Source organism: Argentina anserina, chromosome 1, assembly GCF_933775445.1.
Source record: "Argentina anserina chromosome 1, drPotAnse1.1, whole genome shotgun sequence".
NCBI lineage: Eukaryota > Viridiplantae > Streptophyta > Magnoliopsida > Rosales > Rosaceae > Argentina > Argentina anserina.
In genome coordinates this window covers 9,401,691-9,506,018 of record NC_065872.1, presented here as the reverse complement: position 1 = coordinate 9,506,018, position 104,328 = coordinate 9,401,691, and the positions used below count along the sequence as shown (strand labels likewise).

General features: G+C 37.8%; 11 protein-coding genes, 1 long non-coding RNA gene, 1 other non-coding gene and 1 pseudogene across 15 annotated transcripts; 9 read left to right on the top strand and 5 right to left on the bottom strand.

Moving 5' to 3' along the window:
- Positions 1-14,635: 14,635 nt before the first annotated feature.
- On the top strand, positions 14,636-16,901 carry LOC126784036 (uncharacterized). The gene is made up of 3 exons (XR_007670908.1): positions 14,636-14,932; positions 15,394-15,457; positions 16,601-16,901. It is a non-coding gene; the product is annotated as an uncharacterized LOC126784036 (long non-coding RNA).
- A 3,726-nt stretch (positions 16,902-20,627) lies between these two features.
- Positions 20,628-33,680, top strand: LOC126801372 (loganic acid O-methyltransferase-like; annotated as a pseudogene).
- LOC126790626 (uncharacterized) lies at positions 21,610-23,724 on the bottom strand. The gene is made up of 4 exons (XM_050516949.1): positions 23,691-23,724; positions 23,259-23,375; positions 22,880-23,179; positions 21,610-21,904 (listed from the first exon to the last, which is right to left on the bottom strand). The coding sequence occupies exons 1-4, from the start codon at positions 23,712-23,714 to the stop codon at positions 21,824-21,826; spliced, it is 522 nt and encodes a 173-aa protein (XP_050372906.1). The 5' UTR covers positions 23,715-23,724; the 3' UTR covers positions 21,610-21,823.
- A 732-nt stretch (positions 33,681-34,412) lies between the features above and the next one.
- LOC126801356 (uncharacterized) lies at positions 34,413-35,537 on the top strand. Its single transcript, XM_050528798.1, has 3 exons — positions 34,413-34,493; positions 34,575-34,842; positions 34,951-35,537. Exons 1-3 carry the CDS (start codon positions 34,413-34,415, stop codon positions 35,046-35,048), a joined length of 447 nt encoding a protein of 148 aa, XP_050384755.1. The 3' UTR covers positions 35,049-35,537.
- A 710-nt stretch (positions 35,538-36,247) lies between these two features.
- Positions 36,248-38,036, bottom strand: LOC126790185 (galactomannan galactosyltransferase 1). The gene has a single exon (XM_050516341.1). The coding sequence runs from the start codon at positions 37,895-37,897 to the stop codon at positions 36,284-36,286; it is 1,614 nt and encodes a 537-aa protein (XP_050372298.1). The 5' UTR covers positions 37,898-38,036; the 3' UTR covers positions 36,248-36,283.
- A 1,380-nt stretch (positions 38,037-39,416) lies between these two features.
- On the top strand, positions 39,417-39,490 carry TRNAT-AGU (transfer RNA threonine (anticodon AGU)). Its single transcript has one exon. It is a non-coding gene; the product is annotated as a tRNA-Thr (tRNA).
- An 85-nt stretch (positions 39,491-39,575) lies between these two features.
- LOC126782841 (heptahelical transmembrane protein 4-like) lies at positions 39,576-43,063 on the bottom strand. 2 transcript variants are annotated; one of them, XM_050508172.1, is made up of 4 exons: positions 42,643-43,063; positions 41,884-42,146; positions 41,123-41,438; positions 39,579-40,555 (listed from the first exon to the last, which is right to left on the bottom strand). In XM_050508172.1, exons 2-4 carry the CDS (start codon positions 42,141-42,143, stop codon positions 39,902-39,904), a joined length of 1,230 nt encoding a protein of 409 aa, XP_050364129.1. In that variant the 5' UTR covers positions 42,144-42,146; positions 42,643-43,063; the 3' UTR covers positions 39,579-39,901. The 2 variants fall into 2 exon arrangements, with proteins under 2 accessions (XP_050364136.1, XP_050364129.1); XM_050508179.1 differs by lacking the exon at positions 42,643-43,063 and having other exon boundaries at positions 39,576-40,555; positions 41,123-41,383; positions 41,884-42,032.
- A 4,131-nt stretch (positions 43,064-47,194) lies between these two features.
- Positions 47,195-50,061, top strand: LOC126790792 (uncharacterized). Its single transcript, XM_050517142.1, has 3 exons — positions 47,195-47,781; positions 47,874-48,016; positions 49,628-50,061. Exons 1-3 carry the CDS (start codon positions 47,529-47,531, stop codon positions 49,760-49,762), a joined length of 531 nt encoding a protein of 176 aa, XP_050373099.1. The 5' UTR covers positions 47,195-47,528; the 3' UTR covers positions 49,763-50,061.
- Positions 50,062-67,028: 16,967 nt separating this feature from the next.
- Positions 67,029-71,068, top strand: LOC126801340 (uncharacterized). Its single transcript, XM_050528797.1, is given in 11 exon segments — positions 67,029-67,172; positions 67,560-67,715; positions 67,718-67,772; positions 68,021-68,178; positions 68,264-68,409; positions 68,546-68,608; positions 68,695-68,741; positions 68,743-68,776; positions 69,577-69,738; positions 69,827-70,121; positions 70,337-71,068. Coding segments are annotated over 11 exon segments (1,473 nt in total). The 5' UTR covers positions 67,029-67,063; the 3' UTR covers positions 70,585-71,068.
- Positions 71,069-71,870: 802 nt separating this feature from the next.
- LOC126783417 (cysteine-rich and transmembrane domain-containing protein WIH2) lies at positions 71,871-72,777 on the top strand. The gene is made up of 3 exons (XM_050508885.1): positions 71,871-72,038; positions 72,141-72,321; positions 72,478-72,777. The coding sequence occupies exons 1-3, from the start codon at positions 71,987-71,989 to the stop codon at positions 72,521-72,523; spliced, it is 279 nt and encodes a 92-aa protein (XP_050364842.1). The 5' UTR covers positions 71,871-71,986; the 3' UTR covers positions 72,524-72,777.
- Positions 72,778-76,129: 3,352 nt separating this feature from the next.
- On the top strand, positions 76,130-82,486 carry LOC126805124 (probable amino-acid acetyltransferase NAGS2, chloroplastic). 2 transcript variants are annotated; one of them, XM_050532231.1, is made up of 10 exons: positions 76,130-76,745; positions 78,401-78,488; positions 78,657-78,865; positions 78,979-79,130; positions 79,289-79,682; positions 80,341-80,438; positions 80,660-80,771; positions 80,918-81,077; positions 81,691-81,763; positions 82,104-82,486. In XM_050532231.1, exons 1-10 carry the CDS (start codon positions 76,392-76,394, stop codon positions 82,252-82,254), a joined length of 1,791 nt encoding a protein of 596 aa, XP_050388188.1. In that variant the 5' UTR covers positions 76,130-76,391; the 3' UTR covers positions 82,255-82,486. The 2 variants fall into 2 exon arrangements, with proteins under 2 accessions (XP_050388188.1, XP_050388187.1); XM_050532230.1 differs by lacking the exon at positions 76,130-76,745 and adding an exon at positions 77,757-78,287.
- A 2,573-nt stretch (positions 82,487-85,059) lies between these two features.
- Positions 85,060-87,144, bottom strand: LOC126791358 (NADH dehydrogenase [ubiquinone] iron-sulfur protein 4, mitochondrial). The gene is made up of 5 exons (XM_050517800.1): positions 86,888-87,144; positions 86,631-86,719; positions 86,104-86,233; positions 85,892-85,921; positions 85,060-85,276 (listed from the first exon to the last, which is right to left on the bottom strand). The coding sequence occupies exons 1-5, from the start codon at positions 87,044-87,046 to the stop codon at positions 85,220-85,222; spliced, it is 465 nt and encodes a 154-aa protein (XP_050373757.1). The 5' UTR covers positions 87,047-87,144; the 3' UTR covers positions 85,060-85,219.
- Positions 87,145-87,965: 821 nt separating this feature from the next.
- Positions 87,966-92,762, top strand: LOC126785417 (telomere repeat-binding factor 2). The gene is given in 9 exon segments (XM_050511109.1): positions 87,966-88,108; positions 88,238-88,300; positions 88,708-88,889; positions 89,101-89,315; positions 90,999-91,083; positions 91,483-91,566; positions 91,948-92,061; positions 92,063-92,291; positions 92,504-92,762. Coding segments are annotated over 7 exon segments (906 nt in total). The 5' UTR covers positions 87,966-88,108; positions 88,238-88,300; positions 88,708-88,739; the 3' UTR covers positions 92,533-92,762.
- Positions 92,763-93,127: 365 nt separating this feature from the next.
- Positions 93,128-104,103, bottom strand: LOC126801324 (pentatricopeptide repeat-containing protein At5g67570, chloroplastic). Its single transcript, XM_050528796.1, is given in 10 exon segments — positions 93,128-93,323; positions 93,325-93,838; positions 94,093-94,203; positions 97,558-97,576; positions 102,947-103,128; positions 103,131-103,182; positions 103,185-103,253; positions 103,685-103,842; positions 103,912-103,971; positions 104,079-104,103. Coding segments are annotated over 10 exon segments (1,386 nt in total).
- Between the last annotated feature and the right edge of the window lie 225 nt (positions 104,104-104,328).

Below are 104,328 nucleotides of genomic sequence, written 5' to 3'. Positions count from 1 at the left end.
AAAACCAAATTCATCCCCTTTCATCACGAAAGCATGTTACACTGGATTGGTCATTGGTGGGGTGTTGTCACTATATAATGATGTGCTAATAATAATTAACAAAGTTGAAATAGTATCGGAGGAGCCACTAAGACATATATAGTGATGCATGATGAAATAAATGTGTCTTTATTGAATATTGTGACACCTATATATAGGCATTACAAAACCACAATCTTGTAGGATTTGGAGTCCTAATCTATTACAGAGATGTGAATATATCTCTAATTGTTACAACCCCGAAATTTCGAATGATAAAATTTTGAATTCGAAACCATGATAATTCTAAAACAATCTCAAATATAATGAAATCATCCTACAACAAGAGTATATCGAAACTGAGTTCACAGTACGACTCAGTTGATTTGAATAATACATTACAGTTTATACACTCAAGTATCAAAACAATTGAAAATGTAATATTCACTCAATCTTCACCGCAAACGAAGAAGGAAACCCTCGGTAATCTTCCGAGTATGCTCTCTGTTGGCATAGGCTTATGCCTGTCATAATCAGCGCAACTATCAACACACTAAGGCTCATAAATAGCCAAGTCTCACAAAACCAGCATAAAACCAGCCGCACTAGCTGTGCAACGAGCCACCCCGTGACCAAAACCGACTATTCTGCCTAATGTACGGCACATAAGCAGTACTCTCCATCAAAATAATCCAGCCAACACAACGGGTTTCGATGTTTGACCCGAGACCAATTCGGAAAATATGCAACAAGATAAAGACCTCTTAGAGGAGAAGCGCATTGCAGCACACCATCACAACATCCTAAACAAACAACGTGTGGCACGCTTCTACAACTCTAGAGTGAAGAGCAGAACACTTCAGCTCGGTGACTGGGTCTTGAAGAAGGTTCAAACAAAGGTCACCGGATTACGCCCGAGATGGGACAGACCATATAAAGTCGTCGAGATAGTGGCACCAAACACGTACTGCCTGGAGGACAAATACGGAGAAATACTAGGCCAGCCTTGGAACATAGAACAGCTTAAGTACTACTACAAGTAAAGGTTCGCGCGTAGCGCAATACATAGGGACTTGGACTGTTTTAAGTACTTACGGCACACTGCCAAATCTATCTTTGTACATTCGGCTACAACCAGTCTATCAATAAAATGAGGAATTTTTCAAACCATTGATCCTTACTACGTCAGTACACTAGCGTACCACGGCAATTAAGTTCCTTCAACAGACTATTTGATTGTACGCGCAAAAAAGATAGTATTGAGCATGTAGCCAAAAGTATAAAATAACAATCACACAACATTCTCTACGGCAATAACACAAGAAACAAAAAACTACTTTGAAAGCCCAAGGGCTTTAGTTCATTAAGATAATCAGTACGACACACGACCTATTACAGATGAAAACTTGAAAAATATAACGGAAAAAAAAATGAAGTGCATCGGTTACAAAGGAGGTTCTTCCATTATGACCAGTCTTTTAACTCCCATCACATTCCTCCCCTGCAGCTTGGGCTACGCCGCGCCGTTCAGGTGATAATCACATATTTATGTGACTTTTATTGTGTTAATTATTCCTTTTACTTAGCTATTTTGTTATGTTTTTATATTTTTAATTAAATTTATTTATTTTTAGGTATTTTGAAGTGGAATAAAGAAAAAGAGAAAAATATACACCTATATTATGCAAAAATTTGATTTTACTTTGGGTGTAATCATTATTTATAGATCCACCACTTCCTTCTTTATCACCAACTTCCTCCATGATCATTCATTTCTTTCATGATCACCCACTTCTTTTCACTTCATTCCATGATTACCCACTTCTTTCATGATCATTCACTTCTTTATCACCCACTTCCTCCATGATCATTCAATTCTTTCATGATCACCCACTTCGTTCCACTTCATTCCATGATCACCCACTTCTTTTCATGATCATTCACTTCTTTATCACCCATTTCTTCCATGATCATTAACTTCTTTCATGATCACCCACTTCCTTCCACTTCATTCCATGATCACTCACCCCACTCACTACATCATTATCTCTCACTTTTCTATACTTTTTCCACCTCCATTCTCCTATATAAAAACCTTCATCAACACCATCTCCATACACACCATTTTTCCACAACCAACCAAGAGAAATAAAGAGAGAGAGGGGAAGAACCTCGCGTAGCAGACACGCTCCGACTTCTCGAAGTTCCTGTTTACCGAGAGGGTCGTAGCTGCACACACAATCACATATCAGTACGCTAAAAAAAAGGCAGAAATTGGAGCGTAATGGTGTCACTCATGATAGCGGCGGAGTAATTCTTGCTCAAATAGCAGGTAAGGGTTGGTCAACACCTTCAAGTCATGGATCAAGTCCTGACCTTGGCACCTCCACAGATACGTCACACGATTGACACGGTCAACTTCGCGTTCCAACAACACCAGCCTTCTTCCAGCTGCGCAACATAAGAACAACCATACGTCAGTACACAACTACTATGCAGAACTTAATCAATAAAACTAACACCTACAGTTAATTGCTTGAAAGTGTGAAGGGATACGCTTTTTCGGGAGATACTCTTTCCCATCAATACGCCCATATTTCCACCCACTTTCTACGACGAAGCTATTCTTTCGCCAGTTAGCTTCCGAGGAAGGCCAATTCTCGAAGACTTGGAACTCGCTACGCTCATCCCGCCTAACGAACCGCAGTGGGAAACTAACATCCCGACAGGTGGAAGAGCGAGCAGAGGCCAAGAATAACCCGCCACATGTTATAGCTGACCTGCCAAGCCGAACTCCGCCACCAAATATTGCAGCCGCGGATCCAACGATAATTCAACCCCTAGCCGCAATAATGAGGGACTGACCAGCGCGTATCCCTCGGGCAGTATCGAGCCGTACTCATCCAGCTCAATGGCCCGTGCCACGATCGTAGTCGGCAGCTTGAACTCCTCCACGTAGCCAAGTACAGCGGCGAGGTCTGCCCCATGCGGCTCCTCCACCTCCGATCTTTGCACTCCGCCATCTAACCAACGCTTCACATGCGCTGGACTCGACGTACTAGTCCTAGAAGCGCTCGCAATATGTTCGGAATAAGGCACACCTCACTCGCCCGATCTCCTAGCGTCTTGACTCCATCGTACTAGACAATTCGCTACTCTCCCAATTCGCTAGTACTCTCCCAAAGACCGTGGCACGATCCTCACAATGCGAATGACTACCCCTACTTCACCATACCAGGTTCAGGTAGTTAGCCTCAAACTCACTCGTCCACGATTGAGACTATGTTGACGCGAACCAACTTCCCTCTACAGGCGCGGAATCGCTGTCAGTTAGTATATTTATCTTAGGCATTACGCCGCAGCAAGAAACACCGCAGTCAAAGGCGAACAATCTAAACCTAGAAGTTAGAGAGTTAATCAGATCTGGCCTAAGAATATCACAAGGAAGAACATGAAGAACATGAAGAACACGAAGATCACCAAACCTAGTTTCGGGCTAAACTCATCGACAACCACCTACACAAACACCCGACTTAGCCGAAAAACACTTACCCAAAGATCAAATAGACCCAAAACCCATCAATTTTGACGGAAAACCCAAGCCTAAAACCGCTGCATCACCCCATAACCCAAAATCACAAAAAACAACCAAAAATACAAACACGAGTAGGAAGTTTCGACCAATACATACCTTGAAAGCCAATTTGCCCAAAACTCCCAGCAAGATTCCGATCAAGCTTAGAGAACAGGATCGAGAGAAAAGGAGGGAACGAGAGAGCTTTCAGAATTCAAAAAGCTTGGAACTGTCGATAATGACAGTCCCTCTCTCCCTTTCACCCTTTTATACTAACTCCACACTTCATCACGCCCGTTAATTTCTCAAAGACACTCCCAACTCCCAACTGTTGATAGAGAGAGACGTTACTCGCATCGTAGTCGTTGACCCAAAAGGCGTTGTCCCAGATCTCACCACGTGACATGCGTTACCGAGACGACGCTTCGGTAACGTATGCAATAACTACTTCAACCACTAACGTCACCCTCTTCTGAAATTGAACCGTCCACGGCATGTTCACCCAACGCATATCCGACATGTTCTGCCCATAGCGCGAATCGCACCTCTCTCGACCCACGTCACAACGCTCATTAATAGCGTTCAAAGATGTCCTAAGCGTAAAGATTTACTACGCTATGACGGACACACTACGCGCAAAGATAGCATCCAAAGACGTCCTACGCGTAAAGATTTACTACGATATAACGGACGCATTACGCTCAAAAATAGCGTCTAAAGACGTCCTACGCATAAAGATTTACTACGCTATGACGAACGCACTGCGCTAAAAAATAGCGTTCAAAGACGTCATACGTGTAAAGATTTACTACGTTATGACAAACGCACTACGCTCAAAGATAACGTCTAGATGTCTTACGCGTAAAGATTTACTACGCTATGACGGACGCACTACTCTCAAAGATAGCGTCTAGGCGTCCTACGCATAAATATATACTACGCTATGACGGACGCACTACGCTCAAAGATAGCATCTAAAGACATCTTACGCGTAAAGATTTACTACGCTATGCCGGACGCACTACGCTCAAAGATAGCGTCTAAAGACGTCCTACGCGTAAATATTTACTACGCTATGACAGACGCACTACGCTCAAAGATAGCGTCTAGACGTCCTACGCGTAAAGATTTACTACGCAACGATGGACACTACGTTCAAAAATAGCATTCAGACGCCCTATGCGTAAAGACTTATTACGCTGTAACGGACGCACCATGACCAACAACAACACTCAAAGAGGCTCGTCACACAGTTTAATACACTATCCGCAATTTTAGCATTCCTTAACCGGGGAGTGGGGGACTCTGAGGGGGTCCGCAGGACCCAACACTGATTATGGCAAAATACTTAATTTTAACTCCCCAGTCAAGAAATTGCCTCCATAAACTGGGAACTTGGGGGGACTTGTTGGCATAGGCTTATGCCCACGATAATCAGCGCAACTATCAACACACTAAGGCTCATAAATAGCCCAATCTCGCAGTACCAGCATGAAGCCAGCCGCACTAGCTGTGCAACGAGCCACCCCGCGACCTAAACCGACTACGGATGCGCCCTCACGCGCATCCTAAAGAAGGCTCCAGAGAATACCTCAACTGAACTTTGTCCCACATCAGAAGATGAGTGAATGATCTACCTCAACTCAACTATAAAATGTCAAACCCTTGACCTCATGAGGTAGGCAAACTAAATTATTATTATCAACCTGACTTGAGCATTGGAGAGTTGAAGACCATACCGTCGTGGTCTCCAATTTGACGATTCGTGCTACTTGTGATAGAAACAGAACAAGGAGCACGGCGTATCTTGTGAACGAATAATGAAGCGTATCGTCATAACGTAATACACAATATTAACACTCTCTGAGCCTGCTAATCCCCACCTGCAGAACTATCTCCTACACTATCGATTTGATGAACGAGATTATAAACACAAGCTCGTATGAGTAAACCAACATTATAACATACATCACATAAAAAGGAAATGTAATCAGAGAACATTTTAAGACATGTGAACTCATGAGACACTGGGAAACCCATCTGGTTACCCAATATCATTTAAAACATGTGTACTCATGAAACCCAGACAACTCATATGTTATCCCTCATGTAGTACAACGGCAGACAAACTAGAGCTCTAACTGATCGTAATTGACATCCGGCCAAGGCTTGGTTCCGATTTAATGCCAACAACGTCCGAAGACTAGAAAACGTTTTAACAAGATTCAATGTTAAAACCACGCACAATATAACAATTCACGCATGTTTATGTACTACAACCAATTAATTCTTGCACAACAATATATATATATATATATATATATATATATAATGCCACTTCAATAATCCATAATACCGAAAAGTACATTATCTCACTTCTGGTTCATATATGTGTTAAAACAATAAACTTCCATAATTTAAATAAAAACCGTAACATTATATAATATAGAAATCCATATATATTTATCTTATTTACCATTTTGTACACATACACAACCCATTATATTATATAGATGTCATAGTTCACTATTTTAAAGAAATCATAATTATGAGTCACCGCCAAGGGTAGACTTGTCATAGTGACTTTACTCGCTTTATTTCCAGCGCGCAACTTCTACAACACCAAGAGCGATTCCCGCACTTGTCTCGTCGGAAACCTAATAGCATAACAACGTGCTTAGAGAACGACCCGTAAAACCTTTGGTGAATATTAAAGACAGCAGAAACACTGTTCACAAAATATTGTTCATAGAACAATGTTCATAAAAACTATTCACGCGCCCCACAGACGGTCGCGCGTGAGCTTGCTTGCGGCCACCAATTTCACCACTTTTTCCACTTGCATCGACCTATGGTTTAACATCGTCTCCTCGCTGCCCACTTTCTCCCACGCGCCGCCCTAGGTGGCGGCACGCACACCACCACCATCTCCAGCCAAACTTCCATAATTTACAAATTATCCAACATGAAAAACGTAGATCACACTGCGTAGCTTGTAACCATACCTGCAGCTCGCTCGGATTCGACCAGAGGTCGCCGGAAAATGCCGCCACAAGAGATCGGATCGGAGGTTGGAGATCAGGATTTAACCGGTTCGATTCAAGCGTCAATTCACCTGGAATCGGAATAAAGGAAGGAAGGACTACGGAAGGAAGCGTCGCAAGCTTCGGCGTCACCGAAGACGGAGCTTGGACGGCAACGAAATTGCAGAACTTCAAATCACCGATATGGCTTCTAGGCGGCGATGGGCCGCATGCCACGTCTGCAGGCTGGAGCAGCCGACTGTGCGGTTGTCTTGAGATTGGCGGTGAAGGCCACGATGGCCGGATGCAGGAGATCGGCGATGGAGGGTCGGGGGAGAAGAGAGAGAAGCTGCCGGGGGGGGGGGGGGGTTTCTGAAAGTTAGGGTTTCCCAAATATTCCTTTTATACCTTTCTAAAATCAGAAACTAAACTTCTGTTTTCAACAACTTTCATATACGACATCTGATTAAGGTTTGCCTCATGTCCACGAACTCGTATCGACGAGCTCTACAACTTCTGTGAATGACATTTTTAGAGATGAGCGACAGAATAAAAGTCGACTCTCGAGCCACTGAAAATGTAATGTTTTTCAACTTTAAACCGAAATCAGTTTCATTTCACAAAGACATCGACGAGAAAGTGTAGAAATGCGATTTTACTCGAATTACCAAGCTTAATAATTGACAAGAAATTATACAAATTTAATTCGAAAATTCGGGGTATTACACTAACATGAAACCTAATAAGGCTAAGACACACACATGGGTAGAATAGTAATTCTCCTGGAACACTCCCTTTTGTGTCGCATGCATAGGTTGCATGGCGCACAACATTGCGTCGGTAAAAACCTTGTTAAGCAAAACAAAAAACTCTTGGGTAAAACAAAAGCTTGATCGAAGGGAAAAAGAGCACAACACACTAACTACTTAATGATCTTAACATGTGATGTAGACTCCCACTGAAGTCTACCAAACTCTAAAGTTCTAATAAACGACGTATGCCAATGCTCTTCATATGTTTCACAAAAGTAGATTTAGGCAAAGACTTAGTGAACAAATCCGCAACATTGGATTTTGAACTCACTTGATTGATTTGAACATTCAACAACTTTTGTTGTTGAACATTGTGGAAGAACTTGGTCGAAATATGCTTGGTGTTGTCTCCCTTGATGAAACCTAACTTAGTATGCTCTATGCAAGCAACATTATCTCATAAATGCACGTATGTTGATCAGTTGTAGAGACTAATCTACAAGAATCACGAATATGACGAACGAGTGACCGTAGCCAAATACATTCTTTAAAAGCTTCATGGAGAGAAATGATCTCCGCGTGATTCGAAGAAGTAGCAAGAAAAGATTGCTTCGTGTATCTCCTAGATATCGATGTATTCCTAATGGGAAATACATAACCGGTTTGAGAACGAGCCTTGTGAGGGCCAGAGAGGTACCCTGCATCGGCTAACCAACTAACAAGTTGTTTGGAGTCTATGCATCGGGGGAAGGAGCAGAACGGGGCCGGTTGCTGCTCTCGGTACCTTGCACGGTCTCCACGCCATGGCGGGCAGCGGCGTTGCTGTGGCAAATGGTGGTAAAGCCGGGGTCGATAACGGTGATGGTGTGGGGAGATACCATGGCGTTGTTCTCTCTGTAATAGAGGTAGAACAATCTCATGTCAAGGGAACCTTACAAGTACCGAAATAAATGTTGATACCATTCCAATGACGTAGCGTAGGTGCGGAGCTAAATTTAGCTAATTATGTTCATGTCATCAACGTAGACCGCAACGATGAAGAATCTAGAATTTGTCTTTCGTACGAACACGCATGGGCATAGTTCATCATTCTTATAGCCCTTCTCACCAAGTATTAATGCAACCGATTGTACCACATTCTTCCAGAGTGCTTCAATCTGACTCATGAACACTCCGTGGTCTAGCGGCACTTGATGGAGGTAAATGTAGTCCCTCTAGAGCTTTCATGTATATACCTGCGTCAAGATCCCCATAGAGATAAGTTGTGACCACATCCATAAGTTGCATGTTTAGTGTTTCGGACACTACCAGACTAATGAGGTAGCATAAGGTAATGATGTCCATAACAGGAAAATAAGTATCTTCATAATCAATGCAAGGTCGTTGTGAGAATCCTTGGGCCGCAAGTCTTGCCTTATAACGCACGATCTCGTTCATCTCATTAAGCTTACGAATGAATACCCATTTATGTCCAACAAGTTTGACATTTCTTGGAGTCAATTCAACCTTTCCGAAGACTTCTCTCTCCGCGCATTTAGCTACAGAGCGAGGTTCAACATCGTCTTTAGATATGATCTCATGTGCAACAGAATAAGCAAAAACCTCATCAATACATGTAGTGGCTCGGTTTCGGACCGATTGCTCACTTGTGTAGTTCATTGAGATTTCGATGTTCTTTGGCATCAAACAAGGTTCTATAGTGTCCTACGGTAACACTTGAGTTGATTCATGGACATAATTGTTATCAGAGACAACGTCATACGATGGAGATTCATCGTTGATGACGCGTTGTGCCTGGGTCACAAGCTTCTTTCTAGGCTTTGAATCTTTAGAGTTTACCGATCTACCCATTTTCCTTTGAGGAGCCGATACGAAGCAGCTCCATGTCGGTCCATCTTGGCAACGCCGTCCATAGGGATGCCGGCAACACAACGACGTACGGTGGTGGCACCGTCGGCCTCCGTCCCACTGTCTGGGGCGGTGCCAACGTTACTAGGTCCAGGACCTTGTCTTCCCTATCCAACCGTGCCGGTACATTTGCAGTGGGTATGTTTGATCTCGTCACTTTAGCAATATCTAGAAAGACGTCGGGCATTAGATCCGCGACTTTCTGGAGGTCGATAATGTGCTGCACTTCTAACTCACTTTGAGCAGTGCGGGGAATATAGTGGGGACACACCACGTTAATTCCTGACATTCATTTAGAATGATAACATTTTCATCTCCCCCTAACGACGAGAAGCATGTCTCATCAAAGTGACAATCTACAAATCTTGTAGTAAAGAGATCACCGGTGGTTGGTTCTAAGTAGCGGACAATCGTTGGAGAATTATAGCCAACATAGATACATAATCGTCTCTGATGACTAATTTTAGTATGCAGTGGAGGTGTAATAGGCACATAGACGGCACAACCAAAGATGCGTAAGTGTGATATTGGGTTCGTAACCAGTTACCATCTGGTACCCATTAAAAGGTTGGTTCACCGCGGGTCTGAAACGAATAAGTGTCGTTGCATGTAACACTGCATATCCCCATGCAGAGACCGGTAGGTTAGTACCCATAACCATTGCCCAAGCAACAAGTTGAAGATGCTTGATGGTAGCCTCTCCTAGACAATTCTGTGAATGAACATGAGGAACGGGATATTCAACTTTGATCCCAATATACATGCAGTAATCATCAAAAGTTTTGTAGGTGAATTCTCCAACATTATCCAAACGAATGGATTTAATAAGATGATCAGGGTAGTGAGCCCTAAGTTTGATGATCTCAGCTAATAACTTAGCAAATGCAGCATTCCTTGTAGATATCAAAGCAACGTGTGAGCAACGCGTCGATGCATCAACCAATACCATAAAATATTTTAAAATGTCTGCATTCTGGTTGAATAGGTCCACAAATGTCACCTTAGATACGTTGTAAGAATGAAATGTTCTCTGTTGAAGCCTTAGCAAAAGAATGACTTCCCAAAAATTTAGTAAGAGAACAAGTTTTGCAAAACGATTGATGGGCATCAGAAATTGCCATGGAGGCATGAAAAAACACGGGAGGCATCACAAACTCCTATGAAGAAGGGGATGTCGTGGAGCTGTCGAAAGGGGCAGGCTCGGCCGCACCGTGCAGTGCACGGGTAGGCACAGCCTCACCGTGTGGAGCACGGGTGAGGTGATCCTCCAATCGCTTCCGAGACTTTAAAAATGGATGACCATGTGAATTCTTAAGAATTCTAATCATCATACCACGTCCAGGGTGCCCGAGACGGGCATGCCAAAACATATAAGAGTCTGAATCACAAAAGTTGCGTTAAACCGCATATGATTTAAAAATTTGAATGGAAGTAAGATACAAACCATTCCCGAGACTCTTCATCTTCCCTAAGATGCGGCACTGGCCTGCTTTCTCAGAGGTAACACAAAGATTTTCCTCTTCATTCTCAACATAAGTATCGAGGTCAAAACCATTGGCACGTATGTCCTTAAAACTTAGCAAGGTGCGGGGAGACTTCGGCGCATAAAGAGCGTCAACGACGTTGAGTGTTGTACCATTAGGCAACATAAAAGAAGCGGTGACTTATTCTTGAAGGATGTATTTTGAGCCAATGATTGTAGTCATCAAAGAAGTCGAAAACACTAGATCCGTGAACAACTGTTTGTGCCGTATGACAGTGTGGGTGGTTCTGCAATCAGCTAGACATCTACAAAATAAAAATTAAAAGAGTCAGAGACACGGGAACAATTATATACAATACGCCGTAGGATATTGTAAGAACATGAATCAGAACAAATTGCAATCACATCGAATGTATCACATGACAATAATACTACATCCTTTAACTAAAGACTTGGGAAAACATAGTATTGAAGCTGTGGAATACCAAACAATAAACTAGGGTGGTAGAAACCATCCAAAATCAGTGTAAAAACACACATAAAGAGTGCCGGTGAGTATAGATAACGGACTTAGAGAAAACTAGAAAATTAACCGGAAAACAAAGTCAAAAGAACACAAACCCAAGTGAAATTTGGACTGGGAAACGTGGCAGTAAGAACTGCTGGAAATATGCCGGAAAATGACGAGAAACAATGAAAGAATCGTCGGAAACCGGTAGCCCCCGGAGATGGTCAGTATGGAGGCCGGAGTTTCAGGTCTGATAGGGGACGCCACCAGAAACCAGATGGTGGGGCCGGAAACGCCGGAAAGTGGCTGGAAGGCGGCCAAAATGTTGAACTAACACCTAAAAACATTCCGGAAACGCCAGAACAGTAACTGGGTACAGCCAAGAGGGCAAAATGACGTCAATTTTTGACGTTCCGAGGTCCGTTTTCTAAATTTTAAGCTCCAAATTCACAATGTAGTGCTATTTGGGTCTTATGTAACCCAAAAGCGTCTAATTTAAAAACCACGTGAGTTGCACACGTTGACCATCATGCTAAGTGTAAGGTAAATAAAATTCTCAAAGAGATCGACTTGTAAACAAGAAATTGAGAAATTTTATTGAATTCCAATTTTTAATACAACACACACGAACTTCTAATTCCAAAATAAAAATACTATTACAAAGTCAATTAAAATAACAATGGTGGTTGGTCATAACAATACTTGAAATCATAAAGATAGGATAAGCTAAAGACGACTAATCAAATCGGGGGTATCCATTGTAGGGGCCGGAAGCTTAGCCTTGGAAGCAAGGGGCTCGGGCTTCATGGAATGTGGTGAGTCTCGATCTCAGGGTCCTCATCCACATGATTCAATTCGGGTTGTAGAAACTTCTTGTTGGCGGAGTATACCTTGATCATCTCTTTGAAAAAGTGCTTGAATGAGCCACATTTGAAACATGGAGACTTGCCATTACCGGAATTAGAGGCATGAGAAGGCACACGACCTTCTTGAGGTTTATGATGGGGACGGCCACCATCTCGGGTCCAAGTATTGGACTTGGGTCGAGAACGACCAGGTTGCCTCCCACCACGAGAGTTGTTAGTTTGTTGCTGGTATGGTGCGTTCCTTGATTAATTATTTTGCTTAGGAGCTTTCCCATAGTTAAGATGTGGCGTAGAAATATTTTTAATGCCAACCGGTCTATTGTTATTCTTGAGGAGGATCTCAGAATGCCTCTCCTTCTTTGCCAAGAGCGCCATTAAGTCGGCGAAAGTCCGGATCTTCCCTTCTTTTACATGAGTGTGGTACGTATGAGCTTGAACCTCATAGTTGATTGGAAACGTGTCCAATGTCTTATTGAGAAGATCTAGGTCGGTCTTGATGCCACCATCGGTGCCAAGATCAGATTGTAGGCATAACATATCTTTATTGAAGTTATCCACTCTCTTATAGTCCAATAGACGGATGTTATCCCATTTAACGGTCAATTCAGGGAGAAGCTTATTATGAACATTGTTGTACCGCAAGCGTAGTTTGTCCCATAATTCATTAGGATCTTTTATGTTCAAGTATTGCCTCTTGAGAGTTGCATGGATGTGACGTCTCATGAAGATGAGAGCTTGAGTCTTGGTCATAGGTAGGAAATTAGCATGAGGGTCGGCAAACATGCCTTGAATCCCTTGGCTCTCGAAAGCGAGCTCCATGGTGGAAACCCAATGGTGTATCCTTGCATTCTAGATCAAGAATGGCAAATTCCGGTTGAGATGGCGATGACATCTACAAAAACGAATACGGAATCGATTAGATTCAAGTATAATAGGAATTAGAAGAGGTAACGTATATGGTCACAAGAAAAATCGATGCAAACGGCGATACTTACGATCACACCCGAAACAGCGGTGCACTCAAGCGACCGCACGAAATCAATTAACTACCCTTTCAAAATAATTGTGACTCCCCAGGACCGTCATACGAAAAACATCAACCAAGAGGGGAATCATATCCCACTTTGGTCTCATCGGTGTTATAAGAAAAGCCGGAAATGAGATATGAAGAAGACTAATAGCGCCCGATATAATATATCTATACGTTCAAAAGCGAGAGCGTTAATGAAATATTACCTTTGAAGGTGTGGAGAAGACGTGAGTAGCTTCTCGGGAGCGAAAACGTTGCTTGTTAAGTTCGCGTTGCTTGCGTGAATATGCTGTAGGAGTAATCTTGAACGCTTTGATGCAGGGTCTTGTGGGGCAAAAAGATGATTTTCCGAGGCGAATGCGGAGGAGACCCTGCAAAGCTGCGGGGCTACGGGGGTTTGCAGGAGCGGCATGGGGTCTGTAGGGGTTACAGGCAGGGCTGCAGGGTGGGAATGGGCTGCAGGGGCTGTCGCCGAAGGGAAGGTTTGACGGAGGCCGGAGACACGAGCGGCCGGCAAGGGAAAAAATACGATTTCTAGGGCTCTAAAAGTTCAGGGTTTTAGAGCAGAGTGCGTGATAACGTGATGCATGATGATATAACTGTGTCCTTATTGAATGATATGGGGACCTATATATAGACATTACAAAATCACAATCCTGTAGAATTCGGAGTTCTAATCTATTACAGATATCTGAATCTATCTCTAACAGGAAACCTAATAAAACTAAGACACACACAATGGTAGAATAGTAATTCTCCCGGAACATATAGATATATATTATCCCTATATTTAGATATATTGTCCCTATCTATGTGAAATTTGGATACATATTTTCAGTCATGCGCGCATTGCACTATACACAGAGGCATACCTGGCAGCATGCAAACCCAGCTCCTACTGGGCAAGAAAAATTGAGCCACGTTCAAAAACAAAATCATACTGGGGTAAAATAAAAAAAACCCACAATCCATTAGCCGAAGACCAAAGTTGGTTGTGCCACCTTCTCTGCTCTGAGTCATCTTTTTCTCCCCATTGTCCAACTCTCTCATCTCCAATACATATCCATCAATGGAAGGAGACCACTTATGTAATAACCCGAATTTTTTAGAAACTAAATGTTGAGTATTTTCAAAGTGTTAAACTTGTGAAATTAATTCAAGACGACAATTGGAGGTTTGCGACATTTCGAAACGAAAACGGAAACAATCTCGGATTGTTTAATTAGAAAACGTAACGTTACCGCAACGTATAGATCGACTTTTATTCCGTCACTCGGTTGCGAAAACTTCCTTCACGAAAGTCGTAGAGCTCATCGATACGAATTCGAGGACACGTCATGCGTTCGAATCGGACGTTGGACGCGAAAGTTATTAACGTCGGAAGTTCGTTTCTGATTTTGGAAATAGTATAAAAGGAAGAAGAGGAGATTAAAAATCAGAAAATCAGATTTTTCTAAAAATCAGCTCGGGTACTGTTCACCCGAGCTCGGGCACTGTTCACCCGACCCAAAAACCTTCTCCGGCCGATTTCTCCACCATCCGACGTCGCCTCGTGTCGTGCCACCTATCAAACTGACGGGCTCGACGAGCTCCATCTTTTGGGCTACGCCTTGTACTCCGGCGACAACCACACACGGTGTAGCAACCGCCAGAAGTTACTGCTGTGGCGGCGCCGCCTCCTCCGGCCACCATGGCTCGAGATTCTTGGGGGGTTTTGCTTGTCTCAGTCCCAGCAACATTCCCACAAAAGGAATCGAGCCAAATCAAAGTGTAAGTACCCGAATCAAAATTTCAATTTCTAGGGTTTGTGAATTGTGCCGATTTCATGTTCTTCGTTGTTTGGACTGTTTAGACTCGGATTTAGACCTTGGTGTCAACTAGGAAGTTGTTGGAAATGTTTTTTAGGTTGTGGTGGTGAAATTTGGTGATGATTGGTGGCGGTCGGTGAACAGTAACGACGAATGAATAGTAACTCCGCATGAATAGTGATCTGTAACAGTAACTGTGAATAGCGATCTGTAACAGTGAATATGAACAGTGTCATGGTAAACCAGTAACTTTGAACAGTGTTATGGTAAAACAGTAACTGTGAACAGTGGTTTAGTAAAAACAGTGATTAGTAAACATGAACAGTGTTCCATGAACAATGTTTTATGAACAACATTTAGCTGTGCTGAACTCGTCACCTGATATTTTAAGTATCATTTTCTAAGCATTTATCGTGCTATTAGGTGACTGACGAAACGAGTGAGGAAATTACTTTCAGGGTCGTGGAAGTTGCACGCAGGAAAGAAGGTGAGTAAAATCTCACTTATTTACGAATCTACCCTTGCGGTGATTCAAGATTTTGCAAGAGTTTTTAATATTGAATTACGACACGTATACAATATAGTGGATTACATATATATCGTATAAATGGTAATAAGTACATATATATAGTTTGCTATATTATATACTGTTATGAATTCATTGGAATTGGTCATTTCGAATGACGAGAATTAAATATTGAGCATGTGATTTGATTTTTGTACAATATGAGGTGTGATTATTGTACGTGGTTTTAACATGAGTTTGTTAAAATGTTTTGTCTTCGGACGAGTTTTTTTTGTCTTCGGACGTGTTTATGAAATATAACATGTATATGATATAATGGATTATATATATATTGTATAAATGGTAAATATGTACATATATATATAGTTTGCTATATAATATACTGTTATGATTTTATCGTGATTTATGTCATTTCGATGACGAGATTTATATATCGAGCATGTGATTTTGATTTGTACAATATGATATGAGATTATTGTACGTGATTTTAACATTGAGATTGTTAAAATGTTGATTTGTCTTCGGACATGATTTTTGGTACAATATGATGTGAGATTATTGTACGTGATTTTAACATTGAGATTGTTAAAATGTTGATTTGTCTTCGGACGTGATTTGGTACAATATGATGTGAGATTATTGTACGTGTTTGGCAAGTCGGAACCTAGCCTTTGGCCGGGCGAAAGTTACGATACAGTTAGAGCTCTAGTCTGTCTGCCTTAGTACTGCATGTGAGGTAACGGGTAGTTATCTGCTCATGGGTACTCAGATTGTTTTGAATGTTGGGTAGCGGGTGGCTATCCAATATCGGCGGTGTATTACGAGAGGGGTAACAGATGTGTACCAGCGTTCTTGGTACCCGTAATATAAATGCATTTGGGTAACCAGAAGGGTTACTTAATTTCTCATGAGCGTTTTATTTCATATTTCTTTGGGACGACTAGATGGGCCGTCCATTGACTCATGAGTGCATTTATATTTGTTTGATTTCTGGATTTTCGTATATATTGATATGCGAGTTATATATTTTCATTTTACTCATACGAGCTGTAAAGCTTACCGGGTTTGTGTTTACAATCCCGGTGCACCAATTCGATGGTGTAGTGGATAACTCCGCATGTGTGGATTAGCGGGAATTGACGGACCGCTCAGAGGACTTGAAGTTATTTATCTCCAGCTTGTGTGAGGATTTTGTGTGACTATCTTGTGAGTTTGTAGTGAGGATTTCGCAATTCCATTTGTTATAATATTGAATTATAATTTGGGTTGTAATAATCGGTTTAACTGAGTTGTATTTTGAACTCAGAGATGATCCGCTGTGGCATTTTAAATGATTTCGATTCGTTGAAATTGTTTGGTGTTTAACGACTTTGAAATTTTGAGTTTTTAAGCTCGAAATTTTGGGGTCGTTACAACTTAGCCCTCTAAATACAAGTCTCCTCTTAACTTAAAATCTAGTGCAATTTTTTTTAGTTTTTCTTTCTTTAATTTTGGGTATTGAGTTGTTTTTACTTGTTTAATCTGAGATTGTGTTTTATAGTGAACCTCAATTTGCAAATCTCATCGCATATTAATTAATTTAAAGTCTCAAACTTATGAAAAATTATGTTTTATATAATTTAAAAATCCAAATCCAATGTGTTTTATATATTCTATGATGGGGTGGTTTATTTATGAAATTATGAATTGGGATATGGATAATATATTTGATCATTTCAAGTCTATTGGAGATTGTCGAGCGCAAGATAAATCATATAATATATGTAATGAGATTTTGTATTTTCTTAGGTGTTAATTAACTTTTTTATTTGTAATTTTTATATATCTTTTAGAATCTTGATGAATATTAAATAAGAATTGTATTTTGACTTATATAGCTTTTTCACATATTCTTTATAAATTATTTTTCCGCTCACTTAGCTTCTCACCTAGTTTTGAGGGACTAGATCTGCCACTGACTATACATATGACAATACTTTGGATGGTGGAACTAGCTAACTCTTTATTACGATATTGATTGATGCCCTACAGAACAAGCCATTCATAAGAATTGATAAGAATTAATAGGACGAGATATATGGATCTGGTATCTGTATCAATCTCAATTAATTAAATAAGGGACCTTAGTGCATGCTGTTAAAACTAAGTGCCTCTCAAGTCAGATAGTCTTTTGTGGGTATCACGAATGCGTGCTGACTGACACTGGAATTGATCGCTCAAGCCCGTGCCTTTAATACGTCACTGTTGTCAAGCATATATGTTATGTTAAAATGTTATTTCAGTCAATAGGCTATATAGAAATCTATAAAAAGAAAATAATGTACTCTTTTGTTTCTTACTGAGAATATACAGAGTGTAGTTCTTTTAAGATCTGGTTTTGCTCTCCTAGTCTCTTTAAATTTCTTTACTTCTTCTGCCTATTCAATTGAATAAGCCATAATTTCCGGCACCTTTAAGATTCCAAAGTAATTTGAGTACACAAAGATTAGATCATAAAAACAAAATTTAGTAGAGGATCGCACTTAATTAACTTGAGTTCTCATGACGTGCATGAAAGTGTTGAAATTCTCTTAATCTCATGCACAAAGTAGAAAATCCACATATTGTTTTAGCGCTATAATATAGCGCCAGATCCGGCGCCGCAATTTCACGTGACATGTCACGTTACCTTATCAAGTCAGTAATTATAATAATCACAAAATGTCATTTTTGAATGAAAAAACAATCATATTCTTATTAGTCTAACGGCTCTAAATTATTATAAAAAAAATTGTTGTTCTTTTTTATATCATTTTTTTTTTTAAATGCTTTCAAAATGTATTAAAAAATACGATATATACAAAGTATGCTTGAAATATATAGATATTGTTATAGAAGAATGCAATACTCATCTGAATAGGGAGAAACATTATTTGTATTCATTGATAATAAGACTTTATACATAAACATTACATTGAGTATCTCGGTGAATAAGTGATTATATATTATTTCTTATATAGACTAACTTATACTAATTAGGACAAGATACACTGGAATATTACGGAGAGTAATTCTCCTACAACATATATATATATATATATATATATATATATATATATATATCTGTGTGTGTGTGTGTGTGTGTGCGCGCGCGCGCGTGCAAGCGGGCGATATATATATGAGAGGTTTTAAATACACACCATATATCTCTTAATACACACTCTTTTATTTTATTTTTTTCTAGAATATGATTTAAATATGTTAAATTACCATAATAGACGTACATATTATTATTAGAAAAGAATTAAAGAGAAAACAAAAAAATCTCGTCTAGGTTTTTCGCCCTAGACGTACGTCTTTGTTTCTATACCTCATAGTTGTCAAAAATGTACTTTTGAGTTTGTTATCTTAGTGGTTCAACTTATATTAAAAACAGTTGGCTCTTTTTGTATCGGATTTTGGTTTTTCTTTCAACCTTATTGAACAAGTATTACATGTGAAAATTAAATAATAAGTTCAGTTGAGACGTTGAGTTACAAGACTTCACTACTAAATAATAAGTTCATATATGATGTCAAACATTTTTAGCAGAAAACATGAAACATTAAAAAAATCTATATTAGTTAAATTATAATTATACTCAATAATAAAATATTTCATGATATATAGATAAAGGGTAATTTTGGTATTTTGGGGTGTGCATTTAGAGAAGAATTGACATGAAATTTTATATTAGTAGTATATTAAGAAGTGTGTGTGTATTAAGTGAAATGAGGTGTGTATTTAAAACTTCTATATATATATATATATATATGCGTGTGTGTGGGGTGCATATATGGTAATTTTATTAATTAATTATAGTCATAAATTAATCGTAAATGTAAATTAATTAAATAAGAAAGTCATGAATCTTGACATATTTGTCACTAGAAAGATTATCATCGACATAATTGTATTAAATATGGTATTAATTAAGATATGTATACTCTAGGGAAAATAACATTTGTTACCTTACATATCCCCTTAAATCGATTATACCCTAATAAATTAATATTCTATTTCAAAAAAAAACCAAAAAAATCTTAACAAAAATTTTAATCTAAATATAAATGTTGTAGTTATATTACATTGTCTGAAATTTACAAATAAATATATTTTGTGCACACACACAGATATATATATATATATCTATATATTTCGCGCGTGCACACACATATTTCAAGCATATTTTTGTAAATTTTAATTTTTTAAATTGTATTTTAGAAGCATTATTGTGATGAAAGAAAAAGAAATGATAAAAAGAACAAATATATATATTATTATAATAATTTAGAACCATTGGATTTATGAGGATATGATTGTCTTTTCATTTAAAATGACATTTTATATAATTTTAATTGTTGATATGGCAATGTGACGTGACATGTCACGTAGGATTATGACGCCATATTATGACTCCCTAGCACTCATCTTGTTAAAATGACAACTAAATAAGTTCGACAATTCACATAATTGATGAAGAAAATATGTTGCGTGTACGTAGTGCATGATGCTTGTATAAACTGAAGATAAAATCGTCGTCTTCAATTTTGTGCTGTTACATTATGATTGGAATAGGAAGGTAAAAAGAGGCTGTACATAAATGAGAGTTGCCTATAAATTGGTAGCTGGTGTGTTTCTAACTGTCTATTCCTGAATCTTGGTCGGTTTAAACTCCCAGCACAAAAATGATGTACGTGCGCAAGAGAGCTAGAAAATGTTGGAAGCGCGGAGGTAAGATGCTGGCAAGAAAATAAATGAGGAAACATCCATTATCATTTTGGCCTTGGAGCTACACCAGTCTCTCTTCTCTAAATACAATATTGCAACGCAAAACTTGTTCCTGACGGATACCGCCTTTAAAAGACGTCCGGTATTTTGGTTGATAGTTCTTGCCTTCTAACTCTGCATGCCAAGAAAGGATAATAAAATTGGTAGGTTTCCCCATCCGGTAGCAAATCTATTAGGCCGGCAATTGTTTGGTGCTTCACAGAATGAGAATCTTACTTAAAATATAGTGTGGTGGTTCACAAGAGCTGCATTTCTTTAACTTGCTTATTCATTATATAGATAAATAACAATGACTACGTATGCAATACACAGAGAAACAAAGAGAAATATGATGATGACAGCAGAAAATACCAGTAAAGTGTTTGAAGAACATCCAATGACCGGCGGAGATGGCCCCAACAGCTATGCCAAGAACTCCTTCGTCCAGGTTCCTTTTTTCTCTTTTCTCTTTTCTTCGAGTTTTGCCAATGACCTGCAGTACGTTAATGTTAATTTGATACCTATACAAACTAAAAACACTCAAATGTTTTAAACCCTTTCAACAAAAAGTAACCTCTGTGATCTCTCTTTTTGCAGAAAGTTGGCGTTGATGCTGCAAAAGAACTAGTGACAATGGCAATAGCAGAGAAGCTTGACTTAGAGTTCTTACATTCCAACACCTACTTTTGCGTTGCGGACCTGGGTTGCTCGACTGGACCAAATACCATTTTGGCAGTTGAAAGAAGCTGTGGAAGCCAAGTTCCGCAGCTAAGGTACCTGAATTTCATGTTTTCTTCAACGATCATTCCTCATACACTACAACACAAAACATGATTTCCGACCCGGGAAATAGTCGAAAAAAACCCTCATTTGGTCGTTAATACTCTTTCCGACCAAAAAAATCTGGTCGGGCTCGGTCAGTATTACCCCGGTCACAAATGCTATTTTCCGACCATTTTGGTCATAAATAATAGTCATTTACGACCAAAGTTACCGTCGGAAACTCCATCGTAAATGTCACTATTTTCGACCAAAAAACTCTCGTCGGAAAATGGTCGGGAATAATATAATTTCCGACGAAGTATATCCGACCATACCATTGTCGGAATATTTATTTCTAACCATTTATTTCCGACCGTGTGTTCGTCGGAAGTTCTTTTTTCCACTGATTATTTTGACCACAGTTTTATCGATTGTCGTTGTCGGAACTTTATTGATCGTACGGATTTTTTATTTTCATTTACAATTAATTTTAATTAAGATATTAAAATAAATATATTTTAAACAAAATAAAGAAGAAAATAAATACACAATAAAGATAACAAACGAAATTTTTTTCCTAACAAATTATCCATAACATCCTTACTAGTACAAATAATGCAAGACATCATCCTTAACATCCATAACAGTAGAAATAGTGAAGAGATATGAGAAAACAAGAACAAAGAGTTTAGTCACTTAGAGGCTACATTGTCTCGTAGATATTTCTAGATAACTATAAGTAGATAGATAAGTTGTCCGACAACTACCGACTCATAATCAAGGTGCACAATCCTCTTCAGAATCTCCATGAGTAGGTGAAATGATTGTGTCATTTGGAGGTGAACTTGAATAAGCACCCTGCAACACAAACCCATGATAATAAGTACAAAATTCATAATAAGGGTTATTTAAGCTTATTTAACCCATGATAACAGAATACATACCAAGGGTTGGACATTGACTTGCTAAACATTTATGTTAATGACTACAATGGCACCAATGCATGCTGAATATAGTAGAGATATATATATGCTTTAAGTCTACAACCTTTGGGTACGTACCAAACAGGCAAACATGGTTATGATGGAATAGACACCAACTTATGTGGTAGTTATGTTACTTTGGGTACAATGATCAACTAATTTCAATCCTTCACCTTACATATTTGTGTTAATGACTAAAAATTATACCACAAACATTATATTGCCAACAGAAAACAGTACCCATGAACTTATGTTCTCCACAGAAACACAGGAAAGCTGAAATTATCATAATCACACATCTGGTTAACCAAACAGAAGGTAAGGAAGACAAACACCTATTATACAAACATAGTTTTGCATCTAAATAACTCATCACATGGTTAATATCATCAATCCGCAATATTTAAAGTGATAAATATTACATTCTCAATGAAACAAAAATTTAGCAGCCAATCACCCAAAACACATTCTCAGTAGCCAAGAAATAATTATAGAAATAGCCCTATCAACAAAAGTATTGGGTATGGTAACATGCAGTTTGTCTCAACTGCTCATGAAAGTATTTCGTAAACTAAGTAGAAGAACACAACGTTTAAAAGTAGTCCAAACAATTCTACAGAAAGTAGATATAGCAGCATACTAGGGTTTCTAATATATTATAACTGTTAAACCTCCTCCAGAAAATGAATGGACACCAATACATGGTTATGAATGCATAATTGAAAGCTTGAAAGTAAAGAACAGAAGTAAGAACACCCTGCTATTGACACTTGAACATCTTCATTAATTAGTTTTATTTAACCACAAGAAGACGATACAAAAATTAGGTATATGGTATGCATTCACTTACCAAACCAAGAGTTACCATGTCCATCAAAGCTTGAAGGAGTTTCTTGTTTTCTGCCACGTCAGCCCTAAGACTTCCAACTTCTTCTTTCATAGCTCGAAACTCCTCTTCACGTTCCAAGCAAGGCCGGCTGCCGCTTGAATTGTAAAACTCTTCTGGTGGTTCCATTCCGTCACCTAAGCCACGAATGTGTCTTTTTTTGGAACCACTAACCACCTCCTTATATATGTCCCACTCATCCAACTCTTCTTCTCCTTCACCACCCAAAACCTCTTCAATACGTTTTTTCAACTCCATTTCATCCTTCAAAATAATCAGGCATGTCCAAAATAAGTAGTCACTGTTAATATACTAGAATTATATATACAACACTAAAACATACATAAAGCTCCTTCGCTTTCTTACTACTCCAACGTTCTTCCTCTCCATCTTTGCCAGCAGTAACGTGAAACCTCTGAAACATTTCTATCGGGCTTGGTCCAACTCCAGTCCTCTCAATCTGAAAAGTTAAATGAACAAGGACAAGCAACTGAACAGCCACATATAAATAAATAAAATCACCGAAGGGGTAATCAAATCAGCCTCCTATTTCTATCATTTCCAAACACCAAAGCTACTTATCAATGGAGAAAGATACAAAAAAAAAACAATTAGTCATACAACACTAATACAATAGGACCTTAAACTCAGAAACCAACATTTTCATATTATGCAGACATATCCTCATATTATACTTATCAACTCTAAGTGAAGTTATGTAGATATATCATACTTTTATTATGTTTCAGTACATGGAAAATTTTACTTCACGTACCTCCGCATATATGTACTTGGCCATCGGATATGACCCCGTTGTATGCACTAAATTTAGCTTGTCACGATTTAACTTGTTCTGGTCACTCATCTCATATATACATAATAACATTAGAATGAATTGCCATCAAGCATTGTAACCATATAATGACTCAAGAACAATATTACGAATTTTGAAATTACTACATGAAAAAATCTAATTTCAAGAAAGCCTTAATATAACCTGCCAGGTTGGCTTAAGCCAGTCATCAACCATCAATATCCAGATATGAGGCGGCACGTACGACGGGTTGTTGGCATATCTAGCTGCAGCAGTCTTGTGTATGTGAAACACACTATTCCGAATTGCACTCATCCAGTTTTTGTAGTTATTTTCGATATACGCTTCGAACGCATGTTTTACTTCTCCTTCGTTGCAATCGAATTTGAAATTCTTGTTATTGAAAAGCTTAAACAACTTGTCCAAATAGTGTTGGGGACATTTTTTGAAAGTTGTATAAGGCCCTGTCAACTCTGACCTAAACAGTGGCCAAATACTTCTTGCAGCATCGGTAGATATGATCTTTGCCAAGAAAAAACATAAGTCAATTAGATAGGAGAGTAAAGACTGAGTCACGACTTTAATATCATACACAACAAACACTAGAACTGTCTGAGTTTATTCAGTCTCACAGTTAAGCAACGTTTAAAACGTAACATGGACAATTGAATTAGTTGTAACTCTTTCGAAAAATCACCCCTTTCATTCCATAGCCTTTGGAACCTTTGGCAGGTCCTCTTCCTATTCGTTTGATTTGTTGAGTGTCTGACCCTTCTTCCTCTTCCTCTCCCTCTTCCACATCATCTGCTGCTTCATTACAGGGAATGTCAGCATGCTGAGTGCTTGTAGAAGAATCAGGAGCTAAAGTGGCTGCCGCCATTTGTTTTCCCCTGCCTTTCCTTGTCATGACTACAAAATCATAGATTTATTTTAAGTATACAGTAAAAGAGGTTTTATTATCTATCTGATTCTACCATATAAGATAAAAATTCAACTTAAAAAGTAACACAAAACATAGAAAACACATTCCAGTAACCTGGACCAGTCACTTTCACGTTAATTCATGAACAAATCGGTTTCGATTTAGACTTTGAGGTTTTCTGATGATTTATAGAACACACAGTAAATTAACTCTCAGACTTGGAATCACCTTAAAACGGTTTTTCTCTAAATACTAATGAAATTTCAAAGTTTGGGTTCATTTTCTATATCTTTTTGTCAAAATTCTATTGTCTGTGCATATACTATGTATTTAAAATCAAAAGAAAAACTGTAAGTGGTACATAAAAACTCAGAACTAAATTGTACAATCCACATCAGTCAAGCATGTAACCAGAGATGGGAAAAAACGCATAGGGGCTTCTTAGCAATGAGGCCAACAATCAGTCATTATCAATTAGGAAACAATTTTTTCCCAAAATTCGTCAAGTAAAGAACAAGTAAAGAATGAAGCTAGGGTATAACAAATATAAAGATAACATAAGAGACATAGTGGAGCAAGTGTTTCTCTCTTGATTGAATTCATTGAAACATGTAGAAGAGGGCTACCATACAACACAGAAACTGCATAAGAAAAGAGGCAATGCTAACTTCTACCTATTCAGTATGGTAAGGCTATGAAAGCTATATAGATGATTACAAGCTAAAGAGTATGGCACAAACTGGTACACCTACAGCAATAATGCATGCATCATGCCTTTTTTTTTTTTGACAAACACCAAGCCTTAAACTACATTAATAGTGACAAAATCAGCAAAGTATGGTTGTATGTACTAAGACTTTATCTTCAATATGGTCAAATTATAATTTTGTAGTAATGCATGAGATTGGTTTCAAACCAACATATATGGATCAAAACAAGAGTATTAAAAAAGAAAAGAGGAAACTAATAGATGTACCTAAGATATTAACATTGAAGAATAGTTACTCTATTGCAGTACAGTGTGTTTAACTAGTGGTACATAGAAATCCAGAACTAAAAGAATGATATATATATATATATATATATATATATATATATATATATATATCTTATGAATTATATGACCCTCAATCATATTTTCTCAACTACTTATGCTGGCCCGGATTGCAAATCTAGTGCAACTCACTGTTGTGCCTAATGAAAACATAAGAGAGACATAGTGCAGCAAGTGTTTCTCTCTTGATTGAATTCATTGAAACATGTAGAAGAGGGCTACCATACAACACAGAAACTGCATAAGAAAAGAGGCAAGGCTAACTTTTACCTATTGAGTATGATAAGGCTATGAAAGCTATATAGATGATTACAAGCTAGAGAGTATGGTACAAACTGGTACACCTACAGCAATAATGCATGCACCATGCCATTTTTTTTTTGACAAACACCAAGTCTTAAACTACATTAATAGTGACAAAATCAGCAAAGTATGGTTGTAGTACTAAGACTTTATCTTCAATACGGTCAAATTATAATTTTGTAGTAATGCATGAGATTGGTTTCAAACCAACATATATGGATCAAAACAAGAGTATTAAAAAAGAAAAGAGGAAACTAATAGATGTACCTAAGATATTAACATTGAAGAATAGTTACTCTATTGTAGTACAGTGTGTTTAACTAGTGGTACATAGAAACCCAGAACTAAAAGAATGATATATATATATATATATCTTATGAATTATATGACCCTCAATCATATTTTCTCAACTACTTATGCTAGCCCGGATTGCAAATCCAGTGCAACTCACTGCTGTGCCTAATGAAAACATAAGAGACATAGTGCAGCAAGTGTTTCTCTCTTGATTGAATTCATTGAAACATGTAGAAGAGGGCTACCATACAACACAGAAACTGCATAAGAAAGGAGGCAAGGCTAACTTCTACCTATTGAGTATGGTGAGGCTATGCAAGCTATATAGATGATTACAAGCTACAGAGAGTATGGCACAAACTGGTACACCTACTGCAATAATGCATGCAACATGTCTTTTTTTTTGCTGGGAACTGTAAGTATTATCCTTTGTAGCTCTGATTAATTGATAACAATGTCTCTATGAGGGGGGGTTAAATGTTTTACCACCTGATTAGATTGAAGTGAAACAAAAATGAAACCAACATTGAACAAGACCCAGTTCGTTTATGCTAAAATATATCAAGAATTCACAACGATTACAACAGAGCAATCAATTAAAGTCGGGCAATCATCGAAAACAATTCACATATCAAACCAACACCATGTTATTTAAATAATCCATACAAAATCCCAAATCCTAAATTCAAACCTGTGGTGTCTCGATTAGCTTCAACCATACGTGGAATTGAAGAACACCTGAACACCAAAAATACATGAATCAAGAAGGATTGATGAACAACCATAAAGAACATTTAATTAGAAAAAATAATTCACCGTTGGCGTTTGGATGGAGCAGTGGGTTGGGGACCGATGGGTGGGATGTGCAGAGAAGCCAGCAACTCGTTATTTCGGCGAACATTCTCATTCCTCCGCTGCTCGTACTCTGGGATTTTCCTGGTAGCCATGAATGAAGGAAGTTTCTCTAATTTGTTCCATGACAGTGCAACCAACACAATTAAACGCACGATTTAGGAAACGACGCGGGAAGATATTTTGCGGGGACGATTTGAACTTTCGGGAATTCATGGCGGGATAATTTGGGAGGAAATCGCTGTTTTGTCAGAAAATGAGGATAGAACTCAGAGAAGAAAGGGGAGCAATGAGGATCAGTTATTGGCCGTGGGTGTACATTTAAAAACAAATTATTTTATAAAACTGAGAAATCTATGTGTCGTATAAAACGGTATTGAATGTCAAAAATTTCTACACTTTTGGAACGATATCTTATGTACTCTTGAATGAAATCTAACAAAACAAATGAGTTAAAAATTTTCAAAACAAACTAACTTACAGTAAAATAGGTAGGAGGTGTAACGATTGGAACAAAATACCTAAAGTTCCTCCAAATCAAAAGCTTAAAATGTCAAACGATATAATAAACTAACTCATACGTTTAACAGGGATATGCTCCGAAAATTGTTACACTCAGTTAAAATTCAAACTCTATATATAGGCTTCCTCATGGTAGTAGTAATCCTCGCAACCATTCTATTCTCTTTACATTTTGTTGTTAATTTTAGTCGTCTTCAATTTATTTCATATGAAGACATCTTTTGGTCATAAACATAAATTTTTACACCAATCAGAACCGGCGCGTGTTCGCTCCACATCTCCCCCGCCAGTCGATAACAGAAGAATTTCAAGCAACCGTGTTAGTGTAAAAGAGTCTCGAGTGAACTCTTCAAATGGTTCAAAAAGTGCGACTGTTGTTGAGATTTCTACCAGTGATGATGAGGAGGTGAATATAGAATCAGGAAAATATCCATCTTGGTTTTATACCGGGAAAAATTCACGTTACCCTATTGATCTGACAGGAGATGATCGTGAAGAAAAAAAAAGGTACTAATTCAACAAATCGACGTACATTCTCTTTATACTTGGACACACTCGACATTTTGGAACTGTTGAATATTTTCTTGACGTGGTTTCAGCATACATATTCGGGAAATATGCCAATGTTTACTTGTTTGGGAGGACATTGGTTTATATCTCTGAGACATGGACTTCTTGTTAGTATTTTGATACACACACAGAGCACAATACTCCAATGTATGTATATACATCATCGTTTCATATTATCAACCATGCACGTCAAATTTGGAATCCGATTGCAAAATCAATTAAACAAAAGTATATTCTAACCTATCAGTTGTAATATCTAGCATATGTGTGTTGAGGTTGTTTTCAGAGTTGCTTTGGATTGAAGATATGTGATATAGGAAACGACACCAGCAACAACAAACGATAACCATATGTAGGCTTGACTCGCAGCACTGCACACAGCTCCACACAGAAGCCTTTGCAAGCCTGTGCAGGTTAGCCCTGCATAAATGCCTCTGTTTATATATGTATTAGTATTTATACATTTCAATTCATTACTATTTTATTAGTATTCATTTCATTTGTAATACATAAAGTGTCAATGGATAGATCATGGATGTACCTAACACGAAATGATATGAGGTATTACAATGGAGTCCAGAGTTTCATAGAGCACGCAACCGGTCATTGCCTACACTCTGATGGGAAAATATGGTGTCCATGCAGCGATCACAAATTGACAGACAGATTTGTTCCATTAGTTGTACAGGATCATCTTTTGCGCAGAGGTTTTATGCCGAACTATATGATATGGCGTAAACATGGGGAGAATGAAGATATTGATATCGGTGAAGCTGGAGGTAGTGAGGACAACACCGACAGTAATGATGCTGCAGATTTTAATCCAATCGATGATATACAAGACCTAATTGAACAATGTATCCCACAGGATCCTAATAGAGATGCACAAGAGTTTTATAGATTGTTGGAGGAGTCAGAGGTGCCGTTGTACAAAGGGTGTGAGAAATACTCGAACTTGTCCTTTCTTGTTAACTTGATGCACATAAGGAGTACTGGTGGAATGAGCAATAAAGCGTTTGACCAGCTATTGAAGTTGTTGAAAGACGCATTCCCCATGTGCGACAAATTGCCGACGACAAACTACAGAGCGAAGAAAATTGTTGAAAAGCTTGGGCTTCATTACGAGAAGATTGATGCATGCAAAAATAATTGTATAATATATTACGGGGACCACGCAAATGCAATCAGCTGCCCTACGTGCAAACTTTCAAGGTGGAAGACACAACGCACCACCAAAAACAAGAAAAGGGGAAAAGCTAAAAAGATTCCGTGGAAAGTCTTGCGATACTTCCCAATCACACCAAGACTTCAACGATTACTTATGTCGTCTAAGACAGCTCAAGATATGAGGTGGCATCATGAGGATCGTGTGAAAGATGGTAAATTAAGGCATCCGGCAGATGCGGAGGCTTGGAAACACTTCGATCGAATTCATCCATCTTTCGGCGATGAGCCCCAAAACGTTAGGCTTGGCTTGGCAACAGATGGATTCAACCCTTTTGGAAATATGAGTGTAAGTCACAGTACTTGGCCAGTTGTGATATATCCGTACAACCTTCCTCCATGGATGTGCATGAAAGAACCGTACACCTTCTTATCCTTAGTCATTCCAGGACCGACAAGTCCCGGTCAAGATATTGATGTTTACCTTGAGCCGTTGATTGATGAGTTAAAAAAATTGTGGGAGAATGGAGAAGAGACGTACGACATTTCCAAAAAGCAAAATTTTCAAATGAGAGCGGCAGTGATGTGGACTATTAATGATTTCCCTGCATACGGTTATGTGTCGGGTTGGAATACTTCTGGAAAATTGGCATGTCCAAGTTGTGCGTCAGAGACTCCTCATCGTAGATTGAGACATGGCTCAAAACAGTGTTACATGAAACATCGTCGTTTTTTGGCACTAGATCATGAATGGCGAAAAAAGTGGAAACTTTTTGATAATACAAAGGAAGTGAAATGTGCACCAAAGAGAAAATCTGCTCAAGAAATAGCGACTGAGCTTCAGGGTTTAAAGACATTTAAACATGGAAAGAAGGTGGATAAACAAATAATTCCTGGATTTGCAAAGACTCACAATTGGAAAAAAAAAAAAGGAGTGTCTTATTCAATCTACCTTACTGGGAGACACATGTGTTGCCTTATAACTATGATGTGATGCATACTGAAAAAAATATTTTCGATAACGTGGTGGGTACAATGATGAATATTGATGGTAAAACAAAAGATTTTTTAAATGCTCGTCTGGATCTCAAAGCTATTGGTATAAGGAAAAAATATTGGCCTAGAGAAGAGGATGGGAAGCTAGTATATGATCCGGCACCTTTTGAATTGTCAAATGATGATATCAAAGCTATATGTGAATGGTTACTGAAGTTAAAAGTTCCTGACGGCTACTGTGCAAATGTATCCCAGTGGGTGAATGCTAAAAAACGTAGTATTTCTGCAATGAAAACTCATGACTGCCACGTTTTCTTAGAGAGATTACTTCCGCTTCTTGCTCGAGAGTTACTACCCAAAAAAGCCTGTGAAGCACTGATTGAGTTGTCACATTTTTTTAGAGAGTTGTGTGCTAAAGTGCTAAGTGTCCCTGATTTGGAACTTCTTGAAAAGCGTATCGCCCTAACACTATGCAAGTTGGAAATGATCTTTCCTCCTGCTTTCTTTGACATCATGGTTCATTTGTCCATACACTTGGCTTGGGAAGCAAAAGTTGGCGGTTCGGTGCAGTATAGATGGATGTACCCCGTTGAAAGGTGATTTTTTTTTAATATTGAGGTGTTGGTCAAAACTTATGTTAGTTTCAAGGTATAGTAACACTTGTCTATTTAAACTTGTTTTCCTTGATAAATAGGTACTTGCATAAGTTAAATACTTATGTTCGTAATAGAGCTCGTCCAGAAGGTTGTATTGCAAAAGGATATTTGGCAGACGAGTGTATCATATTTTGTTCAAGATATTTACGTCAGGTTGAGACTAGATTTAACCGAGTAGAGAGAAACTACGATGGAGGCCAAACATTGCAAGACAAGTCTCAGTTATCAATCTTCTCATTTCAGGGTAAAACTATTGGGAAAGGTGTTTTGAAAGTAATGTCTGAAGAACTTTATCACGCTGCAACCCATTATGTTGTCACGAATTGTGAAGAGTGTTTGCCTTTTATTGAGTAAGTTTTTCCATCACCATGAGTATTTTAATTTCATACTGATGTGGTACATTGTAATTAAATTTTAAGAATTTATACGTGCAGAGAACATAAGGACATTATTCGTCTGCAATATGGGGATGATCAGGTGGATGAGTTCCACAAAACACAATTTGTGGACTGGTTTTCAGAAAAAGTAATCAACATTTTTAGAAACATAAGATTGTTATTAATAATATTTAATAGCGAATATTTTTTTTACTATTTTTTCACATGTAGATCCGGCAATTGCATAGAGATGGAGTTGTGAGTGACCAAATGTTGTCTTTGGCCGAACGTCCTGGAAAGCAGGTTGTTTGCTTTAAAGGTTACAATATCCATGGACTTAGGTTCCATACAAAAGATCATGATATGACGTTGACAACACAAAATAGTGGTGTTATGGTCAAAGGTGATGACCAGATAAATTGTGTGGATTGGTATGGAAGACTTACAGACATTGTGGAACTATGGTATATAAATCAGAATAAAGTTGTCTTGTTTCAGTGTGATTGGTTTGACACAGGTACCAAAAGAAAATGTTATAAGGAAGACTGCTACGGCATACTAAGTATTAACAACAATGGTAGGTTGAACACTGAAGAGCCATTTGTGCTCGCATCCCAAGTAACTCAGGTTTATTATGTTGAAGAAATAAAGAACAATAATTAGAGTGTCGTGGTGGAGACTAAACCAAGAAATGTTTTTGAAATGCCAAATAATGAAGATGAACCTTATCAAGAAGAAGAATCACACACAAGACGCATATATTCCAACCGTACCGGGAAAGAAGATAATGACGAGTGAGGTATTGTGGTTTTAGTCTGTCTTGCTTTTATTTACGCAAATATATGTTATGTGTGTGTTTTTCTTTCTTATATGAATGATAAATTAATTATTTTCGTCTACAGTACCCTTCATTTGGCAAGTTGGAGTCTCGACATCAAAAGCATCTGGAAAATATGGCAACATTAGGGATGGGAACTGATGTCCGTTGTAACGTGAATGCCTCCTGTTGTGCTCCATGATTTGAGTTGTATCTTCTTCCCGTTAATTTGTGTCTTGGGAGTCTCCTTTACTTGTTTTATGTTATTGTTTTTTTTTCATGAAGTTTAGGTATTATGTCCCCTCTTTTATAATAATTTCAATAATATAATAAATAAAAAAACAGGCGTGGGGTTGAGCCTCCCAGTGAGACTGGGTTCCAAACTCCTTTAAAAAAACTATCAAATATGTCTAATAGGATCGTCCCAAACAGTTCTTTCTTTATTTGTTTATTGAAATAAATTTTTTAATTAATTATACTATGTGATGTTACCATCTTTCATTAAATTAAAAATAATAATTCACAACGAAATAACTACGCAGTTTTTTTACGACTATCCCGATGGAACAGAGTCTAATCAGAAATTTTTTTTTTCTAACGACTTTCCGACCAAACAAAATATCATCGGAAATGACTGTTTTTTTTTTCGACAACTTTACAACCAAACAGGAACGTGTTCGTGTTTATTTATTTCCGACCACATTTCCGACGAATTGCCAGCTCGTCAGAAATAAAATCCGACCACAAATTGTATTTCCGACGAATAAGTGTTTTTGGTCGGAAATACCATTATTACTGACTAAAAAAGACTTTAGTCGGAAATTCATGGTCGAAAAAGGGTATCATTGTTGTAGTGATATGACTCCAACATGCTCTTTAAGTCTCTACCTCTGAAAAGGATATACTATGCAGCCGGTGTGCCAGGTTCTTTTTATGGCCAGTTATTTCCTAATGATTCCATTCACACTGCTCACTCTTTTTATGCCCTTTCATGGCTCTCAAGAGTACCGAAAGCAGTGGCGGATAGTAGCAGTCCTGCTTGGAACAAAGGTAGAATTCATTACTCAGATTCCACAGATGATGTACTGAGGGCTTATGAGACTCAATACACTGAAGACATGGAGTGCTTCCTGCATGCTAGGGCACAAGAAATTGTGTCTGGAGGATTGATGATATTTATCTCTAAAGGCCGCCTCAACGACAGTCCTCATTCTGATGCTTTCCAAAATGTGGTTTTCCAACTCTTAGGTTCTTCCATCCAGGACTTGGTTACAAAGGTAAAGCTGTTATTGTCTCTGTTGGAAATTACAAATTTGATTTCACATGCCATGCAAGAAGATAGAGAACCATGTGTTGTGAATATATACATCTCACACATGGGAAAAATGAAGGTTTATATGGACGAGTCACTCCATCCATTGTAAATTTGTTCTAGATACAAATGCATCATCCTCGTGAAAAAGTTAGAGCTCGTCAACGGGCCAGGTGTGGGTATTTTCACAAATATGAAGATCTAAGCCCGCCTATCTAAAACGGGTCTTACAGGCTTTTGTGGGCCAGACCGGACTGAGCCATACGAGCTTTTACGGGCCACGCCTTGTGGGTTTGTATTAGAAAAAAAAAACATCATACTCTTATTTAAGGGTTTGGAACAATAAAAGAATTATTATAAAATATTCTAAAAAAAGTCACAAATAAATTCTAGTTTCGAAATATTGTCGATCGACACCAATAGATGTGATCGATATATATATAGGGACTCTGTAAAAAATTTCGTCCGTTTTGAACATGGTTTGACCGTCTGTACCTACGGTCAACCAAAAAAATTTGACCGGGGCTTTGCCAAATGGGTTTCATCGGTGCGACAAGGCACAATCGATGACAAAAATTAGGTGGTTTCAGATATGCAAACAGTTTTCGGTGTTCGCATCTTGGTAATAGGTATTCCCTTAAGGCATATTAGTTGTGTTTTTGGTTTACCAGAAATTCTGATGGTTAAACAATATTCGAATTAGATAAAATTTTTATAAAGTCACTAAATATATATACCGATCATATGGACTATGTGTCGATGATTTCGAGAAGTTTTATTTTAAATTTATTATAAAGATTATGATACAAGTTTATAGAGGATGCTTTGAGAGTTGCTATCAACAATGCGCCGAGAAGAGAAGCGAAGCAAGTTCAACGAGGCTGTCGTCAACACGCTTTTTCCTCCTCCTCCTCCATCACCACCGGTACTCTCTTTTATTCAGTTTACCTGACTCCTTAGTCCTAACGTCTCTGCAACTTGTAAGTCTAAGAACAAATGCTTGCAGCCCAAAGATGAGGACGTACCCTTCAACGTTTCACGTCAAGACTTCGGACTAGAAATTGGGTCTTCAGCTACCAGCGGGGATGAGGATGGCGATGGCGAAAGTGAGACGCATGAGCTCACGAGGGCCCAGCGGAAGAGACTCCGGAAGAAGAAGCTCAAGGAAGACGCTTCTCGACGCAAGCAAATCATAGGGCCTCTTCTCCCTTCGACAATTGATGAAGGTGGGAGTTGCAGTCCAGATGTTCGACGAAATGCCTATGAGGAACCAAGTAAGACAACTATCTTGTCTTATCAGTTGTACCAAATATTCGAGAATTTCAGTCTCTGGGTTTGATAGATTGGATTGAAAACGATTATGTGATGCTGCATTGGTGCAGGTGATCAGCCCCCTCAACCGGATTGCGGTAATCAGAAGAACAAGGTGAAGCAAAGAAGGAAGGCGAAGAAGCTGGCCAGGGAAAGAGAGAAGCATTGATGTATTTCAATTCGACCAACCAGTGAAGCTTATGATTTGGCCTCTGAAAAGTTAGACTTGGTCTAAATGGTTATAGAACTGTGATACAGTGAGGGTTCCACTTTATTTTGGACATTGAGCACAAATATTCAGCATGGCTTTGCATCTTTGCTTACAATAGAGCATCATTACAATGAAGAATGCTGGGCGAAAATGTGCAGACTAACAAATAACTATGGTTTGTGGGAGCTGCTAATGTTACTCAACAAAATTAAGTACATAGCGGGGTAACTATCATACATTTACTTACAAGAAAGATTAAAAAAAAACAGTGCACTGCAAAATTAATAGGGTAAATGGATGAGATAATTTCTTGATTTAGTGATCTTAAACAAAGAAATCAATATCCCTGCATATTGCTAGAAGTGTCCTCCTGCTACCCAAAGCAATAGTGATTCAGAATCATCAGCACTCTCGTACATGTTGTAACTTGAACCCTCAGAACCCAGTGTTCCTATGATCAAGAAGAAACACATGTTAAATCTTCTGCAACTTGTTATATGATATAACATCTCCCAACATCTCACTATTAAGGCTGCTTATTACCCATCTGCCTGTAAATAAAGTCTTTTACTATTGCGATGTCACTGATGAACCATTAAACTAACTTATATTCTAGGGTTTCTGGCCAAATTTACAGGTGAGAAGATGGTCACAGCAATTTAGAAAGTTATGATAATCCAAGCAAATGAAAGAGAGGTTAGGTAAGGTAGCTCTGAAAGTCATGTGACAGTAACAACTCCCTCTCATAATAAGGCAGTGATTCAGAAATTTAAAAGTGGTGATCAAGTAGATGAATAAATCAATTTCTTTCTCCATTATTCTAATGCAATAATGGTTCATCCACATCAACCCAAAAACATTATATAAATCAGTCCCCCTACAAGGGCACTATGGACCATGATTTAGTCAAAAAAGAGTCAACAGTAGGGAGCGACTAGATACTATCCCAAAATATGGTTAAAGCACACTGTGCTCCCATCATCAAGTGCTTATTATAAAGTTAGATATCATCCTCCAATCATATACAAGATTAAGATTTATGCCCCTAGAAAAAACAACAAGATATATCCAATTAAACAAAATTTTGCATTATGGAATAAAAGCAAATGTCCAAAGCTTAAAAGGCCAAAACCAAAGATTTTCCATTATGTAATGTCCTTTCTATGTGATCACGATGAACCAAAAAACGACCTTTACGACACCGACACCACCGGGTAGTTAAACGGCAACGGCCGGAGAGACCCTTCCGCTGCAGCCCGGTGCACGAACCCATATTTACGAAGCACCTGATTATCGGCGAACATCAACGCCTTTTGCATGCCGTCCCCGCACGACGTCCTGGAATACATCTGATTGTGGGCCCCACTGCAGGGTTGGCATCCTGTGAAGTGCGTGACGAAAGGCCTCCTCCAGCTGCCCGCACCGTACCCAGTTCCCGCGTCCTTCAGAAACTCCTCCCTAAACGCACCGTATTGCTCGCTCACTTTCTCCGCGTGTCGCCTCCTCAGCCTAGCCACGTCGCCGTCCCCTTGCCTCCTCTCTATCTCCGTGTACTTCTCGGTGATGTTCTCGAGGTTCCCGACGATCTCGGCCCAGTAGCCCTCGAAATAGTAGTCGCTCTCTAAGTAAATCCTGTCCGCCCATTTCTCGTTCTCTTTGTAAATCAAGTACGCCAGCCCCGTCTGATCGTCCGACTCCGGGAAGGCCTTGTCCTTAAAAGTCGCCCTAAGCTTCTCCCCCCATTTCTCGTACTCCGGCGTCTGTGGGCCCATCGCGGCCCAGGCTTCTAGAAACTCCATGGACCACTGGCAGTTCCTGATCAGAAACACGCCGGCGTTCAGCCCCGTCCAGCTGTGCGTGTCCAGAATCAGGTGCGCCCAGCCGTGCACGACGAGGTTGTGCTCCCTGTACTTGTGCAGCGGCAGCTTGAAGTCCATGTCGGTGAACAACGCGTCCGAGTCGACCCACCAGATCCACTCCGCCTCCGGGTGGGCCACCATGGCGGCCCGGATGACCGGAATCTTGGCCCAGTAGGTTTTCATCTCCGGGTGCATGAAGGCGTTGTTGTAGAACAAATCGTGGCCGTGGATCCTGCAGTAGTCCACTTTGTTCTTGAAGAACCTCAGCAGCAGATGATCGCCGACGGGATTCCTACACGCCGCCGGCTGCGACCCCGTCACCATCAGAACCCGGTCAACGGCTCCGGCCCGGAACGAAGGGTGAAGCATTAGCCACTGGCGTCTTTTCTCGTCCCACTTTTTCACGGGCTTCCCAATAGTGTAAGTCAGCTCCGGGTCGTCGTAGAAGCTACGGTCGGGCGGGTCGGAGTGCAAATCCGGACCCGGGTCGGAATGTCGACCCGGACTGGAGCTGGGTATAGTGACAGTACGCCCGAAATTGGAGGGGGGAGTGGAGTTGGGGTATATGAAGGAATATATAGTGAGGAGTAGCAAAAGAGCGAGAAATGCGCCGCCGAGAAAGAGGAAGCTGTCGGTGAGCCATGAGGAGGCTTTGGCTTTGAGAGAGGACTTCGGCATTGGTTGGGTGTGGGAGGACGGGTCGGGGGAGACCATGGTTATATAGCAATGGTGTTTGGGGGTCTGTGACAGATAAGGTTTAACAGCGATGTTTGGCGGCCAAGGATGAATGTTCTTAAGAGGAATTGAAGTAAAGAGAGAGGATCCCAGTGAAGTGAGGGAGAGGGAGGAGACAACAGCACTGGTGTGATTGAAGGAGGTAGGGTGAGGTGCGCTGTGCGCGTGATCGACGGTCGGGAAAGGTCCCACGTTGTCTGGAGAGTTGGGCATCGAGGGACACGTGGGTGGGAGATTATGACCGACAGTTTAGGTTAAGAGAGATTTTCTTACTGGTTCTGCTTCTATATTTTACCCAAGTGGAATGGATGTAACAGTTAAAGGGCGTTGGGGAGGCAAGATGGGGTAAATGCTGCAAGTCCTGAACTGTTGAGAATTTTATTCTTCCTGTGCTATTATGACAACAAAATGAAAATCTTGTTCAGATGTAGGGATTGATGAATGCACATCAGCACATGGACGCAGCGAGACTTATATGAGCGTACGGTTTGATCCATCATACATTTGTCGGAGGTATATCAGATTTTTTTCGAACCCCCATTATTATCGTCTCATGCTTTTCATTAAATTCATTGTCGTAGTTGGTTACAAAAAAAAATTACACTAAAGTAGGGAGTGTTTTAATCAACGAACTACATTCGTAACAGAAACATTTCGTCGTAAACCGATTATGGGTAGTCCTAACTCCTAAGAGCAAGGGTGTGGTTCTATTTTCTTACTAGGCTAAGTGTAAGTGTGTAACTCTACAGTAATTGTTGTTTAGATAGTACTAAATCATTTGTCATCCCTCTGTCATGTTTTATGTTAATCATAACTAGTTTAGTAAGGAAAAACAGCGAGGCATTACTAAACACAAGAACACAGAGAAACCACTACTATCAGAAGATTCAGAAGATAATGACTTGCCGTTTATGTTTTCTTAAATTGTATACACTATAGAATAATCCAGTTTTACGGTATACTTTTATGCAGAACCAATGAGCCCTAGGCTAGACAGGGATACTCAACTACAGAACATAATACAACGTGTGTGCTCCTATTGTCAGAAGTTTTCTTATTTGGCAGCATTTCCTATTCCATAATATATTGCAAGTTTTTTGGTCCACTCTTAAGAATCTAAGCATCGTAAGTTGAATACAAGTTCAGGATTTTAAACTTGCATGATAGGTATTAGGGATGCAAAGCTGCCAGCAAACATTCCTCGCTTAACAAAAATCCAAACAAATCAGAGCGCTTTCATCCTGCGCTCGATCCATTACAACCTGACTTCTTTTCATTTGTTGTTCTTCAGATTTATCCAACTATTCAAACTTGTATAAAAACTGTCATAAGTAAAAGTTAGGACTTCAGTAGCACTTAAACTGAATTTTAATCAGTATGATCTTCTTTGTCAATCAACAAAGTAATTTTAGACCGGAAACTATTTCCTCTGCCATAATTTATCAATCTATACCAGATATTCAAGAACATGTTCTTTTAAATTAACGACACTTGGTTAAATTCATACATACACATGGGCTCATAGCCTCACAAGTTCATGTAGATCAAGAGAATGCAGTTGCTAACATTTTCGAGTAAGAAGGCAAATGTCCGACGAAGTGTCATGTAAGAAATTCAAGTAAATGTCCTCTAATTACCATTTAGTTTCCGATTTACCATCTGAAGAGCTCAAATCCGGATGCACAAAAACAAAGTTCTTTATACCATGGCACGTGCGGCTGTCTGTCAACAAGCTTTCATAGCTCAGTTGGTTAGAGCACCCGTTTAGTAAGCGGGAGGTCCTGAGTTCAACTCTCAGTGAAAGCAATATCTTTTCCTATTTACTTTTTTAGAGCTAGTCAGAATGTCAGATACATATTTATTCCATTTTACATTGGAACAGTGGGAATGTTCAAGTGTAAAAACAACACCAATGGATTTTGAAACCAATACAAAATCCTTATTTACACAAACAGCATGAGCTTCTTTCTACTCTGTCCAGAAGTCTAGCTAACAATACAATTTGGATACAATTTCTCACACGCTTGAGTCTCCGACTAACTCTTTTACTTTTCTTGGTTCTTTTTACCCCCATGCACCAAGCACATAATAGCTGTGCTTGGTTTTACAGTTACAGTCACAATGGTGAAAAGGAAAAACATATCTACACCACCACCCATCCATGAAACTACAACAAACACCTCACAAACCAAATTGTTATCTTCCTAGTTCACTAGTTCAGCAACCTTCTAAATCTCGCCACTTCAGGTAAACAAGCCCTGCACGGTAATGAGTGTATGCGCCTGCAACAACCAGTATGTGAAACAGTTGGTGGCTGTGCCCTGCAATGTCAAATTTTCCAGGCATCCATCGTTCTGGAATCCTCGTTGCATAAACCAGCGCACCAACTCCGTAGAAAAACCCCATGAGAATCTCGTACCAAGTTGTGTGGAGTGCCTCGGGTTGGTCTGAAAACAAGATGAGCTTGTGGAGGATAGGAAGAATGCCCGACAAGCCCATGCCAAAGAAAAGTGATGCACGGACACTACGGTACTGAGGAGTTTGAAAGACGGGTAAGAGGGAACCCAGGACCGAGGCAATTCCTAAGATGGTTATGAACCCCATGTAAAGGGTGCAGAAGAAAGGGTTGCACATGAAGGAGTAGTACACAAGAGGGTAGAATGAGGTGGATATAAGGGCTGCAATTCCAGCATAGTCCAGCCTGAGCATTATATATGACGTTCGCTCAGAATGGCATGAGAGAAGATGGCAAAAGCTGCTGGACAGCAAGCAAAACATTGCTCCTCCCATGAAAGCAAAAAATGGCCATCGTGTGATTGGTCTCATCACCAACGGTGCAATTATGTTTGCTAAATCTTCCTTCATGCTATGCTGCATTTACCACAAACAATAAAGCCGAGGGCTATTAATTTACAGGAGTAAGTGCCTTTATCAAATAAAATATATATATATATATAGACTATGGTTTGACAGTAATAACACATCCAGAACAAGCATATCTGACATTTGCCTCAACTACAAGGTGGTACATGCTGTAAGTTGCAGCACAACCTCTTAAAGGGAAACCAAAATATAAACTAAAATAATATCTTGTTTTCAAACTAGTAATAAAAAGCATTTTTCACCATCCTTGTTTTCAAAGCCAGTTCAAAGATAAAAATAACAGCTCAAAGCATATTGAGCCTTCATGAAGGCCACAATTGGAGTATGTGTATATATATAGACATCAAGGGTAAATATATAAACATCATAAGAGTATAAAATAAGATTCAAAATATTCATACTGACTTGCAGATCAAAACAAAATCATCTCATTTCCAACAAAAAGATACTGCAAGACTGACCATTCTTTTCTTCTCATTTTACTTCAATTTTCTCCCATAAACAAGTATCTCAACTTAAGTCATTCCAGTACTAAGGCTACAGAGAGAGAATTACCAGAACACAAACATCCGTGTGGTTGCCATGGGAGAACCTCTGAGGCAAACAATTATTTAGAAGTTCCATAACATGCCAACCAGAGAGAGAGGGAAGCAGCTCCATTGTAGGCATTGAAGTCTTTAGCTCCTCCCTAAGTTTGTTCAGAGCAGGCATGTTCGGTAACGATGGGAGGCATGTCATGAGTTCCTCATGCAACTTGTGAAGATCAGCATTTTTCAGCACATCAGGTAAGGCATGAAGATCCACAACATCTGGAACCTTCATTGCAGTGTATATGGTCAGGACAAGAAAAAGGAAGAACCCGATCAAATGCCTGGAGATATAGTAGTCTGTTAAAAATGGTTTTCAAAATTAAATTCAAGTCTAATGGTTCCTAGCTTCATGAGTAGCAAAACAAAAATAAATATTAACTGAAGCCAACTTCAGATAACAAATATGCTTTCAGAATAGATAGCTTCAGAAAGACACTATCAACCAAAAATGATATACAGTCATATACTTCTTAGTTTAATGTCTGTGAACAGGATTCAGAAGTTATCAAACTACTGTAAACATTAAACAGTGTCCATTTCTCATATTTGCCTTTCAAATCCGTCACAAATCTTTCTATACCATAACTGGAAAGACTTTAGAAACTGTTCCAAATAGGCATGATAGCACTTCATCTGATATCAACATATTACGTAAATTCAATTATGCCACACATTGTGCAAGACCTGATGGTGAATTTAATAATCATAAACATGAATGAGCCTTACGTCCAAACGTTCAGCGTCTCATTGTGGATGGTGAACATACTGAGCAAGACCTGCTTCAATGGCCACTCAGGCCGGTAATGACCCAATATATACTCGTTGTCCCTTAAATAGTGGGGCAAAGAGTGGTACTCAACCAGCTGATACTTCACCTTCTTCCACAGACGCTTTCCTTTACCTTCCTTTGATGCACATGCCTGATTGTTCTCCATTGCATCAGCAACCAGTTTCGAATCGTCAAGGCTTTGTTCTTCACTGCCCATTCTCTGATAAAACCAAATCACACAATGTTTAACTCAAAGCAAACAAAAACTCAACTAACTAAAAAACCAAGAATCAAATCCATCTTTAAAATCACTGATATTTCACTGCATGCAAATTAAGCAAATCTATAATTCCCCGGTTTCTGTTCAAACCAATTCGTACCCTATGAAACTTACAAATCAAAATGCAATTTTTGCCAGCCAAATAAAACTTAGAAAACAAGAAAGCAACAGAGATCTTGAAGCATTGATCTTTTAGTCCATGCAACTGAACATAAATCCAATTCCCAACCAAATAACCCCAGGCATATGATTTCCATGGTCAAGATTCGATCTTTCAAGTATTGCAGAGAACCCAACAACAAAAAGAACATATTCCTTGTACTTATTCTTTGCTACATTCTCATGTAAAACCAAAACCACTAAAAACAGAACCTAACATAACAACAATGACATTGAATTTAAGCTTAACAAGTAGAACCCAAATGAGAACACCAACCTCAATTATGAAGAATCACCAGCAGAGAACAAAGCCAAGCCCCCCCAAGAAGGAGAATGTTATCCTCCCTCAGATCGGTTTCTCCACCTGTTTATACCAATAATGGGGCGGTGAGAATCAGAAATGAGAGAATTGTCGTTAGGAGTGAATCTGAAACCAAATGTTGGATTTTAAGAACCAAAAAGAAGAAGAAGCCAAATGGGAAAAATTAACGGAGAAAATGACAACAAAATCAAGGGCGTATAGTTGGAGATTCAGAGAAGGAAAGATTGGAGGTGGTGAGGTTATATTCGTTGGTAAGATGCGGAGATGCCAATGGACGTTGATGGGTGTCGCAGAGTTAACAGGTTTGGCACGTTTTGTGGCCTTGAAAATTTGGGGAGATATTTTCATGCGTTGGCGGTCTGTGAAATTCATGTGACACGAGGCTGAGCTAGGAAAGATCGAAGCTTTGGCTTTCTTTGCCAGTTTTGTCTAGAGAAACCGACATCCCAGTATCAAAGGGTGCATGGTTGAGTACGTTTAAGCTTTGAGGTCTTGTTTCTTGTTTCGATTGAGATCCTTTTCTTTTCTTCGACTATGTTTCATTAACCTAATGCATCTTAATGTAATTGTAAAGTCCCGTACGGAACTTGTTGGACATTAAGTCATAGAAATTCATTATGTTTAGCCTTATGGTTTTAATCATCAATTTTGTAACTCTGTCTGTTTGGAACTTTGGATCATATGAAATCGAGATGGTCAACTTATCACATTGCATCTCAACATGAGGAGGTTTCATATGTCGCGACTTCCACTAGGAACGAGAAGAATTTCAACATGAAGTTAAAAAAAAAACACTCAACGAACTTAGCCTAATACAATGGCGAATCAACTTTAGGCTTTAGACAAACAGATCAGTTCAATACAATGAAATTAATCTACATAAAGTTGAATTGCTATAGTCGATGCATCACTACTATGAGCTGATAAGGTTTGTCTGTGTTAAACTAAAAGATTCTTGCCTATCTAGTATGCTTTTGCTATAACTATAAATTGATTAAATTTCTCTATCACTGCATAAAGTCGGCTGGTCTAATGTGTCGATGCAATTAAGGAGTCAAGGTGTTGCAGATTCCTCCTTATATGAATAGTCAATACCTATCCTCGCCATTTTAATTATATTGTTATGTATGTTTGTTATCCTCATTGAGTTCATAATTTGTTATATAAAAATGTTTAATTCTCTTATTTTTTGTTAAATTGCAAGTTTGATGCGTGAATCTCAATTCTAAAACTCGACTTTTTATATTGAGTAAAGACGATGTTGATATGACAGTGGCATGTCTTCTCACTCTCCTGTAAGCAAATCTATATCCGCATTAGGGTTTTGTTCAAATGCATTCTTTTGGGATAGTCATGAGCTCTTGATTCTTCACTTCTTTGGTTCTTTCGTATTGTGGTAAAAGATTTGCAATCTGTCTTCTTTCGGCAATATGCATGATCAATAATACTACTACTGGTGATATTGATAGAAGGTAACATTTTATTCAATGACTTAACTAATGGGCTATCCAAAACTAATCATAGATTTTTTTTTTTATAAAAAAAAAACTAATAGATTTCAGTTACTAGTAGATTTCAGTTGCATTTTGTTTATTGAGTTTACATCTGGTTCTTTTTTTATCTCGATACACTCTTGTATCTAATTTGTGTATTAAATTAATTTTGATGTCAGTTCTCGTTAATTTTACAATAGTTCTCATTTAGTTTCTACATCTACCAATATTATTGTGTTTTCTTCAAAAGGAAAATAATACTAATGACGTCAAAACACGCCGATAGAAAATCCATAGTGGACAGTAATACGAAGGCCCAATCCTGAACAAAACCTGCTAACCCGCATGCACTGCCGCATGCAGCTTTGGGTGGTACAGTAGGAGTTAAATCTTGAACTAGGGCCAGTCTAACCCGCTCATTCTGCATCATGTAGGTTCTGTAGCATATCAGATCCAATCTCTTGGGACTACACCATGTTGAGCATAGTGTATTTATATTACCACGTTTTTGTGGCATCTGGTAATTCATTTGTTGACAAACTTGACATTGAGTAGTTGGGATGCCTCTATGATAAGTTGCACGGACACGCCATTGCAGTGGCGTATCGCGTGTCCGACACAAACACGCCCCAATACGCGCCGGACACGCGAACTGACTTTGGACAAGGCCCGGACACGCGTACACGCATCAATTCATAATAAAAGTGAAACTACTTATGGTGAGAATAGAACTTTGGTGATCCAATGCACTTAACAAGTCCTCAACTATTCCAACAGATTCAGTTTTTGTTATATTTATGCACACTTTAATATATATAAGGAGAGGAACTCGTGATAAAAGTAAGAATGTTTGTGGTGGGATTCGAACCTTGGTTATTCAAGGTACTTATCAAGTCTTTATCCATTCTAACAAGTTATGTTTTCATCATTTTAATGCACACTTTGACATATATATACATCTAAAATTCTAAATACTTTTAAATTTATAAAATAATTTTTAAAATATATATATATATTAAAAATAATATTTAATTAACGTGTCTACCACGTGTCCGTGTTTAAAAAAAATTATATATGTCGTGTCTACGTATCGAATCGTGTTCAATACGGACACTCGTGTCCGTGTCCGTGCTACTTAGCCTCTATGAGACCCATTTTGGACCAAATATTATATGTCATGACTTTAATCTTTATATGATAATTGCCGACCTTTGTTATTAAAAAAATGTTGGTGACACCAATAAGGAAGTGTTATTTCACCATTTGACAACAAAAGCCTTGATTATGAGTTTTTAGCCTAACTCCTCAATTGGTTAGGGCTTTTGACATGTTTGGGAAGAAAATGATAAGAAAAAATCAGTTACAATCTCACTACCAACCCCTGGTTTCATAAGTTGATTTCAACGGATACACAATAGGCATGGTGCTACGCTTCCTATGGGAAATGGATACCAAAATGGACCTCGAATAATTAATGGTATAGGAATTGGTCTACATTCAAGACCAAAAGAGGATAGTGTTAATTTGGTAAAGATGAAACTGATTATATATATATATATATATATCTTGGATTAGGATGAAATTACACGTTTTTGCTTGATGCTATATGAGCAAAATTTAAAGTGGTTATTGGATCCAACTCACACATGGATAAAATTGAATATTTTCTTATACGGTAATGTCATCACTACATTAAATTGAATATTTTCATATACGGTAATGTCATCACTACATTAAAGCTATGACCTAGCAAATTTCTGAAATAATTTCTGTACATTTCTCTTCATCACTCGCACTAAAGTGACTAAACCTAAGACTTTGGTAACGTAACAATTTATTTGTCAACTTTTGATTGTATAATTCACTCATTGAGAGCGCGACATTTCGCACGTGCATCGCACGCGCTGGACTGCTAGTTTTCCTTAAAGGCCGCGATGTAAAATTGTACATAGATTTCATATCTGAACCTTCGATAGGAAAAACGCAGCCATCCCGTGCGGCGGTACGGGTCCCCCTCCACACTTCTCCTCTCTTCCGCAGACGCAACCATCCTCTGTTTTTGCAGATCTCACACGTTGCAAAAAAGGACACACTCCCATAATAATTATATCTCTTCTTCAGTTCAGTTCGTAACTTCGTATACCACACCACCTTATATAGGACTGGATCCTCTCCTAATGAATGTCTCATAATATTGTCTAATGAGATGTCTCATAATATTGTCTAATGAGTGAATCCTGACTATCCATTTTTAATTAACGGCTCATATCTCTTAATCTATTCTCCCATTCTATGTGAATTTAGTTCTTCATTATTCTGGAAAGAACTTCTTCCCTAGCCCTCTCTCAAATCCTAACCCCGCAGTCCCGCATTCTCTCACAACAATCTCAACCTTTTTTTTCAATTAACCAGACAATCCTTTGTCTTTTCAGTTTGTTTTGTTTATTCTATTTTTGCTCAATTCTTAAACAGAAGCTGCATAACCCAAGCTTTGAGAACTGATCATAAATAAAACCAGATGCCGTTCAATTCAAATAGTAAAACACAGAGGAACCAGAAATTAATAAAACCTTGGGTATAATTTGATCTATTATGAAGGATGCCCTTGAAGTTCAACAAAGATAACATCCTTTTGCTCTAGGTATTGGGTAACCCTCAAATTGCATCATAACAAACAAATACAAAAAAGATAGGAACTGAAAGTTTAGAAATTAGGATTGAATTGGATCTGCTCCAATTTTCTCTGATCAAAATATAGGAGATAGGAGTGTGAATGTGTGATATTGAATGCCGAAAGAACAATTCACCATCATTATTGAATCTGAATATGCAAAGAGATAGAAGAAGAATAAATGATGAAATGTGAGCCGTTGATTAACAATGGACAGCCAGGATTTACTTATTATGCAATATTAGGAGACATGTATTTGGAGAGGATCCGGGTCCCCTTATATACGCAATCCCTCTTCCATCCCTAATATAACTAATATAACATTATAACCCCCCACCTTCCCCACCCGCCTCCTATTCATTTCTTCCTCTCTTGCTTCTTACAGCTTTGCATCATTCACTGTTGGTTTATGGGGTCTTCACTTTGTCACATCCATCTGCTCTCCTTTGATCCATGACGTGCGTCGGTGAACGCGAAACCCATCAGAGCTCCACATTCATTAAGAGCTAACCTTCCCTAATACCAGGGACCGCTCTCCCACCCAAAACCCTATTCATCACGTCACCTCTGTTCTCTCTCTATCTCTCATAAATAAAACCATAAACCCCCAACGAAAACAGTTCAAAATCCGTTTGCTAGCTAGTTAGGGATCTCCGAGGGGTCGTGTTTGTGGAGAAATGGGCAACTGTCAGGCGGCGGAGGCGGCGACGGTGATCATTCAACACCCGGCCAACAACAAGGTCGAGATGATTTACTGGTCGGTGAGCGCTCACGAGATCATGAAGTCGAATCCGGGGAACTACGTGGCGCTTGTGGTGACGTCGCCGACGTTGAAGGCCGAGAATGGCGCACCGGTTAAGCATCTCAAGCTTCTCAGGCCGGACGACACTTTGCTTATCGGACAGGTTTACAGGCTCATCAGTTTCGAAGGTAATACTGATTGGATCGTCGGTTCTCACTTCTCATTTTTACAACGAAGTTTCGGTTTTTAACGACGGTTTTTTTTTTCCTGGGATGTGCAGATGTGTTGAAGGAGTTTGCTGCTAAGAAGTCTGTGAAGCTAGGGAGGTTGCTGAGGGATAGAGGTGGACTTGGCCTGGAACTGAAGAAGAACTCAGACGGTCCAAATCCGAAGTCCGACGACCGCAATTCTACCACTACCAAGGTAATATGATGATCACAACCCTTATTCCAATCACGATATGATAAAACATTACACTCTTTAAAGCTTTTTCTATATCTTTCGACCAAAAAAAAAGGTTTTTGTATATCAGAGGATTTTAATAGCTTAGATAAGAAAAAATTCACATCATTGATGTACATAAATGCGTCGGATATTGTTGTATAATCATTAACGTAGAACTTAAACCATATGTTTGCATTAATCATTGTGAATTTGGCGGTCATATTTCAATTGATCATTCTTTGATAAGTTGTGGGGTAGCTTTGTCCTTCAAATAGATAGGATGTAATTGCTTGAAATTGGAGCTCGGATATCAAGCACTTTGTAAGATTTTGGTTGTATTCATTGGTAGTGGGGGTTTGCATGCATTGATCTATATTGGTGTCATTTCATTTCATTTCGTAAGGGGAATAGAAGCCTATAGACCATAGAGACAAGGGACAGGGTATCTTATTTTGATATGTCCCCTCAATTGATTGAAGCCTACCCATGACATATTTATTCCATATATAATCATAAAATTCATGTTTTTTTTTTCGATTAGAATCATAAAGTTCGTTCGGATTATTGAGAATTTGAGACGAATGTAAATGAAATAAGATACCCTGTCCATTGATCATTCTATAATCTATATATATGAAATAAGTTACTGAGAATTTTTCCCGAGTGCTGGTGAATTGAATAACTTATCTGTCTGTGTTTTCGACGAATCAGAACTTTACTTTAACCACAGATCTCGAGGTATCTGGTTCTTTAAGTTTACACGTTTGTTTTTTGTCAGCAACTTTGGTGGGTTAAAACTATTCAAGAATCTTCACCCTCGTCAGAATTCCAGTACGAAAAACTATAGAGCTTTTGGCATTGGCTTTGTAGCTTCACAGCATTGGCCTATAGGAAATAGGACTTTTAGAATTGGAAGCTTTAAGTTAGTTTTGCATAACTAATTAAGCAAATTTTGGGGTATCATGGATGATAAAGGTTGTTCCTTATCTAACTTGAGCATTGTTTTCATTGACTCAAGAAGCAATGGTGGCCATTAATGGATGATGACTAGTTAACCATGTAAATAAAGTGTTATTGGTATTTAGCGAAGAACTTGATTTTTTATCTCAGCTTTAGAGATACATGTTCTAAATCACTTCAGCATTAGAGTTTAATGAATCGTTATCGTAAGGGTCAAAGGTTACATTAGGGAATTGAAGCATTGCATGTCTACTTATGATGATTTCTGGTGGATTTAGAGTTCTTAACAGTATGATCAGATCAAGTATGTTTCTCTTAGAAGGCATGCTTTAATATTTAAGCTAGACGTGTCTGGTAATCGGCTTAGTTAGGTTAGTGCTTCAGTACATAAATCTACCTTGCTTAGATTAAATCCATACACATATCAATGAGATATAGAGAGATGTCTGTCTATAAAAAAGACACAATACGTACCCTATTGATTCCTTTTCCATTTTGAATATCAATTAAGCATGCATGAATTGTCATTGTCTCATGGTGAGTCTGTGCGTGTAAAGCGTCATGTACATGTATGCCCACCACCATAAATCTCCTTATTCTTAGATTTTGTTATCCTTTCTTGGGTTGCAGATGGAGCATGAGGCTCACCGTGTCGGAAGCAGCAGCAGCAGTGGTGGTGGTGGCAGCAGAGGTGTGGCGAGGAATCATGGTGGTGGGGGGCAGTGGAGGCCAGCTTTGCAGAGCATTGCAGAGCTTGGGACTTGAACATAATGTGTATGGTGCACTAGAACTCGATCAGGCTCACCATTCCCACCACTCACCCAGAAGCTCAAAGTATCAGAGATCCCTAGCTTTCTGCCATTCTCTCGCGAATAAAAACAAGCAGCTAGCGCCTCCCTTCACTCTTCTCCAGACGTTTCTTATTCTCTTTTCTTTCTTTCTTGGATTGGTGCATGTTATTAGTTAGACCTCCACAGCCACGGTTGTAGAGTTAGGGTAACTCACTGAACTTGACACGCTTGTATACTTCTAACCTTCTTTCTTTTATTAATCAAGATCAGCTACGACCTAGCTTAAGAATAACAAGAAAAAACAAAGTAAGGAGAACAACCCAAGCAACTGGATTTGATTGCGCTATAATTCAAGGAAAACACACAATCCGCATACATCTACATAACATACTAAGAACAAGCAAAATTATTGTTTGTTTAGCAAAACGGTATCCATAACAGGTGAGGGAGCTTGGGGCTTCAAGTAATCTCGATATCTTGAAGAATTGAACTACTGAACCCTTGACAGTAAATTCATTAGCGTTGTATTTATGACTGCTGCTGTTGTGAACCTGCCACTCCTCACGTTGCAGAGTACCAATCTGAATTAGGTGGACTGGATTTATTAGATTAAAACTGATTGATTTATTGTAGCAAGTGAGGGAGAGTCCCAAGCTCATACACATTATGTTCAAGTCCCTGGGAGACGGCTCTCGCTCATATGTATGTAACAAAAGCAAGAAGCAGCTTTCGTAATGTTAAATTAAGCTGGTTCAATAATTCCGTTTAATTACATGCCTTATGGTAAGTATGTCATTAGGTTCAACAAATCGAAAACATGCACTGTTTCACATAATCATATGCCAGCATTTCCTTTAAAAAAAAATGAACATTTTCGTGCTCTTCACAAATCACAAGTTTACAAGGTAAAGTTATCCTTTACAATTGCATCCGCCTCATTAATAAACCAATGATCTTTTCATTGATCAGTTACACTAAGAAGAGTTTTTCATTTGCAATGATCATTGAAAAGATGGTTTTTATTAAGTTCATCTAACTTACACTAAGGTTAACGTCAAAGATGGGTTTTCGCTTCATAAAGTACATAGAGTGATTACAAAGACTACATTTGAAAAGAACAAGCAACACGGCACTGTAATAATTAAAAGAAGAGGAAAAAAAAGGAATAAGTAACGCTACCAGGTGTATTCAACTATGATTTTAGGTGTATTCAACTCTGATTTTAAATGATTCTGATTGATTTATCAAATTCGGTGGATTCTCAGGACCACAGATTATTTCAACTCTTCACAAATTCAACCAGATTTTAATATATTGTATTTAATAGATTTGTCTTAATTTACTTAGATTTCACAAGTGCATATATGGTTTTAATAATAATATAAAATAATAAAATATAGAACATGGAGAATTAAGAATTTGGTTTTATTTTTTAACGAACACAACAAAATAATAATGTATGTATTTTATAAAGTAACAAAAATATAAAAACAACAAAATATTACATAGTGAAAATTACAAAGACAATTAAAAAAGTATATTAAAAGGTTGCATACTCATTCATTCCAACCTCATTATCATCATGGTCTTCATGATCCCCTCATTCGTATGGTCCTCATTATTTTCATTCTCATTGCCTTCAGTATCATTGTTATCTTCTTAACTTTCATTATCACTATTTTGTGGTCTATCTTCCCATATAGCTTCAGCAATATTAAGTCTTCAACAATCTGCATGCATATGCTTAGCAAAATGCAGAAGTACTATGATCTATATATATTGCATGATCATATAAGGATATAAAATGCATGTTAACTGCAGCTAGCTAGTGTACCTTAAATTAACTCCAAGGATCAAAGATTATAGCTCCCAACAGACAAAATGAACATGTGGTGCCCCTGCAAAACCAATCGCAAAAGAATTGGGATCCATTAGTTAGACCCAAAGTGGAATATGCAAATTTGAAGATGTTTATGAGATTTTAAATCAGTTACATTTTAACTGAAAAATATATATATTTGTTGGTTGTCTTAATTCGGTGTCTTCATCATAGTCATAGTAGGCATCTTAAAAGTTATTTCAAAATTAGAATATCCTAGAAACGATTTTTGTAGAATTAGTTATGATTTTCGAAAGTTACAAGTCTGTTGCATAAAAATTTCTAAGAAAAATCATATACTTTAGTTACATTTTTACTAAAAACTGAACAATTGCGTTAACAACTCAATTTGGTGTCTTCATGATAGTTATATAAGACATCCTAAAGGTTATTTCAAAGTTAGAATCTCCTAAAAATGATTTTTTATATAATTATTTATGATTTTCGAAAGTTACAAGTATGTTGCATCAAATTTTCAGACAAAAATCATATACATTAGTTACAATTTTACTAAACATTGAAAAAGTCCTTTAACAACTCAATTTGGTGTCTTTATAATATCATAGTAGACATCTTAAAGGTTATTTTGAAGTTGAAACATACTCAAAATGTTTTTTTTAACAATTAGTTATGAATTTGTACATTCACTTGTCTCTTACGGCATGTTCAGTAATGATTTCCAAAACAATATGTATAAAATAATTTCATAAAATGAAAAAAATGAATTGAATTTTGTATCTTTACAATCAAAGAATCTGTTCGGGATAATTTTTGTAGTGGTTTTCATCATCATAATTTTGTTAAATGGTGCAGACTCATTCTTCAAAGTATTTTAACCGGATGAAGCAAACATCATCTTATGCCTGACTCTAACTCAACTATTGAAATCTCCACAATTGTCCTGCATCTTCATATCTTCCCGAACAAATATATAAATTAGCAGGCAACAAGTAAGACACCAACCCAACAAATGAAAGATTAAACTATTCTCAATCACCACTGATCCAGATCTAAACATCTATCAATTAAATTCTCAGAAAAAACTTGGAATATAGATCGGCCTTTCTTTATACATGTATGTCCCTATATAGCTGATTAATGGAGGATTGTTTGATCACTATTTCTTTGTAATGATCAATTCTATCTGCAACCCTGAAAAACAATAACTCTGGAGGGAAATTACAGAGTTGCAGACTTGCAGGTGATGTTTCTTCTAATTGTTTGATTTTTCTTATATTCAGTGTAACTTCACAAACACATGGATGTAGATCTACCAGAGATATGGAGAAAAAGGAGATTGAGGTTGTGAAAACCTACTTGAAAAGGAGATTGATGCATACCTTTTGAACAAGTGAGAGATTTCAGTGTGATTCACCCCCTCAGTTCATCTTCTCACCGCAGATCAGCTCGTCGGGGAAGCAGCTCAGTTCGTGTTCTTCTCCCTTTGCCTTCGTATTTCATCTTCATATATATATATATATATATATATAGTCCCTATCTCTGAAATTACAAATTGAAGTTTCAATTTTGGCACACTTTTCGGTCAAATGTTTTCACTATAAGTGATTTAATATTTAGGTATGTCATTCAAGATCATCTTTACAAAATTTCATCAACTTCAGACATCGTTAAGATATTGAAATTAGATTAAATCAATTAATGAATTAAAAATGTTCAACATGAACCGTTCGTGTAAATCTCAATTTTAAAAGCTCAAAATATTTTCGAATTAGATAAACCTTTGTATACATGATCTTAAATAGCTTACCTAAATATTGAATCACTTATAGTGAAAAACATTTGACCGAAAAGTGTGCCAAAATTGAAACTTCACTCTGTAATTTCAAAATGAAACTTTACTCTGCATAGGGACTGTATATATATATATATATATATATATATATATATATATATATATATATATATATATATAAATCAAGCCACAAATACAGTGATTTCTGATAGGGCTTGGTATTAGAATCTCTTAAAATCAACAATCTAATAAATCTTTCAAAATCGGTGGAGTTTTGAATACCACCCGATTTAGCATGAGTTTTTTAAAATCATGATTAAATACCTCAAAATTTTAGAGAAGTTTTTAAAATCGTGATTGAATATCTGCTGATTTTAAATGATTTTTGAAATGCAACACAATCCTAAAGATTTTTGATTCAATACACCCCCTACATTTCAACGATAACTTCATCGACAGTTTATAGCGGAAAGTACAACGTAGGTACAACCCAAATTGGGAGTGGACGACTCATATGCAAGAGCTTCTTGGCACTCTTATTGTAGATATCTCAGAAGCATTTATCTTCAACATTATAAACACCAAAATCCCAAGTTGCCCAATCGTAGCCAACAAGATCAAAGTCATGGTTAAAATATATGCAATTTGAATGAAATCCTAAAAGCTCCGCAGCCAACACACGTGCTAAAGTATTATGAAACTTATTGAGTGCACGGGCCGTGTATATGGGCGGCTTATCTTGACCGTTCATTTTGACACGTGGAGGAAACTTTCAAACGATTGAGATTAGACGCTAATTTCTATATGAAGTCGCGTAAGTGTTCATATATGACTGCATCTGGGTTCGCTAGGTTTGCTGCATCTGGGTTTGCTGAATCAAAGAGATACACTAATATAGTAAAAGTGATAGAAGTCTTGTAATCTTTGCAGTCACCGAACTTCCAAACCATTTCAGTTCAATTTATGAATCTCTCTAATAGCTTCTGAAGACCCAATCAAAATCAAATATGCCTAGCTCGAGTTCCATTACCCAGAAGCCCATAAGTGCATAAACAAATAAGAATGAGTCTCCATTTATGCAGACGAAAACTCGATGACCCCATCTTCGAATCAAAGTCGTGCACCGTATCTTCATCTGCAAACCCAATCTCTACGAGACTTCAAGCTTATCAAATTAACGATCACGTAATTCTTTTGTGTAGCTCAACAAGCTTTGTGATTGTTTCTAGAGGGGCATGGTAAGGGTGACGGCGAGGGCGTGGGGGTGGGGGCAAGACAGAGTCGAGGCCATACTCCATGTCGATGACGACCAGGCCATAATCAATTATGCCCGCTATCATGTTTGAAGCACCACTCTCACACACAACGTACAAGTATATCTGACCGTGTATATACACGGGCCGTCCACAGAATAAGCTCTCAAAGTATTATCACCTAAAAACAGAGCAACATCACCCAAGGTATTTTTCTCCGTCCACTCAGCTGTTTGGTAATTCAATTCAAAGACTCTAAATTTCCTTGTCACACGTTCTCCCCCTTTGAAGTCTAATATTTTTGAACCATCCACAATTTATTGTTCTCTCCTTCAAAGATGTATCTTTTTATATCAAGATCACCAGGGTTATAGCCACGTCCAACCAATTTAGTATTCGAGCTGGATCGATTAGTAGGATCAGAAGACAGAACTTCGCTCAAAGCATTCACAACATAAAATTTATCTCCTAAGCTCGCAACTTCTTCAATCCCCAAGCAACCTACAAGGGCACCATCAACACTTCGATCCACATAAGTCCATGTTGTATCTTTACCCAATCTAACAAAAGTCACAGTAGAGCTTTCTAGATGTATGACCGTAACAATGCATTCATTTGCATCTAATAGTGGATCAGCTGAAATTGTGGCCTTCAAAACAAACTTCTAATGGATCAGCTGAAATTGTGGCCTTTAAAACAAACTTCTGACAATCTTTATACCATTTTCTCCGCCCTGGTATATCTCTTGAAAATTAGGATTAAATCGTTCACCTATTTGAGTTAAGAAGCTTATTTGTTCTATTGAACAAAAATTAGAAAAAAAAAACCTTCATGTCTGAGGTGAAAAATACAATCAAACCTCTTTGGGTTAGGAAAGTCGATTACTTGGGCAACTTTTAATGATTCCATAAGCCTCACCAATAATGGGCAATATAGAGTGGGTTCATCGTAGGGGTGGGCATAAAAAACGGAAATCCCGATCCCGTCTCGATCTCGTTCCGAAATTCATAGGGACGGGACGGGACGGAGGTCTAAAAACGTTCGTCCCTTCCCGATCCCGTCCTGTTTCATAATAGTGGGATGAGACGTGGGACGAATAATTTTTATCCCGCTTCGTCCCGTCCCTTCTCACCTTTAATGAAAACTTAAAAATTCTTATATATTTGTATCAAAATGAAACTAATTTATGTTCTTATTAACTCCAAAATTATATCAACTCAAATAATAATAGTAAATTATATTATTTTGAACATAATATGTATTTTTTTTGTTAAAATTTCATTATTGAATGTTACTTTGTTAATGAAAAAGAAAAAAAAAAGATTTGTATTTAACTTCATAGGAAGGTGGGATTTGTCCCATCACGTCCCGATCCCGTTCCGTCCCAACCGGGAATAATCCCGAGTGGGATGCATTCTTAAAAACCATTGTTCCGTCCCGATCCCGTCCCGATTCAAAATAGTGGGACGGGACGTGGGATAAGCCCCGTCCCGTTCCGTGCCCACTCCTAGTTCAACGTGCAAGTGATGCAAGAGAAGCGCACTGAGAGAAATGAAATTGACCATCCAGGCATAAACATGAGAATTATTAGTGTACGATACTTATTCAAAAGTTTAGAGAGATCGATCTCAAAATGATCCTTCAAGGCATCTCTATGTTCATCCCAATCGAAGCAATCATTGCACTTAATGTAAAGTACTGTTGTACGTATCTTTCACGTTGTAAGTAATTGTAAAAGATCGTTTCATACATAGGACACACATACAAAACTGCTTGGTATTAAAAAACTCTTAAAGTAGCTATATTAGTTACTTGCAAAAATTGTGTATTCATATCCGTAGCGTATGGATATAGGGAGAGGAGGAACCACGTGTAAAAGTAGAATACAACAATTTTAGTGAGGTTGTATCAACACTTCAAGCAACGATTTTAGTGAGGTTGTTTCAACACTTGATTGTGACTATCAAGTGAGAAATATTTTACTTTTGAGAACTATATTATCATAGATTAAAGTGTAATCTTTGTAATATGAATAGTTCAAAAGAAAAGTGAAATTCTTCTAAATTTTCTGATGCTTGTACTATTTACGTTCTATCTTGTATTTTCATATATAAAAGGTGTATATGTAAATAACAAGATATATAAAGTATACAAAATATAAACTTTACCCACTATGTTCACAAATAGCTTGGAGTCACTAAGATCTCTTGCTACTAGGGTCTTCTTCAATGAGTCATTAATATCTTTTGCCACTAAGGTCTTGAGTTGAGACACATGTCTCCTTGCCACATAGGACTTGATTCCTTCTTAACGAACCTCACCATTGTTTATGTTCATGAGATGAATAAATGATTTAATCTAAATGCTTGAACGATTTATGCATGTGATATGTAACCCATAGAGAGGATACAAAATACAATGAATTCTCAATGAATATAATCAACACAGAATAAAGCTATGACACTAGCTAATGCAACAACTGTTTTTTCCAAGTTTCTGTGTTTCTCTCTCTTCTCTCAATCGTAGATGCTTAATATCACATAGACATATGTATGAACGATTAAACAATAATTATGTAAAATAGAGATGCATGGTAAACACACTAAGCAATAATCTCTTCCTCTATTTTTCCTCCTCGATCTACCATAATTGTTTTCTCATAAGCATATATATATAATGGACGTGAGATAAATGAACGTTTCCAACAGGTCCATATATTTTGATTAAATCACAAAGATCATTGATTCTCAAGTGCAACAATGCAAATAATAATCAATAGTTTGGTTAAGCACACAATCAAATATAAATGATGCAACTAAGATTAGAGCTTTCACAAGTAGAGATACTAACATGACCTCTTTACTAGCATTCCGGGCTAACTTTTGAGAAACTCTACTATAATGAGCACTACATCATATATGAGAGATATGAGTTTATCAATGTCAATACCTAGGTATCACAACCTATTTTATATGCTCTAAAATCTCACCTTCACAATTTCTGAAATGTCTATTTATAAGAGAAGAGACTTCTCCCCCTTACTTAATGCATATCTCCTACAAAAAAGGAAAATATATCATGCACGGCTCCACCACCTAGCTAGGGTTAAATTCCTTAACAAACTTACCAAAAAAACCGTGAGTGCACTTAGGAAAGAATTAAATAATATACCATGCAAAAACAATCCTAATTAACTTCAAAAACCTTTTCAACCAAAGAATGTATTTCCTTATATATATAGGACAACTAGCTCTCTACGTACATGCATAGGTATACACCATCTAGACCCTAACAACCAATACTTACCATTAAACCCTAGCAACCATATATGTAAACTACCATATATATATGCAAATAAAGTAATTAAAAAGATATGCTCAAGAATATCGGAATTAAGTCTATATGGTAGCAAGGAGACCTTGAATCCAAGGCTCTCTGTCTCTGATTAGGAAATCCTTTTTCTGTTTGATCTTTGATTTGATTTCCGTCTTCATCTCTTGCACTTTAAGCTCCATCAACTATGGAGGCCAATGTATCTTCAATCTCCCCCTTTGGCATTCCATGCAACTTCTCATTACAAGTACATCACATAGTATCATTACATGCACTTGCTGTCTTCTCCCCCTAAGTTGATGGAGGACAAAGGGCAAGAGAGGGTGAAATCTGCAAAAGAAAAAAAAATCTCGTTGCATCCATATGAATTAATCATGTAGTCCATGTAAGTCACTTACCAGTTATAACTTGTAAATAAAAGTAACAAGTCATGTAAATCACAGAACAATATCTTATAAAAGCGAGCAACGGAACCAAATTTCAAGATAAATCACTTAACCACATGTAGTGCAAGAATTACTACTCCCCCTATGAGTGATTCATGCCAAGCAATTCACGCCACATTTGAATGCCAAAAGATTGCAAAATTTGAATCCTTCTCCAAGACAACATCAGAAGCAAGCGGAAGCAAGAATATAGGAGAATCATAAGAAATTAAATTCTGCAAAGGATATCACATAAAGATTGAACCAAAATCTGACAAGGAATTACTGTGAGCAATATTATGTTCCATTTAGACTCTATTAACCAAATCACTCTTTATAACAAAGATTATCATATATCACAAAATATTTGAGTGTGAAAGTGCAAAGAAATGTATTTCAATATGGGAAGGAATTAGAGGAGGGATTAAACTCGCAAGTATTTATTTCAACTCTCCCCCCTATCTCTCCATATAATCTCCTTATAACACCATAGTTTTGACTTTTCTTATTTTTGATAATATACGCTCAGTACATTGCTGAGACAATTTTTCAACCACCGTGGAGACCAAGCCAGTCCATTCCAACAAGTATCGAGTAGTTAGTCAATTCCTGGAGAGGAGAACTAGCCTGGCCTAAAAATATGATAACTTCCGGGGAGACCAAACCAGTCCATTCCTCTAGGCGTCGAGTAGTTAGTCAACTCCTTGAGATGTAGAACTAGCCTGGCCTAGGACTGCATGCACACAATTTTTTTTTTGTGTTGTGTTGCAAGCAGTCAATATCTATAACATTTATTCAACTACACCGGCTCCTGATTAGGTTATTCAACTCAGATTTTTCCACCACAATGAAGTATGTGTATTGTGAACTCAAAAACAAAAGTGATATAAAATAATGGAATATCACAGAGAGTGTAAGATCCAAAGTAATGTAGGAACAAGGTTAAGATCAATAGTAATGCAATAGCAGACAAGAGTCAAGATTATGCAACCCAAGATCAGAAAATAAAGAGTTTCATAATCAGGATTCTCAAATAAGCTTCATTGAACTGAGCAAACACCAAGAGAAGTACACAAATAAAGAAATCTTTCAGCATCCAAATATTTAGTGAATGAATCAGCAAGCTGCTTTCCTATTAGCACACAACTCAATTCCAATGTGTCTGAACAACATCTCAGCCAAAATGATATCTTAAATCAATGTGCTTAGTAGTAGTATGCATCCAACAGTAAAGTACCAGACAGAGGGAGAATATTAATAATTATAACTCATAAAAAGGTGTTTCTCAGTGACTCAATGAGACTCAACAATCACCTTTTCACATTCATATTATAGAGAGTTTAATACACACACACATATATATAAGCACAGTCAGAAGAAAACAAGTTTAGTTGATGAAAGTAGAGAATGCTCCCTCTTGTAGACTTCCAAATGCACACGACCTTTGAAGAGTGAACCAAAAGTACCAACCTCAAGATCATTAAGCCTTGACTTAACATAAGCTCCAAGTTTAGTTCACTCCAAGGTGGAAGTATATGACGACAGAGGACAGAGATTTCAATTCCAAAGATTTTCTCCATCAGCCCATGTTCCAGAGGCCATAACTTTCTGAAGCAATGTCGGATAACTGTGAAACCACCTTGAGGTGAGAGCTGACATTGCTAGCTTTCTGTATAACACTTCCTAACTTCCAGTAGTTGGGTCTGACATCCCTGCAAAGTTAGACAAGGAAAACACAAGTACAGTTAAGCTAGTAGAATGACCTTTATCCACTCAAACCTGAATTTCTGGAGCCCTGGTGATTTAATGGGGTTGTCCATTTGTGACCCAAACGTAGACTTCTAGAGCTACAAATCCATGTATGGCACGCCTCATTTAGACCTCAGTAAGTTTAATTTGTTTCGCCTTTATCTGCCCCTTCGTCTGCCCAGTTCTCTAATTCTTCTGCTCCGATCCTTCTATACTCAACTGGAAGCTATAGACTCATTAGAGCTCAGAATCACAATTTTCTAGCGTCATTGGAAAGTAGACTGCTGGGGCTTTTAATTCATATACAATGCATTTTCTGGTTCCAGATGAGCAGCAAACAAAAATCATTCAAAGTGCACTGGTCTACAAGACTGAAACTGTCTTCTGTAAAAGTGATTCCATCTGTCTTTGCTCAACTATATGACTGAACACATTGAAAAAAAATCAAAACGAACAAGAAAAGAAGCATATAATTGAAATCAAGCCACTTCAACCACTCATGCTTATCAATTAAGGATTCTTTTGATTTCTGACTTTATTCTTAGGCTCCATCATCTTCTCAGCGTCATTATCAATTGCAAGTAACTCTAGTTTCCTCCCTTGACATGTCTTCTAGCACTTCTACAGTATATTGTCTAGATAAGAATTTAAGAACAAGTCCGGCATCATCCCTTATCTGATCCTCCATAGCAACATTTATGACTAGTAATTTCTTCTCTATTTCTGGAGTGCTCGGCATCCATGCAATCATCAACCACAACAATTTCCATTGCAAGTCATATACCAGCAAGTTTCAAGGAAGGGGTATCATTCACTCCGTCACCAGTTATTTTACCACCTCCCCATTTGTATTTAGTGACTTTACAATCTTATGTATGAGCCTTGGTTTAGGTGCCTTTGGAAATAGCTACGCACCACTTTATCTTAGAATGGCTTTCTCATCAGAGAGAATCACCAACTCCCTTCCTATTTTATGACGTATACCTTCTAATGTGTTCTTGTTGTCTCTAGCATTTATTGTTAGCTGCATGAAGATGGTGTAACATTCTCCAATACTGCTTCCCTTCCACTATTCCGTCAAACAATGTCCTTGCAGTACACATATCTCTTACACGAGCATGAGAGATTACCATCGTGATCCACGCAGAACCATCTCTCTCGGGCATTTATTCAAACAGCTGGAGTGCACATTCAAACACATTTTATCTTATACATTCCTAACAGAATTCGACCTCTTATATTCAGTGTTCCCCATTTTCACAAGTTCACAACACTTCTGTGAAATACATACATCTGATGTATGTCCTTGAGATTCTCTCCAAAAAGATCCAAAGTAGTTGACAACAAAGCAGAATCTGCATACTCAATACACAGAACAATACCCGTGAAGAATGTATGGTATCAAAACCAAAACAAGGAACAAAATGAATGAATCAAGTTGAGCTAATTTGGGCAATCATTCTCTAACATCTTGATACACTATTCAATAGAAAATATGTACCAAAATGCCAGAGAAAACCATAAACCTCCTCACAATATTTATTATTATTTATTTTACCACGTAACTATGCTAACACTACAAGAGCGATTGAAGCAAACAAAAACTGAAATCTTTACAAAAACTAGCAGAGAAATCAGTTACTTCTACGTGACAATGTAGGATGATGAGATGTTTTCCTTACCCAAATGCATCTCTGCCTAGCTTTCAGACCCATGGGGTTCGCAACAGACTTTCCATCCCAATTGACAAATTTCATATCCTCTTTCAATTCAGCTTGCATTGAGCTTGGCTTCATAACCGGTACCTAAGCCTTTGGATTCATTTAGCTTAACCTTTTCCATGTTCCAATTTTGAGACTCCATCTTATTCTGCATAGTGCCAATCTCATTCCTCTTTTTTTCTTTCCAAAAAGGTTTGCTTCTAGTGAGTTGATCATCTTTCTTATCATTGACAAAAAGAGATACATCAGTCCTACATGAATCATCAACATAAGCAGAAAAATAATTTTCACAACACTTATCAACAAGAGTTTGTTCCTGTAATCCAATTTTTGAGGGATCGCAACCAGATCTTCAGTCCCAGTTGTCACTACTCGTTGTTCTTTTGATGCTGTCGGGATAACAACTGTGGGACTTAGTTGTAATTTATTATGAGACTTCAACTCATCTTCACTCTTTGATCTAAGAACCCTGTTGTCAGACATATTCAAACAAGGATCAAAAGTACCAGAATCACAACCTTTAGATTTTTCAATAGAGGAATTTTTTGTGATCTTTTTAGAATATTTTCTCTTTTTAATAAACATATTAAACTCTTTAGTTAAACGTTGAAACTCAAATAAATCAATATAATCATTCTCATCCACGGACGAACTAGTAGAAAATTGTACCTTTTTCTCTGACTTGATTCTTACCTCAGAAGTCTCGAGATGACTTACAGATACACCATAAGAGAAATTACCACAATCGATCGAATCCATTACTGCCTTATGTTCCATCCTTTAAATCCCACAGATCTCACTAAGTATGTCTAGTAACCTGCTCTGGTACCAATTGAAAATACAAGATAGAACGTAAATAGTACAAGCATCAGAAAATTTAGAAGAATTTCACTTTTCTTTTGAACTATTCATATTACAAAGATTACACTTTAATCTATGATAATATAGTTCTCAAAAGTAAAATACTTCTCACTTGATAGTCACAATCAAGTGTTGAAACAACCTCACTAAGATCGTTGCTTCAAGTGTTGATACAACCTCACTAAGATTGTTGTAAACACATGGATGGTCGATCTCATTCAGATCGTCGATGCCACAAGGTTTATCGTCGTCACACAGATCGACTATGCCACTAAGGTCTTCTTCAATGGAGTCACTAAAATCTCTTGCTGCTAGGGTCTTCTTCAATGAGTCATTAATATCTCTTGCCACTAAGGTCTTGAGTTGAGACACACGTCTCCTTGCCACATAAGACTTGATTCCTTCTTAACGAACCTCACCATTGTTTATGTTCATGAGATGAATGAATGATTTAATCTAAATGCATGAACGATTTATGCATGTGATATGTAACCCATAGAGAGGATACAAAATACAATGAATTCTCAATGAATATAATCAACACAGAATAAAACTATGACACTAGCTAATGCAACAACTGCTTTTCCCAAGTTTCTGTGTTTCTCTCTCTTCTCTCAATCGTAGATGCTTAATATCACATAGACATATGTATGAACGATTAAACAATAATTATGTAAAATAGAGATGCATGGTAAACACACTAAGCAATAATCTCTTCCTCTATTTTTCCTACTCGATCTACCATAATTGTTTTCTCATAAGCATATATATATAATGGACGTGAGATAAATGAACGTTTCTAACAGGTCCATATATTTTGATTGAATCACAAAGATCATTGATTCTCAAGTGCAACAATGCAAATAATAATCAATAGTTTGGTTAAGCACACAATCAAATATAAATGATGCAACTAAGATTAGAGCTTTCACAAGTAGAGATACTAACATGACCTCTTTACTAGCATTCCGGGCTAACTTGTGAGAAACTCTACTATAATGAGCACTACATCATATATGAGAGATATGAGTTTATCAATGTCAATACCTAGGTATCACAACCTATTTTATATCCTCTAAAATCTCTCACCTTCACAATTTCTGAAATGTCTATTTATAAGAGAAGAGACTTCTCCCCCTTACTTAATGCATATCTCCTACAAAAAAGAAAATATATCATGTACGGCTCCACTACCTAGTTAGGGTTAAATTCCTTAACAAACTTACCAAAAAAATCGTAAGTGCACTTAGGAAAGAATTAAATAATATACCATGCAAAAAAAATCCTAAAACTTCAAAAACCTTTTCCAACCAAAGAATGTATTTCCTTATATATATAGGACAACTAGCTCTCTACGTACATGCATAGGTATACACCATCTAAACCCTAACAACCAATACTTACCATTAAACCCTAGCAACCATATATGTAAACTACCATATATATATGCAAATAAAGTAATTAGAAAGATATGCTTGAGCATATCGGAATTAAGTCTATATGGTAGCAAGGAGACCTTGAATCCAAGGCTCTCTATCTCTGATTAGGAATTCCTTTTTCTGTTTGATCTTTGATTTGATTTCCGTCTTCATCTCTTGCACTTTAAGCTCCATCAACTATGGATGCCAATGTATCTTCAATATATTAAAAGTTTGTCAAAAAAAAAAGGTCTCACGGTTCTCATGTCATTTCACAGTCATTTTACAAAGTGTGTTTGAGTTATTAATAGTATAGATTAACATTGAGAAAAAAAGATAAAGATAAAATAGGCAAACTACAAAATAACATATAAAAATAGAAATAAAAGAGAAAAATCAATAATTTTTAGATAATAACCACCCATATATTCATAAGTATCTACTTATATCTGCAACATCCACACGTATCAGAAACTCTATCTCCACTATTTACAATAAGACCCTCACGGTAAAACTCTATTTATTTTAAAAATTTACAAACATTCCATCATTTCATTCTAGTTATAACTAAAATATCATAATCGGCACAACCCAAATTGGTAGTGGACGGCTCCTTGCCATGAGATCCGATCCTCAACATCCTCAGTGTAAGGTTGTGATAAACTTTGATCTTCAACATTATAAATACCGTAATCATATGCTTCATGTTGGTGACCAAATTAGTCAAAATATGATTGAAGTTTATGCAATTTGACCAAATTCCTAAACCGTTTGAAGACACATATTGTAGAGTTATCTCCCACAAAAAGAGCATGATCATCTTGAGTATTTTTCTCAATCCCCATACCCATTTAGATGTCTAATTCGAAAACTCTAAACTTCTTTGTCCACTTCTCGCGTGGATCAAGCTTCATGTATAGAAATCTAGATTCAGGGGAAGGCCACGTCCAACCAACTTCGCATCTGAGTACGAATGTATGATCGATTAGTAATATCAAAATTGTAAGGGCATCGTCAACACTCTCATCCACATAAGTCCATGTTGAATCTTTACCCAATCTAATGAAAGCCATATCAGATCTTTCCAAATGAATGACGGTAACAATGCATTCATTTGCATTTTTGATTGGGTCAGTTGAAATACTCGCCTTGATAACATAACGCTCACAATTTTCATACCATCCCTCCCACCCTGGAAGGGTCAGTGGAGGGAAGCGAATGGATGAATTTTCTTTTGGCCTCCTCCTCTAACCCTAAAGAAGGGATTTACTAGGGTTACTCCAAAAATTTTCTTTTCAACATTCCTATGAACATAAATCAACCATTCTTTTGAAGATCCACAAAGGTGCTGACCATGCACTCTTACTTGCATATCAAGCACCTTGTTACGAATCACATCGTATAAGTTCCAGTAGTCCTTTGTTGTCAGAATAAATCATCATCATTGGAGCTATCAACCTAGCATGCTTGCTTTTATTATCCTTCGCTACAGAATATCAAGACTTGCAAACAACACCGAACGCCATATAATCTGATGCTAACAATAATTTCTCCACAACTGAATCTAATAGATGCTTAGGAAAATTTTCCCAATCTGGAAATATCCCTCGCTCCATATAGACTTTCCGAGGTAGCTAAGTAAGGTTGACGTTGTAGATCGAGAAAGAGCAAAGAAGAAGAACCAAAGCAAGGCACTGAGCTGTAACTTGCTCCTCGTGAAGAAGATATCTCGTTAAACTATATATAATAAGCAAGCTAGTTGCTTTTGTCTCTTTAGTTTTCTGGAGACAACTATCTGCACTGCACAAGATGTGATGGTTAAAATTTTGGGGACTAATTTTTAAGCTGGCAGAGAAGTGCTGATGAAAAAATTCATAAGAAAATTGAAGGTAAACACGGCAAGTTCTCCACTTCCAGAAACTGTGGCAGCTAAATGACAAGTGGAATTTAAAGGTACGTAGAAGGTGTCTGTTATATCCTTGATAAAATGCTCAATCAAAAAATGATTTATCTGCGTAGGAAGTTGAAATCACTCGTGGATTAGACCCTTATTTAAACATAATCGGTAAATAGACCTACTTGAATTATCAGACCAAAAAAAAAAACCTACTTGAATTAGAAATTTCAAATTTTCCTTTCACGGTAGGGTAAAAACCTGTTACCAACCAGAACTAGGTAAATACTTATTCTGTATCAACTGACCTTTTCTTTTAAACCTGGATATGTCATGTACTCATGTATCACTCTCTTGAACTAATTAAAACCAAACATTTAAGCAATACATTAATTAATATCCAACCTACAGTGTGACTGAATTACTGAACCAAAAGCAGATTGATGCATATCCACTATATCACTCTCATGTTGCAGCTTCTGTCATTCAGGTTCAAAAGCAAAAGCAGAATAACCACACTGAATCCAAAATATGGTTTGGCAAATTTCCCCAATCTGAAAATCACACTAAATTTAGTTTGATTATTTCACACCCACACTCTTATTAAACGAACTTACTTTCATGGATATAAATGTTACTTGATAAACCATATCCTTCATCAACAAAAAATAAAAAAAATAAAACTTGACGAGAAAACTTACCTCGCTCGTTCCACCAAGACTCTCCAGATCGAAGTATAGGTGAGAAGAAGAAGAAGAAGAAGATAGGAGTTGCACTTGGTAGTTTGATTTTGGGCAAATATTACGATATTGAAAACCCGGCCCAAATACTAAAACACGTCCAAGCCGCGGATCCGAAATAAATATAAATACCGAAATACCCTTTTAAACATTGCGTATTTCCAACGCGCGCCTTTCTTCTACCCTTGAATAGAGTGAAGGGAGGTCTCTTTTATCTCTGAGACTCCAAAGTCCAAACCCAGAAAAACCATGGCTTCTTCTTCTAAGCGGCTTCAGGTCGCTGCCTGCGTTCTGTGCCTTCTCTTGTTCACCCTCCCCTCTTCTTCTTCCTCTGAATCGCCGACTCCGCATTCCCTAGGTAACTTTCTTCTTCCTCCAGTTACTCTCTCAATTTTTATCGCGCTGTGAAAAATTAAAATACTTAGGGTTTTTGATGTTACGGACAGTAATTTGAGTTCTCTGTTGCTCTTTGATTCTCTGCTTTGTTGAACATTGTGATGAGCGAGGAAAGAATGGAGTTTGTAAATTTTGCTACGGGATTTTGGAAAATTCTAGAACTCAATTTAGGGCTTTACTTGTTTATGCATCGATGAATTTGAGGAGTTCAAGCTTGATTTTGATCGAGTGTGTGTGTGTGTTTTTTTTTTTGGAGTTAATATGTAGATCTAGGTAACTTGGTTTCATAGGGATGGTGAGAGTTTTGTGTTTTTAGGGTTGTAATGGATTTGTGGATTTGGTTTTGCAGTTGTTGGTGAGATTGCTACTTTGCGATTCTTGAATGGCGTGGTGGTGCGGAATTCTCCTGGTGCTAAGCGTGATAATCTAGTGTTGTGTGGGAGAGTTCGTGTTGTTGGATTGTCAAGGCTTAAGAATCTGGAGAGGTTTGCTGACACGGTGAGGGTAGAATTGCCATAAATTCAAGCTATCGTGTGATGCCTTTTGAGGTTTGTTTCCACAGGTGATTTTTTGTAGTATGATTCTAGTTATTGTTTGCATGCAAGGCTTGTTTGTACTGAATACGAATGATTTATGACGATACATTATGTTTGGTAGTTTATTTTCTGTTTTTTTTAGAGGTCTTTGTGCAGTACTCCACTATTTATAGTATAATCCTTAGTGATTTGGGTAAAGGTTTTGTTTTTATAGAAGAAATGCTTTAAAGTATACTCCTTAATGCATGACTTAGATGTGTTACTTTTCTGGCAGAAATGCATCACTTGGGACAGGAATGTGCCCTCAGAACCAGTGGGAGAAAGTTTCCAAGGGGTCCTGGTTTGGATCCATGTCTCCTTATGAGCACAAAATAGTAGATATACGGACAGGTGGTTCGTCCTTGGAGAGTTTTGAGGTGTCGCTTAAAGAAGGTAACTTCTCAATCTCACATGCATATACTGTTACTAAGACCCTTGCTTCTAGTTCCTGGCTCACTAATGTGTCTTTATTTCGCAGAATTCTATATATATCGCCTAGTACTTTTCGTATCTGGTGTGATCTTGATGAGTTTGGCGCCTTTGCTGAGCAATTCATTAGTCTTCTATTACGGCAGTGGAATGGCAATAGGGGTGGCCCTTGTAATATTGATTATCCTTTTTCAGGTAATGTACTTTTCCTTTCCTGCACTTTTGTACTTTATGTATCATTATAATCTAGGCATGCAATACAGATCCTTTTTAAAATATGTACCCTATCAAAACTGATTATTATGGCACTGTTTTTTCTGGCTGGTTACAGGGGATGAAGCTTCTCCCAACAGGTCGGAAGAATTCGCTCGGATTATTTTTGTTTTCATCTGTGGTATGTGTCAAGGCTTAAGTTAGTTCACCTTTTTACCTGTTCATATTACTTTTATGATCCATTTTAATTTTCCTTTTTTTTTTCAGGTTGGTTTGGGATCTTTTCTCCTCAGCTACATCCCAGGGCTAGTGCGATCAGCTTGGAATTAGTGAAGAGATGTATAATCCTGTATGTAAGTTATATGTATAGATATTGATAACTGCCCTAGTATTTCTACCATAAAGCAGTTGATTTTTCAACCTTACTATCCCATCGTATTTCACGGTATTAATGTTTAAAATTAACTGTAAAATGACTATTCTATTTCTGCATTGCTAGTTGTAGGAAGCGACTATAATGGTCATGCAATACGTTTATCTTCTTGTTTGCTGAGCGAGCCAACTTAAGTTGAGCAAATTGAGGCCCATCATTATATTTAGTTATGTGATAAATTTGTTGTGGTTTCAAACGATATGCGTAGATCAGCTTTTAGGTGAAAAGAGTTCATCATACCTACATCAATATTGGCACATTTTGTATGCTTAAATATGAGCTGATTAAAGAATCTTCATTCTAATGAAATATGATATTTATTTATTTATTATTTTCTCTTAAAATATGTCAACTCTTTCAAAGATCTTTCAAAATTTTGCCCCCTGGGTGTTGATTTCAATTTGCTCTCTTTTAGGTGTAGTAATTGATGCATGGAAAGTCAAGTTTTTGAACATCATCATACCTCTAGCTTAATAAATTAGACATCAAGCCTCACATGAGTCATTTTGAATTTATGTCTGTTTTGCTTTTTTTTTTTTGTTCTTTCTTATTTATAGTAATTATCTATAATACATTCTCTGCAGTAGACCCTAAAGCCTGAAATATATGTTTTGCCTGATCGCTTGATTCAGTATAAATCTACATTACACTGCAAATATATATGGTAATTGTATTTTAAGTTTATACTAACTGGAAAGTGCTCTCATTATATGCAGTTGGCTATATTTCTTCTGGCTTTCATTTTTCTAGCTGGAGCATGGTTAGGATTCTGGACAGTTCGTAAAATGGCCTTGAGAGAAGATGGATCAATTGATTCTAGCACATCTTTGTTTGTTTTGTGGACCATCCGGTTCATATCTGTTCTTATGCTTTCACAGGTAAGTTATATTATATCTATATCTAACTGTGTGGTTGTAAATGTCTAATTTTCTATTTGGTGATTTAGATTCCTTGTTTTGTTTTCAGAGTTCTAGCGATCAGCTACTGGCAGCAGGAGCCATAGCAGTCCCTTTAGTCCCTTTCATAGTGACGAAAGTTGCTATTATGTTTGGAGTTGTACTCTCTTTTATGAGGAGAATAACTATAGCATTCGGAACGGTAGTCTCTTTTATAGCAAGGACAATTGCTATAATACTTGGAGGCATAATCTCTTCAGTGCAGGAAATCTTCAGATGGATTCGTCACCGGCGCATGTACAGGTATCCAGTAGCAAGTCTTATGTTATCACCCAAAAAAGAAAAGTGGAAGATCAGAGCTTCCTGATTCTCCACCTGGATATGCACCTGATGAGATTATCAACGAGTTTCAAAGTGATGAAGACTATAAGTTCCCGAGGCCTGGATCCAGAAACTCTACACTGGCTTCATGCATTTCATCTGGCCTAGGTTTGCTTGTTTCCTGTACATTTCATTTTCTTTTTACATAAATTATTTTGGTCAAATGAGTAAAGCATTAATGTACTAATTGTTGTTACAGGTTCTAGAAGTGCATCACCATCAGAAAGGTTATACCCTTCGTATATTCACACTACACCTGAGAAGAGAGCAGTGTCAGTACAAGAGTGGGAGAAAGTCACCACACAGACGACGGAGAAAGCCTTGGAAGAACTTGCTTCGTCTCCTGTTTTTGCCAAGTGGTTTGCTGCAAATGCTCATAGAATAACCACCACCCCACTGAGCAGCAGAAAGACTGATGAGCAGCGCCGCCGCTGGTGGTTCTCCTAGTGTCACGCGCACAACACTTGCTGTAAATTCCGTAGATAGATTTTGTTGTGTGGCGGTAACCTGTATGATCATTCTGAGCAAACCTGGATGATTTTTTTTGTAACTTCAGGGTAATTCAAAAAAAGCTACAGTACGTTTAGGAGTCTGTTTCGATCATTTTGATACTACTTGGAGTACATTTAGTTCAGACCATGGCCAGTCTACTTGATGTGGACTAATAGAATTGGAAATTCTTAAGACGAATTAGTACTATAATGCTTGTCCGCGTCAGTTTCATAGTTGCGGCTCCATATGTGTCTTCGTTCTTGTTGCGTATGAGAGGTCACTTACTTTTGCCCCAAGGCAGGCAAAGATGGGTGGAATGCGAGTAGGATCCTCACACAGGGTGGACGTCTACAGCTGCCTACTGCCAATTTCAACCCTTTTACAAATTTTATTGTAATTCTCATTGACGCTTATTATTATTATTATTATTATTATTATTATTATTTCGTGTTAACAATTGAAACGTTATAAAGAATGTTTTGTGAGTCGAACATAGTTAGACCAAATGGTATTGAGCAAATTTTCAATATCTTTCTCGAATTTAAGTCTTTAATATTACCATTCTTGTGAACACTGGTATATGATTTGAGCTTATGTAATAGATTTTGTTATTACTATATATCTTATATGAGAAATTATTATATATATCCGTCACATATCCCACGTGGCGTACCAATTTAATGTTATTAGTCCATTTTTTACTGTGATTGTTTCTGATTGGTTTTTATATGTAAATAAATTTGTACTATTTTCACCGCGTGCATGTTAATTATATTATGACGTATTATGATTGGCTGGGTACACACGTAGTGTGACGGGTACATAGAATAATTATTTGATATAAGTAAATATGTTTTACGCGAGAAATTCTATGGTGCAGCGCTGCATGCGTGCAGCGCCTCTAATCCACCATTCATATATTCCACGGACTCCACGTGTATTTTAAGACACCCTTTATCCACCGTTGAATTCAGTATATATGGTATACATCTGGACGAATCTTGCTTTACGCTACTGTAAGATAGGAGTAGAAAACATGTCCGTCAACGTATGGGGAAGTGAAATTTGACGTCATGATGGCCATCATGCGCTAGCCAGTCTCAACTACCATGTACTGCGATAACCCTCTCCGTGTCAAAACCGCGTCTTCACCACCCCTAAATATTCGGCACCCTCTCTCATTATCTTCTTCACAATCCCACCCCCGACTTCCCCGAAACGTCTCAAGCTCTCTCGCCGACTCTACCCCCCCCCCCCCCCCCCCAACCCTATAAAACTAACTAACCCCACCTCTTATTTTCACTCTTTCACCCCAAAACCCCCCAAGTAAGTCTCTTTCGGATTCTTCTTTGCCAGAATGAGCTACTACAATCAGCAGCAGGCTCCAGTTGGTGTTCCTCCTCCTCAGGGTATCTGATTGTTTCTTAGATTTTGCTCTTGCATGTTTTCTTGTTTCTTGGATTTTGGTTTGGTGGTTTAACAATGGTGTTTGGTTTCTTTGGTGTTACTAGGTTACCCACCAAAGGATGCTTACCCACCAGCAGGCTACCCTCCACAGGGATACCCACCTCAGCAGGGCTACCCTCCACAAGGGTATCCTCAACAGGGCTACCCACAACAAGGCTACCCTCAACAACAGTATGCTCAGCATCCTCCTCAGCAACAACAGAGCTCTGGTTGCCTTGAAGGATGGTAAGCCCAATTCAGATCATGGTTTTCTTGGTTCGGTTTGATTTGATTTTGATGTCATGAGTAACAAATTGATTGATAGATTCGTAGATTCAGAATTGCGATGATTGAGAGTGTTTGTTTATGTGATTTATTTTTGTTGTGGTTGTTGTTTTTCAGTCTAGCGGCGCTTTGCTGTTGTTGCCTGTTGGATGCTTGCTTCTGAGGGAGATTGGATGCTCTACATTGCTTCATCGCGGGGTAACATGTCATTGAAGTTTTACATTTAGGATCAAGTAATACCGTCTGATGTTTGGCGGTGCTGTTTAGGATTGCGATATGCAGAATCATTTAGCTGAACAAATTTTCTGTTTCACTTGAATAATAGTAGGTTGTGTTTATGTGGATATTGTGGATTAGTAGTTGACTGTTGTTTTATCAGCTAAATGGACCTAATGACTTTGTCATTTTATTTTCGTACTTGGGAGAGTATATACATGGTGTCTCTGGATTATCTTCTGATGTTCTGATGATGCTCTTTTCTTATGGATAGATTTATCTATGAAAGCTGATTTGGTGTTTTCCTTCACTTTTTCTTGTGCTTGTTTTATTTTCTTGTTGGATTTGATTATTTGGGGTATAAGATAGGATGTCATTGTTCATTCCTTTAATTATGTTCTACTCTTAGAGGTTCAACTATCTATTATATGACCCCAGCACTAGTGCCAGTGGCCTACAGCTCATTGTAGAGTGTAGACAAGCATATTGCTTTCCTATTCCTAATGTTTTGTGATGTTATTTGAGGTAGTGACTTAGTCACAGTAAGTTGATGAATGCATCCATTGATAATTTGACAGTGACTTAGTCAGTATGCTTTGTTAGTCTATTTTCTGATTTTTAGTATAAAATTGTCGGTGACCAGGTTCCCTTTTGTTAGCTGTGGTAGTGGGCCTAAAACAGATATAGGAATGAGGACTGGACATGGGATCTAGCTTTGTGGAGTAGTTTTGATACTTTGGACGAGATATATTTCAGCTTGACCATGCTATAACTTGTCCAGCCCAACTTATATTCTTGCCAATACAGCTGTAGAAGGATATTGTGCCTCTATTCCTTCTCCTATGTTAGTTTATTGTGACAATCTTTACTCCATTTCGGATCAGACAGCTTTTGAGAGAGTTCATAATAGCAATTTGTATCATCGCGTGTTCAATAAATCAATAACAGGGCCAATACGTTTGACAATGGCCTTCATGGACCTCAGGTTGTTACCATCAGATAGGAAGATTAGGAAAAGATCCCAGGTGTCTGATACCTAGTGGTTATTAGAAGAGTCGCTCAGGCCTGTCTTGACATAGCTGTGCTTTACTTGATTTTGTTTTCTGTGAATTTTTCTCCCTCTTGTTTCATAGGAGCTTTCATTGTGAAAATATTTTCAATCCTGTCTGAATGATATTGGAATTACAAGTTCTACCAACCAACTATTTGTTTGGTTTTTTTTTTTGAGGGGGAACTATTTGTTTGGTTAATAACTTAATAATAGCTGAAGTCTTCATCCTCCTAGATGCATTGATGCATGACATAGAAACTAATAATATTTTACGCCAGCGACCAGAACTTTTTCCTCTGGTATAAGCTCTTTCCTCTACTGAAGAATGGTGGACTTCATGGTAGTTTCTACCATTAGTCTATCTATTTCAAATGGAACTATATAACCAATATAAGTAACATACATACAGTAGTGTTTGAACTTGATCATAATCTCATGTAATGGTCCGATGCAAATAGAGTTCGCATTGACCTCGGCTCTTTCTTGTAACAAACCAAATGATTCTAAAGTACTCACGTAATCTTATATGGAAATGATTATAAAGTACTATCTCGTAATCTTATATGGATCAGTGTTTAGTGCATTTCATAGTAGGAAGATTGAAGTGGATATGTGACACGTCAGTTTGATAGATCTAGAAAAGCTCGGAGGAGACTCACATCAGTGAAAGTCGCAAGGTATCAATTTCGATTGGGAAGTTCTATCACGATGAAGTTGAATGTGGCCCCGTCAGACATGGACGCAAGCCATATGCATGTTTGGGATATATAGTTAGGAGATGATCTTGTAGGCAACTGGAAGCATATGCTTCCGAGCTAGGACATTCCTCTCAACCCCAATCAAAACTCTGTTTTTGCAGAAATATGATCCAGACCATGGAGTGTATACGAAAAAGTAAACTCATGGACACCAAGCTTGGGTCTTTCGTCGTGTATCTGTAGACCCTAAACTTCCCGGTTACAGTTTGAAGGTGACAAACTAGAGATTTAAGACACTAAGGTTGATTGCAGACCAAGTATAGATACGTCGTGGCTGAAGTTCTGAACATTAGGGGAGATGCTTTTAAACTTATGCAGATAAGCTCATATCACGCTATCAGCTGGAGAATTTTCATCTGGCCGTGTGATTTCGCTTTCGTCATTTCTCTCATTGTGTACCCTATGCCTGGACGATCAAATGAAATATATCGATTGCCACTCGTCAGGGAAAGATACATGAGCATGAAAACTTGATGGGACTTCACCACCATAATGATTATTAGTGCCCAAGTTAATCGCACAATCTGGGATGATTAGGCACTAAGTTTTGGATTGATTGGTTCGATCCTGTGTCCTTGTCTGTAGAAGACGTCTTGAACTCTAGAAGTGTGGATGATGGTGAGGCGTTTGGTCGAGGGTATTGAGTATTGACACTAGCTAGTTCTTATGAACTTGGAAGGACTTCCGAATGAATTTGAAAAGAAAGGAAATGACTTGTTGCTTGAAATAACGCAACACAAATAAAGAAAATGAAAGAATTGTAGAGGCTACATTGTGTCTTTCATCATTTTCTAGTGCATATTAACTTGAAAAAGTTGAAATGATGATGCTTACTGCTCACTACCAGTGACAGATCCTAGATGGGTGCTTAGGGGATACTTGGAACCAGTGGCAGATCTAGAATTGTAATCTAGGGAGGGTTTGAAAGGCCGAAGACAATTTTTTTTGACAATGTACATAAAAGATGAGATTCAACCAATGTACACAAAATACTATGTGATTCACACTTTGAACTGATTGTTTTACATTATATGCATCAAAATACCTCTAAGCATATGTAACCGAGGGTGGATGGAAAGCAAACGCATAAAACCAGAAATTCCAAATGGGAAAATCCCCAATTCAATCATGACATCCTGTGCTCGCTAGAGGAGTGGAGGCCGCACATAACTTCTTGTGGAATGGTGGAGTGAGCTAATCCCAAGTGTGATCTATCACTTTAATTTAAGAATTAAACTTTAATTTTTAGGGTTAGAGATTTAATTTTGGAAAAAAAAAGAAGGTGGAAGAAGACACAAAGAGAGAAGAAGACTAAGAAAAGAAAAAAATGAGTCATCCGTGTGAGATTAGAGAGATTGTTATGGGAGAAAATTGGATGTACGTAAATGTATGTGTAAATGTTGGTGTGGGGATTGAGTGTGAGAAAAAATAAGAGATGCTCTATTTAAAAAAAATTAAACTTTGATGCTTGAGTATACTTTGTGAAAGGAACCGCTGCTCACTACGCTATTTTTAGTAATGCTACATTTTCCTCAGCTTTTGCTCAATATATTGTCTTATCAAAACTAAATAGTAAATTGATTTTCCAAGATGCTTTTAATCATTTACAAATTTGATACTTCTTACACAAAATGTAATAAACACACAGCAGCCTATGAGACTGTAGGTTATATAAATCAAATTTTGAAGACTGCGATTATATAAAACTGTGAAAATTAAGAATCGACATTGACAGAGCTAGGCAAACGGAAAAGGCACACATAACAGAGAAGAATGGAGTCTCTTTCACGATGCCAAACTATTCTCCGATCACCATCAAAGCCTTGCTAGCTTTCTATAAAAGGGACAAGTGTCCTTCACATTCCCAAGTCCCAACTCATCCCTCTCTCTCAACTCTATCGTTTTGCCGCGTTTCTGCTGCTACCGGTATATAACACATAAACCGCTGACTGATATAAAAAATTTCCCTTTCATTTTTTTTTCGTTTCCTGGGTTTTAGCACAAGAATGGCTACTAGATCAAGGCCGTGTAGTGATTACAACACAGGCCAAGCTTGGTCATCATCTTCATGGCCCTGCAAACCCAATTACAGTTTGAATGTGAAGAATCAGAGATTTGGGACAGCAGGGTTGGCTCGTTTGTGGCAGAAAATCGGAAAGAGCTCAAGAGAAAGGTGCTCGGTAGCTCAAGGGTACGGTTCAGAAAGAAGTGAAGCTTATGTCGTTTCCGACCAAGACAAGAGATTCGTGCACGCCCTCCGGGAAGTTCAGCCGTACATTTTCCTCAACAGAGGCCGGACATTTGTCGTGGTGATCGCCGGCGAGATTGTTGCTAGTCCTTACTTCGATGCCATACTTCAGGTGAACACTCCTATCCTCATTACACATTATTTTACTAATTAAGACGAGTACAGTTTTGCGGTAAATGCGGTAAATGCCACGGGGTAACAGAAGGGTTATGGTGAGGGTTAGAGAACAAATCTATGAGCTTGTTGAGACTTGAGAGTGTCCCCATGAAACGATGGCTCGTGAATTTGGTACGCAGGAAAAGAATCCCAGCACAGTGAGATAGTGTAGGCTTTACCAGTGTAGTTAGCTACCAACCGATCACTTCAGACTTTTCCGTACTCGCCCTTCGTCACATCAACATAATTTTAACTTACCGGGCCAACCTCTTGCTTGTACATTTTGGGACCTATTCACTTGAATGGAGCAAGTCATCATTGACTAAAGAAGAAAAAGATGGGGGATACAAATTTTAGTGGGGATGGCTATTCGTTTTTTTAGTTACAAGTGGGATGGCTGTTCTTTGTGTCATATATGCACGACGAGCTCGAATCAACTAGTAGAGCTTTATATTTCCAAAAATACTCCCAAGTCCCAACAAGAGGAAATGTAGTGTACTATTTAGGTACGCGACGCTAATACTCAATTTATAATTTTATACACGTGTGTAATACATTATATTACGCATATACAGGTGTCTAATGTCGAATAATTTAGTGTGCATATAAGTTGTTGCATACCATCCATATATAAACAAATACTATATGTTCTAACAAAACTTGCTAGAGACCAAAAGTGTGATAGAAGTGAAGATACTAGTATTGTTCATCACTAGTGAGTTACACTTGTATACAGTATCTCAAAAAGACAATAAAGAGAAGGTCGCTTTTATAGCTAGTTTCCTTTGGTGCTAACAAAGGGTCGCTAATTGGTACTTTGGTGGTGTTCGAAATCACCATCCCTCTTTAAGCTTCATCATTGTGAGTTTGTAACAATAGTAAGAGATAGTTAAACATAAGCAATATGATGTATAATATTCCTAATCAAAGATTAAATTACACAAGATTCGTAATAAATAGCAAACCAATTTTGAAAGATTAGGAATTAGATTATGTCTATATAAGATCCGCCTCCAAATTCCAAACCCGAACGAATCAATTTGCGCGGGTAGGTGTCCACACACCCAATTCTAGCCGCTTCTCTCTTTGATTCCAAAATCCCAATTAGGGTCTTCATCTCTCTTCCCCAATTCCCGCCATGGCCGCCACCTTTCTCTCCTCCCACTGCCACGTCACTCCCGCCGCCGCCCACCCGCCGTTCTTGCCCCGCCGCTTTTCCCTCACCCCAGCCGCCATCCCCTCCCAGCTGGCGGTGGTGAATCGCCGGCCGGAGAGGGGCAGAGTCGGAATTTCGCGCCGGCCCCATGCGGCGGCGGCGTTCGGGCCGGTGATGGAGGAGAGCGACGGCGAGAATTATAACTCGATGGAGGACGAGCAGTTCGTGCGGTGGTTTAGAGAGGCTTGGCCTTACCTCTGGGCCCACCGCGGCGCCACCTTCGTCGTCATCATCTCCGGCGAAATCGTCAACAGCCCTAATCATATAGACCCTATACTAAAGGCCAGTCCTTTATTTCTCTAAGCTCAGAAAATGGAGAAAGTTTAATTTTTTTTTACTCAATGTTTTTTACTGAGGTTAAATTTGTGGATGAATTGTCTGATGTTGATTTTCAGGATATTGCATTTCTCCATCACCTGGGGATCAAGTTTGTTCTTGTTCCAGGGACACATGTCGAAATCGACTCGCTTTTAGCTCAGAGAGGTAAACTATTGTCACATTGTTTTGTATGTTTCTTAGTGTTTGTTGTTTCGATGATATGAAAATTGAAGTTAAGATGGAGTAATTTTGTTTTGTTTTAGGTTTTGGAGTTATTGGGGTTTAGTAGTTGAATTATTGATGCTCAGAGTGTTAAGTTGTTAATTGTCGCAGGCAAGAGTCCAAAGTTTGCTGGTCAGTATAGAGTGACCGACTCGGATTCTCTGACGGCTGCAAAGGAAGCTGCTGGGAAGATTACTATGGATATAGAGGCCAAGCTTTCACCGGGACCCTCCATATGCAATATTCGTCGGCATGGTGAAAGTAGTCGATGGCATGAAGTTGGTGTTAGTGTAGCTAGTGGTAACTTCCTTGCAGCTAAGGTAAGAATGTTGTACTTTCAGATGTAGTAAATGTGATGTTTGAGTTGTTTGCTCGATTTGTGAAGTATCTGCTACTGTTACCAAGTTTTAAAGAATTTGCATGATATTTTTAGAGGAGAGGAGTTGTTGCTGGTGTTGATTATGGGGCAACAGGTGAAGTTAAGAAGGTGGATGTAGTTCGTATGCGTGAGAGACTTGATGGCGGTTGTATTGTGCTACTGAGCAACCTTGGTTATTCAAGTTCTGGAGAAGTTTTGAATTGCAAGTATGATATATTGACACAACTTCTAATAGTTTTCTTTCTGTTAAAGAATAAGTCCGGTGATGCTTATTGTCTATTTGGTTCATTATTTCTTGCTTCCAACTCTTCTTATATGGTAGTAGTGCCCAGTTCATGATGGTTTTATGCTTTTAATATTTCAGCACGTATGAAGTTGCAACAGCTTGTTCCTTGGCTATTGGAGCAGATAAGCTTATTTGCATAATAGATGGTCCAATTCTTGATGAGAGTGGACGTCTGATTCGTTTCTTGACTCTTGAAGAAGCTGACATGTTGATTCGTCAGCGGGCTGTTCAGAGCGAAATCGCCGCTAGTTATGTTAAAGCTGTTGATGAAGAAAATCTTCATCATCTTGGACAGGATAATGGGAATTTTTTTAAGGAAAAGCATATTCCTAGGTTTAATAATGGTGTTGGTTTTGACAATGGCAATGGATTATGGTCTGGTGAACAAGGTTTTGCAATTGGAGGTCACGAGCGGCAAAGTCGATTAAGCGGGTACCTTTCAGAATTGGCTGCTGCAGCCTTTGTTTGCCGGGTAAGATACCTCCCCTATTATTGTTTATATGAAATTTATTAACCTAAATATGTTTTAGAAGTTATAAAAGTATCTTGTCTCATGTCCGATCTGACACACTTTAAGATGTACTACAGAGCATATTTTTTATATGATTTGAATTAATTTCTCCAAATGAAATTATTTTCAATGAAAAACTGTTCTTAATCATGCTATACTATGATTAATTATGAAGTCAACAAAATGGGCCAATTATGTTCTGTGCAACAAAGTTTGATATTGGAATTGCTGGGATCTTAGTTTTACTATGTGTGTATTTGCACACAGCCAGAAGTTTAGAATTGTTATTTTGCTACAAGCTCATAGTCTGAGATTGTCCATTGACTTTGGTTGAGTCCTTTAAATGATAATCTTTCAAATATGGATGGAGTTGCGGAAATATAGAATATGTATGCTTTTTACTCGAAAATCACTTGCAGTTCCAATATCACTTATTTTGTTTACAGAAGGCTATATTATTGAGCCTGAAACCAGTTCTGATCTTGAATCATTGAACACTATCGGAATGCTTGTTTGTTTGACATGGTTAAACTATAAGGTCTACGCATAACTTGTGCCTGAATATAGCTTGAAGTTTCCGTTAAAGAACCCAGCCAATGGTAGTTTTGATTTATGTCAGGGAGGTGTCCAAAGAGTTCATCTGTTAGATGGCACTAAAGGGGGAGTATTGCTCTTGGAATTATTTAAAAGAGATGGGATGGGGACTATGGTGGCAAGGTACTTAACTATTTTTTTGTTTCTCTTACATTACAGGTTCATGTTATAAAATTCTCTACTAGGTCAATTGGGTAGATTATTGGATTTGGTTCTGTTACAAATTCCTCCATTTTCTAACCTCTTTAACCAAATAAATTGAAAGCTGGATGATGTGGCACCTATTGTTTAGCTAAGGCTTTCTCCACCCATGCACTGATGGATGTGTTTTTTTCCATACATAGTGACGTTTATGAAGGAACTCGGATGGCTCGAGAGTCCGATCTCTCTGGAATACGACAAATTATACAACCTTTGGAAGCAGCTGGCACGTTGGTTACGAGAACTGACGAAGAGGTTTCTGCTCCTTGACTATTTGAATACTCATTACTATACTACTATATTTTAGGTTCACTGTACTTTATAACTGAAAAAGAATTGTCATTTGTTTTCTTGAACTGATTCTTCAGTATTCTCATAGTGGTGTTGGTTTGTTTTAATAGCTACTTAAAGCAATGAATTCATACGTTGTTGTTGAAAGAGAAGGTCAAATTATCGCATGTGGTGCTCTTTTTCCTTTCTGGGAGGAGAAATGTGCAGAGGTGGCTGCGATTGCAGTTTCTCCCGATTGTCGGGGACAAGGACAGGGAGATAAGTTACTTGGTACGATATAGTTCTGCACTTGTTGCTTTGCTCTTGTTTTTGTTGTTACTGTAATCATAATGTACATTACTGAGCAAATTGCATATATCTGATTATAATAACAGTAGCTGAGTATGTGAATAAGAAAAAATAAAGTAGAAAAATAACCAAGTATTTCAAGTACACTTAATTTCACACATCCAAAACCCGTTTTGCTTCAACACTTTTTAAATAGGATTATTGATACAGGTCCCTTTGGAATAAAAGATTCATCTAGGTACCTATTGAAACTTATAAGTCTATAAATCTCAAGTCTTTCTAAGATCAAAAGAATTCACTCTTAATAACACGATGTAAAACTGTCATACTTCACTCTAAACTTTAAAGGTGGAAACCCACCTGGACTTCCGGGGTAGATTATTCCTTTTTAGCCAAACCTGTTTAGTACTGCACGTGGTTTACATATGTTCTATTAGCAACTGGTGTTATGGTAAATATGTTCAATGATAATTCCTTTTGTAGTCTTAGATAGCCCCAAATGTACGAAACGGTTGACGTAGATGAGCTCTATAATCTTTTGTATATCATTGTAGCTCCTGTAATTTATCATAATATTTTGGATTTTGAATTGCAGATTACATGGAGAAGAAGGCATCTTCTCATGGATTGGAAAAACTTTTCTTGTTAACAACCCGCACTGCAGATTGGTTAGTTTCAGCTACTTGAAATACCCGCATCTTATATACACTTGAATTTGGCTTACAAGTAGAGGAATATAGGGTGTCGGTCTACTTAATGTAGTTCATGTTTTTTGGCTGGGGTACTGATCCTAAATTGTTGATATGACATGATTGTTGTTATCATATGGATCAATAAAACTTACTGATGCTTGCAGCCAGAATGTCATCAGCATGTGGGAAGATTTGCATAATTATTTTCTCTTCCCCTTAAACATCAAATTGTCACACAATTGAAAGCAATATCCTTAATTGCATTCAGTGAATGTCGTGCTCACCCTTGACGAACCCGTGTTTTTTTGCTGTACAGGTTTAAAAGACGTGGATTTTCTGAATGCTCAATTGATTCAATACCAGAGAAACGCAGGGAAAAGATCAATCTGTCCCGTAGATCGAAGTACTATATGAAGCAGCTGGTACCTGATACTGGCGGAATTACTGTTGATAGGGTGTTCTATTAGAGCTCTTATATCCCTGTGGCATGTTTGTGGATTATGCATTTTGAGTCCCAACCCACTTCTCTTCATTTCGATCCTTTAGGTTCACTTTCAGAGAAATTGTAAAGTACAAGCAATCAAGTTTCTAAGGACATGTAATTTGAGGAGAGGAAACTTTGAATAGAAGTCTAGCATAGTGTAGAGATGAATCATTCTGAAAAAGTTATTAATGAAAGGGTTAGAAATGAAACTGTTATTCTAGCTCAGCATGATTTCGTGATTGAAATGTGATAATCATCTAAGTATGGAACCCAAAACCCAACGAAGTGAAGAGCAACGCTCGTTTTAACGATAACCGGAATCAATTTGGTTGCTAAGCTCACCATAGTCGGGGAATGGGGACGCATTCGATAAAGATTTGATTTCTAGATAAAATAGGAATAGAGTTCTGTGTTTCCCAAAATCACTGGGATTACGGGTAGTGTACAACTATAAACTGATATGTATAAACCACGGGGCCCAAATTACGAGTGCACTTTAATAGAGTTGGATCAAGATTCGAATTCCTGCTTGGATTAGGTTTTACCAACTTTTTCCTTTTTTGGGGGGCCAATATGTTTGAGAACGAATGGCTCCCTCCATCCAACAGGCGCAAAAATGGATGGCGGAGGAGGAAGAAGCCCTGTTAGCCGGAGTAGCAAAGTACGGCGTTGGCAATTGGAAGATCATTCTCGAAGATTCCGAGTTTGGCTCTGTCCTCACTCACCGCTCCAACATGAAACTCAGGCGCTCGAGGAGGCTGCAGAGAGCTTCCTTAAAATCGCGGTCTACGGCCGATGAAGCACTCGAAGAGTCGAAGATGAGGCGGATAGTGTTTCAGACACCAAAGAGGAAGATAGAGTTTCGGAGACGAAGAAGATGAAAAGAACTCCTGAGCCGGCAGAGGATGCCGAGTACATGTTGGAGCTATAGTCCATGCTACAGCTTGCCACTGAGATTTATGACGATTTTCAAGAGGGTTATGATGGGAATCACGAGTGATCATTTTCTAAAACCCTAGCCTTGTTTAGCTTAATTTTCTTTATCTCTGTGTATTTCTATATGTAATGTAGTTACTTATGGGGAACGAATGTGATTACGCTGGTGGCGATGTGACTGACTGAGCAATAGCTTCTCAGTTGTTGGATTGAAACAAACAAGTTACGGTTGCAACATAGACTATTAATTCGAAGAAATATACAATCGATCTATATAATGCAATGCGACAAGAAGAGGCCGGGGATTCTGATCCGTCAGTCGTTGAGTAGTTTTTCACATTTTTGAACATGGGTTACTTATGTGATTCCCATCATAGTTAGAGCTAGAAGCTGATTTTAGTCAACCATTGGGTTCAAAGACTTGCAAATAGACTAGTGAGCACATCCAATACGAATATACAATGACAAATTCTAAACACCGCCTTCGTTCGTTTAGGTTGCATATTGATTACCAGATGTACTGAGTGGTTTTACGGAATTGATTCTTTGTGGCATCAATAATCGAGTTTGTGTTTGGACTTTGGTCTGTGCTTAGTGAAAAAAAATTATATAATTAATTTTTCGTTTAGCGTTCGTAGGATATAATTTTTCGTTGGCATGGGAAGACCTAATCTAGCTGTAATTAGGAAAAAGTTTCCTACATTTATGGTGGAAACAAATCCTTGCGGACCAAGTCTTATAACAACCTTATGATCAAAGCGGAAAAAAAACTATAAATCTAGGTCTAGCTCTAACTGAGAGAGAGAGAGAGAGAGAGAGAGAGAGAGAGTGATTAGCGTTGGGAAATCATGAAGGCAATAAATCGAAAGACGTCGAAGGAGGAAGAAGTCCTAGCCGCCGGAGTTGTAACGCACGGCGTCGGCAACAGGAGAACCATGCACTGTATCTCCAAGTTTGCTCGTTATCTTGCTCAGAAGTCGACTACTGGTCTCTGGAAGAAAAAGAGGACGATGACATTTAGGGTTTCTGATGAGAAACATAATTCTTTGTCTCCCAAGGTGAAGACGGAAAGGGTCTCGGGGAAGGCAGAAGAAGATGTGGGATCAATGATGGATGCTCAAAGTTCTGCGGATCCTGCTGGCGCAGTTAAGGAGACCGAAAAGATTTTGAAAATGGAAGAACTCGAAGATATTAAGTCTAGGCTAATGTTACTGCACTAGATTTGGGGAAGATTCTCGACAAAAGACACCAATCGAGTCTCTGCTCCTGCTTTTCCACAAGCAAAGGACGAGAGCATAAAGACTTCGGATTTGCCAGAAGACAGTGATCGGTTTTCTACTAATCTTCCTCCGCAAGCAGAGAAAGAGACTGAAATAAGTTCAGTAATGGAAGAAGATACCGACGTGAAGTCCCCTGCTCCTGCTCCTCCAGAAGTAGATGAAGAGACCAGAGGGATTTCGGAGACGGAAGAAGATACCAGATCTATGCTACTGCTAATAAATCAGATATATGATAGATTTAGTAGTAGTACTTAGACCCAGAGTAATTGTAGAATGTACAGAGTTCTTAACTATAACCCTATAACTCAGTGAAACTAGTATTTGATGTAATCCCTGTTCTTACTTTTTCTAAATGCTGGATAGTGAAGTGAGAATACTAAAATGATAGATTGTTATAACTTATAACACAACTCAAATGCTGGATAGTGGATGACAATTCAAAAGTCTTTTTTTTTTTGTAACACAAAATTTTGCCAATAAATAGAAGATTATTGTAAAGATTCAATCATATCATACAAGGAAACCAAATGTATACGAGAGATGGAAATGAAGAGATTTTCATTGACGAAGAAGATTAACAACATAAGTTCCGTTTATTATATGATCGATGATCAAGGATTTTTTTTGTTTTCTCTCGATCAGGTGACTTTTACAATGAAATAGGAAAAAGACAAGTGCAAGCTTTGTTGCACAATCACCCTCTTAAGATCGAACTGAAAGCACTGAAACCAATCATGCCTCAGTTTTAGGGAGGCCCTTCCACTTGAAGTTGTCTGCATATAACTTCACCTGAAACGGTAGGCAAGGTTAGATAAAGAAACCACAGAAATGGTTCAAGGAAGAGATTGTTTAAACGTCAGAGGATAAAAAGCGAAAATGTGCAGCGAGCAAGATAAAGACGTCTTAGTAAACAAGACATCCATCTGAAACAAAGTTACAATGATAACCCAATTCTTCCCTAAACCCCGGGAAAAAAAAAGGTAGGCAGCCAAATTCCCAGCTTAGTAAACATGAACTGACTGCCATTTTAGATTAATGACACTAGAAAAAGATTACAGTTCTACATAAGAAGTTTTCACTCATGCACCTTGGAATGATAGTAACTTCAAAGTCCAGATAAAAAAATAAAAAAATAGATAATAACTTCAAAGGAACATTTTGTTTGCAAAAGATGACTGCCTAGGGTGGCCTAAATTAAATTCCAAGCTTAACTAGTAGAACAGGCAGCAGGACAGCAAACCAGTTGCAGTCTTCAAGTTGATACAAATATAATTTCCCGATATGAAATAAATGTCTTAATCTACATATTACATGTGTATTGTGTGTCCTACCCCAATCCCATATACATGTTCCAAAAAGTGGTATGACAGTGAAATACTTTAACAAAACAGAAAGACCTCTTACCTTCAACAATGGTGTGTGCCGCCTCTTAACCTGGCAGACAAGTTGAAAACCCATAGTTAATAATACTCATAGGTCAACAAGAAGCAAAACCTAATTTCAAGATACAAGTCCTCCAAATGAAAATAGCATTGCAATGGCATGACAAAGTATCTTGAAGGCAGTTGAAAGGAAATGTATTTGAAGCTGCATAGATAAAGCAATAGAAAACATACCACATAATCCCAACCGTGGTTCTGGGCAAAATGCTTTGCAGCTTCTTCACTGTCAAAACCTAGTCCAGCATCACCAACGTTAGCATAAGGGTCTCCAGTTGAAGTCCAGCCCATCAATGGATTCTCCCACCTAGGCACATTATGAAGAGAAGATATTGATCGATTATAATTCCATACTACGCTGAGAACATGATTGGTTAAACTCAAGACCTAGAGATGACTTGAATTATTTCAATCCAAATCTGGAGAAACCATCTACTTAACAATATCACATTTTCAGGTAAAGTTGTCATTTAATACTACCCAGCTATACAGAAAAAGTTTATAAATTCAAGATACTATCATACATAAACATCACGTAAAAGCTTAAACAGATCAATTACATTGTTCAAACATAAGCACAAGAGCAAAAACCACACAACTCTCTCTACTCAATATAAGCCAGAACATATAATCCACAACCAAATAAACCCATGGGAATCAAAACCACATTCAATCTCATTCGAATTCGAAACCGAAAAACATACTTCTGTGTGGACACAAAGTTAATCTTCCACTTGCCAACTTTCCCTGATCCTTGTTGACTCGCAGTTCTTGCTGGTGAGTATATCACAACCTGTCCAAAACAATAACCACAAATAAAGCTCATTCCTTTCATTACAAACCCAACAAGCTCACCCCTAATCCCATCCCCAAACCCCAAAACTCGAAGTGGGTATTCACCCAACAGTGAAATAACACTAATTTAGCAAATGGGTAAGATTAAGTTAAATAAAGATGTTACCTTTCTGGTGAGATGTTCATCGGGGATGCCAGAGACTCTTCCGATCTCGCCGGGGCGGTACTGTACCAAAGCGTCGGCGGAGAATGGTCTCGACCCTGAAGCGATGGTGGTCCGGAGAAGACGAGCCTGGCTCGTGATGCGTTGCAGAGAGCTGGCCATCGCCGATTTGACGAGTCGGAGAAAGAAGAAAACAACTCGCGCGTGAAAACGTGAACTGAAAGTGAAAATACGAGGGGACTTTTGTTTTACCAGAAAATGAGGAAGAGAAGTGCTTTCTACTTTTGTTTAACACAGTTTTACTCACATACATACAAAATTGTTTTTTTTTACAGTCAGTTTTATAGAATTGCTGCTTCATCCCTTTAGTTTTGGTAATATATAAACTTTCCATAGCTTTGGTGTGTGTGATCGTTTCCAACCCAACATGATTTTAGCTATGTAAACTTCGCGCTTGAAGTAATTTTGGAGCAAATGTGCGCTAAGCCGCGAAATAGAAAAGAAAGCAATAAAAAAGAAAGCAATGATCTACCGATTGAATCAGTGGGTTTACAATTAAGTTCTGACTAGAACTATATGAGTAGTTTTTTAAAAAAAATGAGTGAATCGGGCTGAGGTTGTTACGATTACAGCTAAATCATGAACAAAGCAAATTACCTTTTTAGTTCTTCCCATGCTTTCTACATTCCAATAGACTTGAATATCTCTTTAACTTTAAAAATATTATTAATGACATGTAATATTCAGACTAACTTAATTAGTTCATATGAGTGATGATTCTTAATCGGTTTAACCTACATAAATTTTTTCATTTCCCAACTCATCTAGACACCTATGCGGTTTTATTAATACGTTGTGATTCTACATATCAAGTTCTGAAACCGCCACGTAACAACGCCACGTCAAAAATCCGGGGTCGATACGTAATTTGGATAAAGTAAAGACCCAGAAATCAGAAAATTTACTATTGGGCGGTCCCATTCCCCACCCTCGAGGTCAGTCTGTCCATCTCCCAAAATCAAGTGCCGGAGGACACAAATAAATATGGAATTTCCTCTCCATTTCAGACACCAAAAAAACCTGAAAATCCCCACAAATTTTTTTTTAAATCACTGATAACCACCAAATTCCGGTCAAATTCTCAATTCTCCGACTATCTGCTATCCCCATCAATCTCACTTCCTACATTCTCCGGCGGCTTCTCTCACTATCATCTCCGATCCGGTACTTGCTCTTCCCCCAATCTCCGGGTTGCTATCTCTTTCTCTTCATATATTCAATCTCAGAATTCAGAATGATGATAATTCCGTTCTCTTTTCTGATGCGATTTTTTGGTGTTCTTTTTGGGTGCAGGGATTGAAGATATGCATGGTTGTATTGTGTTGTTGCTTATGTGATTTAATGTGACTTATAAAGGTGATAACTTTGGAATCTTAATTTGGTTTCTTGTACTAATTTTGGCGTATAAGGAGAGATATGAAAACAATAAAATTTGGTTCTTTATAGTTGAATTGGAAAATGTTGTGTGTGTGTGTGTGCGCGTTAGTAACTTGTTTGAGCATTTTGTGAAGCTTATTTTAGGGTGGGATATGTTGGGAAATGTTGGAGTTGAAAACCGGCTTCCAAAAGATCAAGCATTGTATGTTTTGTTTTGGCTTTTTTGTTTAAGATTGTATTTTGACGTTGAACACATGATGTTCTTGAAGTAATGGGATGTAATTTGGCGGTAAATTGAAGTGTCTATGTTGTAATTGATGGAACTTACCGTTTCAAAGTTTGATTTTACATGAAGTGCTGATATGGTGTGGGGTGCAAGTGTGCAGATTTTGTGTGGAAGAGTTTTGGACTTCTGTTGATGGGTGCTCCTAAGCAGAAGTGGACGCCAGAAGAAGAAGCGGCCCTAAAAGCTGGGGTGCTTAAACATGGGGCAGGAAAATGGCGCACAATTCTCTCGGACAAAGAGTTTGGTTCTATCTTGAATTTACGTTCAAATGTTGATCTCAAGGTATCCATTTTTAAAGCTTTTAAAATATTGGGCACTTTTAAATTAGTGTAAAACAGAAATTTTTGATATTTTCTGCTTTTAAGATCTATTATATTATGTGGATAGTAGTTCTGTTGGTTGCATCCTGCTTCAGAGTTCCATCCTGAGGTTGGTTGCCAGTTTACATCTTTTGTTTTGGTATATTCATGTTTGTCGTTGTTACATTGGATAGGACAAATGGAGAAATATAAATGTGACAGCAATATGGGGATCTAGGCAGAAGGCTAAGCTTGCACTCAAAAGGACCACTTCAACCCCTAAAGAAGACAGTAGCCCTTCAACAGTGGCAACTGAGCTGCAAAGTAATGAAGATACTCCTGACGCTAAGCCTCTTGCCAGTTCGGGTGGAAAGGTGCAGACTGCTGAGCCAAAGCCACCAATTGCGAGGTTAGAACACTTTATTGTTGGCATTCTATGATCTACTGGTAGCAGATAATTTATGCTGGTTCTATCTATTCTTAAAGCTCTTGAATTCAGAGAGGATGAAGATGATTGTGTTTAGGAGAATACTGGTCATACATCACTAATACACTACTGTATATAGTAGTAGCATCTGGTGATATTCATAAAGTTCAGTGGACCTTATCTCTCATATGCCAAACCAAACACTATATATATATATAGGGCTTCTCGGCTGCGGACGTCCGCACCGTCCGTACGGTGCGGATTCGGAGATTCTGACCACTGGCGATGCGCAACGACGGCGCCGACCAGTACAGCCGCACTCCCTCCTTCTAGCGCTCCTGTCTGTGCCGGCTGGAGCTGTAGCGCCGGCCTACAGCGGCCGGAATCTCGAAATTTCAAGTTTCTGGGTACCATGCGGAGATTTCGAGATTTCGACCGCTGTAGGCCGGCGCTACAGCTCCAGCCGGCACAGACAGGACCGCTGGGAGAAGGGGAGTGCGGCTGTGCTGTTCGGCGCCGTCGTTGCGTGTCGCCGGTGGCCGGAATCGTTGAATCCGCACGGTGCGGACGTCCGCAGCTGAGAATTTCTGTATATATATATTGGATTGTTTAGACCATGACTGGAAGATCCTACAGGGTCTGTCCTTGATCTTCAGAGGGTTGTTTTAGTTTGTCAATATTTCAGATCTTTGATGAGATTTTAAGAATGTATCTTCTCAAAAAGATACATAGAAAGTAGAGGCATAATTATCTGAAAATTTAATTGAAGGGTACTTACCTAGTTGTAGCTAAATGGTTCAGATATCTCCTATTCATTTATAAGCAGTCCATATGATACTTTTTGCATAAATCACAGATCTCTGGGTAAAACCTAATGTTAATAGGACCGACATAGATGCAAGTTTGAATGACATGATATCCAATCTCTTAGTTCACCAAATCCATTCTCTAGCTCACAAGTGACTAGGCATGCTTAATATCTAAACCGAATGGTATTGGGTGTGTATATACTGTCTAAAGTCTAAGCCTGATGAAATAGAAAGGTTTCCTTGCTATAATAAAATGATAAACATAATCATTGTACTGTTTGCTTAGTGGTTCTATGTGATAAATGGATACCTTTTATTTTCTTTTTGTTTGCATTTGATTATAGTCTTTTTAAAGCATGATTTTGGTGAAAGTCACTTATGTAAGGTCTTTTCATGTGGTTTGTATATGATTCAATATTTTGCTTAAGTCTGCATATTATCATTCATAAAAACTTACCAAAAAAGACATTGAATTGGGTTATAGTACACTAAAATCTATTCTGATCGTGGTTGTATCGGGAGTGTATATATCGTCTAAACCCGCTGCATGAAAAGGTTCCCTTGAGTAATAAAATGATGAACATAATGGTCGTACTGTTCGCTTAGTTCTATGTGGTAACTATTTACCTTTTCTTTTCCTTCCTTTCCCCTTTGATTTTTGTCTCTTTAAAGCATGATCTTTGATGAAAGTCACTTATGTAAGGTCCTTTCATGTGGTTTGTATTGGATGCAATAATTTGCTTAAGTCGGCATCTTATCATTCTTTAGAAATTGACCATAAAAAGACGTTGTGCTTGGGTGACACTATCATTAATTGGAATATGGTTGTTGACTTGGGATCTCCTCTTGGTTGTAGGTTGGATCATCTTATATATGAAGCTATTACAAATTTGAAGGAACCAAGGGGTTCTGACAAAAACGCAATCACTACGTACATAGAGGTAAATGTTATGGAGTGTATCTGCAACAATATATGATATGGATTTTGTTACTTACAGTTTCTGGTCACCATACAAAATGTTGAAAACTATTTTTGTCATTAATGAAAAATACTAATTTCACATATATGCACTAGTTTTTGTCGTTGGATAAAAATGATGATAAAAGATGGAAGAGTTATAGGGAGAAATAGGATCATGCTTAGTACGTCGTCAGTCTCACACCTTACATTAAATATTCTATATAATGAAGGATTAAGTCACACTCAGTAGTCAGATTAATGTCAGTCTTTCAAATCAGTGAATTTCTGACGAACTGGTGGTACCGTAGCCAATCTCTCGTCTTGTATTTGTTTTGTACTGTTAAATTTTTTTTTTGACATGTAAATTAACATTTTGCAGGATCAATATTGGGCGCCATCAAACCTCAGTAAGCTACTGGCCTTAAAGTTAAAGCACATGACAGTTAATGGGAAACTAGTTAAGGTAATTAATCTCATGGGGTTTAGCATTGTAAAGCATATGTACTGTAACTTTTCTGAAACTTGGCAAATGTTCTTATTGAAACATTTGTGTGGTCGTATTGAGATCTAACAAGTATATTAAGCTGATAATATAATTTCAAATTTAGGATTAGGCAAGTCAAACGCCTATAATTAGGAATGAGAAATTGGCTTGGATGGAATTTGAATTTAGGTATTTTTGTAGTCGAGACAAGTTTATATTATGAGAGATACAATTTAATGAAAATAATGATAAATGGTACAGTGAAATTGAAGTTTTTGAAAAGAACAGATTCATTTAAGAGAATGATATGATAATAAACTCAAAATTCAATTTTACCTTTTCTGGTTCATGTATTGACAGGTAAAGCATAGATACAGAATTCCACAAAGTTCAGCAAATTCTGAAAAAAGAAGAAGCTCTTCAACATTGCTGTCAGAGGGAAAGCAGAAGGACTCTACTAGAGTAGATAAAAAGTGTGCTCAGCATTCTGAGTAAGTCACAAGTTGATGCAGAGCTAACCATGATCAGGAGCATGACTGCTCAAGAGGCTGCTGCTGCTGCTGCACAAGCAGTTGCCGAGGCAGAAGCTGCCATTGCAGCTGCTGAAGAGGCAGCACGGGAAGCAGAGGCAGCAGAAGCTGAAGCTGAAGCAGCACAAGTTTTTGCGAAGGCAGCAGTGAAAGCTTTGAAATGTAGAAGACTTGGTAACGTTTTCTTGCACAACTCACATCACAGTGAAATTTGACATGTTATTCTTTTTCATGCTAAAATATTCCATTATGTATTGGAATTGAGGTGTTTTATGATCATGAATGATTTTATGTCAGTGATCCATCTAACTGAAGTTCACTCTAGTTAAACTTATCGAATGCTCCTTTCAAGCCACTTATGGTTATGTCTTTGCAAATGTTCACAGATCTTGATATGAAACTCGCACATGGGTAACTCAGTTATTCAGCAAGAACCATGCATGAGATCGCTTATGCTGGTGCAGCCATATCTCCTAATGTAAATAGACTGAGCTTCTCTATCTGGAGCATAGAAATTGTCTGATTTTCTTTTCCTTTTCAGTTCTAGGTATCATTTTGTAAGGAGCTTAGAGATGTCTTGATTTTCGGATACAACAATGGAGTGTATCAGTAAAACTGGTAGAATGAAGAGATGGGTTTCTGTTTTTTTTGGTGAATTTGCCTAGTAAATTAGGTTAGATGTTGAGTGCTGGTCTGCTAGTCATGTTTTTGCTCCAAGAAATAGAAATAAATGAAAATCACTTCAATGCAGACATTTATCGCAGTAATTTTTGTGTTCAATTTCAAACCTTGCCGGCTAATCCGTTGGTTTAGAATAAGTAGTAGATTCGTCTTAGGCAAAATTTGCTTTTGCTGATCTTGTACAGTAACAATATACAGAAAAAGTTTCTCCAACAATATTTGCAGCTTTACATGGTCATATACTGTTCGTATATACATCGACATAAACGTGCTGGATAGTAAACTACTTATCCCTGTTTAAGTTATCTTGCCCAAGAAGTAGCTTTGGATTATTTTTGGCCGAGTTGAAAGGGGACGAGTATCCCATCCTTTTTCCTTCTTTCCTTCCATTTTGTCATTATTTCCTTTGCTGAGGGTAAATGAGAATCGTGAGCACGATCCTTATTTATCAGTGCTTCGATTTCCTCATCAATTTCTGTCAACTCTAGTCCATCTTCATCGGAAACATAATCCAATGGCCTGGACACTCTCTATATCAGTGGCAACATCTTCTAGGTTCCCACTGCGCTGAGGAAATTCTCGGAAAGGAGCATCACTATTGTCATCAGGAGGACCAGTGCCAGGCTTGGACTTACCATTGCTATATTCTAAAGAACAATTTGGCATAATGAGCCCTTCATCAAACCCCTCATCAGTATCAGAATTTGAGAGGTCTCTTGATGTAGACCGACAGAGACTTTGCAAAGATCTTTTCAAGTTTATAAGCGTGGCTTCTGATGTTACATCGCAATGCTGCAGAGCATCCAGAAAATTCTTTAAACCATCCTGACTGATCCCATCTTCATTTTGCTTAAAGACATCTGTCCAGTGCCTTTCACTGACTTGAAATGGGGCATAAGCCATTGTATTAACCAGAGTTGCCGCTCTCTTGTAATCATGTTGAGCTGTAGCTTGATAAACCATTTCAATAAAGAACAACATATGGGGGATTTCGCCAGCTTCCAATCTTGTGTCAAATGCGTGCTCTAGTAGATACCCCTACAACACAAAAAATGCTCTCATAAAGTTCCAATGTTGATAACTTAACTCATCCAGTGAAAAGATCATGCCAAATGGCCAATAGATCACGGATGACACATGAAAGAAGGGAAAGGCGCAGAACAAGACTTTCAGACATAATAGTACACACATTCGGTTGATAGAACTAGATGGAGAATAAATGGAAGATATAACAACAGATATAACCAAAATATCAATGCAAGAAAAAAACAAATCTTTCATCTATTTATTCGGTTGATAGAACTGGATGCTTCCACAAGCATTGATGCATTTTTACTTTGGTCTATTTGATATCCCGAGAGAGCCATCTCTTTGTACACATATTCAAAGTATTTGAATGTATTGGCTTTCCTAGTCAACTCAAGAACTGTGCAAAACTCGAATATTGTGAGATCTTTCTGTCTTTTATCTAACTATTTCCTTAATTGGTAAAATTCATTGAGCCAATAATTATGGGGGAGCTCGAGGTGCAGTTTGATAATGGAATGTTTTCAGAAAACATGCTTCCTAGTATTCTGGTTTTACAGATACTTTTTATGTTTTTTTTTTCTGGAAACATGACTCATGCTCTACTGGCTTAAATCTTGGCAATATGCTGACTCCTTGCTTTTGTTCATGTATATATATATATCTGCGTTTGATAATCGGTACATAAGCATTCTTGGCTGGAGAGTACATCCTATAGCATTGAAAAATCTGGAACAAACTCATCCTGCATCCTGTGTTGCTTGAGTGATTTTGTGAAGAATATAATAGCATAGATTGTTGAGAAATCCATCAAAAGAAAGGAGGATACATGTGAAGAGAATCAAGACTGACAAAGAGTTCTTGTTCTTTGATAGAGGTTGCAACTATGTTATAGAATTGCTCATCAAATCTTACTGTGTTAGAGTAGGTAGTTCATTCATCTTAATTGGGAAATAGAATTTAGATAATTTGAACTATAGTAGTGTTGTAGTGTTGTTTGGTGTGTTCATCAGATTGTGTAATAGAACATGATATTTGTTATCCTTTGTATCTTCAAGTTAATTCATTTACAGATCACAGTGTTTTTCCTCATTGAGGTTTTTACATTGTGAATTAATCTTCTAGTTTTGTAAATGTGATTATTGTTCAAAGCTCCTAGGTACTTTCAATTGGTATCAGAGCTAGTCCACTAGATATACTTAGTGAGATCCAGGGAACAATGGAGCGAACATCAATAAACATGTCTCCACTTCTAAAGGGAGATAATTTTGATGATTGGAAATGTATGATGCAAGCTTTCATTTATGCACAAGACTCTAAACCTTGGCAATGCATTCTACATGGATGGTCTCCTCCTACAGATGATAAAGCTCCAGAAGGATTAGAAGAGGCTAAATTAAAATTTTTTGACAAGTGGACTCCTTCGGAACTCTCCTACAGTGAAGCAGAAAACAAAGCCAAAATGCTCTATTCATTGCCTTGATTGAAGATGATAGGGCATTAATCAAGCATTGATCAAATTCAAAGGAGATCTGGGAGACTCTTGAACTCACATGAAGGTAATAAAAAGTTCAAACTTCATAAATTACAGTTATTGATGTATGAATTTGAAAACCTGCAGATGAAGGAAGAAGAAACCATTGATCAGTTTTACAAGAGGGTCATCTCAATCACCAGTGGAATCAGGAGTATCAATGCAAAGAAAACGATCTCTCAAGATGATATTGTCATGAAAATTTTGAGGTCACCTCCCAAGAAATTTGCAATGAAGAAGGCTGCCATTTATGAAGTGAAGGATCTTGAAACATACTCCTTGGCTGAACTCATTGGAAGCTTGAAGACATATGAGGCTGAACTGAATGAGGAGGACAAACCAGAGGAAAAGAAGTCTAAGAATCTTGCTTTAAAGGTAACAAAGAAAAAAGAAGTCAGTAATGAACTTTCTGAGTTGGGTTTACTTACTAAAGAATTCAAAAACATTCGTAAATACAGGAACAATAATTCTAGTTATGGTTCCTCAAAAGGAAACTTTGAAAATAGAAGGTCAAAATATATTGAAAGTAAAAATGAGTCAAAAGAAAGTAAGTCTAGCTTTAAGAGAAATCTTAATTTTAAACCTAAATGCTATGAATGTGGTGGCCTTGGTCATATCTCAGTTGATTGTGGTAACATGAAAAATAGTACAGGAGATCGAAAAGCATTAAAGGCATCTTGGAGTGATGATAAAAGTGACTATTAAGACTATTCATCTGGATCCTCAAAGAAGAACCTGGCATTGATTGCTTCATTAAATTTTAATTCAGCAGAGTCTGACTGTGACTCAAAAAATGAAGAACCGGGTGAGGTAGATAGTTTTTATGAAAGTTCTAACATAGATGAAAAATATGTAAAATTGTGTGACATTACAGAATCAGTTCACAACAGGAATGTTCAGCTGGAGACTCAAGTTTTAGCACTAAAAAATTCCTTAGAAAAGAAGGAACACTCAATTTGTGACAAACAAGCCTTTTGGGATGATCAAAAATTAACTCTTGAGAAAAGAATAGAAGAACTGTCATGTGTTGGCACAGAAGAAGAATGGATAACTGCTAGGAAGAAATTCTTGATCAAATTGGAAAAGTTGTCGGAACAAGTAAAAACTCAACACAATATCATTTCAAATTTCACCCATGAAAAGAATTTTTTTGCAGGAACAAATCACTCATACAAATGACAAGTTCGAGCAATTTCATCATAGCTCACAAGTAGCTGTCAAGATGCTTGCTTGGGATAGGTCGACACTTCAAAAAAAACTTTGGACTTGGCTACTCTCGTGAAAGTTCTACAGGTACATCAATTGATTCTAGATACAAAGGAATTGAATTTATCAAGTCGAAGAGAGACAATGAGTATGATATCTTAGGAAGTAAAGTGAGGTTGGTAAATCTTCTCCCCTCTCAGCAAAATGAACATGCTTATTATGAAAGATTAAAAAATATAGAAACCAAGTTGACTGGCCTTAAAATTGAACTCTCTAATTTTTTTTTGAAGCAACCAGTAGCAAATTTAGGAAATTCTCTGATTTGCATGCTGAACATGATAGGCAGACTCAAAAAGAAAAAATTATGCTTGCAAAAATCTACGCCAGACTAAAAATTCTTGAAACTAAGTGCACTACTATTCCTGAAACTAATGATTTTGTTGAGAAATATGCTAGAATTGAGAGACAAATTGCAGGTGATCATAGAGTCTGAAAAAAGAAGGAAACCTTCAATGAACAGTGCATGTTTGTCAGCATGACCTATGATGAGAACCAGATCGAAGCCACATGTCTTGTGGCTCTTACCGCTGTAAATACCAGAAGAAATGATGTTTGGTATATTGACAGTGGCTGCTCAAGGCACATGTATAGAAACATAAAGCATTTCACTGCTCTAAATGAAAATATAGTTTCAGGAACTGTAACTTTTGGAGATGCAAGAAAAGCCACTATTCTTGGAAAAGGTACAGTGGAATCTCAAAATTTTGGAAGACTTGAGAATGTATTATATATGGAGGGGTTGGCAACAAATCTGGTAAGTGTAAGTCAATTGACTGACGAGTTTGAAGATGTTTGGTTTAACAGGAAAAGATGTATTGTTCTTGATGATCAAGGTGATGTTGTTTTGGGTGGTAAAAGATCTATTGACAATTGTTATCATGCTTCAACAGATTCATGTGTTTTATTTTCTAACAAATGTCTTAAGACCATTACCACTGATGAAACTTTTGAGCTTTGGCACAGAAGATTAGGCATGTAAACTATCAGGATCTTCAAAAATTGTCAAATCAGCAATGTCCGAGAGGGATGCCCAAACTGAGTGGAAGAACAGACAAGATGTGTGGTAATTGCAAATATGGTAAACAAACTAAGTCATCACATAAAGTAGTTAACTCAACTGCTACCACTCATTGTCTGGAACTTTTGCATATGGACCTAATGGGACCAACTCAAACTCAAAGCATGTCAGGTAAGTTTTATATTCTGGTAGTAGTTGATGATTTCTCTAGGTTTACTTGGGTAGATTTTCTTATCACAAAAGATGAAGCCTTTGAGTCCTTTCTTGGATTGAGTAAGCAACTAACCAGGCTAAAGCAACATTCAAATCTTAAACTGGCAAGGATAAGATCAGATAATGGTACTGAATTTAAAAATGCATCTTTTGCTAACTTCTGTCATGAGAATGTCATTTTTCATGAGTTTTCAACTCCAAGAACCCCTCAACAAAATGGCATAGTCGAAATGAAGAACAGATCTTTGCTTGGCATGGGAAGAGTAATGCTGCACTCAGCTGGACTCAGTGAAAATTTTTGGGCAGAAGCTATGAACACTGCATGCCATGTGGAAAATAGAGTTTTTCTCAGGAGTGGCAGTGATCAAACTGCATATGAAATCTGGAAAGGGAAAAAGCCAAATGTTGGTCATTTTCATGTGTTTGGAAGTCCTTATCACATTCTCAGGGAAGGTGAGAGTCTTAATAAGTTTGTCTCCAGAATTGATCCAGGCATCTTTATTGGTTATGATATGAACAACTCAGCTTATAGGGTATACAATAAAATAACAAAAAATGTTGTTGTTACTGTTAATGTGTGTGTTGATGATATGCCTAGTAGTCAGGTTGATGAAAACACATCTTGCTCAATGGAGAAGAAAGACGATGACAGGAACGGATCAACTGATGATGAAGACGAGAATCTCAAACATGTGTCACAAAAAAGGACTGGGTTTAAGCAAGTTCAGAAAGACCATGATACAAGTAATGTGATCAGAAAGATGAATGATGAAATTCAAACCAGAAACAAGACTTCTCAAGGTGATCAGCTAGAAAAAGCATTGACCTGCTTTGTTGAAACTCATGAAAAAGAAACAAATATCATAGGTTGTTGTGGATTTGTTTCCTTGGTGGAACCCAAAACAGTGAAGGAGGCCTGACAAACATGGACTGGACTCAAGCCATGCAAGAGGAGCTAAATCAGTTTACAAAAAATCAAGTGTGGGAACTTGTTCCAAGTCCTGAAGACTCAAATGTTGTTGGAACTAACTGGATATTTAGAAACAAGTCAGATGAACATGGCACTGTTGTAAGAAACAAAGCCAGACTGGTGGCACATGGTTACTCTCAGAAGGAAGGATTGGGTTATGAAGAAACATTTGCACATGTTGCCAGAATGGAATCAATGAGATTGTTAATAGCTATTGCTTGTCACTTGAAGTTTAAGCTCTATCAAATGGATGTCAAAACATCATTTCTGAATGGCGTAATAGATAAGGAAGTATTTGTAGAACAACCGAAAGGCTTTATTGATCCTCATCATCCGGATTATGTCTACAAGTTGCAGAAAGCCTTTTATGGTCTTAAACAGGCTCCAAGGGCATGGTATGACCATTTCTCTAGTCATTTAATTCATCAAGGTTATGTTAGAGGATCCATTGACAGAACCTTGTTTGTTAAAAATTTTAAAAATGATTTTATTGTGGCACAGGTTTATGTAGATGATATTGTTTTTGGCTCTACCTCAGATAAACTAGTTACAAACTTTGCTTATGTCATGACTAGTGAATTTGAATCCGTGGATCCGACTCTCTATCGAAGTATGATAGGAAGCTTACTCTATCTCACTGCCAGTAGACAAAATATCTCCTTCAGTGTTGGAGTATGTGCAAGGTTCCAAACCAATCCTAAAGAGTCACACATAGAAGGTGTAAAAAGAATTATCAGATACGTGTCCGGTACAATACATTGTGGTATATTTTACACTAATGAATCTAATGCAGAAATTGCAGGCTACTCTGATGCAGATTGGGGAGGAAGTATGAAAAATGGAAAAAGCACTTCCGGAGGATGTTTTTTCTTGGGAACAAACTTAGTGGCTTGGCATAGTAAAAAACAAAATTGTATTTCACTCTCTACAACTGAGTCTGAGAATGTTGCCGCTGGAAGCTGTTGTACACAAATGGTATGGATGAAACAAATGCTCAAAGACTATGGCCGACTACAAAGAAAGCTCACAATTTTATGTGATAACACCAGTCCTATAAGCATTTCCAAAAATCATATCCAGCACTCTCCGACAAAGCACATTGATTGCAAGTATCATTATATTCGAGACTTAGTTGAAAAAGACATCCTTGAGTTGTGCTTTATTGAAACAGAAAAACAACTTGATGATATTTTGACTAAACCTCTTGATACAGCTCGTTTTGTATACTTGCGGAATGCTCTTGCCATTTGCACTGAGGCTTGAACCTGTCATTGCATCACATACTCAAATAAGGCTTCAACTAATAATCATATGTGGTATAGACTTACTGGAGCTTAGCTTAACATGTTGTTGGATTGTGCTCTTTTTACTCTACCATTTTTCCTCTAAGAGTTTGCTTGTTTTTTCTGTTTCTGGATTGTGCAATTTCTTAACACTCATGTATCTTGTGTATCAGTCGGATGAACAAATATATGACTTTTTTGGTGGAAATCTAGCTGAATTAAAAAAATCAAACACCAGGGGATACAAGGGAGAAAAAATAAAAATAAAAATAAAAAATCTACATATGAAGTCCGGCCAGGCTATTCCTAAAGTAACCACTACTTTGGTTAAAACCTAATCGGGGTGGTGGGATAGAAACGGGAATGGTTTGGTTCATTGGAGGTTGATAGGTACGAATTTCCAACTTGAGTCTCGGGGTTCATGGTGTCCTTGATACATCTAGCACCCTAAAGTCATCTGACTTGGGAGTGTTCCATGCCGCTTGCTACATAAGTTGTGAAATCAGACTATAAAAGAGTGTTACAGAATGTCATAAGGGGGAGTGTTGTTGCTCAAATTGCCAAAACTACTCAGCTGTGATTCACTCTCCATATTGTAAAATTTATGCTTTTTCGTCTGATGCAGTTGAAATCTTTGTGTTACTCTATTGTTTCAGTTGATAGATTCCATATCACAAGCTTAGTTGAAAGGTGCTATGGTACATTGAATAATTTATTTTTCCTTTCTCTTGTTGATATGTTTTGCTGGTGACCTATAAATAATTAAATTCATGTTTATACACATTATTGCACAATGGGTGTTACTCAAGGCTTAGTGGTTATTCCAATAGTACTCTCAATATCAAAATCTTATCCTCAAGTTTAGTTTTGATTAGTCATTTGTTCTCCTAACTCAAACAGAGATTTTTTTTTCAAACTAGTCTTGTTACACCTGTCAATTCGGTCTGTGTGCTTGGTCAAAAGATGACGATTAAGTGGATCATTCCTGACGGTTCCGGTTCTTGGACCATAGGACACTTTGCCGCTTCAGTTACTCCCATGCTCAGTTTAAAAAGGACTCTACCTCTTTCATTTTTACTCATTAACCCTAAATTCCTTCTAGGTTTTGGTTCTGTGTGTGCAGGTCTCAAGAGAATGAGAAAGCTGAAAAATACTCGCATGTCCTTCGGTGGATCATCTAACCGCTCTAAGCGTCGTCGGTCCTCCTCTCCTTCATCTCATCCTGATGGGACATATTATCTCCCTATCTTTCCTCCTGGTATCCGGATTCCCCCCGTGGAACCTCGTGTTCCTCCTCCACCAAACATGGAGGGGTACACAGGTATGATTCCTCCTTGCCGCTTTGAGGGAGAACCCTGGCGTCCTCAAGTCCCTTCTGAGCAGAACACCATGGAAGAATTTGGCACGTATCTCATGCTTCTGTAGGAAAATATGTGCACCTCTGTCACATCTATCTTGGATCGTCTTGATACCTTCACTCAAGTTCAGGTGCAGTTGCAGGAGCAAATGCTCACTATTCAAGCTCTACTTCGCTTGGTGCTTCCCCATAGGGTAGTGGACTCTTCTACTCCTGTAGTTCATACAACCACCGTTGCTCCGGCTACTGATCCATGAGAAGCTGCTACTCAATCTCCTCATAAGCCGGCTGACCCGGTTGGAACTCATAGGCAGTCATATTCAATGGGGGAGAATTTGAAGCTTATTGTTTCTGTTATGATTTATTTTGTTTAAATTTGAACATCTTTGTTTATTAGTAATGCTCTGTTGTTTTGTAAGTGCATAAGCACAAAATACCTTGGTATGATCATTTAAAATTTTGTCTTGTTATTTAGAGAAGGGAAAGGATGGAAACTGATCCCTTTATTCTCCAACTTCATCAGTTCATGGTTATATGCATATCTGGTTAGTTTGTGATCTTTTGAGTTTTGCAAGTTATGCTTCAATAAGTTGAATATGAATGCCAATGGGGGAGAATGAAGGTATTGGCTTTCCTAGTCAACTCAGGAACTGTGCAAAACTTGAATATTCTGAGATCCTTCTGTCTTTTATCTAACTATGTCCTTAATTGGTAAAATTCATTGAGCCTATAATTATGGGGGAGCTCGAGGTGCAGTTTGATAATGGAATGTTTTCAGAAAACATGCTTCCTGGTATTCTGGTTTTACAGATACTTTTTATGTTTTTTTTTTTCTGGAAACATGACTCCTGTTCTACTGGCTTAAATCTTGGCAATATGTTAACTCCTTGCTTTGGTTCATGTATATATATATATATATATATATATATATATATATGCGTTTGATAATCTGTACATGAGCATTCTTGGCTGGAGAGTACATCCTATAGCATTGAAAAATCTGGAACAAACTCATCTTGCATCATGTGTTGCTTGAGTGATTTTGTGAAGATTATAATAGCATAGATTGTTGAGAAATCCATCAAAAGAAAGGAGGATACCTGTGAAGAGAATCAAGACTGTGACAAAGAGTTCTTGTTCTTTGATAGAGGTTGCAACTGTGTTATAGAGTTGCTCATCAAATCCTACTGTGTTATAGTAAGTAGTCCATTCATCTCAATTGGGAAATAGAATTTAGATAATTTGAACTATAGCAGTGTTGTAGTGTTGTTTGGTGTGTTTATCAGATTGTGTAATAGAACAGGATATTTGTTATCTTTTGTATCTTCAAGTTAATTCATTTACAGATCACAGTGTTTTTTTCTCTCATTGAGGTTTTTACACTGTGAATTAATCTTCTGATTTTGTAACTGTGATAACTGTTCAAAGCTCCTAGGTACTTTCAGTATTCCCACTGCTGAGCCCTGGCAGATGCCTTGAACATTTGAGGTATATGTGTACTCATCAGGCAGAAGAGAACTACCCCCACCTTCCAGCGAAGGGTCAAACTCTGATTTAGCAGCCATGATTTCCTCAAACAAATCTTTAGCTTTGGAAAACATAACAGTGCGTCCAAAGACTTTCAACATTGTAATTGTCCCTATGTTTGTGGTGCAATGTTCTACATGTGTTCAAATATGGATATACAGTCATCAATATCCCCCCCCCCCCCCCCCCCCAAGACCTGATCATGGCTGTGAAAGTGACCTCCAAAGGTTTAGAATTAGACACACTTTTCATCTTCTCAGCCTGCAGGCATAGTTTTAAGGAACTTCAGGTTTCATAGTTTACTTTAGAAAGATTCTACAGACGTATCCACTTAACAGAGAATAAAAACATCTGACCTATATGAAAATGTTTGAGCCTGACAGGTATACATATATTGCATCTATAACCATTACTATCCAGGTATAATGGTATATCATGAGAAACAAGTGTATCACAAGAAAATAATGAATTCTCTTATGCATAACCACATATTGCTTTTTCATTAATCTTCAGATTCCAAAAATGATCAAACTGCATCCTAAGTGAAAATTGTTTGAATGATGTAAGGTTGTGCAACAAAACTTTTTGCATATTGATTCAGATGAAACCTTATCAATATAAATCAATTTGATTTAAAACTTTGAAACTAAAGCCAATCACAATGCCTCCAAACTCTACAGAGAAAAAATTACCTGTAACAGAGCATCTTGCCACCTACCACACTTGCAAAGGCAGCAAGCTAACTCGTAATATACGCCACTTGTCCCAACCACTCCCCTTCGTTCCATGTCCCTGACTGCTTCAACAGCTTCCTTCACTTTTCCTTCACACCATAAAGCTCTAACAATAACTGCAAAATAATAACATGTATTACAAAGAAAAACAGTCTCAATATCAGAAGTAAAAGCAAACAAACTACCTTTATAGGTAAGAGCTTTCGGAACTTCTCCACTTTTCTTCACAACTTCGCAAGGCGTCACTTAGAATATGTTGTATGATTTGTGATTAATTTCATTTCATCCAACAAAAAAATGAATGAAATTAAATGTAGAAGGCAACAAGTGTTTGCTTCATTTCATTTTAAACTTTTGGAAGTAACAATGAGCCTCATCAGATTGCTAGTTTAATTACAACACATGAAGTGTTTGCAAGCTGATAGATGTAGTTGATGTATTATTGAGTTTCTGCGCACATTTGACTTCTATTTACCATTATATCTTGGTAAATTGACATAAAAGCTATTACTATGTGGTAGCAGATCAATTCGCTAAGCTAGGTCAAATTTATTCCCAAAATTGTATATGGTGTAATCAATAGCGGAACCAGCAATGTATTT

Coding starts and splice junctions, on each gene's coding strand:
- LOC126790185 (XM_050516341.1), bottom strand. CDS start 37,897: ATGCCCAACTCTCCAGACAACGTGGGACCTTTCCCGACCGTCGATCAC.
- LOC126790792 (XM_050517142.1), top strand. CDS start 47,529: ATGGGCAACTGTCAGGCGGCGGAGGCGGCGACGGTGATCATTCAACAC. Junction 47,782..47,873: donor CAGGCTCATCAGTTTCGAAG/GTAATACTGATT, acceptor TGGGATGTGCAG/ATGTGTTGAAGGAGTTTGCT. Junction 48,017..49,627: donor GCAATTCTACCACTACCAAG/GTAATATGATGA, acceptor CTTGGGTTGCAG/ATGGAGCATGAGGCTCACCG.
- LOC126790626 (XM_050516949.1), bottom strand. CDS start 23,714: ATGGCCAAGTACATATATGCGGAG. Junction 23,376..23,690: donor CCAAGTACATATATGCGGAG/GTACGTGAAGTA, acceptor TTAACTTTTCAG/ATTGAGAGGACTGGAGTTGG. Junction 23,180..23,258: donor AGAAAGCGAAGGAGCTTTAT/GTATGTTTTAGT, acceptor ATTATTTTGAAG/GATGAAATGGAGTTGAAAAA.
- LOC126801356 (XM_050528798.1), top strand. CDS start 34,413: ATGCGCCGAGAAGAGAAGCGAAGCAAGTTCAACGAGGCTGTCGTCAAC. Junction 34,494..34,574: donor CTCCTCCTCCATCACCACCG/GTACTCTCTTTT, acceptor AAATGCTTGCAG/CCCAAAGATGAGGACGTACC. Junction 34,843..34,950: donor AAATGCCTATGAGGAACCAA/GTAAGACAACTA, acceptor GCATTGGTGCAG/GTGATCAGCCCCCTCAACCG.
- LOC126782841 (XM_050508172.1), bottom strand. CDS start 42,143: ATGGGCAGTGAAGAACAAAGCCTTGACGATTCGAAACTGGTTGCTGAT. Junction 41,439..41,883: donor GAGACGCTGAACGTTTGGAC/GTAAGGCTCATT, acceptor CTATATCTCCAG/GCATTTGATCGGGTTCTTCC. Junction 40,556..41,122: donor ACACGGATGTTTGTGTTCTG/GTAATTCTCTCT, acceptor TGGTAAATGCAG/CATAGCATGAAGGAAGATTT.
- LOC126783417 (XM_050508885.1), top strand. CDS start 71,987: ATGAGCTACTACAATCAGCAGCAGGCTCCAGTTGGTGTTCCTCCTCCT. Junction 72,039..72,140: donor TGGTGTTCCTCCTCCTCAGG/GTATCTGATTGT, acceptor TGGTGTTACTAG/GTTACCCACCAAAGGATGCT. Junction 72,322..72,477: donor TCTGGTTGCCTTGAAGGATG/GTAAGCCCAATT, acceptor GTTGTTTTTCAG/TCTAGCGGCGCTTTGCTGTT.
- LOC126805124 (XM_050532230.1), top strand. CDS start 77,928: ATGGCCGCCACCTTTCTCTCCTCCCACTGCCACGTCACTCCCGCCGCC. Junction 78,866..78,978: donor GTAACTTCCTTGCAGCTAAG/GTAAGAATGTTG, acceptor TGATATTTTTAG/AGGAGAGGAGTTGTTGCTGG. Junction 79,131..79,288: donor GGAGAAGTTTTGAATTGCAA/GTATGATATATT, acceptor TTAATATTTCAG/CACGTATGAAGTTGCAACAG.
- LOC126791358 (XM_050517800.1), bottom strand. CDS start 87,046: ATGGCCAGCTCTCTGCAACGCATCACGAGCCAGGCTCGTCTTCTCCGG. Junction 86,720..86,887: donor ATGAACATCTCACCAGAAAG/GTAACATCTTTA, acceptor TGTTTTGGACAG/GTTGTGATATACTCACCAGC. Junction 86,234..86,630: donor AACTTTGTGTCCACACAGAA/GTATGTTTTTCG, acceptor TAATGTGCCTAG/GTGGGAGAATCCATTGATGG.